Consider the following 144,179-nt stretch of genomic DNA (forward strand, 5'->3'; position numbering starts at 1 on the left):
GTGTGTGTGTGTGTGTGACTTCTAGTGTTTTCTACATATACAATCATTCCATCTATGAACAACAATATTTTACTTCTTCCTTTCTAATTTGGATGTCTTTTATTTCTTCTTGCCTAATTGATCTGACTAGCATTTCCAATACTAACTTGAACAAAACTGGCAATAGCAGCCATCCTTGTATTGTTTCTGATCCTAGAGGAAAACTTTTCAGTGTTTTACCATTGTGTATCATGTTAGCGATGGGTTTTTTTATATATGGCCTTTATTATGTTGAGGTACAGTACCTTTGTACTCACTTTGTGGAGTTTTTTTAATCATAAAAGGGCACTGAATCTTGTCAAAAGGATGTGTCAGTTGAGATGATCATGTTTTTGTCCTTCATTGTCTCAATGAAGGACATCCTTGCATTTCAGGAATAAATCCCACTTAGTCATCGTACATAATTCTGTTAATATGCTGTTGAATTCAGTTTGCTAGTATTTTGTTGAGAATTTTTTATTATTATTATTATTTTAATCAGTAGTATTTACTAGAATATTGGTCTGCAGTTTCCTCTCATTGTCATGTCTTTATCTGGCTTTAGTGTCAGGGTAATATTGGCCTCATACAATTAGTTTGGAAGTTTCCTTTTTCATATTTTGAAATAGTTTAAAGAGGATTGGTACAATTCTCCTTTAAATATTTGATAGAATGTTTAAGTGAAACCATCTGGTCCTGGGCTTTTCTTTGTCTGGAGGTATTTGATTACTTATTTAATCTCCTTACTAGTTATTGGTTTGTTTATTCAGATTTTCCATTTCTTCATGATTCAGTCTTTCTAGGTTATTGATTCTAAAAATTTATCCATTTTTCTAAATGATTCATCTTTTGACTTTCAATTGTTCATTGTGTTTTCTTATAATAATTTTTACCACTGAGGCATTCATTGTAATTTCTCCTTTTTATTTCTTATTTTAGTTGAGTGTTTTCTTTCTTTCTTGTTTTTTTCTTTTTTTTCTTCTTCTTAATCTGGCTAAGGGTTTATCAGTTTGTTGATCTCTTGTTTAAAAAACAAAAACAAAAAAATATCTTAATTTATTTTATTTTATTTAGTTTTTTGCTGTTATGTCCCAAAATCACTGATATATTTAATTAGAGTCAACTGCTCTGGGAGACACTGAAATTTTTCAGGTCATGTTAAGCTGCAGTGTGCTTTTTTGTCTTATAAATAAGTGAATTCTGAAACATTTAATAACTCTTAAGGAAAGATTATAATTAAACTGTTTAAGTTTCTTAATCTTTCTCTTTTTTTTTCTTTTATAAATTATTAAATTTATTGCAGAAACATAGCCTTTATGAATTTATACTTGGAAGATATTTCATGTTTTATGGTAGATACAATCAAACTCAATTTCATTTCTTCTAGATATGACATATTTTTTAACTAACTACTTGATTTCAGAGTAAAACCTTAAAATTACTATGACTATCAGTGGTTATTCATCAATCAAAATTCTTAGTAGTAGACTTCTTAAGACATCCTTTGTTAACATACTGAGACATAAAAGGCAGCTTATCAACATCTCACTAAGATGTTTGCTTCCTAAGAAGATGTCAGTCACTAAATAATGTCAGCAAAACATAAATTGATATGTTCATCATCTTTTTTGGCTATTCAGTGCACTATAGTTCCTTAAACACCATTTCTCTTGGCTTTTGTGACAAGATACTCTTATAATCCTCTTTGCACTTGAGGCTGCTTCTTTAAATGTTAAACCTCCATTTATTGTCCACAAAATACTGTGAATCAAAAGGTTTCTTGCTAGGTATTCCCATATTATCACTGTGTGTGTGTGTGTGTGTGTGCGTGTGTGCGCGCGCGCGTTACCTTAAGTTATGCTATTTTCACCTAATTAGTCTCAATTAATATCTACAAAAATAAACTTCACAAACTTATATACCTCACTTTGACCACTCCACTTTCCCTCCCTGGGCTCCAGATGCATGGATTCAACTGTGTTCATTTATCTGTAGTATTTCAAAGGACATTAAGCCAAAGCATTAGAACTTATTGATGTGGCTAGTACACAATTCTATGTTCCTATGATTCGCCAGACATCTCACTTCATAGAGGATGCCAAGACTACTGAACTTCAGAAGTAGTCTCCCACTTGTATCCATATATTGTGTCCTATACCTTGTATTGTCTTTTAAGTTCTTTGGGAATAAACTTAAGTAAAGGCATCCTAGAAAAATATTTCAAACATCTGAGTTTTCTTAGCTTTGAATTAATGAGGAACATGAGGAACTAAGGGCAATATAAACATATAAAATAATACAAATAATGACAAGGGCTAAGGATTATTAATAATATCCACTGCAGTTTAAGCTGTGGGAAGCTATATGGCATTTAAGAATGTATACAGAATTATTTAACCCCCAGCTAAGATTTTAGTATAACATATTTAGTGGCCAAAACCAACAATATTAATTAGAGGTAAATGGTGAATTAAAAACAAACAAACATGGGCAGCAGGATGGCTCAGTTGGTTAGAGTGCAAGCTATCATCAAGGCTGCCAGTTCGATTCCTGTGTGGGATGGTGGGCTGTGCCCCCTACAACTAAGATTGAATACAGTGACTGGACTTGGAGCTGAGATAAAGCCTCCACAACTAAAATGAAGGACAACGACTTGGAGCTGATGGACCCTGGTGAAACACACTGTTCCCCAATATTCCCCAATAAAATTAAAACAAACAAACATATTAACCTAAAAGTCAAAAGGATACTGTTCAAGTAATTGTTCAATTAATTATACGAGACAGGACAACAGGCAGGTAGACAGGTAACTTAATCTCTCTGAAGCTCAATTTCACCATCAGGAATTTGAGATAAAATGCAATAAATTGGATTAGATGATTAGATAAGATAGTAAGTGTATAAATTAGCACAAATGTTTAAGTTATATGAATACAAGTCAATTGCTGTTTTAAAATATTTGTCATATTGCTAAAGAAAAAAAATATCTGCATAACGATATAATTTTCATTGGTTTTACATATATAAAGATATCTAATTTTTATCAAAAATCCTTAGAGGGGAGAAATTTGGCATTGAATAACAATTTCATTTTCTTCTGGCATTTCTTCTAATTTCAAAATAAAACTTATTTTAGAGGAACAATCTTCTTTCTCTTAAAGTTTTTCATCACTATGTATGAATTATGTTTTCTACCTCTAACACATTAAAACCAGAGGATTTTGCAAAATATTTAGTCTATTTTATGTTAAAAGGTTTAAACTCCAGTAAGAATGACTTCTTTATTTAATCATTAATCATTTAATCTATATATTTCTTTTCAAAAAATAAGTATGGGAGTGGTCAATAGAAAAATAATATAGTATTCTTTGTCATTTCTATTTTTTAAGCTTACATGCAGGTAAATAAATAATCTTGCCTGCTATTTTATGTTAATATTATGCCTTTGCCAAATTTTATATTAAAGTAATAATCAGAGACTGAATGACTATCATACTTGAAATTGTCCCAAAAAATGTCTAAATTGGTCCCATATTTAGATTGATTTAGCTGTTTCTAACTGATTTTGAGTTATTTGACCAATTGTATTAATGGTTAATTAATGTATATACTACATATATAAAAAATCCTAGATTGAGTATAACCTTGGATACTTTTCTGACTATTTCTTCTTTGAATCTCAGGTCTTTGAAAAGTCTGAAAAGATAAAATATCCATCTTTATTATAATCTCAGAAATTTTTATTTTATAAGCAACTTGACTTTTAAAAAATAATTATATTAATTTATATTTTCTTCATGGAGTTACATTCTTGCTCTGCATGTAAATTTTTTGAAAACTTATCCACACTCAGCATTGACAAATCACATTAGTTTACCCCTTTGAATGTGTCAATGAATTATGCACACAAGAGTATCTGTGCTGGTGAGAGGGAATAAATTGAGAGCTCAATTGCATACCAGAGAGGTACATATTTCCACTGAAATTTGCTGGACTTGGGCAGGTGGGTAAAGAGACTAATGTTTTTCTTAGTGTGCCATTTATCAACCACCACAGTGGCTCAAAGCAATTTTGTTCTCTCTTCATGTCCCAGGGGACTCAATATAGATTTTCATTTTGTCAGCTGGAATGAGTCTGAAAACTCTCCCTGATGTTGGGTCTTGATCAGCTGCTGTTCTTCATTGACTGAGCAAGTAATCATTTTACTGCCACTAAGGTGGAGAGGTGACCTATCCTGAGAGTGACCCTGTAATTCATTTGCTCTTTGTGTTACACCAAGCTGTCTTGTTGAAGGACAACAGAAGGTGCCTAAGTTAAATAATGAGACATCTAGGTCACTGACCACAATTTCAAATGAAATTCACAGTTTGTGGGTGAGGATAAAATATATATGAGGATGTTTTCAAGTGGAATTTTGCAGAAGACCACACACACACACACACACACACACACACACACACACACACACACCAGAAAAAGGCCTTCATTAGAATTCTTCTTAAAATTCCTGTATATATTGTACCCTCACCCCCAAACTGTGGATTTCATTTGAAAGCGTGGCCAGTGACCCAACATCTCACTATAGAAGCCAGGCCATTTCTAATTTCCTTCATCAGGACAGCTTAGTGTAACACAGGGAGCAAATTACTAGAGGGTTACCCTTATGGTAGGTTGCCTTTCCACCTTCGTGGAGAGAGAGAGAGAGAGAGAGAGAGAGAAAGTTTTCTTTAAAATTCTGTTTCAAAGTCCTATAGTCCCATATTTATTTAGTAGTTAACATTAGGGTGTAGACTTATGTGTATATTTATTGTTTTCTTGCTTATTTACATTTTAAAGTCATTTATTACTCTTTATTAAAAGTAGGAATATATCCACTTAATTACTTGATTGGGATAACTAGTTCCACTATTCGGGTAAATTAGTTCCACTATTTTACATACAAACATCTTCAAATGACGCAACCAAATACCTTTTTTAGGACGTGGTTTGTGCACATGAACACGTTAGATAATGGAAATGCAAAGATGACTAAAACACCAGGCTTTTTAAAAAAAAAAAATCTAAATTGCCCTATAAACAATACTGAAAACACAGATGTGCTGAGCCATTAAGAAGGAATCAAGGCAATTATATATTTTTGGTCATCACACTACATTTTTAAATTAAAATAATTTATTTCAAAATTTGAAAGGCCACCATTCAAAACTTCTCTCCTGTAAAGACGTCTCCATTTAATATTTTCTTAAAATAAGTAACTGTTTTAGTTATACATCACTGCATAGACACCGCCCCACTACTTAATGGCATACAGCAGCAACCATTTTAATTTGCTCACAGATTCTGACAGGAATTCAACAAGAACACAGGGGAATGGCTTGTCTGGTTTCCATGCTGTTCAGGACTTCCCCTGAAAAGACATAAGCATGGAGAGCAGGAACAGTTGGAACTGGCGACTCCACTCTCTGTCTTGGCTTCTCCTACTCACTCATGTGTCAGGTTTGCAGGTCAGTTCATCTATGTCTGTAGCAGTACCCCACTGTAGCTCCTAGAACTGGCCTACACGTGTGGCTTGAGGATCACTGTGTTCTGACAGGAGAAAACTGAGAAGGACATTCCTGAAGGGGAGCATTCCATGAGACTTTGCCAGAAGCTACATGAACTTCCACGATGCATAGCATCACTTATGCCATATTTTATCGATGAAACACTAATAAGCCTGTATCACTCTCAGTGGGAAGAATGTTAAAGAATTTGGTACTAGATTGAAAAGTACACAATGCTGAAATTTGTCAATCTCTTTGCGTATGAAAGTGTATTTCACTTTAGAGTGTGTAGAAAAAGTTGTAATGATTTAACACATGTTTAACTTTGAGGGGTGTCAATGAGGTCTGTGACAATTTCTATGGTGATAGACTAGCTCATTAAATTCATAATATACAGATTAGAAACATGAAGGTGGCAATTTTCAATATGTCATAAATGGTTTAACGAGACAAATTCTCAGCTTTCTTGTCTGAATCTAATATGGCATTTCCCAACATTTTCTCTTTCCTGTAAGGATGAATCACAATAAATGTATTCCAGCATCAACTACATTTGGAATTAAATTCTCTTAACTTCCAAATCTGCTCTCCCTTCTCACTGTGGATAATCATTATGTGTATTAGCATAGTAAAAATTAATTTAAAAAATATTTAGGCTGAAAATGACTGAAACAAAAAATGACCACATTGGGGGGGGGAAGAAGCTTTTTGTTTGTTCCATGTAAGGCAAGGTACGTAGTTGCTGACATCAGTTCATACGCAACCAGGTCAGGGCACTGTGGCTATGTCTCTGAGTTTCTTAACTTTCCCTGAGTTAAAAGCATGTGAGTGTCCTGCCTTCATGGGAGACTCAAAGCAGGATGAAGGAACCAATGCAGGTGGACCTTTGCTTCACGTCTCCCTTTCCCATCAGGAGAATCCCATCTACCTTAGCGTCAGTTATTATTTACTCTGTATTGACCAGAAGTGGGTCACACTACCACCCCTACTTGCGAAGGTCAGGTAAGGGCGTATTTGGCTTTTCTGGCCTCTGTAATGGGAGATATGTAAGGAACAATGGGTTTCGGGTAGAGGAAATTGAACAGTATGTATTCAAATTGTGGTAAGCAGAACAATGAGCTGCTCTCAGGTTATCTCTGTCCTAACCTTCAAAACCTGTGAATATGTTATTTTTACATGGCAAAAAGACTTTGCAGATATGATTAAGAATTTTCAGATGGAAGATTGTCTGGAATATCTGGGTAGACCCAGTGTAATCACATAGCTCCTTATAAGTGAGTTAGATACTATAGTTTTGATAATTTGTTACAGCAGCAATAGGAAACAAATGTAATAGTTCTATAGTAAAGAGAATAGCTTGATCCTCTGTTTTGCAAATTTATTTTACTCCATAACACAATTTTTTCTACTAAGAATTCTAAAATTAATAAAATGACGAGTGAAACATATTTATGCAGTGTTAAACCCAAAGTCTGAGTAGGCTGTCTACTAGGATAATGACATTGTTCCCTGGAAACATAAATTACAAACTATCATTAGTTTGAACTTGCTTAAGAACCTCAGATATTAAAATAAATACAGAGGGTGCCAAAAAAATGTTTGCGCATTTTAAGAAAGAAAAAAACTGTATTAAAATTGTTATTCTCGTATACTGATAACAAAAGATGAATACAAGTCAAGTTTGACTCCTGCATTTATAAGAGGTGCTCAAAGTGGTTACTACCAGTGTAATTTTAATACAGTTTTTTCTTTTCTTAAAATGTGTCATACATTATTCTGGCACCCTCTGTATATATTAACTATTATAGGAATTTAGGCTAGATGGTAAAAGAAAAAATCAGTAAAAGGAAAAAAGTATGTTTTCTCACTTTATTGCCTCAAAATACAATACGGAAAATTATACATAAAGTAGATATATCAGTTGCTTTTATATTGAAATTGTATTTTATTTTCATAGAAAATGGTATTGTTCATTTTCCTTGAAAAAAAGCTACAAAGACACACACACACACACACATATGAACACATATATATATTTATACAATGTGAACAATTAGAGAATATTATGACATGATGACATCTGGTTTCATCAGTCATTTTGCAAACATGATTCAAAATATGTAGAGATAGAATGAAGCTGTATTACTTATCTGTGTTATTCCCTTGCAGTTACAAATATACAATACAAACAACACTGCTTGATTGCTGATGTCTATTCTCAATTAACATAGAAGCATATTGATTGTTTTTGTTTTTGTTTTATTTTTGTTTGTTTTTTTTTGCTTTTGCTTGAGGGGGCAAAACAACAGAGTTGTTTTCTTCTTCCTGCTGTATTTGTATCAAACACATTTTTACTGCAAACAATGCTTGCATCATAAGCAAGTTATTTTCATTCTTTTAAGTCAGAAATAATTTTCAATTGCAGCTCTCCACGCTCCCTTAAGGAAATATATTAGACACCACAGGTGGTTTAAGTGCACAGTTAGCCTTTTGCTCACTCTTTCCATGTTATCCATCCAGGTGGGTGGTCTTTAAACACTCGAGTAATCATTTCCAGGGCCCTGAATAGACACAAGTTTGGCTTTTCTACTGGCGTCAAAGATGTATTCTTTTCAGTCATGTTTGGTTTTAGATGCAATGATCTGAAAACAGTCTGAAAGTTTTCGTTCTTCAGTGAGTCATTCCCCACTGCATGGCAAAGTCTGATAAATGATCACCCACTTGGAAAAAAGGATGCTGCTAAAATAAACATTCCGATCAACCAGGAAAAGCAGCAGGACAATAATGACACTTTTCTTGTTCTTAATTCTACTGGGCACTGCTAATGGAAAAGGATAAAAAGACAAATTTTCTTTCGTATAGAAATGAAGCCTAGCTAGTACCTTGTAATATAGCAAATGGTGTACTTTATCGAATGACTCTTGCAATGTAAGAAAGTGACCGGAAAAAATCGTTACGTTATTGTAAAAAGCCACGTTATTCATAAATTATAGTAAAAAAGAGAAAAAAAGGGTTGTATTTATTATATGCAGGGCTTACAGTAATACATAAATACCTTGCCCACAGTTATATCACGATAGTTTGCAGACTGGAATAGAAACACTCTGTGTTAAAGCCTCTTTCTCAATTCTTAGGTTATTCTGTCTAAATCCTAGGTGCCCACAAACCGATACAGCCCATGGAGGCACTGATCCAAAGTGTGTAATCGGCATCTATTCAACAAAAGCAAGATGCCGTTGAAAAATCTCTGCTACTAAGAAAAATACAAACCAGCTCGTGTGATCATGAGTGAAATTCTTCTCAAAAGTTATTGGCTTCTGTCTTTACATATCTAATAGTATTCAATATGGATGCTATATATGGACAAAATATAAAGCAATAAATCTAATCTCACCCTTTACTCCTCCCAAAACTATTTAGTAAATCATATTCAAAACAAAAGGAAAATGACTTGTTATCATTAAGAATGTGCAACAGAATTAATTGTGAATGATGATACTAACAAAAGGGAAAGGAGTGATCGTTCTCCCTAAAAGTAACTATCACAATTAGGACATGACTAAGAAAATACTTCATAAGAACAAAAGTGTCAGCTTTCTTTTCTTTTTTTTTTTTTTTGGTTAAGTTGATATATGTTCACTGTAACTGTGGCATTATTTTAGTCTTCAAGAACGTTTCAGAAGTAACTATTTTTGAGTAGTTTTAGTTATTCTGTGAATATTAATTTAACAATTTACATCTATTATTTGATAATTTGGTATTAATATATTGCAATACAAATGAAGAAAATTATAATTTTCTATCAGAATCTTATAACTTTCAAACTACATAATATGAAATTAATTGAAAGGCTGCCTTGTTATTTAAATTAGATATTTTTCTGTCATTTGACATGCTAGACTGCATTGGGACATGATGCAGTACAATTTTTAAAAATATATAACATATTGCCAAATGGTCTTGACATAGTAAACTCTGTTTCCCTTCTTCACCATAATTTCTCATTAATGTTACCTTTTACTCTTTTTGCCTTATTTTATTTGTTTATAAAATGGGGATATTAATAATAACTCCTTCATAAGCTAGTCAGGCACATTGAATGTGTAACTTCTTCTGCGTTGAAATGTGTTTTTCACATAGTAAGGATTTAATTAATGCCAATATTATGTGAGCATCAATATAGATCTAATTCACCTATTTAGTGCTTGACTTGCCTTCACATAGCCATGGAAGAAGGTTCTGGAGCTCAACAGCGTCTCCTCAAGCTCTAATTGGCCTTGAAAGATTTTACATACTTTCCAATATTCTTCTGTGGCCGTGGGCATGTCAGAAAGGCCACCTCTCAGCCCTAATACCAAGTACATTCTGTATCCATCCACATTCAGCATAGTTCTTCACACATCTTAACTCCTAACAGGTGCATTATGACCTCATTTTCAGCCCTAAATAGAGTTCAGGGGCTTAGCTATATCTGAGAATTCTAACAGGTTTTGCTTTTAATATTCCTGGAGAACTTACAAAGAGTAAATGCAGAAATCATAAGTGACAGCTCAGTCAGCACAGAATGAACACACCTCTGTCACTCCCGTCCACGTCAAAAATTAAAGTGCTATTGGGATCTCAGAAACCAACATGAATTTTCCTAAATGCTGCTTCTCACTGCATCCCAAAGGTAACCACTATGCAGACCTTAACATATTACACATTGGTTTTCTTTTAAATCATGCACAATCAAATCACACAGTACGCATCGCTTAGTGTCTGCTTTATTTCACTTCACTTGAAATATGTGAAAGTCTTTCATGTGTAAATAGCAGTAGTGAGTTCATTTTCATTTCTTCATACAGTTTTGTTTTGTGCACATACCCTGTTCATTCTGCATTTGATGGGACTACTGTTCCAGTTTTGATGATTATGAATAACAATGTTATGAATATTAACATGCATATCTTTGTGACATACATGCACATATCTGTTGGGAAAATATTTAGGATGAAATTGCTGGATTTTTGGATATGCATGTGTTGAACTTTTATAGGTAATTTTCTAAAGTGGTTATTTGAATTTGCACCTCTAACCATAATTTATTCTTGCCAAACCTTTAAGTCTTTCTTCTGCTACTCTTCCTTCTCCTTCTTCTAATTTTACTAGGTGTGTGATGGGGTGGCATTTAGATATTTTACATTTAATTTGCATTCCTCCTATCCTTCTGGTTAAGTATCTTTTCTAGATTTATTGACCATTTGGACATTTTTTGAAAACTAATTGTCAAAGTCTTTTGTTATTTCTTCTATTATATGCCCAATTTTTCTTGTTAATTTTTAGGAGATCTTTATGTAGTCCGGGTAAGATCCCATTATTTGTTTTATCTATGTAAAGTTTATTCTCCTCAATAACAACAGACTTTTATTTTATTTTCTAATATTTTATTGAGGATGTGACTTCATATTCAAGGCTACTTTAATCCAAACAGGTATCTAGATGACTTGAAACTAAGCCTCAGAACCATCAGGTTGTTCTAGTTCTGCTTTACCTTTGCCCAAATGTGTAATCTTTTGATTTCCTACAGAAAATCTGTCATGCTTACCAAAGCCCCTCTTGTTTGGCAGATCCAGGAATTAAAAAAAGTCTCAGAGAGTGAGATAGGAGAATGAGAAAAAGCCATTGCCACATTTACTATTTAACTACGAGGAGGCAATCCCAATATGGGGACTGTGCATTCACTGACCAAACCTCCTTTCTGAGATGTGGGGGGAAAGGACATGACGAGCGAGACAGAGTCGGACATCATTTTAAGTGAATTTTTAGGTCTTTCCGACCTTCACCAGTACCAGATGCTTGTATCCTTCATTGTTCTTAACTATCGGCTACTGTTTAGGGGCTTTTATAATAAAAGACACACCATAGTCAGTCTGCGAATGATCTGGAAGTAAAAATCATAGCACAGATGAGAAGCCAGGGCCAGATGACTGTGGCTGGCATCATCTGATTCAATAGGAAAACAAAACAAACAAACAAACAAACAGCACTGCAACCTGAAAAAAAATACCCACATTGGAAAGCTAACACTAAGAGTCCCAAGAGGATGTCGAACATGGACAAAGTGGGAGAGGATGATTCCTCAGGTAAGGAGCCATCCATCACTGCGAGACAACTGGTCCACTTTTGGCAGGAGTCCCAATGCTGATATGCAGTGGCAGTGGCCTTTGAATCAGAATCACAGAGTCCTTTACTATGATGGATATGTTGCCATGTCCAGGATAATGATGGATCTAATCAGCAGTACTAGCAACCTGAAAGGTGCAGACTCCAAAAACAACTTGATTCTAGTCAGTCTCATTTGAAAATGACCCTTCCCATGGACATCTACATGAGTGACACAGTTCAATCAGTAACACTGATCTGTTTCCCCAGTTGGCGGTTCCAAAGGGGAATGTATGATTGGCCAGTCTGCAGCTTTCCAAATGACAGAATAGCAGGCAGTGATGGTCATACCCAAGAATTAGTAAAACTATAACGAGATTTGCCTAGTGGAGTACTGAACAGGGTAGGAGAATGACTAAGTTCTGCCATTTTAGCAGCGCACGCAAATCAATTGTTGGTTCTGTATAGTTGCTCTTGAAGTTGAATAGCTACAATAGTCCCATAAATAACCTTGGATCTCAGGTAAATTAAACCACCAGTCAGCCAGACCCAGAAATTTAGGCGAACTTCTGTGAATCAAGGTTTTGAGCCAGGGGTTTTGATTCATGAAGTACAGTGGAGGTAAAAGTTTCTTCCAAAGAGATAGCTGTCATGTTTTTCATTTAAATGTAAATAGTCACAAAGGCCAGGCCTGCCACTTCTTTTTTTTTTTTTTTAAAGGGACCATGTAGTACATGGTAGCTATGTCCAATAGGTGGCATCGTTGCACTGGGAAATGACTCTCAGTACTCCAGCAGGCATTCGGAATTTCAAGTTGTGATTCATCTCTTTTGTCCTTGAGACTATATAGTTCCTGTCTGACCAATGGGGAGGTAATATGGAGAATGTTGGGGTGGGGAGCGAGGGTGATATTCACTAGCACCTCTCCACAAGTGGCAGTCCCTGAATGGGGGAGTCCTCTCTAATAGTTAAGTCCTGGGGGAGTTCAAACACCTAACACATCAATATTAAAGGTATACTCAGCAATGGAGATCAGGATAGCAATATACTGAATTTGCTCTAGGATTCCCACTCACAAAGTCACTTAGGTTCCCTTCTCCACTGTGCCCTTCATCCAATTCCCAGTTGGATCTGAGTGTCCCCTTGCCTCACCAGACCTGCTTGGATGGTGACTTTGGTACCTGTAACCCAACAGACATATAACAATTTCAATCCCTCCTCTTGATGTTCACCAGGGTACGGGTGACTGTGTATGGTCTTCTGTCTCTTTTGGGGCCAAGGAGATCTCATCCACACTACCATCATCTTTCTCCTTAAAGTAACTGAGACTGGATTAGGGAGGAACGAGGGAGCAGGGGAAGCAGAAATGGGAGGAGAGGGCTTCATGCCAATGGGCATAGCACATATCAGTTTTTATTTGCCTATGCACTGCTCACATCTTAAGTGAATGGACATAAGGTTTTTGATGCACTCAATGCTCCATATTAGCTAGTAATAGCTTTCAATATTTGTTCTGGTTTTGGAGTCTCTGGATCAATAGCCAGAGTCATGTTGCCTTTTGGCTTGGACCATTAAGCTTGCTAAGCTACTGTCACCATAATGTGTTGCTATCCTCTGTCTACCCAGATAAGTGTAAACAAAATAAAAAATTAAAACAAAAACAAAAACAAAAAAAGACACTTGGGCAGCACGCTCCAATCATACCTCTCATGCCAGCCTCTCTGCATTAAATTAACTGTTATTCATTTACAGGTATGTCAGTGGAAGATCCTACCAGCCGCTTCTCCACTCCCCCACCCACGTTCCGTTTAGGTGAGAGCATTCACTAAAAAATCCCAGAAATTTGTTTCCTCTTGCTGAACCCAGGCCTCAGAGCCATTGTCCTTCCCTTCCTAAAAGCCATGCTCTGTCAGTATCCCATCTTCATGGACAGAGTCAATCCTGTGAAGAATATGATATCTTACCTATTTCCAGGCTAATGATTTAGCCCGACACAGCTTCATGTCTACTAGCATGAGATTCAAGACTTTAAGGTCTGAGGCAAAGGTCTTTATTACTCATGGCACAACAAGCATCGTAAACACTGGCATGTTTGTGTTACTGTAGGCAGAAAGAATAGGGCGGTGGGCAGAGAGAAGGGAGGAAAGGAAGAAGGAGGTAAGAAGAGACAAAGAAATGAGGCAATGAGGTCATTCTTAGGAAAATGTGTAACTACCAGACTGGCCAGAACTGGATTCTGGTGGCTGAAGGCAGATCTAGAACACATCTTGCCCTACAAGGTGAACTTTTGCTCATTATAATGAATCATAATATTATTAGCATGGCAGCCAAGAAAAGTCTCCACCCCCTGGGTCGTGATGACAGTTCCGAGAAGAGACAAATAAGGACAAAAATCCCTCCTCCCAATGGGAAGTAGTGGTCAGCAAAGACCTGCCTTGGAACGCCTGTGATGCCAGCCACCGCTGAATATTGTTTCACACCCTCATTCAAATATACTCCTAAATTTCTTTGTTCTTTGGTGCTGTAGCCCTTTTTCCTGGCCTGTCCGTACCCAATATTTGGAAGTGTATTATTTTTCTTTACTTTAATAAAACCTCTGTTTGTTTGGCTGTGTTCGTGTGGCTTCTCTGTACACCCTGGGATGCCTTCCTGCAATGATATAAGAACTCCCTTTCGTTTCTCCGGTAACATTTGCATCAGTTTCCCTTGCCTTGAGTCTCATGGTAGAGATCCAGATAAGCCCATATAAATGTCTGCATACACACTGGATTATTAAATGAGAAAACCCAGAGTTTAGGTCATCACATTCTTTATAATGAGTAGTAAGCATGCCTGCACTTTGCTCTAGGGAAAGAGGTAAATTTACTATACTGCACAGTAAACTGCCCTTTGGTCCAGAAAAACATTGTCTTTCAGAGCAGGTGAGTCTATGCACGTCATTGAAATGGCAGTTTAAAATAAAGGTCAGACAAGTGCCTATGCTCATATGACACGTTCAGAAATGCAAGACATTAATAGAGAATTGTCTTCCAAATACTAATATAAAGAAGCATAGAATGAAAAAACAAAAAATTGTATCCAAATATTGTTTTTTTCTTTTCTTTCTATTTTTAAAGCATTAGTTAAGAGTACCTCATTTTTATCTATTTGTACTTGTATCAAAAGTACATATGTGTGGGTAGATATATAAGTTGACATTTAAAAATGTGGGTACATCTATAGAGACAAAATATAACTACATCTTTAAATGTATAATTCAGAATATATTTGAGTTATATTCATTGTTCTATAGAGTAACGGAATTTTTATTTCATAAAACATAGACGTTATTAGTGACATAGATACATACAATTCATTGTGGAGAAAAAAAAGGGTTCTATGGAAAGTAACCTCACAGGGCGATTTGATGATAAATTCCTAACTGGGCAGGTTATGGTGGGTAGTTATATACCAGACATATAACTTCTTTACCAAAAGTTTCTCTTTGCCTTAATCAAGCTTTGTCCATTGTTTTGTGCATCTGGGTTAACACTCTTTTGAAATAAACGTAACTGCCCTTAAGAAAATACATAATCTTGTTAACTATCCTATAATCTAATCCCCACCTTGCTTTTTCCACCTTCTTGTATTCTTCTGTATGTTACCTCCTTAATTCAAATGCATAAAATAAATTGCCGAAGGATCATTCTCCAGAGCATTTGCGATCTTCCTGCCTAACAATTGTCCTCAGTTTGGATCAAATAACTCATAAAAATTCTCTACAGTTTTGTCCATTTCTTATGTTGATATTATTTATATTTTAAAAACAATAAATATTAATAAAAAGAATATGCTGTACAAGCATGTGTTTTCTCCATGATAGATGTGCCACATGCAAATTTTAAACTAAAATGGTTAATAGCTATTAATAAATACATAATTTCATAAATAAATAAATAAATAAATCAGTTATATTATCTATATGACAAGAATATCAGTTTTAAGTGCATTTTAAGCCATCTTGGTGAAGGGCAGAGTTTGCCACCCCAAAATATGTCTCTTTGGGATATTGATGATTGGAATTGTAGACTAGCTTTCCTTGTTCCTTAGAGATGGAAGACTGAGAGAGACCTGGGAGAAGCTCTGAACACCAAGGAGAAGTTACCCTTTGTAAAAAGACATATTTGTAAGGGCAACCTCAATTGTAGGGTGTTTTTTTCCTGGCTGTATCATGCCTCCCCTCCACTATTAATGCAGATGCAGGGACTTAAATCTGCATAACAATCTTACCCTTATTTACTGTAGCTTTCCTGGTCCCATAACTGACTCTCCATCCCCAAGTTCTTCTTTAAGATTGTGCCTTCAGTCATATTATCACTTTACTCAGTTTTCTTAGATCTCTCCCATGTATACATGGCATTAAACTTTGTTTTTCTCCTTCTAATATGCTTCATGTCAATTTGATTATTAGACCAGACAAAATAAATTAGAAGAGTAGAGGGAAACTTTTCTTCCCCAACATTAATTTGATAAAATATATACTGAAACACAAAGAAACAGGCTCAACATTAAAGAAAATCATTTACTAACCATAAAGTTTTATGCATTTGTATACCCCTAAAAGAAAGATTTATTTGATGTGAAATACAAGAAGGAATTTATGTGCTGAGATGGACCTCCTATGGTCAACTGAAGGCCCACATTTTATGAATAATAACAGTCTAGTGGCCATTTGATGGCAGGCTTCTCATTTACTCTGTGTATCAGGAAGAACCTCACACTGAAATATTGGCTCCCCTCACTATGCCTTGCTTGTTTAAGCCCTCTGAGTCAACCAATGGAGAGATATCCTCATTTTATCTTTCTACCAGTGAACTTAGACTGGCCCCATCCAATCAGAGCTACACAAGTTGTGTCGTCATTTGCATATATGCTGGCCAACCAATCAGAACTGCATAATTTGGATACCTCATTTACACAAAAGAGACTTAATTGAGAACCTGGGTAGAAACATTTGCTATGAAAAACAGCAATCCCTTTGTCTTCGTAGAACACAATTTAGGTTTCTATGTGGCTGTGTCTCCTTGGCTGCAGCTTCTTTTGTTCAAATAAATGCTTTTTATTTTATTACAGTCTAAAGTTAATTTTGGTTTACATATTAAAATAAAGTATTGCACTGCCAGTCAACTATATATCCTCCTTTCAGGAGTTGAATCCCTAATCTAGCACAGAGAAAGCTCTTCTTTTGGCCATTTTTTTTTTTAACCATCTGGTACAGGGTATTTTTATTTGCCATTTATACATTTTAATGTGTGAAAAAGGCTTATTCATCAAACAATTTTTCACTTAATTGCAAATATGCTATACAATTTGTAGGAAATAAAAAGGCAAGACTTATAAATGAATGAGTCAGTTTGTGTAATAAAATAACAATTTCACAATTAAGTCAATATTATAGAGACTGTTGACTGAATGAGATAGAGGAGTAACTATGTTCATTTCCCATTAGTGTCACACCTGCTTAGAGATTCAATTGCATTATTTTATGCTACATTAAAATGGCATTTTCTAGAGTAATATTTTACATTTCTGATAGGCAGTAGTGAATGCCTTGGTGCACTCTGCAACATCCTGTTTTCTGCAGTGAACATTTCTATTAGTGACAATTCATCCGTAATTTTATTTCAGAGAAAAAGGCAATGTCAGCCAGGATATACAGGTCTATCTATCTATCTATCTATCTATCTATCTATCTATCTATCTATCTATCTATCTATTTATCTATCTATCTATCTATATCTTTTTTTAATTCTAAACCAGAGTAATGAAAAATTTTACCATTGTTAATAACTTTTAAATTCAGGCAAATGGAATTTCAATTTAACGCTTCATGTGAATGTCACCTCCTACAAACACTAATATTAAACAAAAACGTGTGGATTGAGGAAAGAACATGATTTTCTATCTAGTAATTTCACATTAGATTGTTTTTAGAAGCTAAAATCATCTGTTATGTGTATGTTTTCTTTATGTTAGAAAAATTTTGATCTGGAATGTCTATTACATGATATTTTTCCTTTCCTATTTTATTTATGACTAAATGTTTGTTGGTATTTGATTTATATTCTTGAAATTACAACTACTCAATAGTCTAATAATTTTAAACCAGGTTTTTTGCATAAATGATTTATTTAAGCATCATATTTTCTTATTTAAAAATAATACTTATTGTTTCAGGGAAAAAAATCCCAGAACACTCACTAAAATGTCTATGTCCAGAATTTGAATCGAGTAACAAGGATGCTCTGATGCAAATTATTCTTGGCTGATATTAAGACTTCCATAAACATTTTGTTAATAAACATCCAAGCATACACATTTTTTTATTAGTGATTCTAAATTTTGATAGAAATTGCCATTTAAAAAAATGTATCGGTTTTAAGCATATTTATATAATTTGAAAAAAACAGTCAAATTATGGCTTATTTCTTTTAAAATAACTTACTACATAAAAAAGGAAAAAGGAAGAGGGTAAAATAAATAAAAAAGAACATGGATCTGAATCAGCACAGAGGCCCCTTTGAATTTTCAGGGCAGCCGTCCTTTTTTTTTTCTCATTCAGCATATTTTCATGCACCAATTATAAAACATTTAGAAAAGCTATTCACCCATTTAGTAAAACCATTTCATTGGTTAGTGAGGATTTAATTTCTGCCCTGGTTGAGGAACATATTTAAAACACAGTTATTGGTAAAGCAGATTATTTTCATACCTTCCATTCCTTTTCTAAGTAATGATAGTGTGATAATTGTTGAAGCAATATGTCCAGTGATTTAAATATTTCATTGAAAAAGTAATGCTACAATTTAAAAAATATGCATTGACAAAAGCAAACAAATTACATTAATATGCACCAAGGCATGTAGAATATGGCCACTAGCAAATTAAATGAAGAAATCAAATGCCTCAATAAAACCAATTCTTACTTGGAATCTTGAACACACGATCAGCTTTTCTTTTGCTGTTTTAAAAGAGACACTTAGGAATTTCGTGTTTACTGCAATGAGCCTTTAGTTTTCAGAAATACCAAATCAACTCTTTCATGAGATGTAAAACTCCCTTATTAAACGAGTCAATCTATTAACTACATTAATCTTCAATAAGGAGTAAAACATATCACTCCAATAATTTCAAGGCTGTAGCTTTTCTGTTATATTAAATCCCATAAACAAAACTGCTTGTAATGTTAAATTTTCAAGCATTCAAAAATAGTTTTCTTTCTGTATTTTTTACCCCACTCCTCTAATTCATAGCACTTAAGTTCTACTAATTCAAACAGAACAAAAACACTGGTTAGGAACATTTGCATAGAATTTGGATAAACTTAATTGTAAAGATAGATCTCAGAAATTCAAGTACACGGAGGCAGCCATTGCTGTGTAAGTTATGCCTGGTCCTACTCATGCTAATGAGAGAAGACATATTAAAATACATGAGTCAATGGCTAAGGAACCATAAATATTATAGTATTTTTCTAGGACTCTATCCAAATACAATAATCCCAGTTAATTAAAAAGAAATATCCTGGAATAGCTGGATGTCTAGCTATCCTCCTTTCTCTTTACAATTAGTAAGAAATTTGGGGAAAATATATCCAATATCAGTACATTTGATCTTCAGATATAAGGACCCTTCTTTGAGAGGTATTGACAGAAGGCAAGCTACATAATGTAGCAATGATTCTTGTCCATTCTATTTCTAAAAGGTGTGTCTAATGTAGCAATGTCTCTATTATACCCACCACTACTAACACGAACCAAGATCTGATCATCACTTACTGGATTGGCTTCTTAACAGATTTTACTGTTTTGACTCTTGTCCTTTTCCCATCCCTTATGAAAGAGCAGTCCTCATGATTGCTATAAAACATAAGAATGATTTTGTCATAGTTCCCCTTTAAAATCCTCCACTGAGTTATAATTAGACATGAGATAATGCTGAAAGTCTCTACCATTACATTCATATGGTACAACAATGAAAGTGAACATACAGAAATAATAAAATAAATTTGTTAACTTTAGGGAAATAATTTTTATATCACTCAGGTTAGTTAAGTCATAATGTAATGAAGTAATAATGAACTCAAATTCTCAGTGGTTTATAACCATATATTCTAATATCTCACTGACATGTTTGTGGTAAGTTGAATTTGGGTCTCTTTTATTGGGGGGGGATGTAGCTAGGGAGACATCTTCACTTATGCATGTCATGGCAGTGGGTATGACTGGCACTGAAATGTACTATTAGAAACCTACTGAATGTTTTATATTTTAAAGTATTTCTTAGGTACACACTTATCTTTAGATTGTATTGTTTGAAGTGTCTTCAACTAACTCTCTTTGTCTTATTCTGAAATCCACAGGCTGTAAGTCTCACTGACAATGATTATTATGTTCCATGAGGATACAGGTAGGGACAATCACATCCACATTTGCATGTTCACAGCATAACATCGTGTTTTATTCATAGTTTTCCATAGATTTTGCTGAATGAATAATCATATTTTAATTAATCTAAATATTACCTTAAGATTTTGAAATCTGGTTAAAGAAAATCAGATAAGTACTACATCTTACTATAAGCAACTTAAAATCATTAATTAATACAATGTTCTTTGATTTTCTTGCATAGGCTTAGGTGAATCTGCTATGTGCTTGTCGATCATGTAGAGGAGGCTAAGAATTTAAAAAAAAAATTGGTTGGATATTCCTAGTGGAATCTTCTTTAGCAGAAGTCTAATATTTTGTGGGCATGTACACAACTAGGAAAAGAAATAATATTTACTTCCAACATATATATATGTGTATGTATATATATATATATATATATATATATATATATATATATATATATTTGTTTATTTATAAATCATATGCATGGCATAACAAATCAATCAATGTCATTAAATCAATGTCATAAATTTTAAATCATATAAAATATAATCTAAAATGATGAAATAATAAAAATAGAAGTGAGTGTCATAATAGTTTCTCTCAATTGAAAAATGCTGTGACATAGATTCAGGAGATTCTGGAGGGAAGTTGGGAACCCTAATGCCCACGAACATGAAAAGAGAGCAAATCTTGTTGTTTGTGGTCAACATGGAGAAGCTCAATTTAGAACAATTTTTATTATTTTGGGGATAAGATGCACAGTATATTAACCCGATGAGATCAAAGATTGATCTCTAAGAATAAAAGTGTGAAGTGCTGTAATAGTATTGCTTTAATCCCCTTCAATCTTTTTTCTTAGTGTATGATTCATGTCATATAGCTATCCATTCAAAAGGTGAAAGTGTTAATCTCTTCATAAGTTTTACAGTGAGCTACAAGGATGTCCTCTGATGACTGAGTGAAATGAAACAGAAAAACCCTAAGTCAGGGTTAATATGTGTTCTCATTAGAATGCATGAATCTCTTCCCCACTGTAGGCTTTGCTTCTGGCTATACACGTAGGATATACTTTTTCTAATGCACTTGTAGGATATTTTCTAAGTGGATATTTTTTTGAAAGATCGCATTCTGGTGAATCACTATGTGGTAAAGTGCTATTTGTTTTGGTCAGTCTGGATTCTGTCTATGAAATAATACTTCCTTATTTTTATACTGAAGAAACAAAATTGTTACATTGGATCTTTACTTTCAAAGTGTTGCAATGGCTGTATTATCATTCATGTAGATATACAATTTGTGCAGATGAATGTACATTATTTTTATTTTTAAAATCTATCTAGCACCCAGGATAAGTCTGTAATATAAACTCAGAGTATAGATGAATGTCAAGTTGTATATCCTATAAGATGTTAAATGTCCAATGAAATATAACTAAGCGGTACCTACATACATTCTAAGTCACAAGAGGGATGCCTTTTTAGCACTGTATCTTAGATTCAGTGTAAACTGCGAAATGACAAGTGAGTTTTGAAAAGCAATTAGGGAAAAGTGAGTTGGGACAGCTCTCAGGAAAGAGTGATTGGTGTGAATTCAGTAGAATTTTACATCATACAAGCACTGCTTACATCATGAAGGGGGATGAGGCTGGTGAGGTTTGAAATAAAAAGAGTTAGGCAAATACAGACAAGACCGTTGACAACATGAAGGTCACTGTTTAGTATTAGCTGCTAAGCTAAAAATACCTTTCCATTGAATTAAGCATTATTTATCAAAAACCTGTTTTGTTCTGGCAATTTGGATATGGCAATACATAAAACATGATGCTTTCTTCAAGGGATTTACACTGCAATACTAGGTACAGAAAAGTGATCTGCTCATTTTCCTAGAATAGATTAAGTGCTGTGAGAGATGCATATAAACAATGTTACAGGATGACATTAGAGAGGCCCCCATCTATCTTGGTAAAGGTAGCAGATAACTGAGCCCTGGAAGCCGAGTGGAAGCTTGTTAAAGAAAGAGCAGGGAAGAGCATCTTCTGGCCCTGGGAGTACAGTGTATAAAGGCTGAGAGTCAGGAGAAACTGGACAAAAGTACAAATAGGAGAGTGGTACGCAAGGTGGGGCTGATCATGGGGAGCAACACGTGAATTCTTATGTGTTTGATGAAAATTGGCAACAATTGATAAGATGTATGCGCCATGAAGATGCATCTTATAGCTTATGAAGACTAGATTGTAGGGCATAAGACAAGGTCCATGCAGATACAAGACTCAGTTTATCGTTGATAGGTTTCATCAGATTTCTTTCTTTTCCTTTGAACATTTTGCAGGATTATATTTAAGTAGCTAGCTGAGAAGAATAAAACAAACAAACAAAAAATGAACTATGTAGAGAAAGCAAAAAAAGAAACAACATCTGGCTCTTAGTCTTTGGTTTTTCGCCTTATTATTAATATTTGAATACATTTCAGCTTTGTAGCTGCTATTTATTCTGGGGATTTGAAGTTGCTAATTATACCACTAGTGTCGATGTTTTGTGTTCCATTTGAGGAATTAAAGTCTGAACTAAACTATTAATTTTATTTACTGACAAATCCAGATTGTAAAACTTGGCAGGGCCAAGGCTAACAAGAGCTCTCAGGAGATGCCCCCCATCATTGAACTTGCCTGTGGGTCCAAAGCCCTAGCAGTTAGACACCTACCATCCTCACAAAGAACAAAGGATTTCTCAGGTAGGTTTTCCATGAAGGGAAAAAAAAAAAAATGGTGGCGTCTATTGTTTGTAGTGTTGGCATTGTTTGTTTAAGAATATGTGTGCTTAGTGTGGGATAATGAAAATTGGTAATATGTCAATATCTTAATTTAATCATGCCTGATGCCTTTGTCCCCCAGAGTTCTAGGTGTGGTAAAAGCAGAAAAACAGATACAAATAGAACAGCTTCCATTAAAGCTTTGTAGTCCTAAATTTTATTTGTAAGTACTAGTAAACGTTCATGAATCACTTTGTATAATACTTTCCCTATAACTTTCCATTGAAAGGCTTAGAAACAGTGAAAGAAGCCTTTTCTAAGAAATATCTAGTATCAAAGATTATCACTACTGTCCAGATTATGGACCGGAAATATCATCTTCCACTAAAAACTAAACAAGAAACACAATAACAGCCCTCCCCATAAAAACAAAGGATTTTATGTGTGGGACAGGATATGAACAAGAAGAGTCTGGACCATTTTGATTACCAGTTAGTACAGAAGTTAAAACAGCCATGAGGGTTTATCAAGAAGATTCAGGAGGAAACTTGAGACAGAATTCATTAGAAGAAGATGGAAATTTTGTGCAATGAACCAACCCTGAGACAGGTCCTCTTGGAGATCTGAACAGTGTGCTACTATAGCTGACAAAGTAACCAACTGTGGTTTATCCTAAGAATATGAAATTAGTTTAACATTTAAAAGTATATAATAAATTTCACTGTATTAACAGAAGAAAGAAAAAAAAAAACATATTATTTCTCCAAAATAAGCCTTAAAAATGTTTTTACAACAAGGTTAATGATTTATTAACTGATTAATACTTTTTTTGTTTTTCAGTTTTCTGCTCTAATTTTTAGTTCAGCAAAAATGTCAATTCTTTAAGTAAAAGCATTATGCATAATAAATGTGTAACTATACTCTTTCTAAATAATATTATCAAGTAGAAACAATAAATATGCCAAAATATAAATTTAAAAAACAAACAAACTTCTGTGGGTACATGTTAATTAATCCAGTTGGAAAGCAAAGTCTATTTTTGACTAATTATATTTCTCTGTAAAAAACAACAATTTAAATAGGTCTCTCCTAGAAAAGAGATAAAGCATTTGTATTGGCACAACAAAAGGAGCACTAGATTTCATCTAAAGCTCAGTGCAGATATATGAAAATGTCAATTGAATCCTTAAGAAAATAATGAGAAACACTTTTAGGCTCAAAAAACTGTTAACAGAAAAATCAACCAAAAACAAACCCCACAATTTTTATGTAGCAGGAATTGGGAAAACCTGCCACCACCTAAAACTGTTTTATAGTGAGAATAAAAATGCAAAGGTAATTCTGAGATATCCAGTTAAAATAAAGGCCACATGGAACATAGTTAACTGGATTGGAAACAAAGACAAGATATCTCTTTTGGTGAATAATATGGACTAAAGACCCAAAGAGAGAGGTTCTTTTTAGATGGTGTCTTAATACTGCTTATTTTTTTAAGTTATTTTTTTGTGTGTCTGGGAAAAACACATAACATGAGACCTACCCTGTTAACGAATTCTAAGTGTACAGTACAGCATTGTTAATTATTAACAGCAGAACTCTAGAACGTATTCATCTTGCATAACTGAAATTTATACCCATGGCCCTGCAACTCTCTGTTTCCCCCTCTCCCAAGCCCCTGACAATCACCATTCTAATTTTCAAGTGTGATGATTTTAGATACATCATGTAAGTGGAATTATGCAGTATCAGTCTGTAACTGTCTTATTTCACTTAGCATACTATCCTCAACATCCATCCATGTTTTAGTATGTGACAGAAATTCTTTCTCTTTTATGACTGAATAACATTCCATTGTATGTGTATAGCACATTTTATTTATCCATTCATTCATCAGTGTACATTTAAGTTGTATTCACCACTTGGCTATTGTGAATAATGCTGCAATGAACATGGGAGTGCAGGTATCTCTTTGAGATTCTGATTTCAATTATTTTGTATAAACACAGAGAAGTGGCATTGTTGGATCATATAGTAGTTCTAGTTTTAATTTTTGAGGAATCTCCATACTGTTTTCCATAGTGGCTGCAACAATTTGCATTTCCAATAGTACACAAGGGTCCAATTTCTCCACATCTTTGGCAGTCCCTTTGCCTTTTTTATTTTTTTATTTTTATTTTATAAGGCTATGCTAATAGGTGTGATGTAACATCTCATGGTTTCTATTTGCTCTTCCCTGATGATTAGTGATGTGGAGCATGTTTTCATATACCCTTGGGTCATTTTTATATCTACTTTGGACAAATGTTCATGCAAGTCTTTTGCCCATTTTTTACTCAGAATATTTGATTTCTGTTATGTAGTTGTAGGGTAATTTTGCTTAACTTTGAACAGCATTTAACAATTTTACAAGTGACAAGGTTTGTTTAGCATGCAGGAAACACAGTACAAGATGTTGGAATGTTATATTAAATTTAATAGTGAAATACAATTTAAAATCAGCATGTTAATGATAAGCTAATAGTGTTTTAAAACATTAAACTTACTAAAGTAATGATTAATTAAGGATAATCCCATCTATGTGTCCATTAACCCACAAAGGATGTCATTTGAGTTATATTTCCTTTCAAAATTGTCTCTCATTTTGATGAAGTGAATAATGGTATCGTAAAGGAAAAACAATTTGTCATCTATCATCTACATAAATGTCAGAAAATATAATTTTTGTAAATAATAGGAAAAATAAATAAAAACTAATAGTTTCTTACTCTAAAGGTATATGGGTTTTAACTATGAAAGATTCACCTATGCTTTATTTCTGCCTTAGAGATATTTTATAGGAAAAAGTTTTAAATATTTCTTATAAAATCATGTAGCCTCATGATAGACGAACCCTAGACACTATATATATGATATATATGTCATATATATCATATATATATATATATTATTCATATATATGATATATATGGTATATATATATGATATATACATATAAATGATACATACATATATATTATATACATATATACGTGTCTGTGTATGTATGTGTGTGTGTATATAAATATATAGTGCAAAAAATGTATACACATTTTAAGAAAGGAAAAAACTATTGAAATTGTAATGCTCAATATATTCTGATAAAAAAGGATGAATACAAGTCATGTTTGACTTCACAATTACAAAAGGTGCTCAAAGTGGTTACCATCAGCATCCAGACACTTCTGATTATGGCAAATTACTGCTTGAGTAACATTGACTTGTATACATTTTTTTGGCACTCTCGGTATAGATAGATAGATAGATAGATAGATAGATAGATAGATAGATAGATAGATAGATAGATAGACAGATAGATAGATAAATATAGGGATAGGAATAGATATAGATCCATTATTTTCCCACCGATTTCAATATGCATTCATCTGATTCTAGTTTTCAGTGTTTTCTATACCTGTGTTAATATCAAGGTGGTTTAATTTTTGTGGTTTTATAATATTTTTGTTAACTCCTAGTGCAAGCCTTTTTGAACTATTTTTGCCAAGATTTCATGGGCTATTTATAACAACATGCTTATTCCAAGTGAAATTTATTTAATTGGTAGTTCCAAAAATTATATCTTAGTATGATTTCTATTACAATTTGTTAAAATATATTAATTAGAGAGAACATACATATGTTTTGTTTTAGGATTTCCACAGAGGTACATGAAATATGCTTCTATTTTATTTTCATTAGCAGAGGTTTTGTTGTTTTTATTATTTTGTTCATATAGTTCCTACACCTTTCTTTTTAGATTAATCCTATAAACCTACAATAAATATATCTTTTTCCTTTTGGTTGCTATTATAAATAAGCTTATTTTCAACCCATTTTATATTCTGTTGTAATTACCAGTTGTACCTGTTTTAGGAAATGTACTCAAATCTCTCAAATCTGTATCAGTTTCTTTTCCTTTTTTTTCAGAAGCTTTATTATTGTTTGTTTTGGAGAGAGTGACCCTGAGATTCTATGATGTTACTACTTGAAAGTAATAGTTTTATTTTAACATCTTAAAGCATTTTATGAAAACTTATTTCCTTGACTTGGCAATATGCTGGTTTAAACTAAAAAAAAAATTGCATCCTAAATGTTAAATAAATGTCTTTATTGCATTTATTCTTTCCGTCCTTTTATAAGTGATGTAGTTACTTTTGTAAGATTAAAAGGAAGTTTTCTTACATTATGAGGTGAAGTGACATTACCTCTGCTCCTATCCTTTTAATTCTTCTCCTTCTCTTAACTTGCCAGTTCCTTGGGGGAGGTGGGGAAGCTATCAAATAGTTCACAGAACCAAAAACAAATTGGTTTTCAAAGTAGATGTGATATAATACATCAAGCACACCTTCATCAGAGGGGATTAGACATTCAGAAGGCAGATGTACATCTGCCACCCAGGACTGGCCCACTATGCCATGTGATAGCAACAGGAATGTTTCACAAATACAGAATCATGAGTGAGATGGGAAGAGATTAGATGTGCACTGAGGAGAAGACTAGATTTAGCGGTCTCCACCTTTCACTGGATTTGAAAAGTAAAAGCAACACCGCTGCCTTGTTTTAGGTCTGTAGAATGTGGAAACCTTTATTCATTAATTAAGAAAGCTCAGTTACCAACCTCAGGATGATAAAGAGACCATTCAGAGTTCAAACTCTGTTGGACAAAACCCCACAGGGATTGATTTCCATACTGCCCATCTGGAATTTGCTTTCATTCATCCACTTCACTACCCTCATCATTTGTAATTCCCAAGACCATGATAATACTTTTTTGCCAGAGACAAAATTTTCCAAGGTCCCAGTCCATGAATGCTTACTTGAAAAAAAAAATTGGACTTAAAGGTAAGATTTATACTTAAGGACATAGAGGAAATGGTGAATCTCATTCAAGGTTGGTCACCCTTCTCGGTGGATTCCAGGACTCAGTAGGGAACTTCAGAAGCACTGCTGTAGCCAAATCTTTCTTGCATGACTGGCAGTGCGGCAGGACTGTAGATATCAGACATGTTTGTCGTTTCCTATGGTTCTACAGGAAAAAGAAGCTTTGAGGTCACGCTGGACTGTCGTCCCTTGTCACGCATGTTTTGCATTGCTGGAATATAGGGCTCAAATGGAATGGCCTTCTTTCTGTTACTCATGATGAAGAAGATTCCCAAGAACGCTATGAGACACCCCAATGCCTGCGTGCAGATGTCTTCCCCATGAAATCCAGGTGAAATATTGCCGCTGCCGCTGTAACAACAGCTGTGGATAGAACGCAGCCCTCGCTGGTAATCGCAGTCCTGGATCTGTGAGGCTAGACTTAGAAACTATTTCTTGCTTAGCCGTCAGTCATCCCTGCTTCTGGTACCTGAAGTTGCCGTCCTGGTCCTCTGACCAATTTGCTGGTTTATTATAAAGGATACAACTCAGGAATGGCCAAATGAAGTAGCTGCGTAAGATAAGGTACGGGTGAAGGGTCAGAAGCTGCCAGGCCCTGTCTCCACCTTCCCAGCACCTTGAGGTCTGACCAACCTGGAAGCTCTTACCGCAGCTTTTAAATTTGACTTGAAAGCTCTCTGGTGATATGCACTAAATATTTATTTAGTTTGTCAATAATTTAATGTTTAGTGCTCCTTGGCCTTATGCCTTCCTCTTCTTATCTACAGTGATTAAGTCATTTTTATTCACTTTATAGGTGGTAGCTGACAGAAATTTGCATTTTCCACAATTTCCAATTATCTATTATTAGGTCTAGTCTCATTTTCTACTTTATATCTAATATCTATTCCTCCCATATATTTATTTTTTCTATAAAACAGTAACTTTTCAGTTTATATAGATTTTAATTTTTAAAATGACATATAAGAACATTCAATATTATTGTTTGAATAACCACATGTAGTGACGCACTGTGTAATGGATTGGTCAAGTAACTCTAAGTACTAAGATAAGCACATTCTAGAATCTCAGTAGGTTCACCAAATAAAAATGTCATTTCTTGCTCACGTTACAGTTCAGTGCAGGTCAGTCGTGGAAGGTGTCAGGAGATCACTGCTCTATGCAATGACTCAGGAGTTACACTCCTTCCATCTGAAGTCTTTGCTGTGTTTTTGGGCACCATTTCTCGTAGTAGGAAACTGACTGATGGGAAAGGATAGAAGGGAAAAGGCACACCTGACTTTAACTCCTTTGACCTTAAACTAACCCATGTGGTTTCTGCAAACATTCCTGTAGTGAGAATACTTCACATATCATTGCCTAGATAAAGGCAGTTAGAAAGTGTTTCTAGTTATGTCCTAGCAAGCAGAAGAAAATACTTATGTCTATAAGAACTATCTCTCCATCATGCACTGCTACATGTTATAATAATATTTGTGTCCATGTTAGTCTCTTGGCCAATAGGCTACTTGACTTGATTGATCTAAGTAGGTGAGAAGAAAAAAGGAATAGATGGCCTTTTAGGTAAGTGAAGTATTTATGCAAATGTGCTTTATATGAACAATATTGTATTAGTCCTAACGATGAAATTAACATATAAATCACCACACAGTACATGTGGGAAAGTATAATGAATGCATCTATATGTTGCATGGTGGGTAAAAATATTCTAATATTAGGATTTTTTTTAATTATAGTAAAAATTCATCACTCAGTATAATGTCTGTAATTATCAGCACTAATTTGCTCTTCTACTTTATATATTTTTTTACATTTGTTTTAAATTTTGATTTTGTACTAATATGTGTTCAATTGCTACTTCAAGACAACTAGTTGAGAAAATAAATTTTCTGATCAGTAAATAAATACAATTTAGCTATTGGAAAGAACCGTACTTAGTAATGTTAGCCAACGCCATAAACACCAAAATATTTAATGGTTCAAAGAGCTTTGTTTCTGTGGCCCATAATGTTCAAAACACTTTTGCTGGACTATGTGTCACTGTCCTCCTAGTGGTGATTCAAAAATTAAGCATCTTTTTATCCTGGGGATCTGCCATATTCATCACATGGCTTGACATACATGATGTGTATACATGAAGCTGACAGAAGGTAACGTATTAAGGTAATTAATGCGGGAAGGGTTGATGGCCAAAGTCTGAAAGTTGTGTGCATATTTTCTGTTCATTCAAGATTGACTATAGTAGTCGCATGGCTGTATTTAATGTCAACTATGGGTAATATATTGCACAATGTGTCATTGAAGAAAATAAAACAGGCTTTTGTGAGCATCTAGCAATCTCTCCCACCAGATTTTTAAACCATCTATCCTTACATTAAAATTTGTGTCTATAAATGGATAGATTCAAATAATTGAATATAAATTATATAATAAAACAGTATCAAAAATAATAGAAGAAACAAAAGAAGATACAGATTATCTATGATGGAATAACAAACAGCAGATTTCTAACCTAGAACAATAAATGGCAGAGATTGATAGAATTATATTATCAAAGATAATAAGGTAAATATTTCCAACATGGCATCTAAAGACAACTAAACTAACATTTTAAAGGTGAAACAAAGGTATCTGTGATATATCAAAAAATGAAAAACAAAGATAATTTATGCCCCCCAGACCCTCAGAAAAAAAGACTAAACATGTACTGCATCAAAAAAAAATTCAAGAAAAAAATGTGAGCAAATTATTTAGTAAATCTAAATTATAATTAACTGGAGAAGTAGTTGAATAAGTGATGCATGTATTTTAACACTATATTAGTCTTGTGATTTTTCAATTTAAGGAGAAATTATGATAAATGTAAGTTATACCAATCCTAATATGTAAAAGAATTCTCCACATACAATTTGATTTGACACTGACTATATTCTTTATGCCCTCTTGCACACACAGTGTTTCTTCCTAGTCAATAAATAATAATTGAGAAAGGTGAGGGACTGTAGAAGTATATTGCTTATTGTATGCAGTATGTGATATATTCTATACCTATATTTTGAAAATGTTGACTGTGAATTTCATATTCAAACATATTTGTGATAGTTTAAGAGTGTAGGTATATTTATACTCTAGTATTATTATACCAAAACAGGCAAGATATTGCAAATGAACAACTCACATTATCCACTGGATAGCTATCCCTCAAATAACTTCTTCAGACTCCCAAATATATAGTATGCTACAGAAAAGAAAAATGAAATCTTGACAGTTTATGCTGAAGTATGTCAATCATGTAAAATTTACAAAATCCTCTATGACAAAGTAAAATAAAATAATTCCACTTAAATAATATCGTTTAATGGATGATTTACCTGTCTTGGCATTCATCTTGGATCAAAGAAAGCCTAAAACTAAATCCCAATAGCTGTGCTTTCTGTATATTAAAATGATAGATATCTTATGGCCTTTATCAGCCACCATAGACTTGGCAATTTACATTTAAATGATCAAAAGCATCATCTGGGGTTCTAAGGCCATATACACATGTCAGCAAGGAAAAATCAGGCTATGTCTTCAACACTTTATTTGTAAATCTTCTTAGATAAATATCCAAGTTCATTTTTTTACAAGTTTTGCTTGCCACCCAACAGTAAAACCCAATTCAGACAAGTTTTCTGCCACTTTATAATAAGGGTCTGCTTTCCTTCAATTCCAAGAACCATCTTTTAATTGATACCAACATGCTGTTCATGGTGGTATATACGTTCTCTAAGATAATAGAAGCATTCTTCACCATGCTCCCCACAATGCATGAGTCCTCACTAACATCGCCTTTAGCATCCATATTTCTACCAATTGACTCTTCAAAACTATCTAGGCTCTGCCTACGAAATGCCTCAAAGTCCATCCAGTCTTTACCCATTGCTCAAACTACAAAGTCACTGCCACATTTATAGTTGCTCATTACAGCAGCACCCCACACATTAAGTACCAAACTCTATCAGTTTCCTAGAGCTGCTATACCAAAGTGCCACAATCAGGGTGGCTTAACATAAAAGAAATTTATGACTGTGATTCCCCAAAAATAAGACCTACCCAGACAATCAGCTCTAATGAATCTTTTGGAGAAAAAATATAAGACCTGGTCTTACAGTAAAATAAGTAATATAATATATTAATATAATATAATATAATATAATATAATATAATATAATATAATATAATAAATATAATACCAGGTCTTATATAAATTTTTTCTCCAAAAGATGCATTAGAGCTGATTGTCTGGCTACGTCTTATTCTTGGAGAAACACGGTACTTCACAGTTCTGGAGACTATATGTCCAACATTAAGGTGTCAGAACTTCCTCTAGGGAAGAATCTGCCTCAACAAGCTTCTGGTGGTCGCAGACATTCCTTTGTCTGTGGCAGCACAACTGCCGTCTCTGCCTCCATCTTCAAATTGTCTCTCTGTGTGTCTTTTTGTGTACTTCATTCTTCTTATAGGGACACTACTCAAGTTTATTTCATGTCAATGTCAAGCTCCTTAACTAATAACATCTGCAAAGGACCTATTTCCAAATAAGGTCACACTCTGAGGTTCTGGATTGACATTTTTTTTTTGGGGGTGGGTGGAGAGGCACTATTTAATCTATTACAAAATTATAAGAATATATTAAAAAATAACCTATGAAATTACTTTTCCAAAATGCTATATTATGTTTAAAGTAACATTGTTCATGTCCATCCTCATTCATTCGTTTAAATTCCCTTGAATGAGCTTGGCTGGTTTTATTCTAATCCATCTTAAATCTGGTCCACATGCAACGTTCTTTTCCATCTTGTTTTTTTCTTACAGAATAGATTTATTTTCTTCGTAACACTAAATGTTAAGATCTGACTCTTCATAGAGAAAGTACAAATTCAAGAGGGTAGGGGTAGTAGATGGGGGAGGGGGATTATCACTGTGTGAGGGATATAAATGACAAATGTTTAACTATTACATTGTTTTGTACACCTGAAACTAACAATAAAAAAAAGTTAAAAAAAAAAAAGAGTGCAGCCCCAAACCACCTCTTTATGTTGGTAAAGCAGGCACTCACTTTCCTGAGCAACTAAACTGTGCAAAGGAACACAAATGCCATTGCTTCAAGCCATTGACCTCCAGTGAGATGCCAAGAGTTCTTTGGGCTTGAAAACAAAGACATTAATAATTTGTATAAGACATGAGCTGCCTGTGCACTGATTGTTTTGTATCCTCTTTTACTCTTCTGGTCTTAGGTAATTCAGGAAATGACCACATTTAATTTTCTCAGATCTTGAGGAAAAGGGCAAATCCTGGATCATTATTCCAATGATCATAAAGAAGCCAAGGACCTCTTAACATTCTTAGTTGCTTTCAATAAGATGGAACATAGATGAAAAAATTAATGGTGATTAAAGTGATTGAATTGTATGATGGCATGCTTTTCATGACTATGAGAAATGCTAAAATTTGCAATTAGAATTGCTCTGTAAAAGAATATTATTATCACTCAAGGGATGCAGGCATTGGGCAAGTTTCAGCTGTTCTGCTGAGTTTCAATTATATTGACATCTATCTTTAATGTGAGATCATAGCCCTAAAACATAAATTCAGGTCTTAAAAATTCAGATTAATTTAAAATATGTTTTATTTTCCAATACTGCTGAAGTATATGCAAAATTTGGCATCTTTTCATTTACTGTTTTATATATTCATTATTAGAAAAATGCTCCTATAAAAATATGTTCCTATAATGAACACCTAATTTTCCATAATTTCCAAATCATTATTCTCATTACAGGGTGATTTAGATTTGTTGATGTCCCATGGGAGAGTAGAAATAATATAGGAAGCTATTTATTATTTTTTTATTACCTATCAGATAGGTACTAACTTTCAATTTCTATTCTCATTAAGATTCTTTATTTATTTTAATCAGGTTTTCAACATGTTCCTAGAAGTCATGCACTTTGAAGCTGTCTGAAATCATAAGTCATATTCTTCACCTCATTTATCTTGGAATTCCTCTACTTTATTGAATTTATTATCATGTGATATAAATGTACAGAGTTAAACATCCCAACATATTCAAGCAAAATAAAAGTAAATAAAATGAGACCAATGCTTGCCAAAATTAGCATAAGTATGACAAAAATATGTGTATACTTCCAAAGATTTTTGGCACATAATGCTTATTAATTATAAAGGGGAAAGCATAACTTTACAGACAAGAAACCTGTCACTCATCAACTTAACCAAGCATGCAAAGTCAATATGACTAATAATTACTCCTATTGATGGCATCTATCTGCTGGGATGATGTATAAAAAAGGATACACTATTATTTCTGTTGTGCTCTTACTAAAAATATAAAACACAACGGAAGAAAACATAAGCTAACCTTTCATTAAAGGACATTCTACACAATAACTGGCCAATACTCTTCAAAAGTTTTCAGGGTATATAAAGCAAAGAAAGAAACAATGTGGAACTGTGTTGGAAGACACTAGGGAGATATGGCAAGTAAGTGCTTTATTTGATTGATCCTGAATCAGATTCTGGACTAGAAAAAGGAAATCTGTGGGACAAATTAATTTGATTAAGATTGCTATAGTTGTTATTAATGTTGTATTAATGTAATTATAGGTGTTTATAGTTGGCTATATAACATGAAGTTTTAAAGAAACTGAATGAAGGATATGTGGAAATTCTCTGAATAATTTTGTGACTTGTTGTACATCTGAATTTATTTCAAAATGAAAACTTAAAAATTAATAAGCATTAAAGACATGAAAGCTAATGACAAACATCAGACTATTTAAATACAACTGGAGATACTGTTTAAATACTACTGCAGTACAGACAAAATTGCCTTACTTTTTCATTGCTAAAACCATTATTTTAAAACATAAAACCAGTTATTCATCTTCCATGAGAGATTATGACACTGACAATAAAGTAATGAGTATTAGCCCAATAATTTAAGAAATTTGAATTGCAATATATGTGTAATTATAAATATGTATATTATACATACACATATGTATATGTGCATATGTGTATATATCTATTAAATGTATAAAGAGAGAGCAATTGAAGATTGAAAAAGATCTAGCTCTACTGAATGAGATTCTGGTGCAAGTAAAAGAATTTTTGATGACAGGTTTGGAGAAAATCAAGATTCAGTTAGAAAAAAGGCAATAAAGGAATAAAGATGTAGTGACAAACCTATAGCAGCAAGGTCTGCTAAAATGACTATGACCACTATTCAAAATAAAAATGAAAAGCTTCCAGGTATATATGACTCCTCTCAGAGATGAAGAGGCAACCTTAGCATACAAATCCACCTGCAAAAGACTATCAGGTAATAAGAAAGTGGCAGGACAGTTTGGCTAGTGTAAGTAGACAACATCACACTCTGAGGCTGACTCTGAAAGTGACCCAGATGTTCCAGAACTGGAATTAGAAATAAACAAATAAAGGTGAGATTACAAAGACTGACCAAAGCTACAACATGGGAAAAAGATAAACTAATTTGCACACTTTCTAAATGAAGATATAAAAGAGGAGGGAAGATGATGGAAGAAGCTTACTTGCTAAAGTATATTTTTAAATTATGTTCAATTATTTGCTTTTTAAACAAAATCTCTCTCTCTCTCTCTCTCTCTCTCTCTCTCTCTCTCTCCCCCCCCCCATCCATCCCTCCCTCCCATTCTGTGCCCACCATTGCAGTCAAGTAAGTTGATAAATCTAATATATTTTTATATGAAAGGTAAGAAAAGAACTAAACTACAGTAAATCTCAAAGAATTAAGTTTATTTCTGGAAGATACTCAAACAAGACACAGTAATTTTTTCCTCTAAAAGAGGAAAAACATTTTCTGTAAAGCTGTGCTTGAGGTTTTTTTCATACTTAGAATTAAGAGATACCCACATTTGTATGCTGTTTATGTATTTTGCTTGCCTTCACCTGAAGGAATCCCATAACAATTTGGCTTTTAATAATATAAATAAATATCTTGCAAGTAATTACGTTTTTAGTGATTTAGGAAGTTTAAACACACTCAACTTGAAAATATTGGAAGGTCAGTCTTTTAAAGAAACTAATTTAATTAGTTACTTAAATTACAAAGAACATAGACTTTGAACTGATAAAAAGTAATCTGGCCAAAGTTTTACCTTTTTCCTTCTCTTTCAATTTCTGTTTTTTTCTTTAAACTCTATTATAAAAGGTAACTGGAAATATGTTTGAAAAATTTATATATTTGTGCATATATTTTGTCAAATAACTATCTGTGCAACTCAAATTATCTTTAATTTTAAACTTTCTTCTTATACCAAGATTCATAGGCTATTACCTGACCTAAATAAGGTTTATATGTATTTTCCTCTAAGTCAATGGAGATTTAGCGTTTTAAATTTAAGTTCTATTGCCTGAAGTGAAGTTATAAACCCCTGAACTTAATTTTCTTTTAAAGAAAATACTCTCAATAGAATTTGTATTTGTCAATCAAATCTACCTCTTTTTCTTCCTTTGTCCTTGAAATAACTTTCTTCTCTAAACATCTACATTGTTATATGAGCGAAAATACACCGTGACTATGCAAAACTTCATTTTTTATGTTATAGGTGGAAAAGCAGAAGAACATGCAATGTTATAATTCATTTTATTATAAGGCATATAATCGGATATGTATTCTTTAAAGAATTTCTTTACACTGTTTTCAAAATTTGTAATTATAGTAGAATAATAAAATGAAAATCTAGTATATAAATGTTAAAACTATAACTTCTTATAATGCATAAAATAATAATTTTAAAACAATTGTGCTTCAGCACTGTTTGCTCCTTAATTTAATGGCCAGAGTCATCCACAGTTAATAATTTGCTACATAAAAGTTCTATATTTTTTCATATATAACTAAATCTGTCTATATAAACCTATAATTATGCACCCACACACACACACCACACAATTAGACTAATGTAATCATGCTCTTCATGTGGTTCTGAAGCTTTTTCTCCCATTGAACAGTACATAATAATTGCATTTCAGATCACTAAACACACATGCACCTAATTCTTTGAATTATTGTTTTTTATGTAATGAATGTATTTAACTTTTTGTTATTTCCATATAATATACAGTTGATCCTTGAAGAACACAGAGGTTAGGGGTGCCCACCATGCAGACCAGACAAAAAAATTGAGTATAATTATTGACCCCCCATCCCCCAAACTTCACTACTACTGCTGACTAGAAACCTTACAGGTAACATAAACAGTTGATTAATACATATTTTGTACATTATGTGTATTATGGACTATATTCTTACAATGAAGTAACATAGAGAAAAGGAATGGTTAAGCTAGAAAAAAGAAAAAAACTCATTAGAAAGATAAAATGCATTTATAGTATTCACTGAAAAAAAAATCAATTTGTAAGTGGACCCGCATAGTTCAAAACCATGTTGTTCAAGGGTCAACTGTGTATATAAAATATGTTACGTGAGAGAATGCTTATTTAGGTTAGAAGTGCTTATTTAATATTAATTGATACTATGAGATTCTACTCTGAAACATTTCTAACCCCCTCCCCCAGTATGAGTGTGGCTGGTTTTCATCAATGTCATCCAAATCTAGAAGTTACCGGACTTTATAATGTTTGCTGATCTGATAGAACAGTGTTGTCTGCTTTTGTTTTAACTTACACTTCTCAGATTATGGTAAACTTGAGCATCTTTGTTGTAAGTTTATTTGCCAGTTGCCTTTCTTCTTTGGTAAAATAACTTTTCATGACACATGTTTGGATTTTTTTTTTTTACTAATTCATATTAGTCTTTATATATTCAGTTTCATTAATATTGTCTTCAAAATTATTATCAATATTTCCTTCCATTCTTTAGTATTTTATTTTGAAAAAATAAGATTTCATTATATAGTAGTTTATTTAAAAAAAGTTTTAAAATGTTCTGTGTTACCAAAATATCAACTCTATTGCCCACTATCCTCATCAAACACACAAACAAAAGCATTCTTAGTTTTTGAAAATGACTTTGGGATGTAGTCTTCCTTTTTGTTTTAAAATGACATCTCTCTTTTATAAGAAGTACATGGATAAAGTTAGAAGACACAAAAAGGCCAAAATATGTCCATGCTCACAGTAGCATTTGGTTAGAGGCAACCAATTGTACCCTCAAAATCTCTGCACGTACATAACCATGTAATGTACACATAGTCTCTGATCTAACAAATATATTTTAAAATATACATTCTATATAAACAACTAAAAATTAGGTGTATCTAGAATACATCAAAATTTTGTTTATAACTGTAAACACTTGGAAAAAACTAAAATGAGTGCAAGTCTTGTGGATTTATTTGTTTTCAAGGTAAATATCAAAATACACAAGTCAAATTGAAATCAACACCTATGTGTTCTCACTGAGGACGATAATAAACCAAACAAGGTTCTTAAGCACCCCTTCTCCTAGGCTGGGGATTCTTGTGGAGTATTGTTTCTTGATAATATTTTTACATCTATCCTTTCAGCATTATTAATTTTACCAATCTGTTTGTCCAATACCATTTCCTTTATGTCATGGGTTCCTCTTGGGTTCAATTTTCACATGTTTTATTGTATTTTGCTGGAGTATGTCATGTAATAATTCTTTTATAGATTTATATTTGGTAAATTTGAATACATCTCTCTCTCTCTTTCTCTCCCTTTTTCTGTCATATTTGTATTCACCAATTATTATTATATTAGATGTTCAGCTCATTACAATAAAAAGAGTAAGCAGGGTGCTATTATCCACTGTGAGATTCCCTGTCTTCAGTTAACTTATAGCTCCAGCCTAACAAAAAAATTAATAGATACATGACGTCAATTTAATGGCTGTGTTGAATGGAAATGAATTCAATTTTATTACATCATAGTTAAAACTAAGAAAAAATGAAGACTTCTACCCCAAAGTTTCCTACTGGGTCTATATCCAGAATTAATTTTAGAAAATACAGCTTCACATAAAACACGCTATATTCGTCACATAGAAGGTATCAATTTGTACGGGAGGCCATGGCAGAAGTGCTCCAGAAGAAAGACTCCTGTCAAAGATAAGGGAATACACCTGATATCTTTTAGCACATTCTGCAATGACGAAATATCCATCATGTGAAGAATAATGGAGAAAAGAGTTACATAGAGGCTGAAGCCTTTTTCTAAGCTGATTGGGAAGTGACAGTGATTTAGTAGAATTCTTATCCCAACTGAAATTTCAAAGAAACTTCACCTTGAGACCTTTCCAATTTTATGGAAATAAGGTTTATGGAGAATTTTACTGGCTCTTAGTTAACTTCATCCATGCCAAGTGGGGGAATTTTCCAGATATATGCTGGCGACAAGATTCTGTATGTGGTTGTTACCGTGCAATTATCAACAATTTATCGCAGCCTCCAGGACTGCACCCAGGAAGGCTCTCACAAGGGAAAAACACACCCCACTTCACCCCTCTCCTTTGTATCTCTTCTCATGTGAATTCTTTCCATTTGCTGCTCTCATATGTTATTCTTACCGTTTTAGCATAATTTGGCTGAACATGCATTTATTGGTTCTTCATCTTGTTTCTGAAAACATTAGGCCAATCAGCCTTAAATGCTGTTTGTTTGTTTGTTTGTTTGTTTGTTTGTTTGTTTTATCCTGGCAATCATACCTACTGTGTTTAACTGGTTATCTTCCCCACAACCTGCTACACTTGTAAGGATGCAGTGCTCTTTACTATGCTTCTAAAGAAATTGTTCATTAAAGACAATGACACAGTTGGTATTTCCTTTAATAATAGTCTGTATGAGTGTAAAGGGAGAATTACTGTTTCTCTTTTAAGGTGATCACTTACAAATTTATGGTTTTTATATTTATCATTGAGTTTGAGATTGTTCAACTTAGTGTCATTTTCTGGTTACGGAACTGGAGGTATGCCAAGTTCATGTGAGGAATGTGAACCTGACTAGTTGTTAACATGATGTATTGTAGGTACATTATTTTTCTTGCTAGTTTCCAGCGATTTAAAGGCTCTTCCCTATTTATTAATACCTCAAGAATTTATATTGGTTTCTCAAGAATATATTAAGTATTATCTGGATTTCTGTGTTGTAGCAATAAGAATTGTGTCTAAAATAAGGTGAAATAATCTATTATAGATGTCTCATATTCAATGGCCCAGATAAATATTGATGGCTGCCCCAGGGCACCCTCCTGATCTTATACCCACACAACCAAAATGTGCGCATTCTGGAACTGACCCTTTATTTCCTTATTTACTTTGTTGTGCAATATGTACAGAATGGTTTCCTCCATAGGTCTGACTATATTGTCTTCTATTGCTGAGTAACAAATTGCCGTATGATGAGCAATTTGAGCAGATTAAAAAACATCCATCCATCATCTCACAATTCTGTAGTTCAGAAGTCCGAGTAGGTTTGACTGGGTTCTTGGCTTAGGGACTCACAAAGCTGAAATCGATGTGTTACCTAGGTAGGCCATGTTCTTCCTGGAGGCTCTTGAGAAGAATCTGCTTCCAAGCCCATTCATTTGTTGGCAGAGGTAGTTCTGTGAGGTTTAGGACTGATTCCACCATCTCTTCACTGGAGATCTTCTGCGGTCATACTCAGCTTCAAGAGATTGCCATATTCCTTGAATCATGATCCTCTCCATCTTCAAATTCAGTAATGGTACCATGAATTTTCCTTGTGCTTCTAATCTCCGACCCTGTCTCCGGCCACCAGCAGGAGAAAATTCACTGCTTCTTTTTTTAGGGCTCAGGTTAGTGCAATGGGCTGACCCATGCAATCTTACCATTTTTCTGGCCTACTGTGCCATATAACACAATAACAGAGCCACGGGAGTTGAGTTATATCTTATCACATTCATAGGTTCCAAGGATTAGGATGGGAAATCTTTGAATGACTAATTCGAGCTATTACACTCACCTAGTGTTTTCTGGCTTTTAAAGTTTCTTCAGAACACTGATTTACCAGCAGAAGCTGTTATTTTTTCCTTTTGGCATTGATACGGATATATTTCTTGACAAACTTGTATGTATGTGTATATGTGTTTATAAATATTTACACTATAGTTATTTCTAAATATTTGAGGGAGAAAGTGAAATCTAGATAATCATTCATTTATTCAAAATCTTTATTAATGCTACATTATTGAAAGGTCCAGGGATGTAAGCGTTAAGGAGACAGATGAAGATTTCTTATACATGTTACTTTCTATGGTGATAGGCATATAGTTTGCAAATTAATATGTATTGCAAAAATACAAAAATACATTTTTATTGGTGTCTTCTTTACCCCATTGGTGTTGGAGTGATTGCTACCATATAGTTATGGCCAGACACTAGATAGATGAGAGCCACAGTATTTATTAGTCACAGATGCAAACATATGACACCACATGCCATGTAAGGTCACATGTGGAGGTTGTCTTCAGGAATGGAGAGGACAAAGAACCATGGGAGGCTAGATTTGTAGTATCACAGAGGTGGGGTGGCCTGGTTTTTACAGGAGGATGTGACTGTCTTGTTTGAATAATTCTACAGGCTGGTGGGGAAGTAAAACCCACTACTCACGGTTCAGCAGAAACACTGCTAGGTTTCCTAGATAAGGAGCACTGTTTGGCTGAAGGTCCTCATCCTTTGAAGCAGAATGGGGAAATGAACATGGGGTTAAACCATTCAGAACCCTCCTGGATTGGCCAGATATCAAAGCAGCACATGGTGTTTAACCTTAATTTCATACCTTACACTAGATGGTGAAACTTTTAGCAGATATTAAAATCATTAGGTGGGATGCTAATCAACTAGGAGGTTTTAGGAGATAGTAGATTGAGGGAAGACTTCATTGTGGAGATGACATTTAAGCTGAGATCTGAATGATAAGGAAGAGATAGTAATGTGAAGGTCAAGGAAGAAACATTTTAGAGAGGAAGTAGATCTAACATGATGGCGCTTAGGTAGAAATACTACATTTTCCTTGATGAAGAAAACAAATGATGTCAGTGAGACTTTCATGTCATGATGAGTGAGGAAATGATGAAAGGTGAACTAGAAAGGTAAACAATTTTTAGGTTTGTGTAGGGATTTTTAAACCAGGACAAGGAGTCATTGGTTTGTATTCTGTGTGCGGTTGGAAGTTATTGGAGGGTTTTAAACAAGGGAGTGATATGTTCTGGATAATGGTTTAATTTCATGGGGAGCTTGGTGAAAAAGGTGAAGGGACTAAAAAGTACAAATTGATAGTCACAAAATAGGCACAGGGATGTAAAGTATAGCCTAGGGAATATAGTGAATAGTGCTGCAAAAATTGTGTTTGTTTTTGGGGGGGAGTCACTGCATAAATTATATAAATGTCTATCTGCTATGCTGTACACCTGAAACAAATATAAAAGAATATAGAATGTCGACTGGAACTAAAACCAAAAATACAACTTAAAAAAAAGCCCAAAGGAGTGGATGAGAAGGACCAGTAGCAATGTGGTTAGAGAAGAGAAGAGGCTAAGTACCAAGGTCTACAAGGGCACACTGACCTTCAGCTGAGCAGGGGCCAGCAAAGAGTGCTCAACCTGCCATGGGACACAAACATTAACTTACATCTTTAGGCTTCAACTGTAAAATATAACTGGGTATCATTTATATCGTATGCTTGGAAACCAAGGGAAAAAGGAAATTATTATATTGATTGAAAAATTGAAAAGGGGACACCAACAACAAATAACTTTAAAATCCCTGGAAATTAAATCTATTTAATATCAAAAAATTAAATACTATTTAATGCTTGGATACATTTTTCATGGGATTGATCTTTGTATACTGCTCTGTTAGATATTGTCATGATGTTTTGTTATAACCTACCAAAGCTTCAAGAGAAATGTACAAGTAATTAATACACACACACACACACACACACACACACACACTCACACACACACACACACCACAAAGGACAATAGAGTTTGTGTTTCCCTATCATTCTACTGTTCTTCCTTCCTCTGTTCTTTCTACAGGCTATTTTAAGCAATTGTTTTTTAAATATTACAACTTCACTGTTGTGATTCTATTAGGCTAATTTAGGAAGTGCATCTATAAAGTTGTATAATAATAATTTAAGGGCATCGTCCTTTTTATTTTATTTTCATTAAAAACAATAAATATAATCAAACTAATTTGATGATGAATAAAAAAAGTGCAGTGTGAATCTGCTTTGTTGAAAATTTATTCAAAGCCACATAGGTGACAACCAATTAAAGCCATATTTAAAAAACAACTTGAAATTCTTGCCACCTTTGTATAATAAGAATATTATGAAAATTGAGAAAGCCCAGGAAATAGCAATCTCCTTGAAAATATTCTCTCTTCAAAATGTTGAGGAAAATGTGTTTATAAGTAGTCCTAGTAATAGCAAATTTTGTGAATACCTCAGTGAGTGTGACAAAAAAGCAAGGACAATATCAATAAAACTTTGAAAGACTAAACAGAATATTATCAGAATTTAAATTTGAGACTTAAGACAATTGTCTCAAACTGGAACGTGTCCAGGGATTTTTGAGGATGCTGCTTTACAATGCAGCAAAAGGAAAAACATTCTTTAGAGATTCTGATTTCTATGCTCTAAAATGGGGTCCTAGAAACCTTGGTCTGAAATTACGTATCTCCAAATATTCTGGAACACAATGGACCATGTTTGTTAAACACTGACTTAAGATATTTGAAGAAAACATTTTTATATTTAACACTGCTCAGATGCAAACAAGACTAATATAACATTTCCAAATCATCACGGGTAAAAATGAAAATCTGCTAAATATTATATTACTGATCATGAATAAATATAATTTTAATGTGATTTATGGTAATATAAATAAATGTCGGTATTGACAGATTATTAAATTATTTTTATTCTGGAAAATAAAGGAAACAAAATAGTTAAATTTTAAATTCTTGAAAATTGGAATTGGAGAGAGGATGGCAAGTCTTAAACATGAATTATAAATTGCCTATTAAAGAAACAAAAGTTTAATTGACAGAGGATAGAGAATATAGAAGCCTCAGGAGGAGGCGTAAGAGAGAGAGAGAAAGAGAGAGAGAGATTAAATAAACTACATAAACTGCAAAGCACACACCGAGACAGACACTCATTTCCAGGGAACTGGGAACTACTTAGGTGGTAGCAAGAAGGAGGAAATGAAGGTAACATCCTCAGTTGCACAATCACCACACCTGTGTACTGCAAACTTCAGGTGGAGGATTTCTACTTAAAGTGCATTTTAAAACTTCTTTTAACTTTCATCATAAAATTATTGAAAATATCATTGTTATTGGTGCTGGTGGTGGTGGTGGTGATTGTGGATGTGTGATGATATTGTGGTTATAGTATCTATTTGACCAAGGTATCTGAAGGCAAGTACAATGTTCTATTTAGAATTATATTCTTCTAAGCAAGATCCCATCCTCAAGCCTAGTCTTTTTCTACCACATATCTTTTACATGCGCATTCTATATTTTTCCTTATATTTTAATAATTTCTTCATATTTTGGAAGGAAGAGTATAATACTGATGAACCCAACATAGATGTATTGAATTATAACACTCACCATACTATCAATTATTGAAATGTAATAGTGTACAGACACCGTAAAGCTCCTTATTTTCTTTCCAATGCTTTTCACCTCTCACAGGACTCAGAACTGAGAACTATTATTAATTTAATCTGTGTGGTTTTCATGAGTGCTTTAATACGGCTAATTCATACATGCTTATACACAATGTTTCAAACTTGATATAAATGACACCAACATAGATCAATTTGCTTTACATCAATATCATGTTTTATGTATCTATTAGTATGTTCATGCTTTTGTATGTTCAGCTTTTGTTTACTCCTTTGAATGGCTTTATATTATCTTTGTATTAAGAAAAAAATCACAACACACTGTTCAAATCCAGAGGTGATGAGTTTTAAGTTGTTTTCATGCTTTGGTTATTACAGATATTTATACAGTGAATATTTTGTGTACCAGAAATCTCTGGTTATACACATTTGATATATGCCCTCGTGCTTGTATATGCAATAGATATTTGCTGTGTCAAAATGTGACCAAATTTAACTTTACTAAATGTTGATGATAACCTCCAAAGTTGTACATATTATTGCTTTCCTCAATATATAACCATTCACGTTGCTACAGGCTCACTTAAACCTGTGGCTGACTTGTAAATTTTTGTGTATCTGATATGAAAATGATAATCTCATTTTAAAGGTTGGCATTTTACTGATTAGTGATGGAATTGGATATTTATTTACGTGTGGTATTAGAAATTCAGGTTTCCATGTATATAAACTTTCTTTTCATAATTTTCTCTTCTTTTGTTAGTTTTTATTTTGCAAATCAATTTGAGGAGTTATTTGTAAATTATAGAAGAAGATTTTGCTGATTATGCTAAAAATATCTTTTGTTCTTGTGCTGATCTGTTTTCTGTGATTAAAGCCTCACGTCCAGTAGTATTCTGATTGGTCAGCAAGGGACCTCACCACCACTATACTGTAAAATTAGGTGCAACATCACTGACAGCTGCAACAAAAATGCAAATAGAAAAAAAAATTAAATACATGAAAAATATTTCTAAAATGAAAATGTGAAAGGAAGATAAAACGTAACACTTTCTTACTGTACTAGCTCCCTGAATTTTAAAAATCTTATTTTACACTGAAGAGAAGTGAATATGCAGTTTCAGGATTTTAATTCATGCTGACATAAGCACACAAATTAAATCACCTGAAAAATATTTATTGAGCCCCTCTTATGCGCCTGACTCAGGGTTAGCCGTTAAGGACATGGTCACACATCAAGTAAATAAAGAGCTTACAGTGTCTGTACACTCTTATATTTCAATAATCAGTAGCTAGTATGGTGAATGCTCTAAGTCAATAAAGCTATGTTGGGACACAGACCAAGCACCATCCCCTGTCCTCAAGAAGCTAGGAGCCTAAGAGATAGCCTAACAGAATAATCTCAGAAGTCGATAAATATAAACAGAAGGGTTTATAAAAACCTATACGTAATATGAGATCTAGTTTGTTTACATTCACCGTGATTTCAAGGCCACTGTTACATTTACATATTATTCAAATATGAAAAAATAAACTAGAGAAAGGTGATACAACCTCCCCTTTTTTAAGCATATGGATCTTTATGTATGGATTGATTCTGCCTAAAATGTACTCTGGTAGCTTTAATTTTGTGCTTTAACTGAGCTCTTGTCTTTCTACCACGTATCTTACAAATAGCATAACCCAGATCGCTGTGAATCTCTGAATGAGTGAATTGTGGGGCGCTCCTAAATCCAATGTGTACCTATAAATAAGAAAAATAAATGCTTGTTGTGATAAACCATTGAGATTTGGGGTTGTTGTGAATCATTTTCAGTGCATAAATATAATAAAAAAAATAAGTCAACTATAACATCAATGTCAGATAATTCTGGAAGAGGAAAATTCTGAAAGAAGCGGTGTGAAAAAATATATAGCTAAGTGTAGAGAAAGGAAAAATCTAAATAATAAAATCTCAAGGTCTATCAGAAGATATAATAAAAAAATGGTTGTGTTATTTATTGAATGCTTGCCATATGCCAACAGTTTCAAAGATTTTTATATATTGCTAAGTAAGATCTGTTTTGATTAGTGTTTTCATTGTATACCTTTTTTCTACCCTATTTAATCTGTCTTATTTATAGGGAAGTTGTGATGTTTATAAGCAGCATGAAGTTGTTTTCTTTTTAAATCCATCATGACAAACATTTTCTTTTAATTGGTGGTTTAATTTATGCATAATTACTACACCTATTGCTGCATTTGTGTTTAAACATTATATGTTTCATACTTTTTTACTCATTTCCTCCATTCTTACAGATGTATTTTTATTTTTCCATTTTCATACCTGATAATTTGTCAGTTATTGTTTTACTTTTGGTTGATTATTCATCTACAATTTATGATAGTCCCTTGACTCATTAAAGTCAAATAAAATTAGAATGTTTGCACATTTCTGACAATGTAACGATCTTAGAATTCTTCGAATGCTTTGTCTCCCATCATTTCCCAGTACCTTTGGTTTTATTGTGTACATATGCTTTAATGAATCTCTCTTTGTCTGTCTCTCTGTATTATGTATTTGATGTATTATATACATAAATATTATGTATAAAGCTCCACAAGACATCACAGCTCAGGCCTTCCTCTTTTCCCATGGTTCCATCAGTGATTGTTTCCAAAGCCAGAAAACACCCCAGTACATTCCCTGTAATCAGAGCAACATACAGCTGACTTCTCCCAGTTATTGTCTTTCTGAAAATTTACTTTGTCTTTATTTATAAACGATGTTTTCACAAGGTATTGAATTCCAGGTCAGCATTTCAAAAATGTCAGTTCATTGTCTGCTGGCCTCTATTGTTTCTTTTGAGGGGTATTTTTTTGTTTGTTTTGAAGGTATTATTCCTTTTTTTTTTTTTTTTTTCCTGGCTTCTTTTATTTTTCTGGCTGCCTTTATAATTTTCCTCTTTGTCTTTGTTTTTGGCAGTTTTATTATGAAATTTCTGTTTTGTTGTGTTTTGTTCCTCCCAATTGGTTTGCTTTTAGCATTTTCTTGTTGCATTTCCTGGGTATTTTAGAAACCAGAAATTATGTACTAAGCATTGCAATTTAAAGCATGTCAGTTTAAAGCCCTAATTGTTTTCTTCCTCCGAAAAGTTTGCTTCAAGAGTCAATTAAGAGTGGCAGATAACCTGAACTGAGACTGACCGGAAATGAAGCTAGTTTCAATTACTGTGAGTACTAGCCTATTTTCCTGTTCCCAAATATAAGACCTCTCTCTTCAGGGTCCCACCTGAATTTTGTAATCCAGGACTCTCCCCAGGTCAACCTCAAATTCCAATTTATGTCCTCTCATCAACCCGAAGCAAGTGTCCAAAACTCTAGTAAATTCAACAGTCACCTTCAGATTATCATCCTCCTCAGAACAAATCCTTAAACGGAAAACTGGTGGCATGTGGCTGCCTCATTTCTCTGGGTTTCCCTTCCCTCTAGGAAAGTGGGTCTGTAGGATTTCAGAGACATGCAAGCACTCTGATAACTTCAAAATGAGGTGTGTTTTACAGTGTATGCTATTTATTAGTTGTTCCTTTAGAGGTCTGTCTCATTGCTGCAAGTCAAATGTATAAAATTATAATACAGAGATAAACTAATAATAAGCACACGGTTTCTATATTTTGGTCTGGGGTACATTATATGTCATTATGGAAAGGGCATTCTTTTCCATCATAAATGAAGTTTGAAATATACTGTAGAACCCACAGTGTGGTTTTAACATAAACTCTATTTAAATTTCTGGAATATACAATGAACATTTAAAGAATGCCTGTTGAAATAATGTAATTTTTAACTGAAATCATACTAGATTTATACCTGAACAAACTAATAACACAGTCATTTAGTTGTAGAATATCCCTTAACACTAAGCATATGTTGCACAAATAAATTTATTTGTCACAAAAGTATAGGTTAACTATATAACTGACAAAAAATAGGGGTCTGGTAATTATTTATTAACGTAATTAATTCATGTTTGTTGGCTAAACGCAGTCTCTCCTATACTATAGTAAGCTTCTTACATGTTAGTCTCACGCTTTACTCACAACTTATGGATTTAAGCTTGGTTTCTATATAGTTTCGCCTATAGTAAGTGCTTAATAAGAATTAACTGAAGAAATCTGAGGAATATTTAAGTGAAGTAAATAAGATTGTGTTCTACGGTATGTTGTGCCAATTAGGATGCTTTAGATGTAAGTAATAGCAAATATGGTTTCCTGGGGCAAAAATAAAATATTGGAATGATAGATAATAGGAAAACCTTCAAAGAATATGGATACATTGTATTATACTACCTCTCAGAAAGGACATAAAAACTGTGTGAGAAAGGAATTCATTTCTATTTTATGTGCTGAGGTCAGAGTGACTTATATTCAACTACCTTCCATTCACGTTCAGCTCAACTGTGGATTTCCATGACAAAGACACAGAGTCTGATTAAACCAAGTCGCATCATGTGATTTAACTGTAAATAATATGTGGCTGTCATATTTAGCGTACTGAAACTCAGTAATAGGCTATTGTGGAGGCATAATATCTGAACGTACATAGCCATTGTCTTAGTTTCATCTGCTGTAACAAAGTACTATACAGACTGGGTAACTTATAAACAGCAGAAATGTATTTCTCACATTTCTGGAGGCTGGAAGTCCAAAATCAGAGTGCCAGCATGGTCAGTTTCTGGTGAAAGTCCTCTTCTGGGTTGCATAGTATTATCTACTCATTGCAGTCTCACACGCGGGAAGGAAGGGGAGAGGGAGCTCTTTGGGGTCTAGTTGAAAAGGGCACTAATTCTAGTCATGAGGGCTCCATCCTAATTACCTTACAAAGACTCCACTTCCTAATACCATCACATCAAGCAATACAATTTCATTAAAGGAATTTTAGAGCTCACACACATTCAGATCACAGCATGATTGATACATACAGATATAGTTATCAAGACATGTGAGTTCTGTGAGGTATATGTGAAACCTACGATCTCTACAATGCTTCTTAGTATAGGCTCTGACGTTCCATAAGTGGTGTCATTTTCTTTTATTATGGAACATTTATGGGTAAAAGTTATTAAAAAATATATATATATATATATGTGTATGTGTGTGTATATATATATATATATATATATATATATATATATATATATATATATATATAATTATAATATATTAGAGACCTGATAAGTGTGGAGGAAACTATAAATAGTAACATGAATGCATTTATGCTTCAAAACCAGGTTAGCTTGGATGCATTTCTTTACTTCCTTAACATTTTACTGTGTATATTCAGGTACACAATCTCTACAACTTTATTCTGTTTAAATCTAAACCATTTTTTATAGAATAACCTACTATGAGTTTTATTCTAACATAATAGCTTTAAATCATTTACAGTTAAATCACATCGAGTGTTTGTTTTTCTTGTTTTTTCTTTTAACCTATATGCCATGGAAATATCTATCTCTGGTAATTCATAGAACAGATAAATAGATTCGATCTTACTAGACTAAGTATTAAAACCACAATCAATTTGTTCTAGAGATGGTATAATGTAACTGGAATTCTGAAACCACAATTTATCAGATACATGTCCACTGGAATACTACCTTATTTCTTTAACCCTTATTTTCCTCATCTATGTAATGGTAATAAAACCTACAGCACAGAATTATATAAAGAATTAAATGTGATAATGTTTTTAATCTGCATAATGCCTGGCATATAGTGAGGCCATATTAAATTAATATAACTATGTGAAATATTTAATTTAATCATCATATAATACAGAATACTTAATATTTAAATATATTTAAATTACCATTTATCACGAGTATTAGTTAACTCACTCGCACTGACAGTTGCTCTGGTCACTGAGTGAGGTCACTCAACTCTTTTCTAATGGGGGCTGCAGCCTGCCAAATATACCTTTATGTTATAAATTTCATGTTCACTCATTAACACTGTGTAGTTATGGACAGAGATGGAATTCTGCAGCACAGATCATCAAGCAGAGATGTTAGATTCTTTAATAAATGTGCACAAAGCTCACATATAAAATCACATTTTCTTAATTTATCTGAGTGGACAGGGCTATCTCATACTTGTCATCATCAGCGACTAATAGACATTTGTACTTCATGGATTTTTAATGGATGTATATAGCCTTAGCAAGCGGTTTGACCCATAGTACTGGGGAAATAGGTAGAAATAAATTAACTATGAAATATCAAGAGTAGTGGCTTCTATAATGTTCAATGCAGAGAAAAAAAATTTTTAAAAATCAGCTTTTAGCACAAAACTAGTATTTGAACTCACATGTACGTTCTAAATGCCACTAACTCATTGAATCAGGTGAACCATTTTATATCTGACAACTTTAAGGTGGTGTTAAACCACAGGAAATTGAAACATTAAACTATCTAGCAGTTATAAGCCATGATGGCCCTAACAAATCACCACAGGATATTTCAAATGACACATTATAGCTCATAATCCACACACCTGGAAGTAGAAAGAGGTGAGACTTTTGTTGTTGCTGCTTGTGTTTTAATGGTCTCAATGCTTTCTCTATCCTTTTGCAATTGTACATAGAAATACATGTAGTCAGAATGTGCTGACTCCATATAGACAGAGATTTTGAGAAATTAATACACTGGATGTCAGATTTGTTTTGTAATGCCGGTGATTTTAGATGAAAATTTATGTTTAAAAGGTTTCTGTTTCTACTCTTTTTGGCAGGCCTCATATATGCTTGGTGCCTTCTAGAACCATACAATAACAAACAAATTGCATTTCCCAAAAGCAGGTGCACAGTTCTATAAATAAATGTCTCAGAAAACAATTTTTCACGTTGAACAGTCATTTTAAAAAACAAAAGGATGTTTTATGCAAAACCTTTTTCTACAAAGATGTTCCTTCATCTGAAGGTTATTATTATTGTAAGTAGTAATATTATTATCAGCATCTTATACAAGTAAAGCTTTATAACCAATGAACCTGAAATATTTTAATATAAATTGCATAGTTTAATTTGATATTAATTACAAAAATGATTATGTACTACATCTTATAATCTAATGTTATAAAACTCCAGCAACCATGATTAGACTCCAATGCAAATTATGCCTGGAATTTAAGGATACTTTTCAGTTTAAATTATGTCATACCGTTTTTAAACTATTTTTAAGAGTCTCCTTTCATTCTGTTGTTTCTTGCTTTCATATAAGACTTTGGGTATAATGACTAAAGTGTTATGTATGTAAGTACGTAAGTGGTGTGACAATTAAGCTCGTGAACTTGTTGCAACGATGCTGCTAAACTTTTTTTGACATCAGAGGTATTTTTCATTATAAATTTGTACCAACTGGATAGACAGATAACCAAGCTTACTATTTGGAAGTACTGAAAAGGCTGCATGAAAAAGTTAGACAACCTGAACTTTTCACCAACAATTCATGGTCCTTACATCACAACAATGTACCATCTAATATGGCACTGTTTGTGAGGGATTTTTTAGCCAGTAAACAAATAACTATATTGGAACACCCTCCCTACTCACCTTATCTGGCCCCCAATGACTTCTTTCTTTACCCGAACTTAAAGGAACTATTGAAAGGAATACATTTGGATGACATTCAGGACATCAAGGTTAATATGACGACAGTTCTTATGGCCATTCCAGACAAAGAATTCCAAAATTGCTTTGAAGGCTGGACTAGATACTGGCATTGGTGGATAGCTTCCCAAGGGGAGTATGTCAAATGTGACTGTAGTGACATTTAGCAATAATGTATGTAGCACTTTTTCTAGGATGAGTTAGAGAACTTAATTGTCAGACTTTCAGAGGTAGACAGGTAGGTAGGTATAATTAGCCCAGATTTAACCATTAGACTCAGCACTGTCGTAGCAAAACAAACAAACAAAAAAACATTTTATTTAGGAAAGACTGATAATTTGGGTAATTGGCATTCATTCTATATTTCTGGTATTTATTATGTCATCTAGAACTGAATCCATGTTGAGTAAATTTTTTATATATGGTGTGAAGTAGTGGCCAGGACTGTTTGTTTTGTTTTGTTTTCCATATGGATATCCAATGGACTCAACACTGTATATTGAAAATAACATTATTTCCTGGTAGCACTATGTTATCACCTTTATTATTAATCAGGGCCCACATTTCTACTTCTCTTTTTCAGAATTGGGAAATGTTGGTTTAAGAACGCATATTTAACTGGATCTGATTGAGAAAGCACACCAGTGGGGGACATCACCCACAGAGTACATACTGTAGCACAATGGTGTTGGAGTGGGATGAAGAGGAAAGATGGACAATATGTATTTAAACCATAATTCCAATCCGATCTGAGAAACCGTTAGATATATGCATAGGACATGAGGAAGAGAGTGCACTAAAAAAATTTAACAATGACTAACTTTAAGATCTGTTAGCAAAATAAAAAAATATGTACTTTTAAAATATTTAATAAGCATGTCATAAATTTTATCCATATTGTGTATAGCTTTCTGGTGAGCAGTCTAAGTGGATTGTGTAGGCACAATTTGAAAGAAAAAAAAAAGTGCTGTATTCAAATAAGAAATAATTTGCATAGAGATGATTATTGAAGTTTTGAGAGTAGAGGGAATTCTGCAACCAGGGAACATATACAGTAAAACAAGAATATTAATATAACTATCCTCCTTCTATCCATCTATTTTTCCCAAATAATAATCAATACAGCCAAGTCTTCTGACCATAAGGATGCTTATAGACTACCTATTAATAAAAATATCAATGAGAGATGATTTTATTTTCCATTCCATATTTAGCCATAAAGACCATTATGCATAGATCGTTGCACATGATAATTAAAAGGAAGAACTCTATTTACGAATCTACCATATCATTGAAATTTCAAATCTAATTCAGTTTATTAAAACCTTGATAGGGAAAAACATTACCACCAATAATGACAAAAAGAATTTTGTTTTTTACCATTGTTAGAAAAAAATTTGAACCAGAAATATTCCCATTCTTTGAGCAACTTGTAGCATGTGGGATTGATTTATGCATTATTAGAGCAGGCAGCTGCTCTATTAATATGATTTAAAGGACACTAAGGAAGTCTGCCTTGAATAAATTGACTCCCAGTTGGATCCTTTTAAATTTCCAACATTAGTGCTTTCCCCCGTGTGCTTTTTATGGGAGATGTATAGAGAGAGTTAGGCATTACATTTCCTTGGAGAGCTAACACATTATCTAGCTAATGAATTAACAGAGAACAATTGGTTGCATTTACCACCACTTAACCATATTTGTACATTAGATAGCTGGATTCTGAAGGGAATAGGAAAGTAGAAAATTGTACATCATCAGCAACAGGGAAATGCAGAATATTCAGAGAACTGAAAGGCAGATTTTTTTCATCTGGGTTTTGAGGCTGTTGCAAGAAAGACCAAGCAAAGAGGAGAGAAAGAAAACACTGTATCTGTTCATATGTGTGTCTACACATACATGTGCACACGCATACATATATATCTATTAATAATATTTGCATCATATTTTGTGTACTGTAATACGATTAGATTTATTCTCTCAATATATAACCAACATTAATGGTTTCAATATTTTCCTAAAACTTTGCCATTTGAATATGTATAAATTAGGTACAGTTTTCAAGTATCTGAAAGTTATACACTATATGGCACTCTAAAAATTAAATAGTGGCATTACTACTTCACTAGAAAGCAATTACACAAATTTTCCCTTATAAAATTTCTCTTGATTAACTCTATTTTACCTTTTTTTATTCTTTAAATTTGGTGAAGCTGTTTAGTCAATTGCACTTCCTCATATTTTTTCCATAATTTATTTTTAAATATTGCTTTGTTCAGAGGAAACAGCAATTATTCTCTTAGAGGGGTAGCACTTTTTTACTTACAAGAATATTATGGCAAACTTTAAAATTTTACATCTAACATAAAACACCCCATTTTACTGAATGTAAAAGAGATTTCCTCCTCTTTGCATATTCCAGTGCAGCTATTATATAAAAAATAAAACAAGGCAAAACAAGACAAAACAAACTCATTTCTCAATACTATATTTTCCTACTATTCCAATGGCCATTTATTATAAGTTTTTTTTTCTTTTCTTTTGTTTCTGTTTTTTCCTTCTCTGGTAGACTTTATAATTTTGAAGAACTAGATTTGGGGCTTGGTTCACTACCCTTCCTCCTCCATACTTTCTCGCTACAAAGTTTCATGGCCTTATAGACATCTCTGCTGGTCATAGCTCTTAAATTTATATGCCTAATCTTGAATTCTCTCTTGGACTATAAACTTCTATTTCTGCCTATCTGAAATATCCTCTTATGCCAAAATCAAAGACACCAGAAAGCTCTCTACATTTTCTGAACCTTTGACTTTCACTGTTCTCTCTCAGTTTTCCCATTATAGTAATTGGCACTGCCATTCTCTGAGGTGCCAAAAAATATATAAAAGCCACATTGATGAAAAAAATATATAACTATATTTAGGCTCATGAGTCCAACGGAAGAAGGAGAAAACATGTTCCTTATTTCTCTCCGTTTTCCCTCTAACTTAAGACCTCTAACACATACTGGTAGGCCCCTTGCAACAGATAAGCTGATAGAGGTCTCTCATTTTTATTTCCCCATCTCAACCCAGATATGGAGAATTCTTTGCTTAGTGATTTTAACACTTTCTAAACCTATGTCGCTTCATGTTATGGATTCAAGCTCTTTTTTTGTCTCTCATCTCTTTTTCTAGGCCCTTTTCTACAATGTTCTATGTGAGACAAAAATGTCCCCTTTCTAGATATCATACATTTTTATCAATTTTACTGTCCTTATCAATTATCAGGAAGCTTTATACAGAAAACCAGTTTTGCTTACAGAAATTCTGAGACAGAAAGGTCACAATGGATACCGGAAAAAGTGATATATGGGGGGATAGGTAATATCTAGGAATTTCTGTATAGACAGGGTTTTATATAAATCAGTTGTTTAACTTAAAGAGACAAATCACAAGCATTTCTCAAACTGTGTCCCACTGGACACGCATCAGTATCCCTGGCGTGATTATTAAACATGCTGATTCCTGGACTTTACTGCAAAACAAAATCTTTGGAGTTGGATCCCGGGAACCTGCATTTACAAGAATGCCCGACTGATGTTTGTACTTGGAAGGTTTAGAACCACCATTTGGCAGTTACTTTACCCACATCTTTCTCAAGATTTAGTTCACAGGCTGTGTTGCAATCAAGTCCTTTTTATTTTTGAATTGCATGAATTCTATATCCTGTTGATGATTCTGGCTTTCCATTTAATTTTGGCATGCCTTTTGTTTTCTTCTGACATGGATGAAATGGTTAAAGTCTACAAATGATTACTAAGACATTTTCAAAATCAGAGGCTTAAAGTACTGGACTCAGATCTCATTCTGTAATCCATTAGCTCTGCCTGGAGTTTGACACTCACGGACTTCCAACGGGATTTCCATTCCTGGATCTATCAACACTCTGTTATAAATGTGTTGTGCTTAGGAAGGAGATTTCTGAGAAAGCTTTCAACATCATTATGCTAATGCAGATCTTGGCTTACACATAGGGGTTCTGTGTTTTGTCCCTGGTTGTCTTTAGACTTTTCAAGTAGCAACATTTACAATTGATGGAACAAATGGCCCTTACTATGATTCAGAAGTTGTGTGCCCATCTTTCAAGATGACTGCAAAGAGCATGTGTTTTGGCAAACTAGTTTGTCTTTAATTCAGTTTTAGTGTTATCCATCATAATGAAGACTTCACAAAGATAATATTTGTAGCCCCATAATTCTAGTATAACAAAGTTTCCAGTAAGAGATAGAAGAGTTTGTATTAGGAATAACTTTATTAAAAAATGTGACAACCTAAGAAATTGCCTATGCAGCTATAATACAACTTTGTTAATTAGTTTTAAAAATATTCACATTTATGGTTTTAAGTAAAAACAATAATCTAAAATGTGTTGATTTCTTAAATGAATGGCTTAACTTCCTACATGTCCATGTTATTACAAAGTAATAATTAACATACTGAAATCGATGCCTTAATTAAACCAACAACATAGTATTGAAATGGTCAAAGCCTAAAAATGAAAATATATTGTATATGATTACAATATTAATAGAACACAGAAATCATTGTTAAATATTGTGTTCTTTTCCTGAATGTTTATCTATTCAGGAACACATTGTATAGGAAATTAAAAATAATTATAAAAATAGTTGCCATTTATCTTTCCCGCCAGTTCTTGTTTTAATGTTGCTATTCTATGTGAGAACATTGCTGTCAATCTTGTGAACCAGCATTTGGACGGTGCTTCAAACAAAAGTCCTTTTGGAAGGAAAACAGATGCATGATTGGTCCTTGTGTTGCAATGGTGACTGCTCTTGAATAACATATTCATTCAGGGTGCAACTGTTTATTCCTCTGAAGATGCTTTCTTTTTATTGGAATTCCAGCAACTGCCCTAAGCACAATAAAGTATGTTTTATGGGTTCTTTAATCTACAAATATTATAAGCTCTTTATTTTTTATTTTATTTTATTTTTTTAAGTATGTTTATCTCCATGTTTCCTCCCTCTGTCTGTTGGATGCATGTCAACTTTCAAGACAAGTTGGCTACGTTTAAAACTATTAATTTGCTTGACATCTGAATTTAACTAATTAAGTGATAATTTTATTTTTGCCTTAAGACAAATTTCTGAATTGCCTCTCAGCAATGACAACAGTGAATTCTTAAACTAAAAGCATGCTAAAAAATAATGATGTATTAAAAACTCTTAATGTCTAACGAAGATAGCTGAATTATATGTGTGCCTCATATAGTCCTGATTTGAATCTTTATAGAAAGATACCTTGGACCTAATAATAATATAAATAACATTGAAAATAATATTTACAAGTAGAGAACACTCAAAGTGTCTTCAGGAGTTAATGGTATCACGGAAAACCAATTTCGTATTATAACAATAACATGATTGTCCACAATTACAAAATGTCTAACCCCAACTTCCATGACTATTAGGCAACAGAGCATTTCTTAGAAGTTGGAAGAAATATGTGTGCATATAATAAGAAATTTGGTATAAAAGTAAGACTGCGGGATTAATAAAATGCATTTTTTTTTTCATTTTGCCCATAAAATATGCTTACACTGACATTAGATGTATGCATTTTAACCTCTCCACAACCATTTCCATGCCACAGGCCATCAGTTTCTTGGCTGTGTTACAGAGAACCTGCAGCAATTAATTTACTACCTATGTTACTCTTCTTAAAAGTACTTGAAGCATGCTTTTTTTACACAACTACAGTCATGAATGTGATTTTGTCTTTTTTGGATTATGAGCTTTTTGATGACTGCTGGGTGCTCTACATTATCACGAATCCAAGTGGCAGAAAATAAATGATTTCCCGAACACGAAAACACTTATTTCATTTAAAATAATGCACGCTTGCAATGATGAGATAATTAATTTTCTGGAAGAGTAAAATCATGTAGGAGACTAATATAAGACAATTAAGACATGGAATCTATAGTCCATGCAGAAGCTACTGAAGGAACCAGTGATGGGATTCTGGGTGCAAACTGCAGATAATGACCTCCAAGCACTTGCAGGAGAGCTGATGCAGTCATGAGACCACTCACAAAACAAACCTTGAAATCTCAAGTTGATCATGAGGGTCAGAATACATGTTAGATCAAGATGAGCACTAGTGCTTGGAAGAAATGAACCCAGTAAATGAAACTGGAATCTCCGAAAATGGCCTCAAAGGTCTTTTCCACCCCCAGTTACTGTGGTTGAGAAGCAGGCCCCTGCAATACCCTTCCCAACTTCAGAGTTGTTGATAAATGCTTATGTATTCATCCAAATCACAAATATAATGAAAAGTGTATTGAATCAGATCGTTCGTACAATCATCAAAAAGCAGCACAGCAAGTCTTCTACACAGTACCTGATCATTTTGTGACCTACAAGTCTATCAAATCAATGTTAGCATTCCCCTTAAACTTTCACAGTGGTATTTGTCAATTGTATCTCAGTAAAGCTGGGGAGGAAAGCAGCTATTACAGCACCACATTCTCATAGCCATCTCTGCCATTGATTGTTTATGTAAAACAAAGTGAAATATCGTTTTTTTATTATCTAAACACTGTAGATTTAGCAGTCAGTTTACAAAACTTGACTCTTAGTTTTACCATCCGGCAATTACTCTACCACCACGGCAGCCTTGAGGTGAATAAAACCCAGGCTTACCAGCATATCTTCAGTTTTTGAAAAATTTTTTTTTTAATTAAATTTATTGGGGTGACAATGGTTAGTCAAATTACATAGATTTCAGGTGTACAATTCTGTATTACATCATCTATAAATCCCATTGTATGTTCATCACCCAGAGTCAGTTCTTCCATCACCATATATTCGATCCCCCTTACCCTCACCTCCCCCCCCACCCCCCTTACCCTCTAGCAACCACTAAACTATTGTCCGTGTCTACGGTGGCCAAGACATGGAAACAACCAAAATGTCCTTCGATAGATGAATGGATAAAGAAGTTGTGGTACATATACACAATGGAATACTATTCGGCAGTGAGAAAAGATGATATAGGAACATTTGTGACAACATGGATGGATCTTGAGAGAGTAATGCTGAGCGAAACAAGTCAGACAGAAAAAGCAGAGAACCATGAAAATGTTTTTTTTTATCTATGGATACAAGCTATTCTACAGACCTCATCCAATCTTTGAAATGTGGAACATATTGTTTTATTACAAAGGCATTCATTTTCACTCTGACGTGTCTAATTCTTCAAACAGGTAAGTTTATTAAGTTTCTTAACACGGGTTTTTATTGTTTTGTTGTTATAAAGGAAACTCAGTACAAGGAATAGATAAGTTTCATTGTATTTTGAGGCAGAAAGAAAGAAAGAAAGAAAGAAAGAAAGAAAGAAAGAAAGAAAGAAAGAAAGAAAGAAAGAAAGAAAGAAAGAAACAAACAAAGAAAGAAACAAAGAAAGAAACAAAGAAAGAAACAAAGAAAGAAAGAAAACAGAAAGAATATCTGAGCCATGTAATTGTAACCTTGGGTTTTAACATCATTTGAATAGTTATAACTAAGTCAGCTCTGTTTATTTTTTTCAGCCTTTGTCATAAATCTCATGCAGTTCTGGGAAGGGTTATTTAGGATGGCAGAACCTCCAGTTCCCAATAGATTCATGAGAGCTGTGCAATGTACCTTCTGCTTCAAGTACCAGAAATACTATTTAATCACACTACAGCCTTTCCTAAACCTTACTATCACTGTAATAATGATGACTCTTCCCATTATTTTTATTCCTCTTTGGTTAGATCAGTTGATTTCTGGGAGAACATTTTAGAAGCTTTGAATCCTCTCATCTTCCCACAAGTAAGAATGTCTATATTTCAATAATCCAATACTTTTGGAGGGAATACAGACAAATCTACATTTTAACCAATTCCCCTTTATGCAAGCAATGGTCCACTAACTTAGACAGTAGGAATGAAAAAATCAAAGACATAGGTGCTACATAAACATAATTCACCTTTTAACTGACAAATGGGCCTGCAAAGATGTTTTAAAATACGAACAAATAATTGATAAAAGTGAAAATATAGATCAAAATTAATCCCTCCCTAAATGTTCAGGAAATGTTTGTGGTTGTTTCAGAATTGAAAGAAACTGCATGAGAATTGAAATATTAGTTCCTTTGTATATTGTGAAAAGGAGAATAAAAATAATTATGATTTTTTCCTATGACATCTATGGAAATAAGAAGAACCTAAATTGTGCAATGATTCAATAAGACTATTTTATACAATGTGTTAAGATTAAAAAAAAAAAAAACGTAATTTGAGGGCTTGGAAAAATACCCCAAAAATAACAAGTATTACAAACAGTGGGACCACACTATTGGTTGCTGATTATTCTGCAGTACTACAGACTTGTCTTGATGTGACACAGCATGAGTTTGTTCCCAGTTGATAAGTTGATTTTTCTCTTTCTTTGTTGGTGATTATATACAGTATTAACCCAGGATCCACGTTGTGTAACTGGAAGATACTTTCATTGTTTCCAATCTCAATTTCTCCATAAGCTATTTTTGTTTCCATTTGTTTCAAAGATACTGAAACTCCTAAACTAAAAATCTAAATTGCTTTTATCTAATTGCCATTACTCTTTTATTGTAAGTCAAGGTAATATTGATAAGAATTGAAAGTGTTTCTTTACTTAAATATAATTACATTTATTTTTATGAACTATTCAAAAAGCTTAGTTGCTAGAACTAGCTAATTATAAAATGATAGCGAAACAATTACACTACTATTTGGAATGTATTTGAGGAAACTGAAAAAAATCTTAATTATATTAAAATATCATGGTACTTATATTGTCTTTTGTTCAAGAAAATAAAAATTCATATTGGACATAAATTAGTAGTAAACATTCAGGTAAACAATCTAAAATGAGAATTTAATTATTGGTGCTCATGTTAATTCTATCTTTATAAGGAAAAACAGATTAGGCATAAATAATAACAAACAGTGAGGAACTGTATGTGTTACCTAGGCCAGTGGTCTCAGATTTTAGCATTGCAGCAGAATCACCTGAAGGCTTCTTTCAAAAAGATTGTTAGGCCCCATCCTCAGAGTCTCTAATTCAGCCTGTCTAAAGTGATGCCCAATAATTTGCATTTCCAAAAGCTTTCCAGGTGATGCTGATGTGACCCATACTTGGAGAACAACTGGTTGAGAGACTTCTAAAAAGATTATTCAGTGATAGCGGGTATATAAAACTGAAAACAACAAAGGAACAAGACAAATAAATGAAGCAACAAAATCTCATAGACATAGACAATAGTTTAGTGGTTATCAGAGGGTAATGGGGTCGGGTGGTGGTAGAAGAGGGTAAAACGGAATCAAATATGTGGTGATGGAAAAAGAACTGACTCTGGGTGGTGAACACACAATGTGATATATAGATGATGTGTTACAGAATTGTACACCTTAAATCTATGTAATTTTACTAACAATTGTTACCCCAATAAACTTTAACTGAAAAAAAAAAAAAAAAAAAAAATGAAAGGGCCGGCCCGGTGGCTCAGGCGATTAGACCTCCATTCTCCTAACTCCGAAGGCTGCCAGTTCGATTCCCACATGGGCCAGTGGGCTCTCAACCACAAGGTTGCCAGTTCAATTCCTCGAGTCCCGCAAGGGATGGTGGGCAGCGACCCTGCAACTAAAATTGAACACGGCACCTTGAGCTGAGCTGCCGCTGAGCTCCCAGATGGCTTAGTTGGTTGGAGTGTTTCCTCTCAACTACAGGTTGCCAGTTTGACTCCCACAAGGAATGGTGGGCTGTGCCCCCTGCAACTAGAAATGGCAACAGGACCTGGAGCTGAGCTGCGCCCTCCACAACTAAGACTGAAAGAACAACAACTTGAAACTGAACGGCACCCTCCGCAACTAGGATTGAAAGGACAACAACTTGACTTGGAAAAAAAAGGTCTGGAAGTACACACTGTTCCCCAATAAAGTCCTGTTCCCCTTCCCCAATAAAATCTTAAAGAAGAAAGAAAGAAAGAAAGAAAGAAAGAAAGAAAGAAAGAAAGAAAGAAAGAAAGAAAGAAAGAAAGAAAGAAAGAGATTATTTGCAATCAGGAAACAAAACAAGAACAATAACAAGCACTAGAACATGCTATTCTTTGCTTTATATTTCCACCTATGCATTGACAATTCTAAACAATATCAATATTAAATTTTCCCATGGAGGTTGCATAATTTCCATTGTGCAACTCCTTGCCCCCACCCCTGTTAAGAGAGATAGAGATGGGGGAGGCGGGGAGAGAGAGAGAGAGAGAGAGAGAGAGAGAGAGAGAGAGAGAGAAGGCAGATCTTGTGGAGACTGTTTTGACTTTCAGTTCAGAGGCCTCTGTGTTTTCTTCAAGCAAGGAGAGAATGCTATGCACTGAAAGGAAGGAGTGAGACATTTCTTGAGATCCAGAGGCCTCAAGAGAAACTGAGGATTCAAGAATATTGCCTGTATTGACCCAGTTGTCTCCATGTCTTAACACAAGGTTTTGTTCTTTCCTATTCAGGCCCTGGACCTCAGTGTAGCATACAAGCTTAGGTTGAGAACTTAAACTTCTCTAGAACTGAGCTCCTCCTATGAGTACTTTGTGACCCGGTTCTGAACTGTGTCTGATCTTGAGCTGATGGAGATGAACGTCTCTTAACAAACTGCCAACTGTATCACTGGCTATTATATAAAGCCTTCACTTAAATGATTTATTATTCTCAGCCTTTTTTGACTTTCTCTCCTACAGCGATCCATTTTCATTGTCCTTATAATTACTATCTCTACTGTATGTCTCAAATGACTGATATGTACAATTGCTAGTGCATGTTCCTCTGATGGCATAAAACCACACTTCCCCACCGATGAAAATTTTAACAAATACACTGCTGACACATGCTAGGGATGAACACTATTCATGTTTCACCTGGCAGTGATGGGTCCTCCTTACCAGCTGCAAGTCTGTAAGGAGTGATTCGTCTTTCACATCCTATCTCAGTGTCTGTTTTCTCAGTCAACTTCTGGAACCATGAGCCACCACTGACTATCAGTTTCCCTAGGAAGCATATTCTGAGATAAAAATGAGCTTGTAGTATATTTATTTGCCAGCTTTCTAAAGATCAACATCTGTGTGGAAGAAGAGAAAGTGTGATTGGGCAAAGGGGAAAAACAAAAAACAAACAAAAAACAAAAAAAGTATGGATTGCAATGCAATATAAATTAAAGTTTCAGCTGACCCAGGAGGGACACTGAAAACTAGATGACCCGTTAGGGATGTGTTTTGTGGGGCAAGAGACCAGATCATTGTACTTTCACGATGACCAGTCACAAACAGAGATTAGCTGGGTTGAGGTCTCATCGGCGGCTTTGAGTCCTCCTCTGAACTCCTGTGATGGCAGAATTGAGTTCGTGTGATTGTTTGAGTGAAGTCCCCATTTTCTTCCTGGCTGTCCCCAGCTCCTAAAGCCTGCAGTGAGTTCTTGCCATATATATCCCTCCACAGATCCACTCACAACTTGGCAGGTTACTTCTTCAAGACCGGCATTCTTCAAGTTCTCTCCAGTCTGCGATCAAATAGTCTTATAGAACTTAACATCACCATAGGAGTGGCTATCTTATTGTCTGGAATGTAACATAACCTCATCACAGGAGTGACCATCCCATCATATTTGCCAGCCTCACTCACACACACACACACACAGAGGGAATTATACAGAATGCATACACCACAGCACAGAAATGTGAGGGGTCATCCTAGAATGAAATCTACAACATTGTGGTAAATTTGTCATCATTTTGCTTAACTCTCTCTTGTGTGATTTTTTTCTTATATTCCTTTTTCCTTTAAAAAGTTTTGGTTAAGTCTAACCATCATCTTGATATTGTTAAATCCAATTGCAATGACATATAATTATAGTTTAATATAGTTACAAACAATTGTAAGCCGTCATTTCATTGATTTCTCAGCAGAATGCAATATCTTGACCATTCCTGAAACTCAACCCACCCCTAATTCATTAAAAAGACATGCATCATGTATACATTCTACGGCTAATAGGGGTCAAGGGTGTGACAATACCTGACTGTTCATTGCTTTTCCCAAGAAATGGATTATGAGTATTCCTCAGTAATATACATATAAATCGCTGTCTAACTATTACTCATTTGATATTATCATACTACTAATTACTTAGGAAACCTATGAAATTGATCTTTCTTTTTCCACATCTGTTAGAGTTATGACAAATTCTAAAATATTGATATAATAGCTATTCTGGAGATATATACATCCCTAAAATTGAGTCCTTTAGTGTCCTCATGAACAAGGCTAGAGATGGTAATAATAAATATACTATTCAAAAAGAAGGTGAAAAGTTAAACATACCTTAAAAAAAAGCTGAGCTTCAGAACACAGAATCATAAGTGGGAGACATATATTTATGGAGATTGATTAACTAGAAAAATAGATATCAAAGATCAATATATCTTTTATACAAAATACTTGCTTTACTAGTGCTGGCTGAACAGATCCATAAGTCTTGAAAATTAGCCTGCTGAGCTTGAGAATACAACTGAAATGTGTTTTTTCCTATTAATTTATTATTAAGGCTTATCAGAAACAAATCTAAAATGTTTATATATTTCTGATTACCTTTAAAATGAATAAATGTAAATATATTGTCTTTACAAATAACAGAGGTAATTGATCTTATATTTGTAATAATAGCATGATGACATGTAAAATATTTACTAGAACTGTGACTTTCTATAGCAAAAATATTATTAAACTGGAAATAAATCTATTTCCTTGTTGAGTCCTAATTTCTGTTACTCTTTTTTCTATTACTCATTGGGTAACTCTACCTTCTTCCTTTAAAATATTTGCATTCACACATTGCATAAATTACAATTACTGAACATACTATAACTATTACAATAGCATTTACAGCCATTCAGGTTGACCAAGGGAAATATTACCTGAATTACCAAGTGTGTTAATTATAGGGTCATCACAGTTAGCATATATAATTATGCAACCAGGCTATCCTGTAGTAGTTCTTAGAGACAGGCCTTCATATACAATATTGATGTGCATTTTACAGTTTAATTGCTAGTATGCAAATGATAAACTGTATTTACTTTTTAAGTACATGCATGCAGGCAAATTATAACACATCACAGACCCTGTATGAATTTTATATCCAGAATATTTCATTGCAACTATGTATAGTTTCATTTAAACAAAATCTGAGTGTATCCATGGTTGATAAACTTGGAATTATGATTAAAGATAAAATTGGACAATGTTTAACAAGTATTTTGTATGTCAGTAAAGAGTTAGGTAAGATATATAGTTAATGATATTTCATTATTCATAGCAAATTAATTTTTTGACAAAACAGAAGCATAATTATAATACTTTCTTGGTTAAATTTATTTTCCTCAGTGATGTATCTAACTTCTGGAGTTATTACAGAGCATCAGAAATTCAGAGGAGAGGTTGGAGCTACATCTAAGACTTTAGTCAGAGGGCCTTGTCTATAATTATTTGACTGTCCGTTGCTTCTTCAAGGCCACAGTTTCTTCCTGAGTTTTAAAACTCTTATCAGGGAACAAGATTCTACAAAGTTTGAATAGTTATACTATTTTTGTTTATGATTTCTTTTGGATCCTTAGAATATTTTAGATTATTTTTTGAGATGTAAAACTTCTTTGTTAAAAAAAAAAAAATACATGATGTTCGGAACTACATAAAATGAAAAATGTAAACTTCAACCCCCAAACACTGGTAAACATTATTAGCAGTTGGGGCCAAAATTTCCAGATTTTTGTCTGTAATTAATAAATCAAATTTTGGGTATTATATATTTATTTTGTAACTTTTGTTACTAATTTTATATGTATTTTTCTTCAACTGGCTTTTCATCTTAATCCATTGCTAGAATAATTGTATAAAAACATTCAAAGAAAATTTAAAGAGTAAAATGTCCTGTTCATTGCCACTATAATACAAATTATTTCTTGGCTTAAAACTATAAGCAGCAATCACTCTCTTTTATCTCTCCTCATTCTAAATTAATTTCCTTACAGACAATCACTTTTAAATCATTAACTTCATTTTTCTGCTACTTGCTGTCATAATACTAAATTTACTACCATTTATTGCTTTTCTTTACATATCTATTAGGTTGGTGCAAAAGTAATTTTGGTTTAAAAGGTTAAAAATTGCAAAAAATGCAATGACTTTTGGATTAACCTAATATATATTATATATTGATGTTAAATGGAATGAGGTTTAAATATCTTAAATCCTCTGTGGCCTCCACATATACATTTATTTCCATTTTTCCCCCCAATAGAATTATATTGCTTTTTTGCTACTATTGATATTCAATTTTTGTATTATGTTGTCTGAGCAAATATCCAAATGTAAGACACAGAGTATGCTATGATTACATTGCTCTGATCAATTTTTTATTGTCTTCTATAAAGACTGTAATTGCCTCATTTCTTTCATTTCCTAATTTTATGTACTTACCATCAATTAATTTCCAAAAATTGATTAGTATGAAATATCTCCTCTCGTTATTTTCAATAAATAAAAGTGTTTTTCTTTCCTTTCCTTCTTCCTTTCCTCTCTTCTTTCCTTTCTTCCTTACATTTTTATTTTCCTCTTGAAGATATGTCTCCTAATGTCCTCCTGTGTCATCCTACACAGCTTTCCTCCAGAGCATTTTCATTGTGCACCATTTTGAAAATTAATTTCTCATTTTTGTACTGGGTCACCAGTGTCCAATGACAGGATTCCTTACCTCCCTCTTAGTTTATTCTCTTATTTGGATTGAACACGTCACCCGGTAGCTTCCTCAGAACCATCACACTGGAGTTAGTTTACCCTTTCCCCTGAAGGATGACTTTACCATATAAATAATTTTGGGACATAAAGAATATCTCTCATAATTGTAGACTTATTTTCTCAGACATTCTATGCTCCATTTCTGCTCTCAAGAAGTTTGAAGCCACTTTGATCCTAATCATTTCCCAGTAATTATTTTTCCTCCTTGATAATTTCAAATTTCACAATGATATGTCTTGATAGGAGGATGTAAATTTGTTTTTTCTCTTTAGTGGGCTGTTTATTTTTGACTAGTCATTTTATTTCAGTTTGAAATAATTTGTATTATTTAATTTAGGAAAGGCTTTCTATTTGATTTATTTTATGTTTAATTCCTCGTATTTTCTCTTTCTTCTTATTTATTTGTTTGTTTATTTAGTTCGTTTTTTTTTTGTTTGTTTTTTTTTGTTTTTAATTGTGTCCTGAAACTCATTATGAGGATGTAGGAGAATGCTAACATTCCTACTGTTACTCTTACATTTAAATTTTTTTTATTTTTTCCTAGTCCACTGGAAATTTTCTCAAGTTATACCTTATCATATTTTGCATGTCTTCTGTCATCTTTCTTGTTTTTAATTTTCAAAGAGATGCTGATTGTTATCTGAATGTTCTTTATTGCACACCATTTTTTAAAAATATTTTGTTTATGACTCTAAGAATATTGCTATTTTGTTAAAGTTTTTCTCAAAGTATATTTATTTTCCTCTAAATTATTTGTTTGTCTTTTATTTGCTTTGATATATGTCTTTCATTAGAGATTTTGCTTAAATATCTTGGGAATTTTTACTGTTGTGTCAGTAAAGATAACATTATACTGAAATAAAAAAAAAAAAAGAATGCCTCCACAGTCTTAGCAATAAAGTTTAATTTATGTCTCCTGCTATCTGTTCATCAAAGTTTGCTTTGGGGATCTGCTCTCTGTCATCATTGTGCTCACTCTGTGACCCCAGCAGATGGAGTGGCAGTTATGGGTCATATCCAATACTGTGGTAGAAAGCAGCTGTTAATTTTTCTGTCCAGAATCGGGGAAAAAAGGAAAAAGAAAATCCACTACTACTCACATTCTATTGACCAAAGCAGTGGTCATGCCTAAATTCAATCAACAGGAAAATACAATCCTGCCATGTACAAAGGAGAGAAAGAACGAAATAGTTTCTGAAAAGTTTAAACATTGCACAGTTTTGCATTCATAGTAAATAATGAGAGACTAAAATGCTGATTGCACACTTTGAGAGCCTAGTGGGATTTATTTTTTTTAATAGCGAAGTCCAAATGTAATTTTCCAGAATTCTTTCGCATTGGTAAATACGCTTTCACAGAAAGGAATTATTCAATATCTTGCCTTGGGAAGTACAGTTAGGGCATAAATCTATGTGTAGACACCCCAGGAACTAAGCTTGGGCAAATTCAGAACACTCATTATTTTTATGTAGACCCTGTTTTCATGATGGCCCTACACTTTCACTTTTAGTGTATCCATTGCAGGTGAGTTCACAATATGTCTGAATCAACAATTCCACAGGGTTTAAATTTTGATTGTATTGAGTCTAAAACTGGTAGAAATCTATAACTTTTAATATTCTGCTTGGGGCTTTGCCCTTGAGGCAGGAAAGAATATCTGTGCTTCTGAAGTCTCTCTTGGAAAAAACCTTTAAGCGATCTTTTTCATTTTTCAACCTCTAGATTAATCAATAAGTGCCCTTTCTATAAAACCCACTAGCATTTCTGTTTTCAGCACTTTTCTTATTTACATATGGTTTTATATTTTGATTGTCAATTTATGCTATAGTTTACTCGCCCTAATAAAATACTACCGACAAGGTGGCTTACACAAAACTAATGTTATTTCTCACATTCTGGTAGCTGGGAAGTCCAAGATGATGGACAGCAAAGGACCAGCTAATTCAGTTCCTAGTGAGAACTCGCTCCTGTCTTGCAGATGGCTGCCTTCTTGCTATACCCTCTCATGGTGGAGAGAGAAAGTAAGCTCTTGCTGGTGTCTCTTCTTAAAAGGGTACAAATTTTATCATAAGTTTCCCATCCTAGTGATCCCATCTAGCCTAATTAGCTGCCTAAGGCCCCCCACCTCCAAATACCCTCACCTTGGGAGTTAGGACTTGAGCATATTAATTTTTAGGGGGCATATTCAGTCTACAACATGTGTCAACTTGATTAGACCACAAGTACCCAGACATTTGGTTAAACTTTATTTCTGGGTATGTCTGTGAAAGTGTTTCTAGATGAGTTTAACATTTGAATTAGCAGACTGAGTAAATAAAATTGCCCTCCCTAATGGGGGTGACCCTCAACCAATCCACTGAAAGCTTGAATAGAACAAAAGGCTGACTCTCTAATCAGAGGGAACTCCTCTTGTCGGTCTGCATGACCTGGATGTCATTGATCATTTACCGCCTTTGGTCGTGAACTGAAACATGAGCTCTTCTTGGGTCTGGAACCTGATGGCTTTTTGACTAGAATTTAAATCATTAGCTATTCCAGGTCTCTAGCTTACAGACTGCAGATCTTGGGACATCTCAGCCTCTATAGTCACATAAGCCAATTCTCTACAATAAATCTCTTCTATACCATATTTGTTCTGTTTCTTTAAAAAACCTTGACTAATATACAAAGAATGTAATGTAATTCTTACTTTGATTTATCCACTTAGATGTGGGAAGAAATCCAAAATTTGGAAGTGTTTATTTTGGACTAAATATAGGAGATAGAATAAAATGACATTATGTCAGTTTGTTGGAGTATGATGAAATGAACTTGTGACAGCAGGAATGCCAAATGAAGCCATTTAATGCTCTCATTAAAATATTAATATGATTTTATTGCCTGAAATGCTCTAATACTGCATCATAAAATATATACTCCCTATGGGCATACACTAGTAATAAGCTTAAAAATGCTGAAAATACAGCAGTGCAAAATACTAAAATTTGCTAAGAGTAGTTTTGATGGTAAATCTGGAATCCTCTGGTAACAGAAGGACATTAATTGGTGATATACATATTATTGGAATAATTTTATAAACCTGATTTCACTTGTAAATGTAATGCAATTCCATGGCTTATTCAAACTGTTGGAATCAAGTTAGTCAAGGTATATATAAATCTAGATAACACAGAGTGTTATTTTAAGGAGTGATTGAACTTGAAGAATACGCACAAAATAGCATTAAAGATATACTATGCACTTAGGTCAATTTGTCAATCAGTAGCTTACCATGGAACATGTAAATTTAACATTTTATAATTTTTTATAAATACAGAGGTTTAATCAAAATACTGTATTTAGCATTGTCTGCTTTGTTTCTAAGCAAGAATGAAAAGTAAAATATATAGCTGTGAGGGAGAAACAAACTCCTCTATCATCAGTGTTTTTTTTGGCTGGTCTAATTTTCAAATAGACCTGAGACAGATTAGCAAGAGGAAATAACCAAGTTTAATAGATATGCATGTATGGGCACCCCACATACATGAGAGAGTGACACCACATGCAAGAGAGGGTTAGAGGCAGTAAGGGGATTGAGGTATATAAGACATCCTGAGCTAGGGATGAGGTAATGTACCTTGGGGTCTTCCATGCATGGTTGCAGCGTAAGAACAGACATTTAGCAAATAGAAGTTTGCCCTGCCATATAGGTGAGTCGAAAGAATATGTCTCTTATGGGTAAAGCCTCTAACTCAAATTCTTCTAGGCAAAGGGAGGGACAGAAGTTTTTCTTGAGACCATGGCTAAATTGCCTTTAGCTGAAAGCAATCTGCATATCACTGAGGTGCATTTTTGAATGGTTGGATCTGAACCCCCACATAGGCAATATATAATTCAGTGTGAATTTCCCTGGTGTGCTGAAAGCTGATGCGTGTGCAGGTTATACAGCAACTTTCTCTTAGCTGCAAAATCACCTTTCAATAATATTTTGTGGTACTAGGCCTGGGTCTCTCCATGTCACATTTTTCCTATGTCAACTGACTCAGCCAAAGATTCTACCAATAGGAGGTGAGACCAGAAACTATAAGGCTCTTTGTTCTCCGTTTGTTTCAACATTACCTAAGCTATTGTTTTTTATCGTGATAATGGTGGTTGTTTCCAGTAGTAATTAATTCCAATTTACTTTTTCTCCCCAAACTTCTTCATAGAAAATCCTTTCTCTAAATAACAGGAATTGTTTCTGTTTTCAAGGAGGTTAGTATGGATTTAAGCAGTCAGATGAGGCTAATAAAGACATCAAATTTTGGTGTCCTTTGAAAGGTGAATAGGATTTGGGTGTTAGAGAAATGAAGTGGTGACATGGGTCAAGAAACAGAAGTGAAAATGAACAGAGCATTCGGGGCTATGAGAAAATGAGAAGACTAACTGGAACAGAAGTATATATTGGAAACTAAGTTGGTCAGGCATAACAATGGAAAAGTGTGTTGATAACTCTATGGGATGTAAATTGCTTTATAATAAAATGTGTAAACTAACTGATCTGTATTACACAGATATGGGAGGGCTTGAAAACCAGATAGCTTTATAAATTATATAATATGTTGCTATTATAAGATAGATAAGCCAACTAGAAGATTTGTATAAGTAGGGAAATAATCCTTTATTTCTGAATTAGGCTATGGCCATGGCTGTGGTTAGTTTGAGAAAGTGTGACGGTAGGACATTTGAGAATGAAATAAAAAGGTATTGGAGATATATTATCTATAGAGATTGAAAGAAACCCAAGTGTCAAAACACTTTATTATTTTAGCCTTACAGTAGAGTTGTGGTACTACTCACAGAAATGAGGTATCAGGTGGAAAAATGATTCCTGGAAGACAGGAGATGGGAGGGATAAAGAGGTTAGGATTTGAATTTCGATTGTGTTGTGTTAGCGTTATTGTCAAGCTCCTTAAAAGGAAATGTAATGTAGGTGGTTAGAAATATATTCCTCTTTTATTGTAGGTGAGAGAGCAAAACAGACATGTAAGAATACTGAAATAGAAGGTGAATATATAATGCCAGCACAGTAATATGGGAATCTCTTTGAACCATCTTCTAGTGAAATCTCAGAATATAAATATGTTCCCTCAAGTTGAAAATTTAGAGAGTTCTAACATTTATTAACATGAAAAAAGTACACAGCTATACAGCAAACAATGCTTTCGTGCGACATTGTTTATACATACGAAATCTCTTCCTGTCTTGCTGAGGTCTCCTATGTAATTATATATTGGTTTTATATCTCTCAGGGTACTAACTTTAACTGTATCTTATAGAATCTCTCTCTCTTCCTCCCTCCACATTATTATTATTACTATTATTATCATTACTATTAATATTATTATTTTATTTATTTTTTTGGTCATTTGTTCTTCTGGCAGGCTCAGTAGCACTGTGATTATGGCTACTTCCATTTATGAACAGTCCGCTCTGCAAGGACTTGATTTTTGGATGAGGTATCATCTGTTCTTTCTCCCCTCACATGCCAGGACTTTGGCAAGCAAAGGAGGATGTAGTTTTCCTAATGGGAATTTTCTCCCCCAGTGTTGATTGGGTTATGCATTTCCAGTGGTAGAGAACAAGAGGGGAGGATAACAGAGGAAGAGATTTTCTTATATGAGTAATCACTGCTTGGAGAAAGGAGTCCCTGACCTCATTCGGTTTTATTCTGTCTGCCGCTAATGACTCAGGTTGTTTCGGTGTTCTCTGAACAGTGAGGGGTGTGGTTTTTTTTGGGGTCATCTTCACATTGTTCCACCTTGTCCCAGCCACTTCCCTCACTGTCAACACACAATACAGTGCAAGCACATCTCTCTTAAACCCATCCTCAGCACGGAAACCCACTCTCCTAGCAGGGCTTTGTGTATCTGACAGGAGTCAGCCCAGCAGCCAGACCCTCCCGCTTCCTCCCCTAGCTTCTTCGCTCCTTCACACGGAGACACTGGAAAAGCTGAGGCCTTTTTCATGCCCTCAAGAACCTCAGAGAGTGGCGTGGAGGTTTGGGTACATGGGTTTCATTACACGGTTCTTCTCAGGTCCTTATGCCTCGTAATAATACAAGTCTCTTCTTCCTCAACTTGCAGAGAAGTCATTGTGCACTAATTCTTTCATATAGGCCCACAAGTCTCGGGACCACAGGTCAATCTCCCACTAGAAGTCTCTCACTATTGCTTTTGTTTCTTTGTTCTTTTTCCCTCAGGATCTTCACTGGGGAGGGTCTATATCTTCTGTGAAAAGTTGTCATAAGTGGAGCCATTTTAAAATAGACCTCGCGCCACCTGTCCAGAGGCACTGCCTTGCGTGTCTTGTTCCTCAAATCCTTGGCGTGTTTGAACTGGGCAAAATTAACCTTTGGACTGAGTGAAGCCAACATTATATTCCAACCAACATTTGTAAAGCTAGTATTTCCTATTCCTTCTAGACATCCTGACTCGAAGGGCTGAAAACAAAGTATATTCTTTAGAATTAGCACCATCATGTATAGCTAAAGAATAACTGAGTATCAATACACATACCTTCCTTAGCTTATTAACATCGACAGAAATTATTTTCTTCTATTCATGCAATTACTTCCCTTTCTCATTAGCAAAAATAAGGCAAAACAAAAGAAACTTGCCTTCACCCCTCAATGGGAAGACTATTTGTGTTTCTGCCTGAATCACTGCTTCCCGAATAGCTATTCTTTGGTCTCAGATAAACACTTGATACCTCTCACTTCCGCTTTTTATTTTTAGGTTAACAATTCTGAAACCGCAGAAGGTTTGGACCAAGGAGCAATGAGCCAGACTCTGCTTCACACAAGGATCGCTGCCCATGTCTGCCAATGATTCTCTTTAACAGTCTGTCCTTATTGTTTAAATGAATGGTACACATTGAATTGCTTCTACCATATGCATGAATAGTTAAGTGTTTTAAATTAAGAAAACAACTGTGAAATATATTATGTTCTCTCCTCCTGCTTTGATAAATATGCCTTGCTAAAGACAAAATAAAACGTGTGTAAAGCAACAGACTATACCACATGCTCTCTCAATCTCCTTTTCCAATCACTTAGAAAATCCCTGGGATAAATGTTCATTGTCTCTCACTCTATGGGAGCTCTTCCTATTTCTTCTGGAGGCCCGACTGTTTTCCTACCTATTAACCTTCTTCCATCCCCACCATTCAGGGACATCAACATGTGCCCAGAGACAGAAATCGCTGCTTCCCCTCACCTCAAGTCACGGGCCAGACAATGTTTGACTTCCAGGCCTACCACAGGAGCCCTCCCCTCCCACCTTTAGGTTCTTATAGGAATCTGAGACTAGAGGGCCAAGTTTCACTCAGAATGCTCCTGCTCCTAGGAACTGGGTCATGGCAGGGTGGACAGAGCCACCTCTGCACCAGGCAGTGGCCCATCTCTTTTTTTACACTCAAGCTACCTCCAGCACTTGGAGGGTTCTCATGAGTATAAGAAAACACCTGTATGTGCACGTTGGCAAACAGACAAGCTTTGGACAACCCGGCCTGTATAGGATTGTGCACCTTGCTCTATGATCTGCCCTCAGGTGATCAGACCCAGGGAAGTGACCTGTTTGTGCTGTAATATAGCTTTGGGACTTGGAACTGAAAATAACATGGTTCCAGCTCCTTGACATATGGACAAGAAGGAGTCAGTTGGGAGTTTGAGAAATATCAAAACCAACATCTCCTCCCAACCCAGAAAACACCTCCGTAAATGTCGAAGAGTAAGAAAACAGTTTAAATATTGAATAAGCATTAAAGTGAAATGAGATGTGCCTGAAAAGCAATCCGCTAAGTGATTGCAAAGACATGGTCTCAAAATAAATCATAACTAGTCCCAACTGAAAGGACTTAACCACACCATTTGTCACACACTGTTCAGCCTAAATCCACTTGGCAGTTGTGCCCATCTCTGTTAGCTAATTGGCTTTTGCCAAAGGAGAAAGACATTTCTCATAGCTTTATTTGATAGGAGGTAGTTTTTCAACTAGGAGCAAGGTGCCCACAGAAATGAGGCTCCTATCCTCCCAACAGAAACGAGGAGGCAGGGGTACCATCTTCCTCTGTGCTTATATTTCAAAGAGATGGCCCCAGGTCCTTGGAAAAGACATTCCTTGGTCCTAAAAAGTTGAAGAAGCTTATTTAGCTTTTATAATAGATTTATACACATTTCAAGGAGACTGTTAACTTAAAATAAAAGGCCAAGTGAGAGGCAACAAGCCTCTTTATTTGAGATCAAAAAAGAATAGCTACTGGTGAAGCACTGGTTCAGGCAGAAAACCAAATCGTGTTCCAATCAGAAGGTGAAGGAAAGGGGTATTTATGAGGAAGGGAAGGGGGATGAATAGAAGAAAGGGATTTCTAGGGGTGTTGATAAGCTAAAGAAGGAATTACTAGAGGTGCAGACAAGCTAAAAAGTGATGCCACATCCAAAGAACGTCTTTAATTTTCAGTCCAGGAGTCATGCCTCTTCCCTGTTAGCTTTCCCTGTTTGTGACATATAGTCTCTTCCCTGTTTGCGATATAATGCTTCCTTAGGCTTAGTCCAAAAGTTATTTTGCCCAGTTTTAACATTACAAAGGTTTAAGGAATAACACGTGCAAGGCAATTCCTCTGAGATGGTGACTCCAACAATTCTATTTTAAAATGACTGCATTTATATTGTTTTTCACGAGACCAACTAAGCTTAGAAATTTTCTTGAGTAAATGTTCCAAGAAAAGGGAGGGAGTGCCTCCTCCCTTAATTTCAACAAGGAGAGTTATTATTATCACCATTATCTTCTTCTTCATTTGGTATTTACCTTTCTAAGGACCTCAAAGTTTAGATGGAAACATTCCCTAGCCTCTGATTGAAGGGTGTGTGTGTGTGTGTGTGTGTGTATTGGGAGAGTGAGTTAGCTCTGAGGAAGGTCAGAGCAGAATCTCTAAAATGCTTGAACTTCTGGGCATGGGTCATTCTTACTGTGGTTTAGGGACAGTACTGCTTTGGGGATCTTCTCCTGAACTTGCTTAACATCCATCCTCTGGCGAGTGGAAGAAACTGTCAACAACGCTCTTGAAAATGTATAGTAACTAACCTTTGTTTTCATTTTGATTTTGCTTTGAGTTCAAGTGGTAGCACAGAGGAAAGACCCCTCCCCTAGACCTATCAGAAGTCCATGGAAGATAAGCTGGAGTTATTATCTTCACCCAGACTTTGACCATGTCCTTTCTGAATGGTTGGTTTGTATGTGATTGGTTCCCCCTCTTAGCTATGTTTATGTCTCTTGTCTGAAGAATTGTGACATATTACTTATCTTTTAAGAAAATAACAAAAAATGAAAAGGCTTTCTGGAATGGCAACATTTTGGATGAATTAGGAATGGCTGAGAGTTGTGACTGATAAATTGTCTAGTATTTATTTATTTACTTAACCGAAGGATAACCAATGGCTGTGATAGCTAGTCCTTGACAATCAGGACTTAAGATGGCTGGATGGTGCACAGAGAAGAGCTTAGAGATGCTGTCTTCTCCTTGTGTCCCTTTACATAGTGCTCTCCCTGTGTGCATGTCTATCTCCAAATTCCCCGTTTGCATAAGAACACTGGTCATATTGAATAGGGTCTATCTTTGTGCCCTCTTTTTAACTTGATTAGGAAATACTTACTGTCTAAAGATGCTATCTTCCAAAAAGGTCATATTCAAGGTACTTGGGTTAGGACTTCAACATGAATCTGAGGGGACGCAATTCAGTCCATAGAGTAGCTGGCTCTGCCTCTAAGATGAAGATCCATATTCAGTCTTAACTCTCACCTTCTTTTGATTGTTCTCTTAAGTCATGTGGGGAAAATTATTGGTTATTTCTTTGTAATATGTGTTTTTTTTTTTTTTTTTTTTTAAGACTTGAAACAGAAATAGAAGCTGGATTTCTGTTGGTAGCAGCTCAGTGACATCCTGGTATCCCAGCTTTGATGTTACTACTTTATGTAGCTGTACATTAAGCTCTGCTTTATATGCTTTCATCCTGACAGACGGTCCTTCAAATTATGCCTCAGCTCCAAAAAGTGGCTAGTTCTAAAAATCAGAGACACTGACTGACTGGGTCAAGAGATTCAGGGTCGCAACACAGCCATGGGGACCAGACACGTCATCACTTTGACAACTGTTGTCTACAGAAGACATCCAGAGCACCACAAGCTTCTGGATTAAACCCCTCCTGGCGGTTTGAAGATAGCCACTGCTGTCATCACCTCAGCGTGAAGTCAGTGCGACACACAGAACTCCATGAGATCCTCTAACACCTCAACACTTCCTCCCTCCTCTCGTGAGGGAACCCTACCCACTTCCCACTGAAAGACTACTAGCAAGAAGCATGGGATCTATTTTTTTGGAGAATGGGGGTGGACATTAAAAATGGAATGTAAAGAAAATATATTAAGGTGGCATGGGGGTATTTCTATGAGGCATTGTTTCGTGAGAAATGCAAAAGTCATAAAATACATATATATATGAGTTTCTTTATATGATAAATACATATTCAAAAATATATATGCAAATTATATTTTTAATAAAATGTATCATGGGCATAGTTTGAATATCTTTGTGGAACCATGATAGGATAGCGTGTGTGTGTGTGTGTGTGTGTGTGTGTGTGTGTACATACTATCTATTTTGAGGTTGCAGGTGGACATATGAAGTTGAGGAGGGTGATGTCACTTAGGGGAGGCAGCAAAGCAGTGAGCAAGTTCAAACCCAAAACTGAAAGAGATAAATTAGACTGCAACAAAAGCATTTATATTTTATTAAAATCATATTTACGTATGTATTTAAAATTATGCAATTGTGTGGGAACATATATACACATACATATATGTCTATATCTGTGTATTTAAAAAGCTTTCAAAGGTGGCAAAGGGAATGTGCGGGTCTGGTAACCAAAGGAGCAGCTTTGCCTTTTTCACAGTTTGCATTGGGTGTGTGCTTACTTTGGAGAGTTCTAAGAAGCTTGTCAGAGGCAAAAATAATTTTTCTGCTTAACATTATACTTGTAGCCAAATTTGTTCACAGTGTATTATAAATGCTTTAAAGAAGTTACAATTAGTTTCTTATGTAACTGAAAAAAACTGCTATATACTGATGCCCCCAAGCAGAATTATTAAGACATAAAAGAAAATGTAAGCAAGCTTGCAACAGTCATGAATAATAAGACCCAGCCTTTATTTAGCTCTTACTATGTGCCACCACTTTTAAAATAATTTAAAGGTATATTTACTCCTTTAATCCTTCCAGGGAACCTATGAGGCAAATACATTTTTAATCACATTTTCAGGATACAAGAAAACTACGTTTGTTTTCTATGCCATACAACAAACTCAGTAGTTTAAAATCACACAAATGTATTATCTCCCATTTTCTGAGGGTCGGGAATCTAGCACGGCTTGGCTGGATCCACTGCTCTGAGACTCACATAACTAAACTCAAGGTGTCACCCCCCTGTAGTTGTCATCTGGAGCTCAGGGTTCCTGTCTGAGTTCATTCAGGTGGAGACACAATTCTGTGCCTGTGGTTGTAGGGCTGAGGCCCTCAGGTCTCAAAAGACCACTCTGCTCTATAGACAGTTTACAACAGAGTTGTTTGCTTGTCTTCTACCAGGACAAAAGGAAACTGTCCACTGCTGCTCTGTGTTGTTTTGATTTTCCCCTTTTATAATTTGTTAATTCTTATTTTCTGCTGCTGCTCTAAATCAATCTGACAGACTTCTTTACTCTGACTTTTAGGCCATCTTTAAAAAAGGCTCACCTCATTAGCTAAGTTTCCCCAAGATGATCCCCATTTTGATTACCTTAAACACAACTGATCAGTGACCTAATCAGGAGAATAAAATCCTATGATATTCACACGTGCCCCCTATAGTCAAGGAGAGAAGATTAAACAGGATGCACATATTAGGGGCAGAAATCTTGGGGTCCATCTTAGATCCATGACTACCACAAACCCTAAGGCATAGAAAGGGGGTGCAACTTGCCCACATCACAAAGTTAATAAGTAATAGGAATTAGGCAATTATATTAAAATTACATGTTAGTAACCGACACACTATACTATTGAATGAAGGACAAGAGTTTTAGCTTACATCTTTTAGATATACATTTAATGTCAAGAACTATGAAGGGTGTGTGATTTTACCTATTTGCAAGTTAATTAGTTAGCCTTTCACAGTTTCTTGGGAGCTGGAAGACAACATAAGACTCTTGGTTCAGAGACAAAAGATAATCTATTACTCACAGAACTATCAGCAGCCAGAGTATCAGCATTTACACTGGTTTTCTGAACCTCATTTCCTATAGAGTGACACAAAGAGGGCCACCTGATATCTGTGCATGCACTGGATTGTGTAACAAGAGAAGAAACTCTAGTTTAGGGAACCAGACCTCTTACACTCAACATAAGCTTGCCTAATATTTGCCCTAAACGGAGATATTATCCTGATTACACTAGACAGTCAGCAAAACTGCCCTTTCCTCTATAGAAATGTACTACCTCTGTTTTCCAAGTACATTTGCTAAACAGCCATCCTTGAAATGATAATCCTCAACATAAGAAGACAAGATTTTGTGTCGCAAGGTGTGTGGAATTTTGAGAAATCCTTGGAGAATTGTTGCTCAACACCATCCAGCTCCTGTTTCTACACCACCTTGGTTTCTAGTGAATTTCCCCACAATGGCATTGACCTCTGATTAGTCTTACTGACAGAGGTGGGGACAAAATCCATCAATTTGTCCCACAAATTCTTTAATTAGATATATTACCAGTAACACTGCAAAGGGCAGGATGAGTCTCATCTACAATATTTACCTGAAACAAGTCCTCCAAGTTTCTAAATCCAACCAATTGAATACATTTCACAAACCATGAGGGTCTAATTAACAAACCAGGTGGCTTCCTCCTTAAGTTTTCCTATTGATTTTTTTCATTTGGCCAAAAGTATTAATCCAGGTAAAGCAAGATGTGTTAGTGATTGTATAGAGTCCACTTTGCCCAACAAGGAGAAAGTCTAAGAGAATTATATCATCCATACCAACAGTGAGCTGAGGATGACCTGCACACCTCCTAGGGACAAGGTGGTATCTTTGAGCCCTTGAGCTGAAATCAAGAACAAATTTTATACAATCTTTTCTAATAGGATGCCTCTCTTAGGGAAAACTGCCCACAGCATGCACATAAATAATGAGTCAGTTATCACTCTGGAGGCTCCCCTGAGTAAGTGAAGGTAAGTGAAGGTCTGATTTTGGAGACATTTTTTAAATGTATTTTTTGAGGGCTACTTGATCTACTGGTGGTATTTGCTTAAAAATTTGTGGGTCTTGGGGCAGCCGGATTGCTCTGCTGGTTAGAGCGTGAGCTCTTAACAACAGGGTTGCCAGTTTGATTCCCACATGGGCCAGTTAGCTGTGCCCTCCACAACTAGATTAAAGACAATGAGCTGCCACTGAACTTCCAGAGTGGTGGCTGGATGGCTCAGTTGGTTAGAGCACGAGCTCTCAACAACAAGGTTATGGGTTCAATTCCCGCATGGGATGGTGGGCTGCACTCCCTGCACCTAAAATTGAAAATGGCATCTGAACTTGGAGCTGAACTGCACCCTCCACAACTAGACTGAAGGACAACAATTGATGTGTCCTGGAAAAACACACTGTCCCCCAATATTCCACAATAAAAATTGAAAAAAAAAATTGTGGGTCGTTTATGATTATTCCTTAATGTGCAAGTCACAGTGATTTGGGAAGGGAGGCAAGTTGATACCTGCCTACTACACAAGAAATACTGTCACAAGGATGCACACAGTGACCTTGTAAAACAGAAAAAAGAAAAAAGTATCATTTAAAAAGTGCTAATAGTAATTTACACAGCAGTGATTTTTATTTTTATTTATTTATTTATTTAATTTTTTTGCCATTTCCTTTTTTTTAAGAAGTCTACCTTAATCTAGGACATCTGCTGCCCCATTGTCATAATAACGTCTCTTAAATTTTTGGCTCATTTCAATATAAGATCTGGGAGATATTTCCAAAGCTATAGGGCTGACTCTAAAAATTTAGCTAGAATTCTTTGGGACAGTTGGTCATTCTTCAGGGGCTCACTGGGGCAGTAAGAGCCTAAATACAAATCAGTTTTCCTCTGTGATTTCCAACAGGAGATTTTTCTGTCTCAAGGAAATCTGTGCTAGAAGGCCGAATCTCCAGTATAGCAGCCAGGCGTCACAGCAAAAACTCAGCCTTTTTACTGTCATATTTGAATGAATCTAAAGTTGACATAATAGACTGCAGGAGGGACTGAGTTTTAAGATGACCTAGTTGTTGCCATTTTTCTTTATCAAGTGTCACATATCCCATCCCCTTGTAATCCAAATAAACCCACCACAGTTGTAATGAATTGCCTGTTTTTTGCCTACAAAAATCACAAATTTCTCTTCTTTAATACTCAGCATAGTATGCATTTCTATAACTATTGATTGCAAGAATGGCCTTAGTAAGAGTTTTTATAGAGACATAGACCACCAGATTGGTTAGGTCCCCACATCCAAAGACGCATTAACAATAACCAGGGGCCAGGCCAACACCTTTCTTTGATCTTACATCTTAGTGTGGCCTGCAAGCACCTACTCAGTTCTTCCTCATTAATAGGCAAGAGTGAAGAAACGTTTATTGTGCAGTAGTTGACTTTGAAGTTTTGTTGACATATTTTCTACATATTCCTATGGACTTCTCCCAAATCCTGATAATTGGCCCCCAAATCCTCATCTGTCCCATTTCAGAAATCCATGTTTCTGTTGATGATTCTGTTAAGACTGTCAAGCACTGTGAAGGATCTTAGACTTTTTCTACTTGGAAGCTAACCAGTTAGCGCGTTACTGTGTCACGGATGCTGGCAGAAAGCATGAGACTTTTGAAGCAGAGACAAAGGACAGTTTATTACACGTACGAATTGCAGTACTAGAGAGTTAGCTCTATTCCCTAAGCTCTAAAGCAGTGGGTGGCATTAGACGGGAGTAACCCCAAATACTATATGTGTACAGTGGTTAATGAGTCTACTTGACCTCTGTCCTGGAGAGATTCATGACTTTATTGTACTTGACAGAAAACAAACCTGTTTTTTTGTTTGTTTGTTTTTTCTCTAGAATAAGATACTAGTGTATATTGCAAAGCTATTCACTATACAAAATCCTCAAAAGACAGTCCAGAATGAAGGCAGCCAGTGCCTTTGTTCATAAGACAATCAGAAAGGGAAGACTCACGGAGAACTGCCACCAATATGTATCACACCTTTAAACTAACTCTTTTTTTTCAAATAGAAATGTACTAGCTTTCCTTAAGAGAACACAAGTTTGCACATTATATATGTTGTAATTGCAGATATTGCTAACATTTACTGTTCATGAGTCAGGCATTGATTTACATATATTAGCTCATTTTCAATCTTCATCACATCCCTATGAGGTAGGTATTATTATTCTTACCTTCATTTTGAACACAAACACACTAAGATACAGAAACTAAATTAAAATGTTCAAGTTCATAGCTAAGAGGTATTATGACCAGAACCTGGGGATTTGAGCCCCCAAGACTTCTGATTTAAGAGTCCATGCCCTTGGCCTCTATGTCAGGGCTACAGAAGGACGACATGGATTCATGGCTGACTCTGCAACACGTAAAGCCCTCAGTACTAGGTTGAACACATAATAATTCCTTAATGCAAGATGATTAATATTATCAGGTATTCCTATTAGCTCTCATGTTAATTTTACAAATGAAGAAATTGAGACTCAGAGTATAAGTGGGATGATCAGTGACACTCAAATAATAAATGTTTAACACTCAAATCTTAACTATTGTAAATCTTTATGTTCATATAAAACAGAATAATGCTTTTCTGAAGAATTGGCATGCCATCAGACTCAAAGGAATTTGGAGGTGAAAATAAAAATCATTGAATACATATGAGCACATAAATATAATGGGATAATTATCTTCATATTTATGAAAATAGAGTGATGTGATTTAATGCAGTTTCATAAACATATCAAGTTAGAAGCACATTTGCCTATAGCATTCAGCATCAATAAACACTGCTGAGTATTTTAGAACTATACTTGACTATATCAATTTTGTTTTGAACATTATTCCAAGTTGAGGAAATTAATTTGTAGTCTAAACATGTCTACTAAACAAATATGTGACCCTTTTGATATGCCAGGTTATAATGACTGCAATGTCTTTATTTTATTATGAAGACCTATAGTAGTCCACAGGATTGTAAGTTTAGTTTTATGGTTAAAAGCAGTTGAATTAATTTTAGTCTAGAGAGTAAAAAAGAAAATATATAGAAAGGCAGTGATGGTTGATTTTATGTTATGATAAATTGATGAGTTAAGAAAGAACATAATTAAAAAAGTAAATAACAAAGTGTTATGGTATGAAAAAAAATAACCAATGGGCTCTCTTCACTCATTTCTTGGGAATTTTATTTATCTTATAATTAGAGTTAAAGGAAAATCCTCAGTCCCTCTATCTGACCTGATCATTCTCAAGATCTTGCAACTTCCTGTTGCTCTACATGTAAAATGGTTGCTTGCTGCTTTAGAAAGTTTGACTTAATGAATCCCTTAGGCTTCATGCACCAGGATACAGCATGACAACAGAGTAAAACATAGCACTAATAATCTATAATACTACAACCTAAAGTTAAAAAAAAAAAAAAAAAAAGAAATTCTTTGGTAAAATTAGGTTATTTAAGAGAAGCACAAACCCTTTTAATTTCCCCATGTAACACAGGGTTTAGTGATTAAGTGGCCCATTAGATAAACAGTGATTTTCTACAATCACATACTATCTAAATATTATAGTTTTACAACTAGACTGGTTAGAATCCAGATTCTAATGGTCTGTATAATAATAAATAATTTAAAGTTCTCTGACCCTTAATTATCCCATCTCTTACCTGGGAATACCTTGACTGTGGGAGGAATGAGTGAGATGCTATATGAATATTGCTTATTTCAACCCTTATTAAAAAGAAAATAATAAATGGTAGCAAATATTTAGTGTGGTTTAATTACAATTTATTGAAGTCCTATGATAAATTGAGTATTACATTTGATATTAGAGATATATAGATAAGTAAAACACAGTTCCTGAACTAGAGAGACACTTACTTCACTCAGGACAGCTACAAGTAGCAAAAGATGTCTATAAAACATGGTAAGTACAGAGGAATACCAAATAAATATGTTGGCATGTCGTGTGGTTCATCTTGGGAGTTGTATCTATCCTAAATCTCAGGTTATGATCATAACATAATAGTCAAACAAATCGGTGGTGTGCTCTAATATTTTAGGAATGCACAATACTTTTGTGAAAGCAAAGTATTATGCACAGGGCATTCTTCCTGGCCTTTCTATATGTGGAAACATTCTAATGTGAAAACAAATTTGAAAATGTGGAGACAATTTGCTTACATTTTACCTCAATTTTGAAATGAAATTTTTGATTTTTTTAAAAGAGGGGAAAACCATGAACAGTGAACCATGAAAGTTCATGGTAGTTGTGGAGAACTACAGGCAGTTGTGTAGAGTGACACATGATTAATGAATGATAGGAGAGAAAACAGTGGGCATTTAATATCATTCAGAGGAACTAGATTTTATTCTGTTGAACAGTGTTTGTGAAACATTGGTCAGAAAGCCACGTAGGCTTCACTCTGCCCTTAGAATCAGAACACTTGGGATGAACTAAAAATGTGTTTCTGTAATTAAGTTGTCAGTGCAAATCCCCAAGAATGACAATTTATTCTCTAGGTGAACTGCAGCCATTGGCTGAACAATGAGCATTTTTGGTAGATGACTTTAGTGGTTACTAGAGAAACAATTTGAAGAGGACAAATTAGAATGCAGGCAGAAAAAAATTAAGAGATAATTTATTTATTCATACAAAAAAAAATCTGCTAGGTGATAAGCATATACATTACGAACAAAGCTGGTAAGTTCTTTGAACTCTTGGTGCCTATCAGATAGGTAACAAATAAGTCTATGTGTATTTTTAGAACAGAAGTTCAAGGTGATGTAAGGGCAAATACACACTAACCTAATCAAGACTGGTGAACCAGGGAAAGCTGGAAATAAATGATAGTTGGATTTAGACTAAATAAGTAGAAATCATGCGGGTGAAGGAGAATAGAGCAGAGTTTTTTTAAGGTAGAGGAAACGTAATCATTGCAAGCCCTATGGCAACGGTCCTTTGGAGTAATTCGATGTTGTTTATTTTAGGCTGGAAGAATTTTTTAATAGTACAATATAATCATATAAATCCTCTTAGGAATTTAACAATTCTTGTCATTTTTATGTGGTACATTATAAATTATAGAGAAAAAAATTTAATTAAAGTTTGTATTGTGAATGTGTTTTAATAAACTCCCTTACAGCAATATGAACACAATGTACACATATTACAGGTAGGCAACTTTGAGCCACCTAACAACATGTAAAGTAAACCTATTGTTTACTTTAAATAATTACCTAAGAAAAAAAGTATATGGATAATGTAGCAATTAACAATATATTGTGCATAGATTATTTGTGGAAGGAAGGTGTACGACTGGGAACAGAATAAAATGTAGACTGAAATAGAATTATATATTATGGTATCTAATATAGATAAAATGCTTTCATACTCAGTTGTTTGTGTTTCTTATACATCTTAGCCAAAATAAATGGATATTTCATCTTAATAATGTTTAGATTTACTTCTAAATAATGAGGTAGCAGAAAGGGTGTTAGATTGTTATTTAAAAGCATGAATAGCATATTAACACTTAAAGTGTACATATGTTTTATTCCCTAGAAACTTATAAAAATATAAATATAAACATTATTATCTTTTTCTCTTTTTAGCATTGGCACTAGTTTTACAAGTGAAGACATCTTGTTGCGATATACATGATTTTGATAATATGAAGGCAACATATAGATATAATTATAGTCATGTTCCTGTCTATTTCTAGAATTATTATTAACTTGTAGTTCAACATCACTGTTGCTTACTCTTTCTATCTTCAGCCAAGAGTTTAATATGGAAATAAATTAAATACATTAAAAAAGAAAGCAATAAAACAAACTCATATATTAAAAAGTGACCCAAATGATAAAACGGTTCAAATGATGGCTAACTGAGTCATTAGCAAGTTTATCTGAATTCAACAATTCCTCACATGATAGGTGTTCACTTAATAGTCACTCAGATTTCATACCATTGTATTTTAAAGTGGAAATATGTAAAGTATTCATTTCATTATTGAAAAAATAAGATTAAAGTAGATGCAATTATCACCCTTATAAACATGAACCTAAAGACACGTTTGCAAATTATCTAGATGTGGGGAAAAATCACTGATTCAGAAACACTAGAATATGGATAAATTAAAAGCAATCTATTGAAGTAAAGAAGGAGAAGAGAGAAGAAGAAGGGAGAGAGAGAGAGAGAGAGAGAGAATATATATTGAGGAGGTAAATATTTTAAAGCTTCCAACAGAAATTTTTAAGGATTCTAGTTTTTCTCCTGAAACTATCATGAAACAATATAAGGCTCTTAATCTGAAATTGTCAGATCTAATTAGCATTTTTGTTAAGACAATTTCAATGAAGACTCAAAAATAAAAATCTGGTACCTAAGAATGACTAGAAGAAACTTTGCAAAAGTTCAGATAAAAAACCTGGTGGAAGATGGACTTTTACGTATGTGCGGAGGTGAAGATCATTAAACAGAATCAAGAAAAGTTGAGAATAAAGTCTCTGTAATTGTTCAAACGTGAGAGAGAAAGAAATTCCAGAGTTTTGGGTTAATCAACAAGTTGGATATTAGTGTGTTTGTTTGTTTTTAATTTATTGAGGAAAGGAATGTTGAATGAGAATGGAAAAGATGAAGAGGATTACTAATGTGTTGATGGTCATGATTATTGCTACTTTTTATAATGGAATCTACTTGAAAACGTATAAATACTGATGGGAAGGGATGGATACAGAGGGGGACATTGTAATGGCAATAAAAGGAAATACTTATTACTATAAAACAGAAATTGGTTTTATAGTATAAGAATTTAACAGTGAGATACTTCATCTATAATATCAATAAAAATGAAAAAATAGGATGAGCACATATCAGGACAAACTATATGGAGTTGAACATTCTAAGGAGATAGTGATACATTGATACTCTCTCCAAATAGCTTCTATTTTGTATTTGCGGTAAGACGTAAAGGAAGAAAAGAATGTGCTAGAGATTTGAGAAGTATGGAGAGCGTTTTCAAAATTCTCCGTGGCAAATATGAGATTAGAATTTCATTGCTGGGAGCCCAATGAGGTTACATGACCAAAAGTTCATTTTACTTTTTTTTTTTTTACCTCACTGCCTAACTGTGCTATTTTCTCAGGCAGCACTCGGAAATCAAGCCATAGTCATGGAAAGGGGTGGGATACTTGAATGTCAAGAGGATAGGTTTTTCTAAAATGGTTTATCCACAGAACAAGGAGGCAAGATATTGGTAAATGTGATCCAAGTGAGAAAAAATAAAAAGGCGATAATCATTGCAAGAAATGATGCTCTGTAGTTTCTGCCACATGTATTGATTTGAAAATTATTCTGAAATTGCTGTCCTGAAACGGACAGAATCTGAAGACTGAATGGATAGTAAGTGTGTGTGTGTGTGTGTGTGTGTGTGTGTGTGTGTACACATATACATGATGTGAGAGTCTGGCATCGTTCAGAGGGAGCAACAGAGATTAAATTCTACTCAGAACTTCTTTCTTGGATGACTAGCAATATAAGAAATAGGGGAGAAACTCCAACTGTCTTGGGGTTGGATTCTAAGTTTAATTTTGAACCTGTGAGATGTTGTAGGTGTTTGTGGATGTGTCATTCAGGGTCCTACTAGCAGAAAGAAACCACACCATATTTGAAAAAGAGAAAGTTTGATAGAAATAAGTATTACCTATCCCAGGGGATTAAAGTTGACAGGAGATTTGCTAATAAGAAGAGAGAGAACACTGGAGAGTACAGGAACAAGAGATGTGAGGCTCCATTGGTAGGTGCATCATTATACTCCGGATTAGACAGTGCACTTACAGAAGAGTCCCTCTCCCATTTCCCCCAGACCTGAGATCCAGATCTCAATGGAAAGGACATGACTTTGGCTCACTGGATGCCAGAGAAACCTGAGGCACTGTCCTGGAAAAATTTGCTGGAAATTGGTCCTCTGTGGTTCTGGAGGAAGCTGTCCACAGGAGGTGCTATACCTTGGAAATCTTAACAAAGCCACTTGATGTTTTGCGGAGCGAGCTGGTGGCTGCCCTTCAGGAATCTAGTGATGAAAAAGCCATTTACTGAAGGAGCTGAATGTCAGAGAAACAGCACTGCAGGACCTGCCCAGAGAAATACCCCAGAAGTCAAATACCCATTTTTCCTTCACTGTTCCTCTACTACCCTCACTGGCAAAGTTTAAAATTGTGCCAGCCAACAGAGGACAAATATTTAAAGGCCCAGATGTATTTCTCAAGGAGGAAACAAAGGGTAACTTTGGATCTGAGAGATAATTTGATAAATGGCAACCTGCACAGAATAATTTGTTGCAGGATCCCTAGGAGTTAGCATTAAAGAAAACATAAAGTTTGAGATGGGAGTATTGTTAGCCTGTAGGCGTTGGAATGAGACAGAAAATTTGGCAAGATAAATGAAACGGAGACACTGAAGATACAGAAGAAAAATAGAAAAAATTGGGTGATTTTGAAAATCCAGGGAATTTCAAAATGAGATAGTGGTCAGCAGTATCCGGTACTGAGAAATCCAATAGGATAAGGATTGTACTTCACATTTCAGTCGGAAGAAACTATATCAGTAGAAATAATGAGAGGGAGTTCTATTATAAAGAAGATGCACGGGTTTTACTGTAAGTGAACTTATGTTCAAATCCCTACCCTGCCATTGATCAATGGTGAGTCTTTCAGAGGGTTCTAAAAAAACCTTTCTGCACCTCAGTGTTACCTGGAAAATAGTAATGTTAATACTTACCTATCTCAAAGCTTGTTATTAAAGATCAAATAATCTACTAAAGTCAAAGCAATTTGAAACCTCTATTTTGGGGCAGTTAATATTGTTTGTAATGGTACTAAAGACTGCAAACGAGATTTAGAGTGCTAAATGACGAGGGAGTAAATGGAGCTTATAAAATGCAGAAGCATATTTCAGGAAGGTTTACATTTACAGGAAGGAAAAGCATCTATTTAAGTGAAGTGGGGCAGGTTGGAGGTTGGGATTTCAATAGTTCCATGTCACTGTGCAGGCATACGATGTAACGCACTTAAATAAATTAGATAAACGCCTTTGCATAAATTACCAAGACCAAGCAGTACCACATGCCATGCACACTCGTTAATCAGCAGATACTGAATTTAAACTGCCATACTCAATACAGCAGCAAAATGGTTAACATCCCCCTACCTAAATCGACTACTCTGAGCTTAATCATGCTATTTAATTGCCAAGCTTAATTTGAAAATAATTGTTCACAGCAATTAAGTAAATGCCCCAATTTCATTAACAGACTTTCTAATTAGAACCTACAACATAAAAGTGCTAATGCTGCTTCATTAGCTTTGATTTACTGTTTTTAATACTACCTTTTTTATTATTCTTTTCTTCAAATCTGAAACTGTGTTTTAGGGTTAATTATGTTTGTTTTTTGCAAATATCAAGGGATAATTATTTCTGGATTAAGTATAAAAACATATTAAAATTTCATTTTAACTTTTTGCATTAAACACATATTGGGATGAACATTTTAAAGCCTCCTTACTGTAAAATATTTTAAAGCAATTAGTGAGAATTGCATTTGGCTTGAATTGTGAGCAAACAGGTTTTTCAAAATTGAATATGCTCCTTCACATATGGTATCTGATTATAAAAGAAAACAGCTAAAAAAAAAAGTTCAATGGTTACGTAGCTCACTGCTGCAACTTTCTGAAATTGGCAATTGAAGGGACTGAAAGGTGACTTAGGTTAGTAATAATATTATAATCTAAGATAGTACCATTAAAAATCCTGAAATATATTAACTATTATCTGCTAATGAAAAACCTAGGGGATGGGCTAATTTTCCTCTTCTGGTTTCCATCTTTGTCAAATGAAAAGAACTTGCCTGTGTTTTCTAACAAGTATTTCTATATACGTATTAATGATATATTTACATCAAACCATGAAAAATATCCTGATCCCTTATTAGGCACTAAGATGAGGCTTTGATAAGAGGGGGATCTTGAACATTATTGGTAGGATTGCAGATGAAGAGAGGGACGCAGAGCCCAGAGATTCTGTAGTCTAAGTCCATTGACTATGTATGTATGTATGAATGTATGCATGAATGTATGTACATATGTACACATATATAAATTCCTGTATATATAGCTCCCTCTATATAATTGTCTACAATATGGTAGATACTATGCTAACTCATAGGGATGTCTGTGCAGTGGTCACACTGTTTTGTAGCATTTTTTAGTCTATGATTAGGTCTCAGTCTTTTGCTGAACCTGATCCTGGGCTGTGAACTTCACCAGTGCTTCTCAGTTTCTTGCTTCCCCTTGGTTGGAAAAGAGATGACTGAAGGAACTGGAATTGGGTGTTCCCCCTCCACCCCAGTTAATTTAGTTTCCAATAAAACCCCAGTAGGTTAGGCTCTGGGGAAATCATTTCTCCTAAAGGTAGGCCTTGTTATAAAGAACAGAGTGCTCTGGAGTATTTTGATTTTTTTTTTTTTTTTTCTTTTTTCCTTTCCCCGCCACTCACTGCTAGAAGCCTGAGGATTTCTTTCTTTGACAGTCACTCTGAGGACCTGGTGGAGATCTTGGAGGTAAAATTAACAAAAGTGTGGGAGCCTCAAGACTGGGTGGCCCCTGGAGGTTTAACGTTCAGACTTGAGCACACTGGGCCGACCAGTTATTCATTGGTTACAGTTCAGGGTTTCCGACCCCAGCCCTGGTTCTTGGGGAGACTTCACCTCGTGGGTTTCTGTGCAGATATCTTGTGATTCTCTGTATCTGCCTGTCTGTCTCACCAATTTGGGGGAATTTCACTTTTCTGCCTAATCTAAAAAGAGCTCTCAATATTTTTCCAGTGTTCTTAGCTTTTTATTTGTGGTTAGCGTGGAGTGATAAGGTCTAAGCTCCTTACGTGCTAGATTGGAAACCAGGATTCCCTGCACTAAATTTAAAAAGTCTGCATAACCTCTATGAGAGTGCAGGATGTCAGGGATATTTATGTACTGAAGACGACTTGCAGTGACCACAAGAGTTCCTTATGCCCATCTCTTCCCAGCTTCGAAGCAGCCCTCCCTGCCCACACTTGATGATAATGGGATGTTTGAGGATTCTCAGTGACCAGCATGTGGGGAGAAAACTATCTTTTCATTAAAGCCTTGAGAACTACCCAAATTAGCTTATCTTATGATTGTACTGAATAACTTAATTATCAGGTACCCTTTAGAAAAGTTTATTTTTCTACCTGGTAGGTTTAGTTATGGCTGACCTTTATGAAAAGCATAGATTTGTAAATAAAATCTAGTTAAGTGTTGTAAATATTACCTTAAAAATCAAGAAATTTACTTTAAGTTTATAAAATCATCGCTGTATTTTTTTTTTTTACCCCTTGTAGCTTATTAAGAAAATCAATTTATTAAAACATGGAATAATAGCATTAGTTACTATAATGTAGTTTTGTTGTAATATACTCTAACTTCAAGATCACACTTTGCCATAGGTAGCTCCCTATGTAAAACAAAAAATAAAAATAAAAGCATTATGATCAACTATTTCATAAAATATATGCATACTATCACACAATTAACTTCTAGCGCTGCATTCCAGGCACAATTCATCCAATGTGATGTTATGAAGCAAAATGAACTGTCATAGCTAAGGGGTATTAGATTGCACAGGTTAATCAATTTCTCTGTAAATCATTTATATCTTACATAATATAGGTAAGCAATGCTATGATGAGAATTAAATAAGATAATATATGTAAATCACCAGGCACAAAATTTGGCACTCAATAGACCTTGGTTTCCTTCCTCTAAAACTGATTATCCTGGTGATGGTAATTCTTAACTGGAAAGAATAAAAATCTAAATGTTGAATTTGTTAATCTACCAAGACTAAGGTTTCCAGACGGGAATTCCAACCAACCTATTCTCAGGATTTTTTTTTTTTTTTTTTTTTTTTTTTGCTTTCCCGTTCCGGAATCTCGAGAAAAGTTGGACAGGAAATCAGGATAATTGGCTCCTCGAACCCAGGTGGTTGGTTGTCGAGTTCTGCATGTGGGTTGTGGGGAAGGAGAAGGGCGATGCAGGGTTAAGAAAAGAGTAGTCAGTAATAGAGTGCAAGTGCAGGGCCAAGGGGAACAGTCTCAGGGATTGAACCCCGAATCAGGCCAACGTGTAGTTTTTATTGGTAAACTTCTAAAGAGGCAATCAATGACTGTTAATCTCAAGATCTCTGTGTTAGCAGTCTGCTGGCCGTCTGTCCAAAAGTTCCCGTTGTGCTTCAGCCTGAACTTTGTCTTCACACACACGCACATCTCCAAGGAATCCATTGAAGGAGAGGGACCAATATAATTCCATCGGGCCTCAGTTTTCTAAGACATCCCCTCAAAGGAGCTTTTCAGATATCTCTCCATTGGGCCTCAGTTTGCTGAGGCACTCCCTTGTGAAATCCTGGGAAGAGCATGGGGGAACAAAAGGTTTGGCAGCTGTAATGCAACAGTTGGTAGTATCGGCCATCACTTTGTGGAAAAGATTCATCGTGGAGAACAGAAAACAGTTTATATCTCGGGATTCGGGAATGGGAAAGCGAAAAAAATTCCTGAGAATGGCGGGAATTCACGCCTAGAAACCCTAACCAGGACTAACTAAAATGACTTCTGTAATTCTTTTATTTTTGTTTGCGTTACTCAAAGCAAAGTTGTTAGGCAAATTGCAGAAGTCATTTTGGAATCAGGATGCACTATCATTTCTGAAATATGAAAACAGCCATTTTTGTTTGTTTGTTTGTTTGTTTTATTTAAACCATGTAAGGTCTTATGAGCGCAGAGAGAGCATCTAATTTCTGAAAGTATTCTCAAAACATTTTTGTGTCATTTCATTCTAATTCTTAGCCTTTGTAAGTTTATTTTAAATCAGAAAAGTTAAACCTATTTATAAAACATGTTTTAACAAGAAACACTCCTCTGGACTTATTTTATTAAACTCTAAAATGAGTGCTCTGGGCTGCATAACACCCTGCTGATGAAAATATTTTTATGTAAAAATTAATACTTTTATTAAATAAGAGCTCTCTAATGCCTACTCTATCTTTAGTTTTGCTATACATAATTAAGTCTAGTAGTCATATTTCAAATTAGACATTTTGAAATGAATGGCTTTGGCAGATGTATTCAATAGCCTCATGGCCTATATGAAATTTCTAGTCTTTTGCAAACCCCTGAAGTTAGCAATACAGTCTATATACAAATAGGTTTAATGAATAGGCATTTGGGACTTATGGAAAGATGTCAGAATAAGAACTAGCTTCTAACTTGCTATCTCCTCCAAAATATTCCTCAGATATTTTAATAAGCAGCAAAAGTGACTTTTGAATATATGCTTTAATTATTTTTATAGTAGTAAATAGTATTGGGGTGATTTCAGTTTATGCTCAACTTTCATAATTACTATTGTGATATACTGCAATTAGTTTAATACTTGTTTCAGGTTATTTCTTGTTTTCATATCATTAATTTTCTTTAAAAAATAATCACTGTAAACTTTTAGAAAACGCATTCTAAAATTTACTACACCTACTCATATTCACTGTTTAGGGCTCAAACCAGAAGATGATAATTGGTGCTACTCAACTATATTACAACAATTTAGCATTTAACTGAATGGAACTTAACCACTTTTTTTGCAAGTTTTAATATTTTTTGTGAGTTTTGATAATTTTGTGAGTTTTAGTATCTGAATGCTTAATGTGAGTCTTTCCTCCATGCAGTTAGTCATCTAAATTCTGTGTAGTAGGTATTATTACGAGGTGACAAAATTCAATTAAAGAACAGGGAACTTACAACTGCATTTCTGGTAGGCAGTAGATTTAGTCTTTGAATCCTGGGAGCCAAACCAGTGCCATGGGAAAAATTTAGGAACAAAAACAATAAAAGGAAAAAGGATACTTTTTGTTATGATGTTTCTGTGCCTCCTCCAGGTTGACCTAAGCTGAGTCTCATGGAAAGCTCCATTATCTAGGCGAGAATCAGGCCCAGGTGGCTTCTAATAAAACTACACTGAAGAAGTGCCTTTGGCCCATTCTCATTAGGTCTAAATTCAAATCTTCGTTTCCTTGCTTTCTGATAGTGAGGGAAGGGTGTGTGCAAGCACCCGCTCTACTGAACAAGAAAGCTAGAAAGCAAATGCATCAGTACCTTAAGTGCATATTCTTGTCTCTTTTAGTGCATCTCCTATCAGTATGGTCAGGTGAAAGGAAGGAGCACGGGTGGGAGAAGATTGAGTGGGGAGTATTGCCTCCCCACTCTGGAAAAAAAATGGAGTTTTGCTGAACTTCAAATTAATCTTTAAATCCTAATGAGAAGAGGCAAAAGCAGAGGAACAATTTGGTGATTCAAGCGAAAGAAGTTTAATGGGAACAATACTGAGGCACTGAGAGAAGATGGAACAAAGAAGAGAGACAAGAAATGGGACAGCCCTCATGTTGTCACAAGGGACAAATGGCTACCTATGAAGCCCAGGAGTTGGAACTTGAATGAATTTTTTTTTTTAATTATATAGGTTTCAAGGGTACAGTTCTATAATACATCATTGGTGTATTGTATTGTGTATTCACCACCCAAACTCACATCTATTTCAGTCACCATATATTTGACTCCCTTTACCCTTTTGTACCTCCTTCCCTCCCTGCTTTCCTTCTGGTAACCACTCAACTGTTGTCTATGTCTATGAGTTTTTGTTTGTCTTGTTCATTTATTGCTTTCAGGTTTATATCCCACATATGAGTGAAATCATATGGTTCTCGACTTTTTTTGTCTTATTTGGCTTAGCATGATGACCTCAAGATCCATCCATGTTGTCACAAATGGCAATATCTGCTTTCTTTCAAATAAGATGAAGTCTATCACTGCAGTAGTTTCTGGAACCACCATAGACAGGCAGCACCCAGTAGTCATCATGCAGAGGGTCTCTGGGGCACATCCCATTGAGTTCAAATCCCGGCTCAGCAATTTATTAGCTCTGCAACCTTCATAATTTGACTTAATTTCACTCTACCTCAGCTACTGCATATTAGAAATGATAACAGCTAAAATTTAAGGAGAGGCTTGTCGATGTTAAATGAGGTAGAAGAGCTCCTGCCTCAAAGAGCCTGATGAATATTAGCTATAACTAATATATTACTAATCTTGCCTGTCCTAGTTTTTTTTCTTTATAAGTGTTATCTATCTAAATCATACTCAAATTTCTCTCTCTCCTCTGATCCATCTACACTTTTATATGACAAGAATGATAAAAAGCCCATGTCCCCTGAAGTGATATATAACCTTTCCTGGGTTTTGGCTGCCTCCGTATTTTCCACCTGAAACTTTCTGCAGCATAAACCACGTCCGATTCTTACAAGAATATTGCTGCTTCTCATCTCCGTGCCTTGTTAACTAACTCTTCATGGAGCTTTACTCTTCACTGCACATTTATTCTCATCAATATATTCCACCATTCATTCAATATCTCAATGAATATTGATATTATATAAGAATCCTTATTAATATCTGTTGCTGCATAACAAAGTACTGAGACTTTAGCCACTTAAAAATGCATGCACACATGTAATATCTCAGAGTTTCTGTGGGCCCAGCTTAGGTTCTGTGTCTCTCCCAAGACTGTAATCAAGATGTCAACCAGGGCTGCATTCAGTTTAAGGCTCAATGGGGAAGAGATCAGTTTTCAAGTTCACTCAGTTGACGGCTGAACTGAGTCCCTTTTGGGTGTTGGACTGAGGGCCTCCGTTTTAGTTGGCTGTTGGACAGAGGCCACCCTCAGCTCCTGCAATTTGCTTTATTAAATCCAAGTGTGAATTGACTAATAAGACAGAAGGTACAATCTCCTTGAGTTCCTTCTCTTAGCAAGGACTCCTGCTTGTCCCAAACAGACAAAACTAATAAATTCTTTCTCATTTGTACCTGGTTTTCGTGTAGTGACTGATACAACTATCATTGCTAGAGTGAAAAATAGTAATGCATTTTATAATTTCTCTAGAAAAGTCATGTCCATCAATCAAACACAAGGAATGCTTCAGCTCTAAATGAGTTAGAGTTGCAGTGAAGAGTTTCAATAATCTCTTAGGAATTTAATAAACTTTATAGATATAATTAGCATCCTAAATACTGCTGCTTATTGTTTCATTGTGCAATCTAGGTAGACATCATTTTTACTAATTGTTTCATCTCTATTTTAGAATTTAAAAAATAATATTTCTTAAAGGAAGAATTGGGAGGTTGGTTTGTTGATGGGAGAAACAAGAGTAGTAATAAAATATGTTTTCATTAATCAGATTAAATCTAAAAAATTCAAATAAGATGCAAAATCTGTGTTTAACTCCATTTTTGAACAGAAATATGGAGTTAAACAGAAAAATATATTCAAAGCATATTTGGGGGACATCATTCTTATACCATATTTAAACCTAAGAAAATATTAATTTTCAGTAAGTTGATCATTAAACAGAAATTATTAAATAGAATAAAACAGCTTATTTCTTATTGCATTTTTTAGTGCAATAATTATAACATTTTCACTATTTTTGACCACTTGAATTGATTCTCTTTCTCTCCCTCTCTCAATCACACATTCACACACACCCCTAAGAAGTTTTCTTTATAAATTTTTAATAGATTCCTACAGTGATTTCCTTAGTGGCTCTTTTAGCTTAGGTGCTAATGACCTGACAGAATTTTTATAGAATATTTGTTCTAAGCAGTTTGGATGTTTATGACATTATTTTATGTACGGCACTTTGTTGCTAATTTATCAATTTTGAAAAACATTGCAAAGTGAAAAGAACAAGCGTGTGTCATTTTGTTTTGTGTATTTTTATCATTCAATTTAAAGCTTAACAATTAAAAATAATAAACACAGTTTTTAGAAAATATAAACCATTTGATGCAGTTAAAAATATGGAGGTATGCAAAAGGAACAGAATGTAATACATGTTTTAGTTGAAAAAAATTTAAATTCTAGAGTAAGGAAGATATCATGATTAACAGTTTCAAGATGTGTATTATTTTTCAGTTGCCTGGTTTCAATTTCCACCTGAAATATACTGCTTGAGAATGTCATTTAAAGATTAAGTATCCTGTTGTGCGACAAAGTGAACTCAATTTATAAATTATGCACATTGAAATGACGAAAACAAAATACAGTGAAAATTCTATTTGTCAGAGACCTGTTACATAGTATGTAAATAATGTATAGAAGATGTCTCCTTTTCTCACTACTCATTTTTTACATTCACTTCAGTATTTTATTACATTTAGCTATTTCTTAATTTCTCTGTTTAGTTGTTCAGTGAAAAGGCAGAGCACAACTAAACACAGCAGGAAATTTTGCTAAATTTTTTTTATATATCTATTTGGTACACTTGCCCTAGATACAAGGAAAAAAAATAAAAACAACAACAAAAAATACCTGAGATGTCAGAAGGTAGAAATTACCAAAATTATACTTAGCTCTTTTTCGTTCTTTATTTGAATCCATTTTGTTTAAGTAAGACGTGGTTTCCCTGAGACTCTTCCCAAAGAAAGAACTGTTTTGCTATTATTATAGGTGATAGTGGTGATGGTGATAATGGTGGTGATTGTGGTGGTGGTTATAAGCTATGTTTTACTATCAACAAAATGAAATCAATATTTGAATTCATACTTATAATTAAGTAATGATAGTTCCCTGGGATAGTTCCCTTTTATGATGGGTAGCCTACGGCTTTTATTAATAGTGCCATCTTCACTCTCAAAACTGTTCTTGGCGTCAGTGATCAATTGTATGCACACTTCATAGTTCTATTAAGCAAAGTCTAATATTTGTATAATCATTCAATATTTACAAACGCCTTTTCATTTCATCACTATATTTTATTATTTTAAGAATCTTCTGGTGCAGGAAGGAAAAAGATCATTATTCTAAATGCATCTATAAAAATATTGTTCAAAAACATTAGGCAACTTTTTGTATATGCCTCATCTAGCTAAAGTAATGAATCCAACCACAATCTTTTATTCTAATGTCTTTTGCTCTTTCCATTATAAAGCACTGTGTAGTTTGAACTCTCCCAAATATCACCAGACACCTTGTTAACATAAAAAATCACATTTGTTAGAACTTATAACCATGATAGAGAACATCATCTTAAGAGGATTTTAGCAGTGTCTCAGAAGAGGTGAAATTAATAGAGAGACAATGATAAGGTTTTGTGGTCTGGGCTCAAGTGGCTTGACATATTCTAATATGATGGCAAATTAGCTTATGGTAAAAACTTTCAGCAAAATGGGAACAGAGGGATCATATCAGCTAACATCATACTAAATGGGGAAAAGCTAAAAGCATTCTCCTTAAGATCAGGAAAAAGACAAAGATACCCACTTTCACCACTTTTATTCAGCATAGTACCTAAAGTTCTAGCCACAGCAATCAGACAAGAAAAATAAATAAAAGGCATCTAAATTGGAAAGAAGGAAATAAAATTGTCATTATTTGCAGGTGGCATGATACTATGTAGAGATAACTGCAGGATTCCATCAAAAAGCTATTAGAGCTGAAAATTAATTTAGTAAAGTAGCTGGATCCAGAATTCATATTCAGAAACCAGTTGCATTTGTATACACCAATAACAAACTGTCAGAAGGAGAAATTAAGAAAACAATCCCATTTATAATTGCTTCAAAACAATAAAATACTTAGGAATACATTTAAACAAGGAAGTAAAAGACATGTACTCAGAAAACTGTAAGACATTGAATAGAGAAATTAAAGAATATACAAATAAATAGAAACATATACCATGCTCATGGACAGGAAGAATTAATATATTTAAAATGCCCATACTACCTAAGGCAATATATAAATTCAACACAATCCCTGTCAAATTGCCAATGACATTTTTCACAGAACTAGAACAAATAATCCTAAAATTTATGTGGAACCATAAAAGACCTAGAATAGCCACAGCAATCTTGAGAAATAAGAACAAAATGGGAGGTATCACGCTACCTGACATCAAATCATATTCAGATAATCAATGGAACAGAATAGAGAGCCCATAAGTAAATCCATGACTATATGGTTATTTAATCTATGATAATGGAAGCAAGAATTTATGGTAGGGTAAAGACAGTCTATTCAATAAATGGTGCTGGGAAATCTGGAGAGACACATGCAAAAAAAAAAAAAATCTTCTTACACTATATACAGGAATAAATTCAAAATGGATTAAAGACTTAAATGTAATACTCAAAACTATAAAACTAGAAAAAGTATAGGAAGTAAATTCTCAGACATTACCCTTAGCAATATTTTTACTGATATATCCCCTCAAGCAAGGGAGGCAAAAAAATAAATAAATAAACATGTGGGAGTACATCAAACTTAAAAGTTTTTTTTCACAGCAAAGGAAATCATCAATAAAACAAAAATACATCCTATTGAATGGGAGAAGATATTTCCCAATGATATATCTGATAAGGGGTTAATAGCCAAAGTTTATTTTTAAAAAGTCATACAACTCAATACCAAAAAAACCCCAAACACCCCAATTAAAAAATGGGCAGAGGACATGAAGAGACATTTCCCTAAAGGGGAAATGCAGATGGCCAACAGACATGAAAAAATGCTCAATCTCACTATATGTAGAATCTAAAGAACAGAATAAACGAGCAAACAAAACAGAAATAGACTCAGAGATATAGAAAAAACAATAACAATGGATGGTTGCTAGATGGGAGGAGGGTGGGGATGTGGGGGAGAAGGTGAAGTGAATAGAAAGTACAAATTAGTCTTCACAATATAGTCATGGGGATATGAAATACAGTATGAGGAATGTAATCAATAATGTTGCATATCCCAACAAGTAGTCTAAATCCCTCGGTTAATTTTTCGTCTATCTTCTCCAAGCTTTGGAAAGTCTCTGATTATGGATCTTAGCTGAAAAGAAAACTGGGACTTAACATCAACCTTAAGCCACCTGCCCTATTCTGAAAGGAATTTAACTTTAAGGGGCAAATTAGCTTTGTAAGTGTTTGGATAGCCCTAAAAAGGGGGAATTAACCTAGAAATGAAATAGAGGCTAAAAGCAATATTAAAGCATATGTTGAGGTAAGAGAAACAGTAGTGTAGTAGCCACTAGATTCAAGTTATGCTTAGAGAATGTAAGCATAGAGGTAGTAGATTGGTGGGGTCATCACTTTGTAAGTGGTATAAATGTCTAACTATTACGTTGCCTTGTACACCTGACACTAATAATAATAAAAAAAGATGGAAAATTAGCTTAAATTTGGCCAAGTTTTATATAGCTCTCTCTATATAGATATCTATCTATCATCTATCTATCTATCTATCTATCTATCTATCTATCTATCTATCTATCTATCTAGATATCTATCTATCTATCTAACTATCTATCTAGATATATAGATATATAGAGATATAGAGAGATATATCTTCAATTTTGGAATAATTTAGAAACACAGATATCAGTAAGTCAATATACAAAATAGTTATGCTCTTGTGATAGCTAAGGGTGTCCTCAAGGATCAAGGAAAGGTTATTAAGAGATTATTCATTTTCAAAACACAATTTACTGAATAGATGTATACATATTATGATAGCAGATATAGTGTCAAAAATAAGAAAATGATATGATTCAGTTAAGAGTCCAGATGTGACAGTTACAAACTGAAGGAGGGAGAGTATCTGTGAATTACTAGACATACTGGTTTGTTGAGTCTGAAGGAGAGGTTGAGTAAAGGTGTCAAGATATATATTTGATATTATAGCTCCTCCATCAACACAAGAATTGAAAGTTTGTACATAAATATTTAGAGAAATATCTCCTTTTGATTTTAAGAATATAATGGAAAAATGTGAACTAAAATCACCCTGACGGCCGGGTTATTTATCACCCATTTATAGTTCTTTTAGTTCCAAGTTAGCACAAATTAGTTGTTTTTGTTTGTTTGTTTGTTTTACAATTTCCTTTCTGTGTATAATACCTAAGAGGTGTGCTAATCAAGAGGCTTATTCCTGACAAACAAATAAAGAAACAAAAACTCATAGACACAGACAACAGTTTAGTGGTTACCAGAGGGTAAGGGTGGAGGGGTTGGTAGATGAGGATAAAGGGATGTTAGAGGATCTAACATCAAGGCAGTTTCAAGTTTTTGTTTGTTTTTTCACATTTTTATTTGCTTTAGCCAAGGAAACAATTTTGGAATCTGAAGTTCTTTCAAAGCCTCCTTATAATTATTCTCCCTCAAATTATATATATATAAATATAATATGTGTGTATATATATATATATATATATAATTTTTTTTTCCTTTTGTCCTTAAGATGCCTTTCACATGATCAATTTTGTTCATAATAAAAGGTCTACAAAGTGACTACTGTAATTCTAAAATATCTTTGGTGAAATTGTAACATTTAGAAAGATATTCCCACAAATTAGAGTTTTAGTGTAAGTACACACAAATAGTAAGTGTCTGGCAGAGAGGAAACACAGGGTTAAATTTATAACAGTATAACCTCATCAGAATTGCACCAGTAACAGTGGTGCTTGTCCAACTCATGCCTCTGGAACACGATCAAGAGACTAGCCATCACCAATCAAAATCTCAACACAACTCTTAACTCCCAACAGACAAAACTGAGTAAAGCAGCTTTCAGGGACAAAAATGCAAGACTGATGAGAGTGTGTCCAGGTGATTCTGATTTAAAGACAGACTTTTTAATTAATTTAAAGGACAGCCTTTTGGGCCTTCAGCTTGTCATCTTCATATACACTCTCTCTTATAGACTTAGAATGCAAAGTAACAAGGAAATATAGGGATAAGGCACGTTTTCCTCAAAGATGAGAGTTTCAAACTCGATCAAATGGCCACAGAATAAATAGAAGGAGTATTTTCTAGTGTTGCGGAAGAATGGCGGAGACCGAGAAACTCAAGCGGCACTCAGAGATCAGGGAGAACACAGCTTTATTACACTGCAGGATCAGCAGGATTGTTCCCAAAGACTGAGCACTTACTGGGGTCAGGCACTTTGTCTTATAGGGTCAGGCCTCTGGGTTTGGGGGGGATTTGCGCCATTGCTATTCCGGTGCTAGGGATTGGTTAAATCTGGCCGGGGTGCCGGGGAGGTCCGTCCCTAACAGCTGTGATCGCTCAACACTGTTTTGATGGGAAAGCCTCTAAGTGCTGTGCTTGCAGGAAAACTGCTCCAATAAAATATCGGAGGAGGGAGAAGGACGGAAAGTTCCTAGGGGCTGTGCTCGCACCAAAAAGCTGCCCCAAAACTAGAAGACAAAATTAATTTAACATTTGTAATCTTGTTGACAATAATGCAGAATCCAGACCCAATTTGGGACTTATTATACCATCATCATCAGAGAGTTCCATGAGTTGCATTCAAGGGGCATCAACTGAGCCTGTGGTTTCAAATTTGAAGATTTTGAGCTATGACCAAGTGAGTCTTTTGATTTTTTGTGAAACCTACATATTACTGAAATATCACCAGAAAACCTAGTAATTAAGCAAAACTAAATTTAACCAAATGCATGTTTTTGAATGAGAGAGAACATCACTACAGCCTTAGTCATAAACTCTTAAGTCTTAGTATTCTTAGAAATGGGATATTTATAGGTTTTGAGGGAACTGGGCTCACATAGTTTCAGAAAGGTCTTTCAAGCTAAAGAGCTGATGGGAATTGGGCAACTTTGAAAGCATGATAGTTTAGGATGTGCGTCTATAGAAAGGAGACGTTCTTCAAGTGGAACTCAGGAAGCAAGCTATCCTTGACTTTATCAGTCTGCTAGGGCTGCCACAACAAAGTACCATGGACTGGGTGACTCAAATGAGAGACATTTATTTTCTCATAATCCTGAAGGCTAGAAGTCTGATATCAAGGTATTAGTGGGGTTGTTTCTTCTGAGGTCTGACCCCTTGGCCTGCAAATGCTTTCTTCCCTCTAAACTATCCTGTGCTCTTTAGTCTGGGTGTGGCTGTGTCCTAATCTCATTTTACAAGGGTACCAGTCATATCAGATTAAGACCCATCCTCATAACCTCATTATCCTTAATTAATTCCTGATCTCCCAGTATAGTCACATTCTAAGATACTAAGGATCAAAACTTAAACATATGAATTATAGGGAGGGATGCAATTCAGTCAATAACATTGACAAATAAGGTGTTGACTCAGGTCAGCAGATTGTTGTTTTAGATAAATTGATTTGCTGGAATTTTCTGAAGCAAACAGTTGTGCCTTACAGTCTTATCTTTCCTTGAAATGTGTTTATGTGACACAGGTAGTCACCTTTCTAACAAGTATCTAATGTTTTTTTATATTAATGAGCTGACTTTGGTGTTACTTGTCCAGGCCTGTATCTCCACCATCAAATGTGTGAATTTGGAGAAATCATTTAACTCTCATAAAGCTGCTCTTTGAAGATACTAGCAATTATCTACTTCATGGAGTTGTTGTGAGTGAGACAGGAATACAATTCTTGTAAAGCTCTTAGCAGAATGCTCCACATTAAATGTGAGCTAAGATGCTGCTGTTGTTGATGATTATGTACTAGTGTTGCAAAGGTTACAGAATCATATATCTTAGAGCTAAGTTCAAAAGAGAAAATAACACAGGGAATCTTTAAGACTAGGGCACTTCCTTCGGTAAATGTAATGGATAACCAACCGAGACTTTCTTTCCTATAATTTGATATTGTGAAATCTGATGTGATTTAGGAACTACTAAGCCAGCAATTATTATAGGAAGACTTTTAATGTTTTATTCAGCTCTTAAACAAATCAGGAAAATTGATCATTTACTTTTAACTATGAGAAGAAGGAAGTTCAGAGATGCTATTTAATCTGCTCTGGGTTATTCAGGTAGGGAGTAAAAGAGTCAGGAATTGAACCCAGACTGGTCTGATTCAAAAGTCGGGGTTCTCAGGTAGTAGTTTACTAACCATCACTACAACTAATATTAGAAAAGAAGACAAAACAATAAGCTCTTTTTATCCCTTCAACTTACATTTGCTTTTTCATTAAAAGATGTTTGGGTTTATTTTAACTAGATAAGTAGCCACGAGAGAATCACACAGATAAAAGTTTGACTGCCTGATTATGCGCTCATGCGACCTGCCATAACTCTGGGAATTCGGTCACCATTTCAAAGATGTGATTTGACATGGCATGGTAGCTAAGGGAATAAAAATATTTAACACTGTGGAATAAACTCCCATCTTTGTTTAGGTGCCTGGGGGGAGATGCATCTATAATTGATTACTCAAGTTCCAGCTGTTCTCAGAACTGTCACTGAAGTTATGAATTATTTGCTGAATCTAATATGTGGATAACAGTTAAATCAGCACAGTGAGTTTATTTATCTGCTGCATAATTTCGTCTATAAACATGCTTGTCCAAACAAAAGACATATATTTATCAAAGAAATTAGTCTAACATTATTAAAATAAATGTAGATAGTACAAAATAAACACACACACAGGATTACATTATGGAGTGGGTGTCATGATGGCTTCACGGATTTTCAGAGACATTTGTTTGGGGGTACTTGTAAAACATCTGTGAGATAACTTTCTTAAATTAGTTCACTTATTTCCTTAGGTGTTATTTTGAATCCATCTCCTTGAATTATAAATTAACTCTGGAAAAACTGAGTGAGGCTTTGTATGCCCAGCTGGCTGGAGCAATGTTTACCAACTTTCTGATGGAAAGTCCCTGAGGCCTTCCTTCTGAGCACCTTTTAAAACAGTACTGCTCACCTTTAACATGCATATAAATCACCTCAGGATATTTTTAAAATTCAGTAGTTTTAGGGTCAAGGCGGATATTCTGTACTTGTCTCAAGCTCCCAGCTAAGGAGCCTTTAAAATGTGGTTCATTAGAATAGAGATGTGCTGGAAGTCTAAAATAGACAGGAGATGTTGAAATCTTAGGAAAATAAGAGTATAAGCTATATCAATAAAATGTTTTTTTTTTTATAATGATTACGTGTCAAATAGACAATGTTCATAGATATAAGTAAATTATATTATTAAAATTAATATCATTTATTTTCTTTTTTACTTGTTTGTGTGACTATTATTATTTTTTTATTATTTTTAATAAATATTTGCCTTGCATTATGTTTCATTTGCACAGGTTGGTCTCAGTAGAGGGTTGAGACTAGAATCTCAACCCTCAGTGGGACAGAGATGGGTGTATTAGTATTCTCTTATTTTACTATTCATGCATTGCATGATAGTATGTGTCAGTCGTTCCCACAAGATTGTGATTTCCTGAATGCAAGGACTCTTTACTTTTGTATGGGTGACTGGCGAAAAGGAAGTGGTCATGTTGGTTAGATATTTATAACACATCATCTTGAAAGTGTGAAAGTACAGCCATCCTGTAATCATTACAATAAGTGACACAATGCAGGAAAAATATCATTTCTGGAATATGAGATTTTTCTAAACTTAATACTAGGTGAGCTTAATAGAAGTTTGTAAAAACTCATAATGCTTCTTTTATTCTGCTGTTATTATGGGGGATATGTGAAGTCATGTCATAACTCCTGCTCAAATATGATTATCGTACCTGAAACCTAAGGAATGATAAAATGCAGTTCATAGGAGTTTGTAGGGAATCTTGAGATGATAAAATGGGCTGTAATTCTCAGTTATGAATGACTCCACTGAAATGGAAAAGTTTACTTTCAACAAAGTGATACTCTTCAAACACACAGGAACTTTTTTGCTACTGTAATCTATCACAAAATATACAGTATTATCGGGATCTATGTAGCATACAATGGTTCCTGGTTTATGTGTGCACAAGTACATAATACAGTTTAGACTGCTCTGAAATAGTATGTATCAGATTAAGGGGACCCAAAACTTAAGTCACAACTGTTAGAATTATGGTACTTTGGTGTTTGTTTTATCTGAGGCTATAGAATGTAACGATTAAGATCAAGATCCTTAGAGCCAAAATGCACTATGCAATTCACCATTTTCTCTGCTTATCAGTTTTCCTATCTCTAAAACAGGCATAATAATAGTACTTTTCCCACAGAGTTGCTGTAAAGATAAAATAAGTTAAAAGCTGTGTTTGGAACAGTTTGGCTTATAGTAAGTACCTGATAAATGTTGCCATTATTAGATAATAAAATGTTCTTAATTATGCTCTGAACTAGTAACTTAACATAAAAGATTTAATGGCCCAAAGCAAAAGCTACTTTATAGTTTAAGATAAGAAATGTGCATTTTTTAGGTTTTCTTATATTTCTATTGATAAGACAACTTGAGGACAACTGCTCATATTCTACTGTCTTTAAGCAAATAACATCACAATGTTTTTAAAATTCATTTGGAAACATTTCTTTTTTGAATGAGAAAAAACTTAGTGTTTCTCACAGTTCAATATATTCTACTCAAACCATTATTTTCCCTGATAAAATTGAAAAAAATATTATTCTGTGTGTAACAACTACTTTATCCAATTTTAGAAAAATATTACTTTTGGATATTTGAAAGTATGTCATATTCTTTTTCAGTTTTAGTCTCGATATTACTCAATATATAGGATTTCCAATGTAATCTTGAAGATGTAGGTCATGCATTATTTATGTGCCTTGATGCATTAGCACTTCGATAATCCATTTTCTACCAGGGTAACATGGTCTTTTTGCTTCAATATCTTCACAGTCCCAGTGTGCAATGCATTCTGTTATACTCTATATTTAAAAATTTAAAAAAAATACATTTTGGACGGGGACATGATGCCTAAATATCATTTGGTATCTTGGGTGGGATCCTGAACAGGAAAAGGATATTAGGTCAAAACTACGGAAACTTTAATAATGCATAGACTTGAACTAATAATACTGAATCAATATTGGTTAATTCACTGCGACTATTATACTGTAGTAATGTTAAGTGTCAATAATGGAGAAAAAAGAAAAAAAAACTGGGGCACCATATACTCTGTAATATTATTGCAATTTTTCAGTCAGTCTACAAGTAATCTGAAAAAGTTAACTGTGAGAAAGTATATTTCAAACTGCATGAAATTTCTAACCCTAAAATTCCTCTCTCTATTCTCTTGCCCCCAAACCCTCCACCTTGCTTTTTTTCTGCACTTCACTCTCACTATTATTATTTAATGCAGTATTCTTTCTAAGAAATTAGAATTATGATATCTTAACAGAAGTCTATATTGCCTCTTTATACTTCTGAGTTAAAGTCTAAAAGTATAAAACATGAGTGATATTTATCTATAAATATGTAAGCAGTCTTTTAATTTAAAATCAAACATGGTTATTTACACTCTTCTCAAATATGGATGATACTTGTAATGTTAAGGAAACAAAAATTTGTGCATATCTACAGATATTTCCCAATTTATGTAAATGGCTGAATGAATGACAAAGGTCTCTCATGGAAGAGAAAAACAATGAGTTACAATTCCCTTCCACTCTCCTGCCTTTCTGGGACAAATGCTTGTTTAAATACAACACATCTATTTAAATTCTTACCATAAGTCTTGTAACAAGCTACTTCATAAAATTTAAATGATTATTTTTACTTCATTTCATAAATTTAGTTACCCAAGTTTACTTTTAAAAAATTTGTTAAATCATACTTATTTTAGGTTTCATATTACTTTTTGGGTTTTGATACATAGGAAGTTTTGATTCAGGATGAGATCAAACAAATGCATTTTGCAAATGTTTTGCTAAGAACACCTTTGGTATCTGTTCCCTCACACCAGTACTCTAGTGCTGTAACCAACATTGCCAATGTGACTCTATGACAGAGACGGGACAGTGTGTGTATTTTAAAATCATTTCTGGTTCAAAAGACCTCAGGCTCTTCAGATCCTGACTTCCTCTCACACGGATTAGTTTCTAGACTCAGCATTACCTGCAGTATGGATCCTGTGCATTTTATTCCCCTTATATGGAGTTCTCATCCCTGTTGCCTGATTTCTTGGATTTTGGACTCTATTTCCCTTTCTAGAAACTATGGAAACATAATTCCACCTGTTAATTTCTCTTACCACCACCGCATAACTTGATTTAATGGTTGATTTGTTTTCTGAATCTAAGAAAAAATGATATGATAACAACAAAAGATATTGAAATTATAGCAAATCTGAAAAATCTGAATCACTGTGTCTGAGTTCTATAGTGAAATACATGTATTTACTTTTGTACGTTTTAAAAAACACTCAACCCATATTGAAGATTCTAGCAATTACTAAATTACTAACATAGCAAAATACTATTGCAGTTCAGTGTCCTAATATATATATATAAAGATCTAATGTCTGGTAATTTTCATGTTTCATTATAGAGTTGCAGGGTCAGAAATGATACATATCTTAAAAAACTGTATGTGCTTTTTGGTTTTTACTATTAGAAACAACAAAACATTACCTAAAGAATCAGAAAATGTTAGCCAAGTCTAGAGCTCCTGTAAAACAAATGGGCCACACTTATAAATCAAAGAAGTTAGCAGCTAGTTGTGGAAGTCAAAATTAGACCCTACATGGACGGGATCAGATGAGCAGCCCAAGGTTGAGCTGTGGGCAGGAAGGACCAAGCGAGACAGAACTAGTAGCCATGAGGAAAAGCATGAAGGACATAACGGAGGAGGTTCTGTATTGAGAGCTGTCTCTGGCTGCACTGATGACAGGAAATTACATATTAGCCTTCAAGCTCCAATGAGGGTGGTTCTCAGGAAGTAAAATCACTGCGTTGGATCCTATTCATGGCTCCAGTCCTTCCACGTTGACTTTGCCTGATTTTTCCATTGCTTTATTTCTAAAAAAATCTTAGCTGCATTCCTTTCAGAATGGAGCAAAGAGTAAAATACTACAAAGAGTGAAATATTTCAAATTAGGAGACAAAGAGTTTTCCCCCAGGAATGTTGAATTTTCAAAAGTGTTGACTTTTGACACCCCACAAAGGCGAACAGAACAATCGGCTGAGAAAATCAAATGTATTGCCTTAAATGAGGGTATCCTTTTGACATTTTCTCAAAAGAAGGAAAGTGGAAAAGTTAATTAGTGGATATTGGACACCAGTGTTTTGGGGTGGATCTTTCAGAGAGGAACTAGCTGGGATCCGGCAAAGCTTATGGAGCTTATGACACAATCATTCATGATCGATAAACACAGGGAAGCCACAGTCTGAGATCAAACTTTCTGGACAAATGACTGCCAAATAAGCATGCAGTTCTCCCAGAGTTTAGGAACTTTCTGAAGGAAAGAACAGTTACTTATTGGCTACTCATTTTATCTTTCTGAACAATAGTTTTCTGGAACAAATACTTAAGTCATACATATATATGACTTTCTCTCTGTATTCTGTTTTCATTGTTTGTAGCAGAATGCCCATTATTGAACATAATCACAAGTATTCGCCTGTGCAAAAGAGGACGGTGTTTGAGTACAAAATGGGAGATATGATTTTCTTTAAATACTTAAACACAGCTCAGTCCTACAATCACCTGGTCTTTACCTCTGCGTGGGGGAGCTGCCCTGCCTGGTCAGGATGCACGCCCCCACCCCATAAATGAGTGGAACCAGGGTGCCAGTGATGGCAATGAGCCCTGTTCTAGAGGCGCCCTCACCTCCCCACACCAGCCTTCTTCAAATGATCTGGCTACACGAGGACAATGGAACATGTGGAAGGTCAACAGTCTGTAAGAGGGAAGCATTCCGCGTGACTCTCCTGGTCCCAAAGTCTAGACGAGGAGATGTGCCTAGATGACTTTCTATTGTCATAGGAGGTTTAAGTTCTTAGTAGAGAGATGCAATTCAAACAGTAAAAATCATCCATTACAGCAGGAAGCACTGGGAGACTTCAAAAGAAATTCCACCAGCCACAGATTTGACCATCTAGTGCCGTATGTGGCACACGGTGTGTTAGGTGCGCTCTCCAACATACGAGCGTTAAAAGGATGGTCCCTCACTTCACACACCTTATAGTTCATGATACAGGTTAATTAAAGAGGCAGTTACAGTGTGGGGTGACAAGTGTTTGACAACACAAGTACGAAGATACAATGGAAGCACATGGGAAGAACTCCTTCTAACCCAAATTTGGAGGGTTCTCAGAAAGCTTCTTGGGGAAAGTAATGGATTAAACGACATTTTGTAATGGAAGCTAAGGGATTCCACACAAGAAATGAAAAAAAAAAAAAAAAAAAAAAATATATATATATATATATATATATATATATATATATATATATTTGGGGACAGAACTTTGGAGAAGAGAGACTTTTAGAATAACATGACTTACCATAGCTACATTGATTGCTTTAAAATCTAAAGCTAAAGCTCTCCTATTTAAAAATTTACATAATTATACTCACGTATTCAATTAGAACTTTGTTATTGCCACATGCTATAATATATATGTCATAAATACACATACATATCACATAACATGTATCATTATCTTCTGATTTCTAATAAGGGCCAATTTATAAGGTATAAACATAAATCTAAATAATACACATAAAAATAAATAAATTTCTGCTCAGATTTAATTTTAGAATGACGGCTACTGTTGTTTAGCCCTGATTTAAAGTTGACATTTCTGAGAGGTGTTGGTGTGGCAATGAGTATATATCATCTTTTGAACCGATTTATCTTTTATATTTTGATAACACTAAAATCCATATGAAATGTGAGATTTCCCTATAATCCGGTAGACCAGCTTTAAATTCAGGAATATCAGAATTCTCAAAGACAGTTTGAATTAAATTCAAGTTGCATCTCTTTCTTTGTCCTCAATTCATTCAAGCTATGTTTGGGATGAGCTATATTTTTTTATGCTTTTTGTGTCAACATGGAAAATATTAAGAATATGTTTCTTTATTGCTAAATCTTTCTAAGAACTCTGAGAAGAGTTTCTTCATTTTTCCTAGTGATTATAGATTTATTTTGGTAGAAAACAAACAAAGCTTTATTATTCTCAACCCACGTGTGCAGGGATGTTTCCTCTTATTATAGCACTGGCAAATTCACATATTCATTCATTTCATTCTTTTCTTGTAGTTTGCTAGCTATTAGCAAGCTCTTATTTTTAGACAATATTCCATAGCCTAGGGCCTTTATTAAAAAAAAAAATACCTTTTTCACATGTCCAAATATATATATATACCTCTCCCCAGTCAACCAAGAAATAAACTTATATTTGTCTAATGATACTGAATTTGAGTTTCAGTTTTCTCTCAAGAAACTTAACTCAAAACATTAATAATTAATAATTTTACCTCAAGTTCAGTCAAGTGCTGGAAGAATTTATTATCTTTAAAATCACACCACTGTTATATAGCATATGAATCCTAACCATTATTTTTAAAAGGCTTTTTAAAATGTTATTTTTCTGTTATAGATAATTTGATTATTTTCATCATATGATGAGACTTCTTTATGGATCATTGATGATTTCTTAGATATGGGATGAATGAACTATGTTTGGAGCTTTTTTCTTCACCAAAGGAGTAAAACTAGCATCTGTGTGAAGAATACCAAGATTTTCTTTATTATTTCTAACTCCGTCTTTTTTTTTTTTTCTTGTCAGAAAAAATGTGCCACCATATCAAGAGACATGCATGGCTTTTCACACGTTTAAAAGGAACTCAAAAATTGAAATGTTTCTTTGGTGTTTTCAGCGTGCTCACATGGATGACAAGCAACTAGCTTCACTGAGAAATGTCTAAACTTCCTCCCAAATGCATGCTGACTGGAAATAGCAGAGATGCTAACTGCTAATTCTTAAGGACCTGCTTCAAAATATTAGTAGGAATATTCAAGTTTGTGGAGTGGGACATGTCATCTGACAGTGGAAATTATTGTTTTTATTTTTTCCCTCTCTATGCCAAAACAACCAAGGCATATAATTTCATCACATTCTCTCACATTGTGGTTATCTATTTTTTTCAATAATATTAGGAAATTGTTAATCTGCTTTATGAAGAAGATTTTAGTTGGGATTGAAATTAAACAATTTTCTTTTCATAGTTAATTTATTTATTGCATCACATAGAGTAAAGCATGAATAGAATATGAAATCAAAGATACAGGAAAGAGACCATCAGAGCATGGCTTAAAAAAGGCTAAAAGAAGAATGGCCAATAAGTAGTGGACTGTGCAGGAAAAGACCTACCCTGGGCTTATCTTTATGGTGGATATTTGAGATCTTTTTGTAATCCACTTCTATAGTCTGATGAGGGGAAAGTGAAAGTGCTGTGGATTAAAGAGGTCATGGGGTTTAAAAAAACAGCAATCATGGAATAAAGAAAATCTCCAAGAAGCCTGAAGGGAGATAAAAGAAGCATTATTTGGTGAGAGAAGCAGAGTGATAGAAAGTTTTTAAGAAAAGTTTTAAGAGGAGAGACTACTTTTTAGAAATTTAAGACCCCATGATGTGGTTGAAAATTTGATGAGTGGAGATGGTTTGAAACTGAGAGAAAAAAAGAATGACAACACAAATATACAATAATTGACATAAACTACTGAGATCCCATTGAGAAAAACAGTACACTTATCAGTAAAGTAAATTTTGAGGTAATACCGTGTTTCCCTGAAAATAAGACCTAGCTGGACCATCGGGTCTAATGCGCATTTTGGAGCAAAAATTAACATAAGACATGGTCTTATATTACATCATATTATATAAGACGGGGTCTTATATTATAGTAAAATAAGACGGGGTCTTATATTTAAGTTTTACTCCAAAAGACGCATTAGAGCTGATGGTCAGACTAGGTCTTATTTTCGGGGAAACACGGTATGATTTTTGTTTGTTTGTTTGCATCCAAGAATGTCAATGTTGATAAAGAATACATAGATATTTACCATTGGGTATATTTGAATTCTAAGAATATAGAAGACCCTGCATGGAGTAGAAAAACAAAAAAGCGCTTGCCTTCCGTAGAATTATAATCCAGTTTGGGATAATCAGCTAAAAGTAGTTGTAAAATCAAGTAGTTTAAAACAATGAATTTTTTATTTCCATGTTTCATATATAGATAAAAGGTGATTCTTTAGTTTGTGCATAATCTCCCTTTTTCATATGTGACCATATTTCAAAAGAATAAACAATGCAGTCTTCATGTGGATGCAACAGTATTAACTGAAAGCACTACTTTGCCCAGGGGTTTAGTCTATTCTGCTTTAATTAATAATTGTAAATCAGTGTCTCCTTTTTGGCTGAGATCTTTTAAACAAGAAGAATCTTGATAACCAAGGGCTCTGATGTGTAGTTCTAGGTTATTACCATAAGATGGCAGTGTTATTAAGAGCAGAGCGTTTAACCCATTGAGCTAAATTCAACCTGGTTTAACCAAACAAATTTTTGAAAATACTGTAACTCATAAAATAATTAATATGGGGTCTACAGGAATTTTATAGTACATTAACTATCAGCTTAAAGTATTATAGGAGCAATTAAAGTCCAGAGGCAATTAAAACCTCTGATTCTTTCCTGCTGTCTGTTCCTCTTGGTGAAAATCAAGGGTTGATTTAACCTGGCACTGCAAACCTGAAGTCAGCCATCCCCAGTTGCTGTATTAGTGTTCGTCTACTTTTCTAGGTGTTCTGTCAATTGGAGATTTGACTAAAGCCTGTAAAGTGTCAACGTCGTTCTGCTAACCCAATGCCCTACTTAAACTTTTTTACTTAATAATGATCAAACTCTCTCAATCTATGTGACAGGAAGAACCTGTCTTTTCTAGAGCCCCAGTCAGATAATAGGCAATAGAATCTGTTTAATACTGTCTGCCTTAGTAAAAGCAGTCAGGTAGCACGAGTATTTCTGAAAATTGAACTGAACTCACAAAGGAAGGATGTTTTTAAGACACTTTTCCAATCCTTATAAAAATCTGGGTAATACTATTAGTGATTTATTGAGTTAATTATATTAACATACTATAACTTAAATGCTAAAATTAAATAGCAGAATTCTTATGTATGTATTATGCATGTATATAAGGTAAGTGAATACAAATATATTTTGAATGTTACTATCTTATTATGAAATAACATTAGTAGTGAGCATTTGTCATATGTTTAACCATATGACAGGTTTACCTAATTAAATTCATTTAATCACTTAGATCCCACATTAAATGGGTTAAGTTGGTTTTTATAAGTCCCATTTTATAGATGATAAAATGGATGTTGAGCATAATTTTGAAGATCATACAGCAAATAAAGGCCTTTGCTATGTGGCAACACCAGGTTACTCTATCAATACACCTATGCTATTCATTTTGCTATACTAAAAGAATACAGAAGTCTCTATGCTTTTTTTTCTTTTCTTTGTGGAGATTACAAGCTAATAATCTTTTCAATTATTATTTGATTCCACGTTATTGTCATACAACCAAAGATCTCCTTATTATAATTTGTCACTCAGCATATACTTTGTTTTCTATGTTAGGGAAATTTCTCACTGGGCCACTCACTCCAAAATTTTCACACTAATTTTAAATATGATTCAAGTTTCTATATTCCAATACAGTGAAGCAGGTAGAAAGCATGCCTTGATATGTTTTAAAGCCATTTTGTTTGGTTTTAGTTTTATTTTAAATTTCAATTCTCAAATGGACAGATGATTAAAGTGTTTTGTTTTTACTTATTTGTATACAGGTGTTATGTATTAGCTGAGAAAATATTTCACAAAATGCATTAAAAACAATAAAAAGGTATTATATTGACTTTAACAGTTTCTTGTAATTGTCATTCATAAATATGAATTTGGTCAAACTAGTTTACATGCCCATTCATCTTTAATTTTTGTTACTCTAAGAAGATCTTAATTGTGTTTAGAGTAATGTCTAAGTTTAATATGTTAGTAATAAATGCAATATAATAAATAGGATGTATTTTTCTCTGATTCTGGAGAAAAAATTTCCTTGGGAAATTCTAATGAGGAAATTAAGAAAGGATTCATTGTTTGGATACATATAGATACAAATATTAAACATTGTAAATTATTTCTAGGGAGGAGCCTTCTAGGGACTTAGATTTTTGGACATTCTACTATATCTGAAGAAATTAGGTAAAGCATATAGCTAAGGTTTGCATATCATACAGATGACTACAAGGTTATATGAAGCTCAGTTTAACAGAACCCATGCTAGAAGTCTTGATAAACTTTTGATGAGTTCTTCACTTCTGATTGTGAACACAGTGTTTTTCAATTTGGGCATTTTGCAGGTATAAACGTACTTCTGAGTTAGGCATACATTTTGCTTGTTTCTTTTTTATTCCTCACAGATGAACATCATGGCTTTATTCTAGGAATAAAGTTATACTGAGAAAATTTATTAGTAAAACTATTGTGACTTTCTTATTTGTTGGAAATAGCATATGGTCTATCTAGCCACTAGAAAGATATAGATAGATAGATAGATAGATAGATAGATAGATAGATAGATAGATAGATAGATAGATAGATAGATAGATGATAGATAGATAGATATAGATATAGATAGATATTAAATATATGGAGATAGATATCTATTTCCATCTCCAGGCCCACTTATGATCTGATGTCCTGGTTCCCTGCTTTCTTCTGTTTCCCTTAAAGAAGCACTACTTTTAAGATTCCAGGTATCACTTCCATGTTAATATTCAGGAGGCCTATACCTGGATTTCACTTCTAACACCTGCATCTGAGATTATTACCATTTAACTTATTTTCTACTGGGAATTTATATTTTTCTTTTTACCTCAAACCAAAAGTGCTAAAAGGCACTTTTAATACCTCATTCCATGTTTTCTGCCTATTTCATTTTTCTTTTTCTGACTATCACTTCAGATATAAAACTATTATCTATTTTAAACTCAACCTTCTCTTTCATCCCTGTACTAGTTTCCTATTGATGGTATAATAAATTAAAACAAATTTGATGCCTAAACACAGCACAAATTTATTGTCTTACAGTTTGGAGCTCAGAAGTCCAAAATGGGAGTTACTGGGCCAAAGCCACGGCGTCAGCTTGGCTGAGTTCTTTTTTGGAGGTACTTTCTAGAATCTGTTTACTTGCCTTTTCCGTCTTCTACAGACTCTCTGCATTCCTCTGCTTGTGGCACAATTTCTCTGTCTTCATAGCCAATAAGGGTGGGTCCAGCTCTTCTCACACTGACATCTTTCTGGTTCTCTTTATCATGCTTCCCTGTACCACTTTTAAGAGCCCTTGCCATTACATTGGGCCCAACCGGGTAATCCAAGGTAATCACCCTATTTTTAAGTCTAACTAATTATCAGTCTAAATTCTATATGAAATCTTAATTCCTCCTTGGCCATGTGACATGACATATTGTCAGCTTCCAGAGATTAGAATGTGGATTTTTTTGTTTTGTCAGGGAGTAAAAAGTGACAAAGTTTTGAAGGCTTTCTGTATTTCAAATGATCCTGTAATCCTTCCTCACATCTCCTACCCATTATCTTTTATGTATTTTATGTTCAGCTTCCAAATCACCTCATCTAATCTCCTCAATTTCAAATTAATAGGGATATTTCCAGTAGTCCTGTACACTAATTAACTCTGTGTCTTATAAAAGTGACTTAAGTTCATTGGCTTTCTTATAGGTAAATCAATATTATTGGACTACATGACTCATAAGACCCCTTCAATTTAAAAAATAATAGTATATATAATATAAAATAAATAATATAATTACAATTGATTTTGATGATACATTCTTAAATAATGTCATAGTAACAGTCAAGCTTAAAAGCATTATGCATATAATTTAAACTTGATTTGAATAAAATGTCTTGTCTTCAGTCATATAAGAAATGAAAGTCTTTTCCATGATTGTTTCCCTTTAGCCAAAGAGATGAGGTAAGATGATGCTATCTTTACTGGGTTAAAAATAGTCCTTGAATCTTCTGCTCTTAGGAAAGATTTTGTAGTTTCATTTCCCAAACTTTTTATATGTCATTCTTTATTAAATTATCACTATTATATTTGGCAATAATTGCTAATACAAGAGACTAGAATACTACATGTAACATTTCTCTGTAGGTTATGTTTAAAATGATAACTTGGCTACTACAATGAAAAATATTCAATTATGTAGAAATGTGACTGCCTGGAAGGCAGTAATACAATAGAAATTTCAATCTCCATTTAGTAAATTTTTGACATGTTGTATTTTTTTTATTATTATTTTTATACTTGCAATAGAATCCCCTCTGGGGCAATCTCTAAACTAAATTCTGCCTGAACACTTTAAATGGTTTTTATGAATATAAGATAATGTGCACCTACCTTAAATATTATTTGTCATTTAATTGTTTTTGACGTTGAGTAATTTTGAAACAAAGAAGATAATATTAGTTGATTTTTAAAAGAAAAATGATTCCTCAATTATAATTCTTATTTAGCTGCTGCTATTTTTGAAGTTTATTTTGTTTCCTCAACTTAGCAGAGTTTAGGATCATCTCTGTTTTCATGGTGTCTAATCTAAACACTGTGACATTTACGGAAATATGTCATTACCTCATTATCACACGTGGTAGGCAAATTGTTTTTGAGAGCTATCTCCTCCAATTGGAGACTATGTTTTACATTCTTTAAAATTTCAGGTGATGAATGATAATTGGATACACTTTAGTGATGAAGAGTCAAGCCTTTTATCCTTTTAATTTTGCTTTTATAATTATGCAACAAAATAGATCTTGCTCAAAAAGAATGGAAGCAAAAGATTTTTCAAGGTAGATTAAATGTTCCCCTTGGTTACCAGTGCTGTTTTTTGTTCCTATCAACAAAAATACTGATTTTCATTTTCCTTTCAACTGTTTTCTAATGTCATCAATATTTCACATATCTTTATTAAGCAATTCTAAGAAGTTAACAGTATGTCTGGAGCATAAATTCCGAGTCAACTAGACTTAAACAATTGAACTTTTTTCAATGGACTGAATGAGATACAAATTTATGTCTTTGGTGTAATTAGGTCTTGAGATAATTAGTTCTAATTACTATTGTAATGGTAACATATGATGAGTTAAAATAATGAAACAAACCTGTCAACAAATCAACATGTAGCTTTATGGAAGCACAGTAGACTACCTTATTCTTTGCTATTTTCACACAGAAGTGCTATGCTCACTATTCATAAAGGTTCATGAGAATTTTGGGAAATGAATGTTTTTGGTTTTTTATTGGAGCACTATTCATTATTTATTATACTTTCTTGAGCAATTTTTAAAAACTATGTTCATTTGCTGCTAATTCTCATCTATCAACAGGGAAAATATCAAATAACACCCCACAAACCTTTAAGATAATATTTAGGGCATGTATTGATTTTTAATTGATTTTTTTAAAATTTCTAGTTTATTTGTAAGATATATAATATTGGAACTTGCATATAGAAACGGTAAAAGATGTATACGTATTTTAAATAGTCACAATTGTGATATTATCTATAGCTAATTAGCATGTATATATAAAATCATTACGTAGTTCTATTTAATGTGAATTTATTCATTTCTAAATATTTACAATGCACATTTGTCATGTGTAAACATTTTTTAATTAAAATTTCCCAAGTTACATGCTGGCTAAATATCTCAAAAAATAAAAACAATCATGGAATATGTAACTGGAATCAAAACTGTATTAACCCAACATCTGTCATTGCTACACATCCGTATGACTCTTCTGCATATTATCACAAAAACAGAATTGTGATTTTTTTAAAAAATTAAAAAGAGATGTCTTAAAATACAGACATAAAGAAGGGTGCATTTTAATGATGACCCAGAGATTTTTCATCAACTTGTATTAAAAATAATACACAAAGTCTACAAAGACCTGAACACTAAGTGGATGACAGCTTTTAAGTCATAAAAGTGAGAGCACGGACCTGAGGAAGAAATCAAGTATACAGTTGACCCTTGAACAACGAAGGGGTTAGGGACACCAATTCTCACCCCACACACAGTCAAAAATTCACATTTCACTTTTGACTCTTCAGAAAGTTAAGTTGTCCCTCAGTACCAGGGAAGATTGCTTTCAGGACCCTGGTGGATGCCAAACTTTGCAGATACTTAAGTTCCCTATATAAAATGGCTTACACCAATGCACACAGTCAGGGTCCACATCTGGGGACTCCCAAGCACTGATCCAAAACAGTATATGCATTTATTGACAAAAATCTGTGAATAAGTGGACGCATGCAATTCAAACCTGCATCGTTCAGGGGTCACCTGTATAACCCAAGACAGGCAATACACACACAAGCAGAATGGAAACTTGGTAAAATGTGAACAGCAAAATTACAGTTATCAGTAAATAAGAGATACTACATAAAATGCATGTAAACTGTACTTCTGCTCAAAACAGAAAAATCCCCAGGTAAAAATGAGAGACATTTATGTCACTTTGCCACACCAAATCAGCACTTTGGGGGGGTAGGGGTGGGGGAAGTACAAGAATATATTAAAATACTTTTTTGCAATCTCTTATTTATAAATACAATTTAATACTTTTAGAACGTGTTTTAAAGCCAGCAGAGCAATTATAAAGGAATCATATTAAAAATGGTTTGTACTGGATTAATACCACACCCACTGTGCAAGAAATGCGCTGCTATTTTAGAAACCTCAGACAGGAGTGTTGCTATTTTAAACTTCCCAAAAGCGAGGTCACAGCACAGAAAGAATTAAAGGACAAACTGTATGATACCTGCATTTTCATGGCTATGCAGAGGCAAGGTAGATGGCCTGCAGCCATGGCAGTGGAATTAATCAAACATGTACATCTGATTAATTTTGATATGTTAGAGGGCATTTGACCTCCTGAAGAGAGAAGTCATGAATTTCATAATGAAACCCAAAATGGAACAAATATAGCTAGAGCCCTGAGAATATTTGTCCTGAAAATGTTTTTCTTATAGAAAAGTATCTTTCTGTTACATTTGGTATTTGTTTAAAATCACAGATTTGATAGACTTCACTCCATAAAGGATCTTTCAATTAAACTAAAGAAAGTTGTATTTAGTACAAAAATGTCTTTAATATATATTCTGGAATAAACAATGATCCCATATGAAGGTAGTAGTTGATTTTCCATTTTCCCAAAGGAATAATTTTTTTTAAAGTTTTGGTACACTGATTATTTAAATTTTTAGGAAATAGACTAATAAGACAAATGTCTATGACATTTTTTTTAATTTAAACATGTCAGATACATCTCTATACTTTCTGTATATGAAACTACTTACATATATAAATTTAGCAATACTATTTTTATCTATTCTCACATTTTACAGAAATAATTAACACCAATTCTTTATATGAATCTTTGATACTGACTGCTATTTCTAGAGCTAAGTTTTGCATTAGGAAATATTTTCCAAAGCATCCAATCTTACTGTCATCTAAGTTTCTTAAGAAACTATATATATAAATTATATCCGTAATATTATTTTCAGGTCATTAAGACTGTATTATTTTAAAATTTTACCTTGAGGCACATATTCATGAATGCTAAAACATAATCACTTGCAATTGTGAGGTCTTTCCTTCAGTTATAAAGTTAACTTTGACTAAATATCTTTACTTTTTTTGTCTGTTTGTTTTTTAATGATCCTACTGGGTTATATATAAAGTCATCTAAATCTTTAAGATTTTCAGGCAATACAGCTTGTTGAAAATAAGACAATGAGAGAGATTTGTGTAAAATGAGAGAATGAGAAATAAGAGATTTTGAAAAACAAACAAACAAAACTGAAAAATTTTGTCAGCATCAGACTTGCTGGTATACTTCAGTATGAAAGAAAATTGCTTCAGAGGGAAGCTCATCAATTTATCCTTTTAATATATCAAAGGTACTTACAGAGTTTAAGGCAATCGCTAAAAATCTAGTTTAGAAAAGTGTAAATTACCAAGCTAGCTCATGAAACCACAAAATAATAAAATATAATATAAAAGGAAGGTAAAAGTGAGAATATAAAAATACCTTAGTAAAATAAAACAATTAAAAATCATATGGTGATGAGTTATTTTTAAAGCAACGTATACCATTAATGTCCTTAAATGAAATAGGCTAACTGTTCCAAACAGAAGTTTGCCAGGTTGGATTTAAAACATTAACCTATTAATGTATTTGTCATAGGTAAAACATAAAATGTTAGAGTGCAGTAAGTTTGAGGTGAAAGCATGGACAGAGATATACCACACTAACATTAATTAAACACAAGTGATGTAGCCAGATTAAAAGATCCAATGTTTCTCTTAGAAAAGATCGTGTTATGTTGCAATAACAAACAACTCTAAACCTCAGTGGTTTGCCAAGTTTATTTCTTGTAGATACTACATGAACTTCACAGGTCCATGGCAAAAGGGAGTCCTGGCACATCATATGTTGTCAGTTTAGAGGGTCAGGTCAGAAGTGATATTCTGATTACAACTCACTGACCAAAATTATCCCAACTACATGGAAACTGGGCGGTGAGGTATCCCAAAAATATGGGTCACTAATAACTAATACATAGAAACAAAGAACACGTATTGCATACTTCCCTTTGTAAAAAAGTTTGAAAACAAGCAAAATAAAATATATAGTTAGAAAATCAGTGTGATGGGTACTTTTGTGTAAAAAAAAGGGTTAGTTACATGGGAGTTCACATTGTGGTAATTACTGACTCTTAATTTTATGCTCTGTTCCTTATGTGTGTTATATTTCAATAGAACAATTACCCAAGTCAAATAGAAGGAAAGAAACAAAAAACTGATGGGTCAGGTTCACTGGAAAGGTAGAATAAAAAAGGAGTTTTAGTAAAAGTAAAAGATTTGGTTTTTAAGGACGGAGATTTTCTTCTCAACCATTTAATTCAATTTTCTTTGGAATGTAAATATGTACTTTCAACAGGAATATTTTTATTTCTATTTAACAGAAATGCCACCCCAGCTAGCTGAATCACAATGTGAATTTTTCGGTTCACTAACTGAAATCTAGTGATTGTTCTGCATTTCTGCCAGATGTCAGGTGTCTGAATTCTGCTGTTAGTTGTTTGTCATTCATTTCTCTCAGTTCTCATTGTGTATGTGTTTCCTTTAGATCTGCAGTCTCTCCCCCATATGGTGAGAAAGATGAGTTTTGGAAGATTCAGAGATACCATCATTCTTATAATACCTAATTTCATAGGAGAAAAGTTGATCTATCCCAAAGCCTATAAGGAATTCCTAAATAAAAAAGGTAATCTAATTGACTTACCCTTGTGACCAATGTACCTGAACCACATGATGTAGCGAAAATGTGGCTCCCTAACTGAAAGGAGAGAGGTAGGGAAATATATCCCATTATAATTCCCAGATAGCTACCATGTTAAACTGATGCTTAATGGATCCACTGAGCTTCCTGAAGTACTTCACGGTTCCTGGTGTAAGTATGCCCTTCCCTTCCATTCTCTCCTCATTCAAGGTTATCTGGTTTGTGCCTTCCCATGTCCTCATCAACAACTTATTGCCAAAGCAATCAATAGCTCTTATAGATGAATTTGGAGATGTTTTTGGTGCTTATTTTATAGTTTGACTCTTCTACCTTTCTCTTTCTTTCTTTTTCCTTTTTTTTTTTTTTTTTTTTTCCCTAAAGGGAAAAAAGAAAAAAAAAAAATCTTTGGATTGATTCCTATTTATCCTCATGTTTTTGTAGCCACCTCTGACATCTGCAACTCCCACCTTTGGTTAAAAGCAAACATTCACAATCCTCAGGATTCATTCTATCATCCTTAACTGTCTCTGAAACCTAAGTAGGCGGACCCTTCTCTCTGAGCTCAATAGTCACTTGGTATTAATCAGTGTAACTCCAATTTGTTCTTAAAGTCCAGTACAGGTGTGATCTTCTGAATCCAGGTTAGCAGAGAGCCTCTGGAGCATCTCGGCATACCTGTAACATAGCATGCACATTGCTTTGCTGGAATTACCTTTCTGCCTCTCTCCTAGCTGCACATACATTACTTTAGGCTGGGGTCTTTAAATTTCTGTGCTAAGAGTCTAGAGAAGAGTTAGTACTCAATAGCTATAGCAAGATGGGAAGATGGGAAATTAAGAGTATTTAATTTCATCTTCTTGACAGACCCAATTTCATCTGTGAACTAGGAAACTCAGTGATATCTTGATAGGAAAGTCTATAGAGCTGGGATCAAGTTATTTGGCAAGAGTGAGGACTTCTGAAGAGTTGATAAGGAACAAAATCTATTCCTAAGAGATGCAATTGACTCCTTCAAAGTTTCTAAATCTCACATTGTTATAGCCTACTTCACTGATGCTCACTACTCCAAATTGAGGGAACAAGGCAGATAGATGGATTGAGCAGAGATGAAGTGTTCAGTTGGAGGGTGAGAGAGGATACAGAACAATGTTGTGAGAATGTTTCCAAGAGAGTCATCCCAGGGTAGCACATTTAGAGCTGGCTTATTGAAACAGAAAAAACTGAAGATGTGGGAGAATGAAGGAAAAGGAGCGTAAAGACTGAATACGTGGGAAATAAAACTGAAAGCAACCAATGAACAAGACAAACAATCAAAAACTCATAGACACAGATAACAATGTAGTGGTTACCAGAGGGGTGTGCGGGGTGGTGGTAGAAGAGGGCAAAGGGGGTCAAGTATGTGGTGACGGAAGGTGATTAGATTTTGGGTGGTGATCACACAATGCAAAACATGGATAATGTATTATAGACATGTACACTTGAAACATGTAAATGTTACTAACCAACATTACCCCAATGATTAAAAAAAAAAAGACTGGCCACTTTAATAAAGTCAAAGATCTTGTGAAATAGATGTAAGAAAGATATTAGATTTTCCCCCTTTTCTACCATTATATTTTTGAAAAATACTATATATATATATATATATATATATATATATATATATATATATATGACTTGCTTCACCACTTACCATTCTCTGCAGCTATGTTTATAAACTCTAATACTAACTTTACTACTATACTGAGCCAATTTGCTGATGCTTACCTATAACTTCAAGTTGATAAATCCAAATGTCCTTAAATTTTTTTCATCATTCTTACCATAACACATGTCAATATTCCTTATTCCTTTGGAAATGTTCTCTATGTATTATTTTTCGTGTTTGGTTTGCCTACCAGAATTGGTTCCACCCCAGTGTCAAGGAATTGTCATTTTACCCTCTATAACTGTGCAGGATTGCTGAATAGACTATGTTCCCGACTTTCTGATCACTTTCCACTCTTTTTCTTTCTGTTAATAGTCTTCCCTGGAACATAAGTATTCTTTCTAGTTGGTACCATCACCTCATCAATTTATTCAATAGATATTTAATTCCTTCTAGAAGCATCGTATTTTCCTTCCATTAAAATTCTACCAAATCTTTAAAACTTTACCAAATGTTACTTTCTCCACAAAAATTTTTCTAAGTTAAAATATGAGTAATTTTGATGTTAATTAAAAACTAATTTGACTTTCTTGCATCCTGCACGACGAGGGTTGTGGGGAGCAAGGAGGGTGGCACAGGGTTAAGCAAAGACAGTAGCCATGAATAGAGTGAAGTGGGGCGAAGGGGCCTCCAGTCTCAAGGACTGGACTCTGCTATGCATTAGCTTTTATTAGTTAGGTGGGGAAGTAAAGGAGATAAAGCTTGACAATCTCAAGTTCTCTGAATCCTATACATTATAATAGGAAACTAATTCAAGCCAATTACCCTTGCCTGCAGGCAGCTGAACTGTAAGTCTCAGGATGTGTGTACTTTCCCAAGGGACAAAACTTTTATGCATGTGAATAGATGGAGAGCACATCATTGAATCTCTTCCCCTGCAGGTTGTGGGAAGAAATGCAGCCACAGAGGCAGAGGTTTTCCTTCAAGGGGAAGGTGGGGGGCTGTGCCCACCTCTAGGAACCCCGTGGATTCTCCTGTTGTTCCCCACTCAACTGCACCTGGCTTGAGTTATCCCCTCCCCCCCACCCCCCATCTCCACCCCCCATCCCCCTCTCCCCCGTGGGGAATCTTACTCGTCATTGGCTGATCAGCCATCTTTCTGGGGCCAAACAGGGAGACATAAGGTATAAGCACAAAGGTGAAGCAAAGTCCCTGAAAGGATCCATCTCACAGACTCTCCTTACTTTAGGCGCAAGTACAAGGAGACAGACGGGTATAGGCTGCTGTGTGGCAACAGGACTTTTACAAATTTTTTGAAATTTTTCTTATTTTATCTCATACTGTTGGGATTTGTTTTCTGTCTTAGCTCCTTAGAATATTGCTACTTTTTGAGTGCAGTCTTGTTTCTTATTATTCTCTGGTTTACATTCTTTTTTCTTTTTCCTTTTTTTTTAAGGAGGGCACAGCTCACAGTGGTCCATGCGGGGATTGAACTGGAACCTTGGTGTTATCAGCACCATATTCTAACCATCTGAGCTAGCCGGCCACCCTTGGTTTACATTCTTAATAGTTTATAAAACATTGCGTTACAAATGGTATATCTTTAATAATTAAGGTGGATTTAAAAAAAAAAAAAAAGCATTTCAATGGATTTACTCAAAGGCTTAAATTAGGATGGTTTTATTAGACCACTTTTCTTTTTTTCTTATAAATATATTATACCATAGTATATTCATATTAAGTAATCACCTATATAGGTTGTCAAACTTTAAAATAAAAAGATGAGTGATTCAATCAGCAAAATTGAGTTTATTCAAGAATAGCAGAGGAATTGCAATTTGGTACAGGCAAACTATGGCAAACCATAGTCAAGTCTGGAAAATAAAGGAGAAAGGGTTCTTTTATATTGGAAAGGAGGAAGATGGGAGGGCTGGTTTTGAACAAAAGCTCACTGAAGAAAAATAAAAGTTTGAAGTGGTGGCAGCTTCTCATTAGCTGCAGGCCAGGACAACTTGCTGTTGCTGGGCTAAGAAGAAAGCTTCCTTCTTTCTGCTGATTGCATAAACTGCAATGAGTGGTAGTGCCTGAGAGCTCTCTCTTCATGGCTTCCTGAATCCATTTTGAATGAGGCTTCCTTAACATATTTCCAGAAGGCATATTTTCACTTTTAAAGAGCTTTTGAAATGCTATTTAAATTATCAACTCTATATGTAAAGCAAACACGTGTAAAATGAGGACCAAATTAGTTATTGCTATATTTATAAAATTACTTGTATTTCCATAAATTTGGAGGGTGTTCATACATATTTTAATTGGTTAAACAATTGATAGCTATAGTAGGATTTTTAGCATTCTAACTTTGTACTTTATTATGAGTTTTTAACAATGATAATCTGATAAAAATTTATGTAAATTACAAGCAGGTCCTTTTGTTCCTGACGATGTTAATTATACTTTATGAGAAATGGGGAAATAATGTTTTACTACCGTTTATGTCTCTAAAAAGCTTTTGAAACTGTGAAATTTTGTTTGAACTATGTTAGAATTTATTGATTTTATTTCAAAAAGCCCTCTGCTATTTGTGTCTCACTTCATTTATCTATTAATTATTTAAAAATGGAAAAGAAAAAAGCATCATTGAATGAAAAAATCATAGTCTAGTTGCCTGAGACAGACTGGAATATAGTTGTGTAGTACATTGTACAGTGTTGGTGGCGACTTTATGAATGTATGATGACCACGATGACCTGTCCTCCTGTAGACGCATGACTATGGCTTTTTTTATGGAGTTAAATCCATCTCTTATTTGGTCTTTTTCTTTTCTATTTTTCCCAGCATTATTGTCTGTACCAAAAATCTCAAGATGTGCATGAGGTAGGACGTTTCATTTTGTCATTTTTGCCTCCAGTTTCAGGTTTTATTTTCTCTAAGGTCCACCTGTTTGTTTTTCTGGTGGTCTAGAGTATCCATAGGGCTCTCCTCCAAGATCATATTTCAAATGAATCATTTTCCCCCCCCAATAACCTTTTTCACTCTTCAACTTTCACGTCCATACATAGTAATTGAGAATATGAGGGTGTGGATGATCTCAGGTTTCTAATGACTCATCATTGTTCTTGGTAATCTCTCCTAATTCTTCCATTGCTATTCTTCTGAGTCTAAGCCTTCTCTTGATTTCTTGGCTGTAGTCTCCATTTGGATTGATGACTGAACCAAGGTAAGCAGAATGTTTAAAAAGTTTAATGTTTTCATTGTCTGTGTTAGAGTTGTGTATTTCTTCTATAGTCATAATATTGTAGCTCCATAATATAGTACTATAGATTCTGGAAACTTTCTTTGAGTCCTCAACCATATAATTAGTTCAGAGCCATTTGATAAAATAAAATGTACAATAATTTAAGAACTATTATATTATACAGTATTTATTAAGAGAATGCAAAAGTAAACTGGAACTATTATTTATTTTATTTTTCTTAATAAAGTTGAAATATTTGCATCTGGGCCATCACATCATTCTTAAATCCAATGATCAGGGCACTTAATGTCTCCTTTTAGGGAGCTCCGTAATTCCTGCTCAAGAATAATTTAAGCCCAGATTTTCAGATTGTTTTCACTTCAATCTATCTTAACTAGCTTGATACAACTGAAATAAAACTATTTTTCCTCAATCTTATCTTAACCCCAAAACAAAATCAAACAAATAAAATCACTGAAATTGTATGTTAAGAGCATCTTATTATATTTAATCAGAGGTTCAAGGACATGATATTATTCTTGTTTTATATTATCAAAGAAATGAATGCATGGTTTTATATAAAATTCTTATGGAAAACTTTCAGAACTATAAAACATTTTTTTGAACCAAGGTTGGTTCAAAAAAGTCAGCTTAATATTATCCCATATTTATTAAAATTACTTATAATTTTAACTCTAAGATACTATAGACAAATTTAGTGAGATAGATTTTTATCCTTATGTAATACGCCTGCTGGGTACTTTTTACATTTTGAAGTGAATTTCTGGAAAGTTTGTGTTTTCCAACTCTTTAAAGGCGACTTTGTGTTTCCTACATTTATATATTGCTTGAAATAATAAAACAATATATATTTAGGTTGTTTTAGATTTAAATGAACAGAAAACTACCAAACAGATGATATAGTAAGAAAAAATATTATTTCACTTAAAAAGATGTCTGTTTCTCAGTTTTGTGGTTATCAGAAGGGAGGGGGAAGAGGGAGATGGTAAAAGATCGTAAAGGGGTAAACTATATGGTGATGAAAGGAGAACTGACTCTGGGTGGTGAACACACAATGTGATATATAGATGATGTGTTATAGAAATGTACACTTGAAACCTATGTAATTTTACTAAACATTTTCACCCCAATAAATGTTATAATACGAAAGATGTCTATTTCTTTTTATCTTTGTGCTCTTTCATAACACATGTTGGTTAATTCTCAGGGCTTCTCACCTCAAAATTTAACGATGGCTTTCATTATAGCCACTACAAGTAAACAAAGTAGCATGCAGCAAAGTAAAGTGTCCTTTCTGGAATATTTTCTTTAAATTTTAATTTATGAATAGTATTTTATAATTTATAAGACTCATTATTTAACAAAATATACAACCTAAACTAGGTAAAATTCTGAACTTACACTGAACATATTTTCCATTTATTACTGTGGTTTTATTTTCAGACCAAGTATTCTTTGCATATTCAGAATGAATAATTAAGTAAGTATTCAAGTAATTTTGTGATATTCAAATAGTGAACATAGATGGAAAAAATAATTGTTCTTGAATATGGGGGTTCAGAGGATTCTTTCAGTTCTTTGCATCTTTAAGCAAATGGTAAATCAGACCTTAAAGGATTTGGTTCATTGAATATAAGGGAACAAGTGTGGGAATCAGACCATTGAGTCCATTTTGCTGCAAGTAGAGAAAAACTATTTCTAATGAGCCCTTTATTGTAATGTGTACTCTGCCATTATGTGCCTTGTGGGAGGATGTTTCTTTTCTTTCTATGAGGAATCTAGACTCTTACCCAGTAGTTCTCACCAACAAAGTCTCGGCCTTAATTGCACTACCCTAAATTTCTTCCCATTATTTCTAATTGTACTTCCTTGATAAACACTGAGAAACTGCTGCTGTCTTCAAAGTTTTCCTTATAAACTGTTTCATTTTTTTATTTGAGGAAAAAATGAAATGGCATAGTCATTCTACATTTATTCTATTTTAAACCAATAATATTTTCTTTGAATTTATTTAGATTGGACTATGAAATATAAATATTATAATTTCATCAGATACATATAAATACAAGCTTGTAAATATGTAATGTCACTTCTTTCTCTTGGAATGTCTTTCATCAGTTTGTGCAACTGGAGAAAGATTCTTTTTTAGACAGTTTTTAATGTGTCTGGTTTGCATATAAAAATGCAAGTTCCTCTTTGATTTGGAAAATAGAATAGAAACACACGGGCAGTATCCCCAAAAGGTGATATTTGGAATTGCTCACCAAAACATATGTACATTAGAAGACTATAAAAATTGCTCTCTTACTTGAGTTTCCAAAATTTTCAAGGGCTATTAATTACTAAAAGTTATTTTTAAATGAGGAATTTGTTGAATAAAATAAAAATTATTTTTCAGTGTATTGTGGATACAAAATTTTAAAAAAAGTTGCAAATTAAGGGGGAGTCAGGGTGTAGCTGAAACTATATTAAAGGAGATAACAGGAAAGTTACTTGGAGAGACAGATGCACGCTTCATTCCCATCTGCCATAATGATGTCTATGGTTTTATATGGGCCATTTTGTCCCACAACAATATGCTTTTCCTCACATGTAGAATTGCTTTCTTCAATTCTCTTTCCAGAAATAAAAAAAGTATATAATCTGTAAAATGCATCTTAATGTCACCTTTACTGGCGAAGCTTCCCTGGGTCATTTTCTTGGCCAACTTAAGTATTGCTCTTTCTGTAACTTTCTGAGCCTGTTTTTTAGCTTTTATCTTGTTTTGTGTGTGTGTGTGTGTATATATATATATATATATATATATATATATACACACACACACATATATGTGTCTGGTTTGCATATAAAAATGCAAGTTCCTATATATATATATATATATATATATATATATATATATATATATATATATATAGTTTCTTGTCTTTTCCATCCTACATTTTGAACTTCGTAAGGAAAGTACTTTTAATTCACTCGTACATTAGTAACTTAATCAGCAAATATTTGTTCAGTGGTAGTTCAACAAGGCTATCAAGGCCCTATGATAGCTCCAATTCTGCTAGAATATGAACTTCACAAGGACTGGTTTTATGTGTGTTTTAACAACTGTGTTTCCCAGACACACAAAAAAAACATTGTCTGGCACTTACTAACTGCTGTGGTAGGATGAAATTTTGAATACTTGATCAATCTGATTGTGTTCACAAGATCTATTACTGCTATATAGCCATTTTCCCACTTAGTCATGAAGGCATTATGCATATATTACCTCAAGTAGGATATTGTACAGAAAAAAAAAAATAGAAAGAAAAATGTATGGATTGATTCTTAACTTCCATGTTTCAACATTATTAATATCAGGAGAAATCAATGCATGATATACCAAGAAAATGATTGAAAACATGAAATTTTAGAAAGCAGAATATTTTTAAACCATATTACCAAGACCAAAAAGTATTCTTAAGGTCAGAGAAGAAAAACAACATAGGAGATGGGGAAGTCTAATATGGTTAGGTCTCGGGAAGAGGGTAGGTCTTGGAGGAAGCATGCAGCAAACCTCTGCTTCCGAGTAAGAATCACTAAGCATAGACAGTACAACCAAGATCTAGGAGTCATCAGGTCTTCAGTGTAGCACTATAGACATTTTATTTGAATTTTTGAGTGGGCCTGCCATGAGGAGTTGTCACTGCGGGTAAATTACATGTTGACTTTCTTGCATAACCAACACCCACTTGTTCCCCAGGACATTACTATATTCTCATCCTACTAATTCCACATGGATAAATTCCTTTTGAAAAATAGGGGATATATATCCTTCAAATTAGGGCTACAGAATTGATTTGTTAGAAGAATAACTACAGTATGGAAAGGAAATCCTCAAATCACACATTTACTTGGGATAAAAATCAATGGAACCAGCTCAATATCTCCTTTAGTACTAGAGAACTAGTAAAACATACCCCAACCATATAGCCTACTGTGGGATAAATATGTAAAAAAGATTGCCTATGTGGTGTTCAGTGCTATGAAAGAGGTAAAAACAAAGTATGGAATAAGCTGATCAAAAGGGAAAAGGACAAAACAGGAAGAGTCAACGGCTCAGACTTAATCCTAAATTAGAATGTACATTAATTTAAGACAATCTAATATGAACAGAATGGCAGGGAGTCAGTTAACCACATACTCAAAAAAATTGCTATAGGTGAAGGTAGTAATATGTTATATTAAGTATCCCAAAGTAACACGTGAGTTTTACCACACAGAGAGAATGACTACAGCCCAAACTATCCCCTTGAAATCTTAATAGAATCATTAAAAACAGATTAGCTTAATGAAAATGGATAAAACTGTAAAAGTACACCCAGAGTTCACTTCTGTGTGTGTATGTCTTTTCCTTCATGTTATAAATTCATTTAAGAACCCATAGCATGTAATAAGCAGATGCCAATTAAGAGTAAATATTTAGGTTAAAGAAAACACGTCTGTAATAGAAAAATTATAATTGATATTTAAACATAGTGTGAAGAAAGACCTTTTTAGGATACTAAAAGCCAAAATATTAAGAATTGACTGCCTAAAAAAATTACAATTTCTGTAATTTAAAGTCACAATAAAAATTAGAATTTTTCAACAATGACTGAGAAATCATTTGTCACATACATACAAAGGACATCTATTATTAATATAGAAAATAATTTTGTAAATCAGTGAAAAGAAAACTATCCAAATAGAAAGTCAACAAAGATCATGAAAACTTAGTTAACTAAAGACTTTGAAAATGGTGATGTACAAATAAAACAAACAAACAGACAAAAACAAAGAAATACTAAATTTACGCTACTACCATGTTTCCCCCAAAATAAAACCAGGTCTGATATTAATTTTTGCAATAAGACCAGCTCTTATATTAATTTTTGCTCCAAAAGGCACAGTAAAATCATGCTAGGGCTTGTTTTCCACTTGGGTCTTATTTTCTGGGAAACACAGTAGTAGCAAAATAATTAAAATTACCAGATATTCTGATGACACTTTTTATTACCCGAGAAACTGTTAAAAAATTAAAAGGTAACACTCAATGTTACTGAGGTTTCTGAGAAACATATATTACAAATCTTAAAAACATGTATCAAGTCAGTAATGATCAATTTTAAGAATGTATTTTGGATACTTATTTATGTATAAAAATGAAAAAAAGTAATTTTGAGATGATCCTCAAAGGATCATTTAATAATGATAGTAATGTAGAAAAATCAGTGCAATATTAGAGAGGTAGTGAAATACATTGACATGTAATATTTATATGATAAATTATGTCACATATTCATTATCAATTTATTCACTGAGACATTACCTATTGGTGCTTACTATATCAAGCCATATGCTAGGCTTTGGAGATATATCACTGAACAAGAGAGTCACTGCTCATAGTCAAATGAGGGAGAATTAGCAAACAAATAAAAATAAAATGAATAAAATTAGCGATATAAAGTAAAGCACTTAAGCACAGTGCTAAAGGGTAAGGAAGGATATAAATACAAATTTTCTCCAAGGAGAAGTAGAAGATGGCCTCTCAGACATGAGGCCATAGAAGGGAAATTCTCTAAGGAACTTTTAAGTCTGCTAGAATCTTTCTGTGACCTTGTTCATATTTGAAATGAGGAGCTCACAAAAAAATTGGCATATATCCAGCAGTTGAACTATTACTCTCTATGTACTTGTAAAAAGGATGATAAAGTTCACAAAAGTTTAATGTATTTAACACTTAATATGAACCATAACATCAGGTGTGGTTTGGTTTTAGAATAGAAGCTTTCTACTTATCGTGTTTCCCCGAATATAAGACCTAGCCAGACCATCAGCTCTAATGTGTCTTTTGGAGCAAAAATTAATATAAGACCTGGTCTTATTGTACTATAATATAAAACCAGGTCTTAGCTAACATAATATAAGACCGTATCTTCTATTAATGTTTATTAATTAATATTAATGTTTAATTAATAAAAGACACATTAGAGCTGATGGTCCAGCTAGGTCTTATTTTCAGGGAAACACAGTAGTTTTTGGACCATTGTCTACAGTGAAGTACGTAACCCCCGTGAGGGCTTGCAAAGTACATGACAAAACAGATTTTTTTTTTTATTTGTAGCTGACAATCCAACTCCGGTCTATTATTAGTTTGGAGACACCAACAAAAGATTGGGAAATTATAGTATGCTGTGAGTGGGAGTGTTAAGGGAAACAAATCCACAATTCAGAGAACATATGTTCACTTTCTGGTGATTGACAGGCACGGTAGATGGTGCCTGCTTCACATCTGAGGATTCCATAGGTGCTAGTAGTTAAGTGGATGTCACACCATCAGAGAGGCGGCTGAATTAAGGATGATCGGGACTTATCGGGATTTTGGCATAAAAAAAAAAGATGTTACAGCTTCCCAGGGATCAAGTGTGGGCTATGCTCAGGAGAGAAAACTGGCTTTGGGTGTTGCAGCTTCTGTTTAAGAAGCTCACCTTGATGGGCAGAATGATTCTGATAGAAAGAACTCAGAGGAACTTCTTTATGGCTAAGGTTGCAGAAAGATGTGTGTAAATTTAAGGCATAATTACGCTCCTCAAACTAAAAAAAAAAAGAATCACTCAGAGATCTCCAAGAATGGAGGCAGATTCCTGAATAAACCATGAAAATGCTTCATAAGTATGCACCCGCAAACTTCTGGGGGTACATGATGAGTGAGCAATTACATTAGATCTCAGAAGTTCAAAAGTTCCCTCTTAGACTGGCCTTGAAGTAGACAATACGCACGTTCCGCCTAGAAGGGCAGAGGGCTGCCCAATAACCCTGACACACTTGTAATCCTATGTAAACAAGGCTCAAGTGCCGATGTCGTTTCCATCAATAAAATGCTCACTTCCCTTTATATAATCCTTAGGGCAAGCAGTGATCTATGCTTAACATAATTATTATCTCTTAGCTTATCTGCTAGGTATTTATTATCTATTATTCTCAGATAATTAAGCCTGCATGAAAGAACGTTAAACAGAGTAACATTATATATGTACACACGCACAATCCCTTATTAAAATATAAACCCTGTGAGACAAGGATTTTTTATCTGTTTCCCTGTATCCCAGTGCCTGACACAATATATTCAATAAATGTTTGTTGAATAAAATTAACCAAGGTTTGTTCTTAAAACATCCTCAATTAAATTAGGAACAATACAAGAATATCCACAATTTTTATCTCCATTATTACTAATATTGTTTTGACATTACCATAAAAGTAATTAAAGAGAAGAAAAGCAGAATACATCTCTATTTCTAGCTTTCTATTTATGTTATTAAGACAAGGAGGAACACATATCAAATTTTGTTAATTATATGTTTATACACTTAGAAAGTTCAAGGAAATCAACTAAAATATAGTGAAAATAAGAAAATTCATCAAGGCAAAGGATAAAACATCATAAATAATTTCTATAAAAAATAATGCTGAACAGTAATGACAGAAGAACATAAACTAAATAGCATACCTAATAATAAATAGTACAAAAAATGAATATGAAGGAACTACAGAAATGACGTTTTGAAATGACTAGCATCCTCTTGATTTCTTCACTTCGTCTCATGCCGATCTCATTTTCCTTAGGCTTATAAAATTAGTGAATTAATCCTCAGGACCTTTGCAGATATATTTCCTCCTGTTATAAATGTGTTTTGTTTTCCTTTCACCCATCTTACCACATTTCATCTAATGAGTCTCTGCTCAACTGTCACAATTCAAGGAGGTCTTTCCTGATTCCCTCAGGCTTGGTTGGGTTAAACCATTGGATGGTTTTCCTGGACGTAGGATTTCCTTTCATGGTAGGTAGGTAGGTGTTTATATTCACTGTAGAGTATGAATTTGCATGTGAGTAATTATTTGACTAATATTTATGTCCACAACTGGAGGCACACCACAAGACAAGAATTATCTATAAATAAACAAATGAAATCCCAGCATTTAGCATCGGGCCTGCTGCACCATAAAGATTTAATAAATATTTGGAGAGTGACCAGATCAAACAACACAAATGAATAGATAAATGAAGGAATGATGAACTGCAGTAAACAGAAGACTAGCACTTGCAATTCCAGCAGAGCATCAGGAATACTGTCTGATGCAGATGGGGTGCATTTGTGTCCACACAGTAAGAACACAAGTTCTGTAAATTGGTTCTGTAAATGGTTCTGTGACCTTTTACATATTAAACATTTAAGTCAGCTTTCAGGTAAAATAGTTATGTTACTACAAAGTGAAAATTAAGCAAAAAATTTACAGCGAAAGGAAACCAGTTAAGTACTTTACTATTTTTATATCTGCATTGCATGAGAATTGAGTATATTTTTAACTTCCATAGTGAGTTTATAATTCAATCATTCCATTGCGTACTATTTTGTGGTTGGACTAATTGAGGTAACATTTAAAAAGCTCATGCTCTATGTCCAAATTTGAATAATACAAAATAGCACACATTTAATGACAATATTAAATGTAATTTTTATGAGGTTTATGATAATGATGTAATTTAGAAATTTCTATTAGGTTGGTGCAAAAGTAATTGCGTTTTTTGTCATTATTATCTTTTTAAACCTCAATTACTTTTGAACCAGCATAACAAAATTAAGAAAATATTTCTTCAACATGTTTTAGGATCCATTTTTTAAAATCTTCACAATTTTTTTTTTTCCCCTGGCAATGTCAAAGTTGTTATATTTACTTCACAGGAAGCCTGCACTTGTCAGAATAAAAGTTGACTGGTATTCATTAGGACTCATTCAATCACTTTAATAATTCTCATTGTGCCTTACTAAAAAGTTCTCAACTAAAAAATAATTTATTTTTTCAGACAGTTCCTGGGGAGCTGACATTTTCTGTATTTTAAATCATTATTGTACATCACTTTTATTGACTGTCTTTTTATATGGATTACAGGTGAAACATAAAGTGGAATTGTATTCTACTTATTTTTTGAATGAGGAAGAATATCGTCTTTGTTATTAGAAAATGACTATTATTTTGTTAGAATTAACAACAATAAAACAAAACAAAACAAAAAAGTCAGCCTATCATTTTTCATCTTCATACAGCAAGCAGACTCAGATAAATTGACTCAAAGTACAAAAAAGTGAGTAATGTGCAGCAGGAATAATCCTCTATAAGATGAATGAAAGCTGACAACTTCAATTACAGTTTGAACTGTCTCTTTGTGTATGAATATGATTTAATGGAAATCTGATATTCAATAAACCTGACTTTCTTTATGATTTATAATAGCTTGCTTGCCTTAGGTTATCCTGATGTATTTTATAGTGTAAAATGGCACAATGCCCTCTTCCAGTGATATGCAAAATTTTCCAACAACCAAAAATCAAAGGAAAATTTTTTCTGATCAGAAAGAAGCATATGTGTGACCCTACTGAACTAAAATTTCACTACACACTTCAATCCCCACCCCCTTTCTTTAATTTTTGAAGCAACACAAAGAATCTGCTGATATTATATCAAATAATTATCCACATTCTATTTAATTTCTTCCACCTCAAATGTGTGTGAGGCAGAGGGAAGAAAAGTTATCCCAGGAAACATTTTCCTGAAGCCTAATGTCTATATGTATGACCCAACCTGAAGTAACAAGTATTATTTTTTTTTAATCTTCCTTTAGAAAAGTTGTTACAGATCAAGTCTTCATTAAGAATATAGTTAAACTGTAATTCAGGTAAGGATGCATTTAAGCTATAGCTCTAAATATATTCACATTTTCCTCCGAAAAAAAGTCTATTAGAAAATACCAAACCATGTTATGACTTTATCTAGCTCTATGAGTACTACCACATTCTGATTGTATATCAAAAAATGCATTCTCATATAATTATGAGAAAATAAAATAGCAGATATATAATGAGTATTCCAGGAAGGTGTTTAGTAGTCATTAATAACATGACTTGTCTCACTGACTTTTAACTGCAACAATATTGGGACTTATATTTATAATCATTTTAAAAACAAGGATTTTGAGATTTACAGAGGATAAGTAGCTTTCCCAGTTCACACAACTAGTAAGTGGTAGAATGAGGATACAAACTAAAAGTTATAAATTTGGAGAAGATCCTGGTTTAATTCAACCTGGTTACTGTGCATTTGCTATCTAAGTATCCAGCTGTCTATCTATGTATCTATCCATCTATCTTTGATTGTTGGAGGTGAGGTTCTCTGGAAATTGACTCTGAGACTTATATTAGCATGCAGAATGCTTACTAGGGTGGGCTTTTAGGATCAAAACCCATGGAATGGAAAGGGAGGAAGGATGACTGGTCAGATGAAGTTTGGAGGAGATGCAATCTCAATGGAGACCTAGCTGAGCCTGCAGGGATCTCTGCAGCTTTGATTACTGGATGTACCAAGTGGGGACAAGAGAATTAGACCTTTATTGTCCTTCAGAATCAGTTTCTGGATGCAGGCTTCCCAGAGAGGGCATGGTCTGACCTTTCTTTAACCAAGATAATTGGGAAGAGTCCCCCTGATAGCTGAGGGATTTCTGTCAGCAATACTCCCCCCAGACACTGAAAATAGACCTTCAGCCTGAAGGAGAATCTGAGTTGTGCATCATGACATCCACCATACTCGTGTGCATCTAACACTGTACAATTGTGCACATGTAGAGGTATGCATACATAACATACTTTATATTTTAGATGTCGAAACATCAGCCACTAGCTTGGACCACATGTCATTATTAAACAAATATACCTAAATATATGCATTTTAATAATGTATTTCTATATAGAGTGTGTGCTTTTTAAAGAAAATAATAGTACAGGAAATGGACACAAACGTGCATCTCATATCTTAGGAAGCAATGGAGTGTGGCTTTATTAATACCTTCAAAGCAGTGATGAGAAATTTAGACCTGTCACTAAATATGTCCACAAAGACTGACCAATTTCTATGGAACAGATAAAAACAATGGATAGTTTCAGGGGCTAAGAGAAGTCTATCTTAGTGAGTAAAATGACACATTCAAATTTCACAAACACCTGCAAATATGATTTCTTTATATGTTTTGCTCAAGTGAGGGAGGCTCAGAAATGCTAGATGTAAGGGGGGCATTCTCAAGTGACTCACAGAGAGGTGGTTAAAATTTAGAGTTCCTTTCAAAGATTAAAAAATGTGTCATGCAAAAGAGCCTGAGGAACTGGGCTGAGAAGAGTACCCCGATGTCTACAGAGCCAGAGGACTGCACCCTGGGTGTGAATAAGAGAAAATAACGGTGGTGGTTGAGAGAGAAACACTTACTGCTTTGGCACTGCCTGTATTTCCTCACCAGTTGTCAAACTTTGTGGCAATGACAAGCCTATTTTCATGTCACTGTTTATGACTGAACAGACCTTATGGATGGGATGAAAGTCAGAAATACAGAAGTGGATCTGATTCTATATAAAGATAAATTTACACAAACAGCTGATGCAGTAACTAAACTGAATAAGCAAGAATTTTTAGAAACTAAAATGGCTTATAAACACACAACAGTCTAAAAATGCACCTTTTGGTATATAATAGTGTCTCCATGCCTCTCTACTCACCCCCACCCCCAAGAAAAAAAAGCCACATAAAAGGAAATCCTGGGTGAGGCTAACCTTTCTTGCCTGTTCTCTCCATTTGCCTCTGTTTGAGTCATCACCATCACTTCTAGTTCAGTGGTGTAATTTTTTCTTCCATTAACTTTAATAGGCTTTATACCAATGTTAAGCAATGGGATCATTTTACACTGAGTGGGTTGATGAGAAATACCTCCACTCAATTAGTTTCTCAAGACTGGAATATTTTGAAATGAAGGAACAGGCAATCTGAAAACCCTACCCTGGTAATGAGGTAACAGTTTCTCTATTCTTATACTCCATGGTGTTTGAAAAACGCAGTAACTATTTCTGTAGTAGCAATGGGGAAAGTGCATTAAGCAAACCTCTGGAGAACAGTAGGTTAATTACTATCCCTCACAAAGGGAATATTTGTAAAAATATCAAACAATTTTTGAAATTTTTCACTTTGTCCAGGATCAAGTTACGTATATTTGGAATTTAAAAATTTTGTCATAATGGCTACCCTGGTAATTTCAGGAAAACATTTTATTTAATATACAATTGGGATCAGAATATTATTTAGATGTATTAGTGCATAGAAATTGTGTTCATTCTTGCTAAAACTTACAAATCTAAAATATTTCTTACTTGAATGTTCAATAAATTATACCAAAGAGACAAAAGTACTCATTTCATGTAAAGTGTATTAATTTCTATTTCCTCAATTAGAAACACAAATTTGTGTCATCGCCGCCTATTTATGTACACTGCAAATGAATATGCATGCGTATGTCCACAAACACGTGACGCGAACATGATTACAATTTGGGATGTATTCAATAAATTTGCCCAGTTTGAATGAATCACGATGACTGAATATATCTGCTCCTCTGACAGAGCACTGAACTACTTATGCAAGAAAATCAAAATGCCAAAGAATTCTTCTTGATTGCCTGGGGAAAGGGAGAATATTCCCTTGATGTCCACTCCCCAGTGAAGACAGAGTATAATCACTTGCATAGATGCTGCTGTGGGTAATAAAATATTTTTTTGTGTTTGTTTTTAATTTCCATTTTCCATAGTATTTTCATTCTGTGTATAATAGGTAAATGGTAGAAAAACAGAGTAGAAAACACTAATCTCTCATCTTGGTTGTTCAGAAATTATGACACAATTTTTTATCCGTGTGCATTACTTCGCACAGTTTTAGAGAAACAATACCAAATGCATATACATTTCTATATGCATGCATGTCTGTATATTTATTCATATCATACGTATATTTGAAAGTGAATTTATATAAAATATAAGGATTAAATTACAGCTGCATGTCACGTGCTCTTCTCCACTTTGCTTTCCCCAGCTGTAGCAAGTGTCCTTCAGTATTCTTACTCTACAACCTCTGACCCTGCCCTGCAGATTAAGCTTGTGTTCCATATAGAAGTGGGTCAGGATGGATTTGCAGTGGCTGCTCTTCTCTCTAACAAGCATTGCAGGGAGGGCTTTCTCCCGCATCCTCCATGTGAAAGCCTGGTGGTGTTTCTAGAGTATAAAGCATGAAAATGGCAGGGGGCAGGGGTCCCCAATTACCGCAGTCTCCAGGAGCTACACCCTCTGGTAAAAACGCACATTCAGTCTCCAAAAATTATTGCGTTTTCTAATTTAATGTTCGCACAGACTTTTATGCTATCTGTCAGCTTCTGCCCAAGGTAGACAAAGGTTTGTTTGTCCTTTGACCTCTGCTCTCTTCTTGGAACTCATAATTTTGGAACTCATTAATTTGCTGCCTGAACAATTTTTTTTCTTGTAAGAATAGTCACTTTTTTTTTTTCCAGTTCTTTAGAGGTCCAGGATGAATCAAGAAATGGTTAATATACTATGGAGTAAGCAAACCATGCAATAGTAAGTTGCGTGATCTTATTCTAGAGAATGACATCTTTCATGTAATCAAGTTAATCTGAGAAAATTGAAAGTACTAATTTCCAAAGCTGAAAACGATAATGAACTATTCTGAAATAATAATTAGTTACATCATTTAAATACATGTGTGCACAGCTTCTAGTTAATTGACTATATTTTATCTCTCTTATTTCTTTGACCCCATGGAATAATTAAAGTAAGAAAATTAAACACATGCAAAGAAAATTGTAATCTAAGGCTGGAATATATTGTTTTAAACATGAGTACTCTTTCTGAAATAAAAAAAATTAGAGACTCAACTGGGAACAGAGGTTATTTTTTATTTTTTTTATTTTCCTCAGAGAGAGTGATTGATTTGTGTGTTTCAGAAAACTCCTTGCATAAGTGTATTGGATAAGTCTGGCTAAAAGTATAACATTTGAAGTGAAGATAATAATGTTGATAATATTGAAGATGATGGTAATGGTAATAATGATGGCAGTGATGATGATGACTTAAGTTCCAGTTCACTGAGAAAAAAGAAAGATTCCATGAGGTTTACTTGCTATAAGAATAATTTCACTCCATAAATTTCTCAAATAAAAATCATTATCATCATCATCATCATTATCATAGAGACTTTATAATACCATTTTACTGCAAAATTTACATGTATTCACTTAATCAGCATTCTCCAAAACCTTGTAAAATCTCCATAATTATTCCCAATTTGAAGATATTGAACAAAGATTCATAGATATTAGCTCATTTCCTTCAAGTTATAAACCTAAGAGGCAGGTCCATCTGTGGCCGAAAAACTCCAAAATTCCATCATTTCATTCTGTTCCTCTCCTGAAAAAGTTGCCACAATCATAATAATATTCTATTCTCAATCCACACACTGTTTGAAATCCTTAAAAAAAAAAATTCCCCTTAAGATAAATTTGCATTATTACTATCTCTAGCTTATAAATGATAAAACGAAAGAACAGAGTAGTTAAGTAACTCATCAATGATGGTACAGCTACCACAGGAGGACTTGAACACAGGGCATCTGGTTTCATATGGTACGATGCCTTAGCAGCCAATGTATGTTTGAGGGGTATATCTAGATCTAGATTGATTATCTATCTTTCTATCTATCTATCTATCTATCTATCTATCTATCTATCTATGTATCACTCTGTCATCTATCTATCTAAAAGATATTCAGATATTTGCAAAAGCTGCAAATCTTCTTAAAGAATGAGATATATTAAAATATTTTAATATTGCAAAAGCTCACCTTTATCCTTTTAAAGAAAAACATAGTCAATATTTTTATGGCATTTTTTTAAAGCACATATAATGTTTTGTATGACTAGCATTATACTCTAAGAGTTGTCTTGTAACATTCTTTACAAGAATGTTACATTACTATCTTTCACTTACAATGGTATAGACCATGCGATCCAATTTTACTGTTTATAGTTTTTGTTTGTTTGTTTGTTTGTTTTATAGTAATAGAAGCACACAATCAATGAAGAGAGCAATCCTTCCAAAGTCCAGTGTAAATCCCCCGCATCCTATATGGTGTAGGGGAAACTAAATGCATATAGATATGCATGACTCAGATGCTTCTTCAAGAAAGAACTTGGATGAGTGGGGTAAGCTGACACCTTTGGGCTGTTAACTCCTTCAGGTCTGTCTCTTCAGGTTGTCTCAGCCAAGATTATGCTTGTTGTGGGATGGTCCCACACAATGACTAAGAGTCCAAGGGCCTACCCACTTTTCCCCAGTTGGGACTCCCCTAATGAACAATGTTTTGCACTAATACATCTAAATAACTCCCTGTTAGCTGGTAGTCTTTGTCATTCCTACCTAGTGTTTTGGCTGTTTTCATGCTTATCCCTGCTTTCTTCATTTTAATTTTCAGGTGTTAATCCTCACAATATTTTTGACTTCTAATTTCATCTCAGAGACTATTCCCCAAAGGAGCAGATTAACATAATGCTAATAGGAGTGATGCCTGACTGAGCAGGTGGTAAGAAGAGTTTTTGGAACCACTTCATTCACTGACCAGAATATATTGAAAACCCCATCTCAGGGCAAAAACAGTTCTTTGACACAGATGGATACCCAGTTTCTAATGCTTTCACTGGTGTTACCTGGGGAAATGTTCTGGGGAGAGCGGGGTGAGGAACTCCCTAACCATTGTGATAATTCTGACATTTGAAAAGCACAGGAAATAAAACATGCAGGGAAATGGAATTGGCTGGTTATTATAAAGTTGAATTGCCACCCTTTTGAGGCATAATGAAAACCTAAGGACCTAGGAAACTAAGTCTGAACACCAGAGGGCCTCTTTGGCAGTTTACACAAAGAACCTTTTCTGCTATGTAAGAGTGCTGAACCATGCCGTATCAGTTCAGACCTCCAGAGGATGTGCTGACTCACCTTTGGGGGAGAGAGGAGGGAAGGAAGGTGGAGCTGGAGTCTAACATTCAGCTACACAGACAGTATGTGATCGAGCCCCAACAAAAACTCTGGACACTAAAGGCTTGGGTGAGATTCCTTGGTTGGTGATGCTCTTTCAGTATTGTCACACTTTAATGCTGAGACGGTAACATGTCCCTGAGCATGATAAAAGCTTCAAGTTTCAATCCTTGCAGATTCTACCCTAATGATCTCTTCATTTGGCTTGCTCTAATGTGTATGGTTTGCATGTTATAATCATGGCTGTGAGTATGATAGCCCTCAGGGAGTTCTGTGAGTCACTAGAGTGAATTACTGAACCCAAGGGAGTCTGTGGGGAGCACACATTGGTAGCAGGCTAGTCTGAATTGAGGGTGGCCCTGGGGACCCACAATATTATGGTTGGTGTTTAAAATGAGAGCAGCCTTGTGGGGACGATGCTGTGCAGTGTGCCTAACTCACGTGTAAGGGAGAGCTCTCAGCACATAGAATTTAACAACCTAACAAGGACTGCATGGGTGGGTGCAGACTCACTGCCAGCTTGGCTTCCAGAAGCCTGTAGGAAATGATAGCCTGAGATGAATGAAACTAAAAA

At 34.3% G+C, this 144,179-nt stretch overlaps 1 pseudogene; it reads right to left on the reverse strand.

The window, feature by feature from the left end:
• Positions 1-27,807: 27,807 nt before the first annotated feature.
• On the reverse strand, positions 27,808-116,683 carry LOC141570792 (NIPA-like protein 3; annotated as a pseudogene).
• Positions 116,684-144,179: the final 27,496 nt, after the last annotated feature.

Source organism: Rhinolophus sinicus, linkage group LG03, assembly GCF_036562045.2.
Source record: "Rhinolophus sinicus isolate RSC01 linkage group LG03, ASM3656204v1, whole genome shotgun sequence".
Lineage (NCBI taxonomy): Eukaryota > Metazoa > Chordata > Mammalia > Chiroptera > Rhinolophidae > Rhinolophus > Rhinolophus sinicus.